This window comes from Rhipicephalus microplus, chromosome X (genome assembly GCF_043290135.1).
Source record: "Rhipicephalus microplus isolate Deutch F79 chromosome X, USDA_Rmic, whole genome shotgun sequence".
Lineage (NCBI taxonomy): Eukaryota > Metazoa > Arthropoda > Arachnida > Ixodida > Ixodidae > Rhipicephalus > Rhipicephalus microplus.
This window is the reverse complement of record NC_134710.1, coordinates 307,542,158-307,686,336: the sequence shown is the minus strand read 5'-3', so window position 1 is coordinate 307,686,336 and position 144,179 is coordinate 307,542,158. Positions and strand designations below refer to the sequence as shown.

Genomic DNA, 144,179 nt, shown 5'->3' with positions numbered 1-144,179 from the left:
GCGAGAGGGGCGCAACGCTCTCGCCTGTAGTGGAAAGTAGGAGTAAGCTGTCGAGGGTTGATCGAGAGACGCTCATTCGAGAGCAGCGTGAGGACCTCTCGATTGAAGCGCTAGTGGAAAGTCACATGAAAGCTGCACAAGTGTTGTCGAAGGAGTACAACGACAAATCGGTGAAGAAGCGCGCTTTTGAAGTAGGAAGTCAGGTATTGCTCCTGCGGCCGTCCAAAAAGAACAAGCTTGAGGTTTATTGGGAAGGGCCCGCCAAAGTAATATCGAAGCTTTCTGATACCAATTATGAACTGAAATTAGGAAGGCGGCCAAACAAAATTTACCACTGTAACTTGATGAAACCATACGTTCAACGTCATGTGGTCGTAAATCTGCTCTTGAATGCTCCAGAGGAAGTGGGAGCAGAAATTTTTAGTTCTAGTGAGGTAATCGAAAGGGAATCGGAGGTAATCTTGGAGCAGTTGAACCTAGAGCCTAGGTTAAGTGAAGTCCAAAAGGAGGACCCGAGAAAGATTGTTTCCAAGATTGGAGACATGTGTTCGGACCGTCCCGGAAACACGACGGTGATCGAACACGATGTCAAGCTAACTTGTGAGGAGCCAATCCCTAGCAAGCCGTATCGTTGTTCCCCTCTGCAACGTCGCAAGTATGAGCCGCTCTTGGTACCGCATAGGTATCGTCGCCTAAAAGTGGCCGGTTACAGAGATGGAGCATGATGCTCCAACAGCGCAGCTTTGACGTTCGCTAAAAAAAGGAAAGCTAAACGCTAATGCAGACGCATTGAGCCGTGCGTTTAGTTAGTACTTTCTCCACCTTTCCGTTTCTCGCTGGCGATTCGGGGCAAAATTTTGACCTCATCACGACCTGGGCTGAGCGCTCTCGTTCAGAATGAGCTCAAGGAGCCAACTTTATGTTCTATTCTATTTCGTTACGTTGTTGTGCGTGTAAAAAATTTGAGCTGTCATTTTAAGAGTCTTGTGTCTCACATGTGCCTCTTGATGTAGAGAGAACGAAATTCCGATAGACACGTAGCTAGGTATATGTTGTACTATACTTTGTCTGGTGTTCTGTCGGGTGACAGAGGGCACTTGCTTGTGTCGTGTGTTGTCTGTTGTCGAACCGTTCTTGGCAAGTTGCAGAACCATCGACAAGTGCTGAAACCAAGGATCGTCAGAGACGAGCGAAGCTGGCCGACAAGTTGTGGCGACAAGCCAGTGGAGCTGGGATCCGTCCTCAAGAATGGGATGTGTTCCCGGAACAGAGTCTGGAGCTGCATTCTCCCCATGGCCCTGGAGGCGAACCTGGAGGGACCTGGCGAACGAGCACGCCTGACATCCGAGCCACGTGGTAGCAGCTCGTCTTTCCGGCGCATTGTCTGGCAGCGGGGGTGCTGTTATGCCTGCGAGTCCGCAGCGAACGTCCATGCTTCAGAAAAAGAAAATCTGTGTCAAGGCCAGCACGCGAGCCCGCCTGACGCGATCAACAACTCAACGACGTCATCACGCAACGGCGCCTTTCTGGCGCGCACGTGCAATGAGTCACCTCAGCCCGCGAGCCCGTCGAGTAAACAACCGGCGTCTTCCTGTCTGGTGGGTCTGACGCAATGCCTGGCGACGTCACTCGTCCTTGGGTGCAGCCACCTGCAGCGCAGCCTCTCCTGATTCGATGAGAAAGAATGACGCGGCCCAGCGGTAACCCCATTGGAGGATTCTAACCTCACGACCAGCGGCGCTTCTGGTTGGACATTTGGGTTGGACCCGGTGCATATAAAAGAAGCCCTGCGGCGCGTCGAGAGCAGACCCCTTTGACAGCAGACCCATTTGAGAGTAGAGCTATGTGTTAGAGAGAAGAGCTCGGCTCTTCGCGTCTCTGTCGGCCCCAGTGCCGAATTCGTAATGCCTCTGTATATATGCTGCACATAAACCTTGTTTAACTCACCGTCGTCTCGTCCGCTCGTCTATCAGCTCTGCGCAGAAGCAGTCGGGAGCTGAGAAACCTACGCTACCAAACGGCTGGTGACCTTCCCGGTGGAATTCGAAGCAGTGGCGCCTTCGGGACTGTGTTGGCGTCGCCGTCTTTCGAAACAGTGGTTGCAGCGGAGAGATTCGAGGCGCCCTTCGTAACGTCGTCGGAGGCGCGCTTCGCAACAACACCTTGGCTCACGTAAGATAGAAAGTCATGGCATTTGTCACTGCTAAAATGGGCCAATCGCGTGCGAATCGATGGAGCGGAACGCCACCTTCCGAATGTGGCTCACGTGACATAGAATGAACGTCACGGAATTCGTCACGGCTCAAATGAGCCAATCGCGCGCGCCTCGGTGGAATGGAACGCCTCCGTCCGAATTTGGCTCATGTGACTTAGAACGTCACGACTTCCCCACGGCTCATGTCTGCAATCACGAGCTACTCGATAGAACAGAACGCCTACGTCCGGATTCGGCACCCATATAAAATTGCACCACAGGTCACACAGATGCGCTTGTCGCTGCTTGTTTTTTTTTTGGTTCTCTCTGCACAACATGACTGTTATAAGTCTTTTATTTATTAAGGTGGAAGTCTTAGATGAATAATCAAATGCAAACATTTACTGCCGGCGTCCAGCGTCAGCACCGTGAACATGAGTATAACGCCGGAATTATTACGCGGCAATGTCACATATCACCAACATCATGGCATCGCTATGACGTGATCATGGAGTCACGTAACGAGAGGTCACTTGTTGACGTCATCAGATGGCATTATTGTTTGGCGAATGGTGAGACGATCACGGAGGCCGTACAAAACGAAGTTAGGTGCAGAGAGCGTTCGGGTGGGGTGGGAATAATCGCTAATTGAACTAAGGCAACAAACCTTTTTTCTTTCCTTTCTTTATTCAATACTGCAAACCTTATACAGCTCCAAGTAGAATGGGAAAGGAAAAAAGAGCAACAAAACGAAGCAAACACAAATATAGTCAATACAATTAGCAATCATCCCAATGACTTGACTGGCGCCTTATAGTCATCTGGGGTGTATGCCCAAGATAACTGGTAAATTTTTTGGACCACATACTTGTGATTCATCCAGTGGTCTTGCATGAACCACGTTTGGCTCAAAGAAAAAGAAACTTAGTTTCATGTATGGGGTAACGAAAAATTTGGGAGCTAACTGGATGGTGCCCTAGGTCCAGGGCTGCATGGTTCTCGCCGACCAGCGGACCTGATCAGTGGCACAGCCAAGGAGGGGGTCCACCCCCACCCTCATTTTTCACGTGACCCCCCCCCCCCCATCCCGCAACTTACCCAACTTTTTTTTCCATCGCTTCGCGCTGACATGATTTAGAAGCTAAGTGGCTTTAGTATCACAATGCCATTTCCGGGCGCTTTTATGGTGAATAATGTCTGTACACAGGAAAATATGTCAAATATGTCTCTGTGTTTGTCAAGGCTTTGACACTTTGTGAGATATTGGGCAAGAAACTCGGCCGCGAGTGTTGTAAGTTGGCTGGGCGACGGTGTTGATGACGCAGCGGTCCTCATGTGTACCTGCCGGAACAGATCTCACCAAAATCGATCACGACGATAATTTTCACTAGGCATGGATTCGTTTTATTGGTATAGCCAGACGTAGTTTGAAGGTCTGATAGGCTACGCACAAGCATATTACAGTGCGACCCTTCATACGTGTGCTTAGATATACTCAAACCTGAAAATAAAATTTCTATTGAGTCTTCGCACTTCTGCTAACATCTAAAGATACACAAGCAACGCGCTCACGCCCACACACTTATACACGTGCGTGCGACAGAATATTTGGCTGATCCAACAAACTTCACTTATATGCGAGTGTACAATATATTGATACATATCTTTACTATGCCCCAACTGCTAAGGGCACTCCGAAGTGTCTAATGACGAAGGTGTAACACAGCCAAATGTGCAGGCCAATCATAAACTCAGAAAGGCCTAATAACATACTCATCATGTACCTTAAGCTGAGAAATAAAAATATCGTGGTCATTGACCTGATTGATTGATTGATTGATTGATTGATTGATTGATTGATGTGTGGTGGTTAACGTCCCAAAATCACCGTGTAATTATGAGGCACGCCGTAGTGAAAAGTCCGGAAATTTACACTACCTGGTGTTCTTTACCATGTACCCAAATCTCAGTGCATGAGCCTGCAGCCTTTTCGGCTCTATCCGAAATGTAGCCGCCACAGCTAGGATTCGACCCCGCGATCTGGTGGTCGTAAGCCTAAAGCATGCAGTGTAATGAGAACTGCAGTGTGGGCAGCTGCAGTTATCATAAATTTTATTGTTCAGCAGTAGATCGCAAACAGCGCTAGAATAAGAAACACGATGCTGGAAAAATATACGACAAATTAAAAGTATATATAAGTATATTGAATCGCTCATATGTTCGACGTCCATTTACATTGACATGACTATAGAACGGCACACTGAGCGATTTCTCCAACTAACGACATATGACGCACAACAAGAGATGCTCAGAATGAAGAAACATTTTGGGTTGGCATATTATGTCAAACTAAGAACCATTGACATGTAACGATAATTTTTTGCAACAAATAAAAACACACTGTACAATCAACGTTTCCAGTATCAAAGAGACACATGACATACCGAAATAGTGTTGATTATCTTTTTCAATTGACACGTGTAGAGAGCAGCGATCTTGTCGTAGTCGCACTCTTTGTGGCTTCTGAATTTTTCGTGCACGCGCGTTCTTCCAACGCGCGAACGGAAAGAGGACCAAGGCACCAAAAACTTGGTAAACCTCTTTGCTTGAACTTTCTTTTCCAAAAAGCGCAATGTCTTGCAACGTCACTTGTGATATTTGGAATATACCAGCCAGAAAAACATTTCTAGCCAGAGAGGCTGGAACTTCAGTTAGTGCTTACTAACTGAAGAAAATGTGTAGGGAGCGCCTGGTTTCTCTGGCGTCATTAGCAAACGTCGTCTAGTCTCGTCGTCCTGAAACTCCTGGCGTCTTGGCCCCTTGAACACGTAAAAACCAATGTTGTTGTCAGGAATCACAGTTTCCGTGCATGCATTATGCTCCGCTATGTTTTCCCGGGCTATTTTGGCACATGAGTCGCATTCAGGCAGTGTAGAACAACAGGTGGAAAGAGTTTTTTCGGCTGCTGTAGCTTTTTTTTAAGTGTGCACTGGGGCAAGCGTAACCTTTCGAGAAACAAAAACAAGCGTTACTTCACAGCGTTTCGGCACGGCCATTGAGTCTGGTTGGCACAGAATACGAACTACCCCCCAATTCGTGTATGCAGCGTATTTCAAGGGGGGTGACTTCGCACTGCTAGGAAGCAACGTGCTCCGTAAGGTTCGGGTTCACGGGCAGTAATACCGAATGCGAGAAACGAGTACTTAAGCGACGATACAAGTCAGCTGGTATAAGTTCTGCCTTAAACGCTTGCGCTCGTTTTTCTCCTAGCGGGAAGATTCGCGGGTGAACATTTCCTCCATTTCCCTTCTGGTGCCGGTAAGGTTGCGCTTGTCCATTATCTTACTCTGCACGCGAAACGTGTCGCCTTCGTGATTGCACTCCTACGGAAGGCGGGTAGTTTCTGTTGCGTTGTGATGCCATACCACAAACGTGAATGAACGCGGAAGAGTTGGTGCTAGCAGTAAAGTTCCAGCGACTCGAATCAGAATGCCCTAAACGGACAACCAAAATGCATGGTTGGTGCACAGCATACAGTTTAAGTATAAACTTGTGTGGCATGCACTGGCAGTTTTCGTTGGAGTTCACGCGTTCTGAGAAATTGGTTGCGGTGCACTGTGTTCCGAAGAAGACCGCAGTTCTTTCCTACATCACTAGTGAACCGATCATTCGAGATTTTGTGTGGTACGAGGCTGCTCCTGTTCGTGCCGGCGTAAGTACTGCAAACATGATTGCACGTATAATAAAACAGTGTATATCTATGCTGCGCCGTGAACAGTTCTGAGACTCTTCACGTAAAGGGAAATCACGGCTGCACGCTTGTAAACGACGGAAGACACCTTGCCGCAATGCTATTATTTACGGTAGCAGAGCGACAAAATTTACAAAAAAGACGTAAACATTACGCGTTTTTGCGCGTATTTAGGTTTTCTAGCGAATACAGGCAGTGAGCAACCTATGTGAGTAGGTATAGTCTAGTTCCAGGTAAACTTTAGATTGAGACCAAGTGAATAATTTTCAACAATGATTACCTTTCCCTCGCAGATTTCACGATAAAACGTGTACGATCGGGGTACTTCATTGGTGTGAAAAGTCACAGTGGAACCATGTCGACCAAGGTGTCTAGATCCTGCCCGAAAAATAACGCGTGCATGCAAATTTGTGTTGCTAACGTGCAGCATAACTTACAAGAAAAATTACTTACTGCGTATCGCAAGCAAGCTCGGATACGTGTAGTAAAGTAAAAAAAATTGTTGACTTATGCGATGCTTGCTAGCACTGAAATTGCGAGTTGCAGCACGCCGAAATAACCTCAACATCTTCTGCACTGTACACGCAGTTCTCATTGATGAGCTTACTACTTTTCTGAAGTAGAGTGATATTGACTAAAGACGCTTGCCATGTGCTCTGTTTTCTATAAACCACGCCTCTACACCAAGAAAAGAGGAGGGCCTATGCACGTTCGCATGTGGACGGCTCTCTCTGGCACTACCCAGCTATAGTCAGCGCGGTGATGACGGCGATGGTAGCGGCGTTCTTCTCAGCGCCGCTTGGGCAGAGTCTCAGATCTATTTACGCTTAACAGTGATTGACAATTAACGATGCATTCTCTGACCGGGCTGGTCATTGAATGATGCGTTTTCGAAGACTAGCCCTTTCAATGGTGCGACGAAAGACCGTTGCTCCAAACAGTCACTGTGCCTGTGCTTTACTGCATTGTGCTACGATTACTTTACTTTCACTTACTCTCCTCTCAAACATACGTATGGGGAGAGTCTCATGACTTTGATATACATGTACACAATCGGCTCAAACTACCGTCAACAGTGACGTCATAGAGAAAGGCTGATGCCTGTGCCCCCCCCCCCCTTCCCGAAAAAAATTTCTCGCTACGCCCCTGGACATGATCTATTATTAGGGTGGCTACTAGTATAGCGAATAGTGTTTCCGGGTCTGACACGGTGAAATGAGATCACCAGTACTCTTTCTTTTTAAGTCTATTGCATGTTTGAGACCGTATAGTGGTGCAGGTGGGCCCCCTAACCCTCTCACATTCTGAATGGTTGAGAAGGTTGCCTAAACCTGCTTGATTCTGTTCACACACTCATGAGATGTGCGATATCGTTGGTCTGCCAAAGCACCACAGACAGGCGTTCTAGCACAGCGCAAACTATATTTTATGCAGTCTTGATAAACTTGTATGTAATTCCCTTATTTTTCCGAAGGTCTGTGGTATTCTCGCTATCTAAAAAGCTGGACAAAACAAAGTGACATTCAAACAACTTCTCGTACTACATGACGCCAAACAGGCAGACAAAGAGTGTTCCACACTCGACGTCATGGCTATTGATGGCGCTGACAGGCACTCCAACGTTTCATGCATATATATACCCCATAAAGCAGACGGAGAGATTGCCACCGTTGTAGCTAAGTTGGTAGTTCATCGGATGCATCATTCGAAAGTCGCCTGTTTGGTCCCTGCCCACGGCAAGTTATCTTTTTATACACTTTTCTTCCTTCACACTTACATTACAATTTCATGTTACAATTTCTTATATACATTCTTCGATATGATTGTCTGTTAGATCTCGTAATTATTTTGTTTCACAAAGGAAGCGATTCCTTAGATGTACGCTTGTTTTTAAAAAAATCGATCATCTCCCCGAAAGGAACCCTGATGGAATGCGAAGCCGCAAGCGGTGCGCATGGCGTTGACCCGGGCGTCGACGCGGGTGCTGGAAGAACGCTTTGAAGCAAAACTCGGTGTTGCGTTCACTCGAGCAAACCTTTGTTTGAAACACAAAGGCACGGGAGGCAGGACGAGTTGAAGACGCTCGTGATCGGCTTCCTTAGCTCGCATCTCGTCAGTGTTACCCGCGTGCCGTCTGTTTTCTCGAACGCGATCGGTGTTCTTGACACGCACCTCGTCAGGGTCGCTGGTCTCCCACTGCCGACGCTTGCGTTCGGCTTCTCTGGTTCCCGTCTCGTCAGTGTTAACGTCGCCTTTCGCGAACGCAGTCGGCTTCACTAACCCTCGCAACGCCGGCGACAGCCGGGAAAGGTACGCGCAGACTAGCGGGAAGCATGCAACGACCGCGTCCCGCCCGTCGGCGCAATCACGCGGCAAGCAGCGGCGCGCTGTCCACATTCTTTGCGCCACGAGATTGACGAGGTGCGTGCAGCGCGCATCCGCTGGCTCACTGCTTCATTACGTGGACAGATGGAGAGAGGTGGCGCGAATGAGATGATGCCCACGTGAGGAGTGGGCTCAAGCATTGCGAGTAGTGGAGAGGGGGAAGCGAGAGAGAGGTGACACGTGGCGAGCGCATGGAGCGAGAGAAACGTCCCCGCACACTGCTAGGAGGGCGTGAGCTACCTGGCACCACTCCAACACCTGCGGCGAGGGAAGCGGTGCAAACGGAGGGACAGCGTTACACTGCCTAGTCAAAGAGCTGCTTTGCGTCTAATAAGTCGGGATGTACGAGCGGTGACTGCAATCTAGTAAAACTGCATTGCCGCGCCGTCTGACATGGTGAGCGCGCATGCCCGTCCTTTCATTTTCACATCCATATCTTTTTACTCCCTTGCATTGGACCAAGTGAATAGATATCACGTTTTGCTGTAGTGTCTCTTTGTTTCTTCGATCCGTGAGGCGCTCAATAGGTGACCGGTAATATGGGCAGTCGCAGGGAGCTGTGGGTGTGACGGCTTCAGGTTCGACGCATCACGCAGGCTAGCAGCGGCACGCGCGCATTGTTGTACTGCTCCGTCGAAAAAAAAAGCCCTATCCATGCATAGTCAGTGCTTTAGAAGTGTGTTTTTTAATTCGATAGTCTATCTTGGGGACCTTCGACGCAAAAATTTTGGTCTGTCTGTAGATTTGTCTGTTTGTCTTCCCTTAACGGTACCAGGTACTCTGAACGCCACCAGCCGATACCCCAAACGGCTGAACCCATCCGCAGCGCCCACCAACGTTGCCAAAGATTTAGGGTTCATACTTGTGTGATTGTCAATTAAAAAGCAATTATTACGCATAGCTGAGGCACTATAACAACACATATATATTCTGTGTATGCGTCTTTTACTAGAAAAGACAGCCTTGTTGCGGTGGTTTAGTGGCTAAGGTACTCGACTGCTGACCCGCAGGTCATGGGATTGAATCCCGGCTGCGGCGGCTGCATTTCCGATGGAGGCGGAAATCTTGTAGGCCCGTGTGCTCAGATTTGGGTGCACGTTAAAGAATCCCAGGTGATCAAAATTTCCAGAGCCTTCCACTACATTGTCTCTCATAATCATATGGTGGTTTTGGGGCGTTAAACCTCACAAATCAATCAATCAACCAGAATGCCATTCACCGATTTCTTGCGCAGAACGTCAAAGAAACGTTTCGTTCACTCTCTCCCCTCGGAAGACTATATCGCCTTTCGACGACATTTGCAGAGTAACATGCAGATACGAGGCCTTTTTTTTTTTTTTTGCTAAACGTGACTGCGACGTTGAGAAGCACTGAAAGCCATGAACGGTAAGGAAACTTTTTTATCGCACTAAAATGATATGCAATGCTTTTATGCTGCTCGGGGCTACTGTCAGTTTGGCCAGCAGGTAAGTTGATATAGAAGACAGTTTTCATTGTATAATACCTTACTGCAGATAAATATTCACCCTTTTAAAGATCTCAGTGAATGTGGATGACTGCAGCAGTGTGCAAAAAGTTCATTTCAGGATTGCTGCTTCAGCCGATATCGTCGGGCGATCGACATGAAGCGCAGCACTTATTGAGCGCGTTGAGATATCTTTTAGGGGCGAGGCTCCTTAGGGTGTGGGCCTGTCCTTCCTCCGTTGGTGTATGTAGCCACCTTGCAAACACCCCATCACCGATCCACCACTTCAGTGACCATAAATCCAATACTGTTAAGAATTTGCCAAGATAAAATGCAAGATGGTCGTGTACTTGTAACCAGGTGCACGTTAAAGAACCATAGATTTGCCCACTTTGCCCATCCCTTGTTTCTACGTGACCGCCTGTAGTTCCACCTTTGCGAACTGCCCCGCCGCGGTGGTCTAGTGGCTAAGGTACTCGGCTGCTGACCCGCAGGTCGCGGGTTCAAATCCCGGCTGCGGCGGCTGCATTTCCGATGGAGGCGGAAATACTGTAGGCCCGTGTGCTCAGATTTGGGCGCACGTTAAAACCCCAGGTGGACGAAATTTCCGGAGCCCTTCACTACGGCGTCTCTCATAATCATATGGTCGTTTTGGAATGTTAAACTCCACATACCACCCAACCTTTGTGAACTGCTCTCTACTTCGTCCTCGCAAACATCCCACATGCCCCATCACCGATCCATCACTTCACCGACCATAAAGCCGTTATAATGAAGGGGGAACGGAAGCTACGTACAGCTACCACTGACCAATAATAAAATTTCTCTCTCTCTCTCTCTCTCTCTCTCTCTCTCTATATATATATATATATATATATATATATATATATATGTATGTATATATATATATATATATATATATATATATATATGTATATATATATACAGTTTTTGTCACCACGTCTTTGATGATGTAGTGGGCGATATTCTCGGGTGGTTCACACTTTAGCGATGAAACTCTCCAGCGCTTCGCCCGACTCACCACCATTCACTCCGTGGATATGCTGCGATTTTTTCTAGCCTTCAGCGTGGTTTAAGATGCATTTCTTAGTCGAAGCCAGATGCTTATTTGAACGCTTAACTTGATGAAGCTGCTTGGCACGGTGGCACAAAAATAATACAGTCAGACATGGACGGGGCCGAATAATCAAAACCCTGCGCTTCTTTAGCGCACTTCATCGTTTGTGTGCCGTAATAGCTCACAGTTTGACCAAAATAAACGCAAATGGACTCGTCCGTAACTTCGTGTAAACTTACTTTTGAGTGAAGCTTTCACGTTTTTGTCATATATATGGGTGCAATGGCCGGCGCTCATCTCATATGGCGGGTAGACTTCGCCCACGCATTCCGATAATATCTTTGCTTGGCACGCCTGTGCGACAACTTATTTCCCGATGTAATATTCGCAGCAAATGCATTGGTAAGCTTTCTGGTAGTGCGTAATACACACGTACCTGCGATGAAATGGTCATCCCACACACTGGCTTCAACGTTCCGTACCCAAAGGCTACCTGTCGCTGTGGCTCTCTGTACAGCCGCGGCCCACCTAATTTTTCTTTGTTCATTCCATGGGAATTAGTACCTGCGTTTGCCTTTCACGCTCTAGTTGGAGCAGCCAATGGGTGAACAATCGACCATGGTTTATCAGGACGAAGATAAACGGGCAACCATGCCCGCGAATCCCGAATATTTTAAGGCTTGCGGCGGAGCGGTTCGCCGTCTCTTCTCGAACCAGAAGCCAGCAGCAGGCGGTGCATGCCACAATCTCGCTCTTCCACTGGTCACCTATTCGACCTGGACACGGTAGCGATGAAGTGTATGCGGGTCCCTGTGCCTTGATTAAAAAGATGGCATCCCTTGTCTCAGTGGCAAACCGTTGCCAGATACATCATTACTTCTTTTTGCACGTCTCGTGAGGAAAAGAACGCTTGTGCTTGCGTAACATACAACACCTTCTTGACACGCAGAACACATTTGTTCGATACCCACGAGGAGCGATAATCTTTATCAGTTATTCATTTATTTACATCCACTCTGTGTTATCGCTAGCGGACAACGCTGATTTTTTGCACTCAACCAACGATGCTTACGTAGACACCGATACGAAAATTTCTGCGAAAAGTGCTTCCAACACTGGTGCATCAAACGCTGCTCTGCGTTGTCTGTGAAGCTCATGACGTACATTTGACCGCCACTACAGTGTCTAGAAATATACTGGCTAGCGCGCTGAGCGCGGGTTAGGAGATGGTCCCTCAGCTGATGACTGCCGGTGGTGCCCACATGGTGCGCTGCTGAGCAAGTGGGTGCATTTGCGTTCTATCCTTGCACTCCGCAGGTGCTGTGAAGCTTTCAGGAGACCGAGCCACGCGAGGCCAACTTTTATTTTTCTGTATTTTCGCGGTGTCCTTTACAAAATGCTTTATTGTATAAAATATACTCGATTGCTTTCACAGTATCGGCACTTTTCGATACCAAATGAAGATAATTTCGTGACATACATTTCGTCCTCGGCTACTGCCCACAAAAACAAAAAATGGCAGATCCCACGTAACTTGGGAACCAATGCTGCGCAAAGCATGCGGATGGAAGGTGACTGACTCTGTTGTAATTTTTTATTAAGCGAAACATTACGAAGTGGCGCTAAATATATACAAGAAATTGTATAGCCAACACTGGAATCAGCATTGGCGTTTCACGAACACTAGGCCCTTCTTACAAAGTATTTTGGAAACCTGGCGTTACTCTGTGGTAGTATATATACTTGATTTTTACGCAGAATGCTTGGCTTCGATTCGTCTGCTGGGACACAAACGTTTATTCTTTGCATATGTGGGGTCAACGTTGCCAATATCAGCTTTTCCTTAACACTCACGCGTTAAAAAAGGAGTTGTGGCGAGAAGGGTTTGATAGTGTACGTGACGGGATTGTGACATTATTCATTTCAGGACCAGCGAGTGATATTTATCAAACCATCTTACCACCCACCCTAATTCTGGTTTACCCTAAGTGAAGGGGGTAATCCGGATGTCGGCGATTTGATAGATAGATAGATAGATAGATAGATAGATAGATAGATAGATAGATAGATAGATAGATAGATAGATAGATAGATAGATAGATAGATAGATAGATAGATAGATAGATAGATAGATAGATAGATAGATAGATAGATAGATAGATAGATAGATAGATAGATAGATAGATAGATAGATAGATAGATAGATAGATAGATAGATAGATAGATAGATAGATAGATAGATAGATAGAAGGGCGACAGACAGACAGACAGACAGGTAGGTAGGTAGGTAGGTAGGTAGGTAGGTAGGTAGGTAGGTAGGTAGGTAGGTAGGTAGCTAGCTAGGTAGGTAGGTAGGAAGGTAGGTAGGTAGGTAGGTAGGTAGGTAGGTAGGTAGGTAGGTAGGTAGGTAGGTAGGTAGGTAGGTAGGTAGGTGCTCAAAGGGGCTGCAGTATGCAAAGAAATTAATTTAAAAGACCATTGACAGTATAACCACTAGTGTCATTTTTAAATAAGTGCTTTGTTTTTGAGAGGAAGAATTATCACAAAGGAACCAAAAAACTTACCTCTTAGCCAGTATTCCACCAGGATTCGAGTGAAAACAAAGAATGATAACATGCCAATGAACAATCTGACACTCGCCGCATATGACACTCAATACGTTGTTGCAAAGGGAGTCCAACGTTGAAATGGGGAAAAAAGTGTGTGACTGAAATTTTAAGTGGTATTTTCATTTTTAGATAAAAATTAATATTTCCTAAACGGCGATTTTCTTCCCGACACCGTTCACCCTAATCAGAAAAGATAGTTCGATGCAGTCACTCTCAAAAAAGATTTCACACACGACAGCCTTCGGCGCCAGTCTCCTGTCAGCCCTCTTGATCCTACTTTTCCCTTCAAGAAACTGTGCTGGATCCGTTGGTGCGGGGAACAAGACAAATTTTCCTTGTTCGACGAATAACTGCTTCGACACAGCGGCAACAACACGCCCTTTCTTCACATTGCCTCTCAGCTTTTAACATCTCATGATGTTGCAGCCTACATCTGGCGTCGTCGAACTTCCCAGTAAATCAGATGATAGCTGTCACACACTGATTTTACACGTGGCGAGGCTCCAACAACAACAGGACGAGAATAATTTCGCGCGTTCGTGCACCCACTCGACACGCAGCGCCGCTTGTGGCAACTGAGAGTAGTCATCACATGTGGGGCCGCCGATAGAGTTCCCTAAAATAACTAGAGGGGACTCTGTCGCTGCGATCGTTCAGCGACCATGGGAATGATGGGTAGTACACACATTTGCCTAGTCTTCGTACTTGCGGACGGCGAATCATACTTGCTGCTTCATTTATTGCTCTATTTCGGTTTTGTTTTGAAATAAAAATTCAACCCTTTTGATTTTCGTGACCCGATTTGGAAAGGTAAGTCTAAAAGAATAAGGTGGTAAAGCGAAACCGCTGAACATTCGCTGATTTTTGTTTCGTGAGAAAACAGCTCCAAGCCACACGAACACACATGGAGCCAAAAGGAGGCCAGAAGTACAAAGATTAGAGAAATATGTGTACTACCCATCATTCTTAGGCTCGATGAAGGGCCGTGCGTTGCCGTTCCCATAGGCACTAGCGCCAGAGTTCCCTCTAGTGTATATTAGGGAAGTCTATGGGGCCACCCTCTCTCGTATGGAATGCGGGCGCTCAGCACACTAGCCAGTAATATAGGCACTATACCACCACCGTGACACCGTCTATTTGAGGGCGTCGCGGATTGAAGGAAGTGACGCTTAGCGCGAAACGCTGCATGTAATCACTCAGTCCACTACAAACCAGTAAAAAGATATGGGCGCGAAAACGAAAGGACGCGCATGCGCACTCACCACGTCAGATGGCGCGGTGAGGCTGTTGTGTCTCAAGCCCCTTGGCTTTAGTTGTGTAAGATCGCGGTCGTCGCTCGCTCATCCCGACTTATTTTGCATACGGGTGTACATTTCTTTCCTTCTGTCGTGGTGAGGGTCTCGCTCTGGCAGACTTGAAGCCTCCAGGTATAGTATTCGAGGAATTATTGGTTAGCCGTCAGCTGGTAATAAGTTCACGTACTGCGTTACGCCAAACAGGCAGATAAATAGTGTTCGACACTCGCTGTCATAGTTATATCAGGCCCTGGAAACTCAGCGCAAGTTTTGGTTTCAAGGAACATGCACGCTCGTAGCGGTTGCTGGGCATCCCAAAATCCGGTTGAACGGAGTGAGGTTGATGTGAATGTTCGCATTTATTGGCTTTCACAAGTTTTTACATATAAAATAAATTTGATACTCCTGTATAAAAACTTCTATTTCGTTTATATGTCTTATATTCTTCCTCATTTCATGAATTTTAAATCAGGCAAAGTGCGGGAAGCGATTGACTTGCGTTCGTAGCGCTTGCCTCTGCTCCTTCTCGCTTCTCGCTCAGCGATATTAGAAGTTGGATCGCGCTCAATTATCTCGCTTGGTTGGCGTGTCCACCAAACTGTATCTAAATAGGTCACGATGGCTCGGGCGAAAAGCGGTTCAAGAGCTACTGCCAGCGACTTCAGCATGGAGAGTTATGGGAGCTACGGATTGAAACGCGACTATGTGGGGGGAACAAACAGTAATAGTGAAAAAACCAGCTTTGATTCAAAGTCGAAGCAATCAATAAGCTTTACAAATAAGATTTCTTTTCCATGACAATATAATGTAGGTGTAATGAACAAAGACTATATGATGGCTTTTATTATTACAAAAAAGTTTTTTTTTCTAGCACCCTCTGCCCACGCTATTATACTCAGTGCGGCCCTTGCACTGGGTATACATGGCAAGGCCCACTCGTAAAATTTGTTTGCGAAGGCACACCCCCTCACAAATTTTAGTGTCCTGCGCTTGCTTGCGTTCTCTGTTGTGCGCGAAATTGTTAGGTATATTCTGTCATTGGTGAACATCTTTAGTGGTGTCCAATGGGAAGCGGAACGCTGCAAATCACATTTAACGCCGAATGCTTTCGTCGGTAACTGCACAAGGATGCAGTAGCAACAACCGTTTGCTTGGTGACCCATGTCTTCTAGATAAGAAAGTAGGACAATGGTTCGGAATGCACTGTTCGCTGGACTTTCATCTATCAGTATTTCTGCAGCCCGCCCCGCCACCGTGGTCTAGTGACTAAGGTACTCGGCTGCTTACCCGCAGGACGCGGGACCCATTCCCGGCTGCGGCGGCTGCATTTCCGATGGAGGCGGCAATGTTGTAGGCCCGTGTGCTCAGATTTAGGTGCACGTTATAGAACCCCAAGTGGTAGACATTTCCGGAGCCCTTCACTGCGGCGTCTCTCATAATCATATGGTGGTTTTGGGATGTTAAACCCCACATAATAATCAATATCAATCAATTTCTGCAACCCGCGGTTTCTTTCTTGAGCATGCAGTGTCTACTATTCGCGTTATCGGTGAGCAGATTACAACGTTATCTATCACTGTTCAATTCGCATGTAGTCATTCGCATACGTAGCGGTAACTTATCGGAGTATAAGCAGGAAGTGTCCATAAATTTTTTTTCTTTATACCATTTTTTGCAGTGTAACAAATTTATTGTGACCAAATTCATTGAGACCAAACTTATTGTGACCATTGAATAAAACAAAAATGTGATCATTTTGGCGTGACTAGGCGTCATTTATTCCTGTCAAAACAAAGAATCACAGTAATTGTACATGCTAAAGAACCTGCTTATGTGTGAAACAAATAAGCCACGCTACAGATATGTATACGCTGGTACGCTGTCGGTTGCCTTAATTCATCGGTGGAAGATGCCATGAACGGGCAATAAATGTTCAATAAGTTTTCTTTTAACATTGAGGCAGAATGAACAGCAGTACACTTAAACATCACTATTGAGTAATGAGTCCGCATTAGATTAGCTGGCGTTCACTTGAAGCGCACTCGTGGATGACTTGCCGGTGATCGCCTTAGCGTGAGTCCTTAGCGATCAGAGGCCTATGAAAAGTAATTTCAGATCGAATTTCCTGTTACTGCACACAAAACGACCTCACTTGTTTACCAGCTATTGCAACACATCGGATTTATTTTTTGTTCCGCCGGAAGTGTTCGCTCCTCACAAAGATGGCGCTAAGCCCCATGAGCAGCTGATCAGCCGCCATTTTCTGAACTTATGGGCTTCTATAGAGCCTTCGCTACCAGTCTATATGTACCTTGTGTCCACTACGGGAGAGATAAAGACAGCACGTGGTGGCGGGCAGAGAACAGAAGCCGCATTGAGCTACGCCGAACAAGTGAACCATGTATTCGTCGAAAATGGGTTAATCGGACAACATGTGTTTTTCGTGGCTCTGTGGTGTTCTAACCCGGAGATTTGTAGTTCTGCGAAGGCTTTCAGGGTTTCCTAAAGGCAATGGGTGAGAACAAAAATTTAGACCCATTTGAGTATTGATTTTGCTGGAGTACACATGAGTAAACCCAGTTCTCTGCAAGCTTGACTGCATTGACAGAATGTATTGTCAATTGACGAATTAGGGAAGACGGCCACCAAGCTCCTGACGGTAAAATGGGTTTATTGAAAGGCTTGAGCTTGACTTGGCTCAGATACATGGTTTTATTTCTTCTACTTTTGGCGTGTAGTTCACATGGTGTCAAGTAATTATAGGCTGCTTCCAGCTCATGAAATTCTTGTAGCCATGGTTTCAAAATTTGGGAGCCTTTACTATACTGATAGTGTCACTCAACTGCACTTTATGAACTAAATGCTTCTAAAAATTATTACAGATAATGTCGATGGAGCCAATGTTCTGACAAGCGAACTTTTCTTCGTTAAGGCACTGATGTTGCCCCAACGAAGACAAGTCAACTTACCGAAACACTGTTTCCAGTGACGTTCTTTCACAGAAAACTTCTGACCGCTTCAAGCCTCTCTGTGCATCTGAACTTAGGTTTCATTTGGTACTCAAGTTCTGTCAGAAAACCATGTGCGCCGTCATAGCGAGCGTGATTTAGTGAAATATTACGTGCCATACTCGCGAATGTTCACAATTTTCGCATTGGTTAAGATAATTTGGGTTAAGTGTTTGCTCATTATGTCGGTATGTCAGTTGTAAAGTAAAGCTGCTTTCGTAGATTGACAATTTCACACTACTTGCATGTCGGTATTTTATACAAAATCTGCATTAAAAACTTGATTTTATTTTTGCTGGTCGAGTTTCATCTTCCTGAGAAATCAGTCAGCTTAACTTTCAGCTCTTCAGAACACACGAACAAGTTTGGAAAAGATTAAAAAGAAACGAAGTTCTACTAATGACCGCATCACCCAAGTGACCAGCGGTCCTGAAAATTGGCACGAGCACATTCCGCTTGCATGCGAAGTGGGAAAGGAGGGCTTCCGCGGCAAGCCTACTGCTCTCAATATTTCGACTTTTTTCTCTATTTAGGGACGTCACCAGTGACGTCATGAATGAACTTTTCTGTTCGTGATTTATTTTTAGTAGGATGCCCGCCAACCGCTAGTGTTATAAGCGGCGCTGCCATTGCCGAGAGCGAAAACATGGGAGGTATAGGGAGCTTCCGCACCCTGGTTATATACTGTGGTACTGACTGACACGCCCACGTTTAATCCACATATATACCCCATAAAATGGTAGGAGGTATAGCGGCCGCGGTAGCTCAGGCAGGGAATCGGACGCGTTATTTGAAAGTTGCAGGTTCGAACCCTGCCCACGGCAAGTTACCCTTTCGTCCACTTTTCATTCTTCACATTACATTACAGTTACTTTAAACAATATCCCCAATGCTTTTCTTGACATTATTGTATACTAAATCTGATTATTACCACGTCAGTAAAAGTGTTACATATGCACCTAAGCTTCAATCGCGACAGAGGAAATAACATCAACCACCAAATCTGGAAGTGCCTCCCAGTCTTCCGACATACATATCTAACATCGCTATATAGTGCCGTGACACAGACATAAGCCTACCACACAATGCTGACATCTTTACAGGAAAAAAACGTATTATATTCTCTTGCAGTCGAGAAGTTTTTTTTTTTTCCTTCTTCTTTTGGGTCTTCGAGCAGCAAATAAATGCGCAAATAGTCGTTGAATCATCAGCATAGCATTTTCTTAAAAGAAGCCCGAACTGTATTCCCCTCAATTCGGTGCCACGGGAGATGCTCTGGGTAAACAAAACTAGTTATGTTGCTGCTTAGGTGCCTTCATCGCTGATTGATATGTGGCGTTTAACGTCCCCAAACTACCATATGTATTTGAGAGACGCCGCATTGGAGGGCTCCGGAAATTTAGACCACCTGGGCTTCTTTAACGTACACCCAAATCTGAGCATACGGGCCTGCAGCATTCTTTCCTCCATCGAAAATGCAGCCGCTGCTGCGGGGATTCGATCCCGCAACGTGCGGGTCAGCAGCCGAGTACCTTAGCCACTAGACCACCGCGGTGGAGTGGTGCTTTCGCCGTAAGCCTGAGACTCGTTGTGCTGTTATACAGCTTAGCCAGATTTTTTTTTAGGAGGGGGGGGGGGGGGCGAGAGGGGAGGTTTATACCAATATTATGAACGTTCATGTGTACGTATGTATGTGTGCGCGTGTACACACATGCAGTATTGAGAATTCTCGGGGAGGGAAAGAAATTCTTCATTTCCCCTTATGATGCGCTAACGCCCCCCTTAATGTCTTCTGGGACACGAGCAGGGCCAGGTAAGTGGTCTTATGCCATATTTACCTCGAGCGGTGCTTTCCATATATATATATATATATATATATATATATATATATATATATATATATATATATATATATATATATATATATATATATATATATATATATATATATATATATATATATATATATATATATATATATATATATATATATATATATATATATATATATATATAACGAGGTCGACTGCAGAGGTCATGCCTCTCGTGGCATTTCGTGTAATTCTCAAATTTTGTTAGCTCTCGAGATGCACGAGAGCTCTGAGCACGCCTGTCGTGAGAATAGTAATCGTTGCTTAGCTAGTTCCCGCGGTATTTCAATGAAAGATAAGGGCATACAGAGACAAACAGGGCCCCCCATTTCGATCAATTCGCCACTGTAAATCCACAAGTAGCATAACGCCGTCTGTCGTGTCTCGAAACGCTGTAGGAGCTACTATGCCTCTATACCGTTGAGGTAATCACACTTGAGGTTGTTAGCTTAGCAATCATAAAAGAACTTTGTTTCTAGGCTATATTGGCCGAAGTTCACCCACAAGGGGACCTAAATTCGATTTATTCAACCTTGCGTGCGGTAATAAGGCTGGTACTCAGCTTCACGGCATTGTTCCAACGCATCTTTCACTTCGTTTTCGAAACTCATTGCTCATTTTGCCTCATTTTGAGTCTATAACCGGTTGTTTCTACGCAACGGTTAACCAAATCTAAGTGAAGTGCCATAGGAACTTGGAGGGCAGGGCCCGGCGACCTTTAGAAACTATGCAGTTGTACTTAATACATTCTGAAAGTAACGAAAACATAATTTCTGGCAGTCTTATGCGGGTTTGCAGAATCACACCGAATGATTCACGACATATGTATATCAAAGGACGGAGGCACGATGTCACACAGTTCATGCACACTGTGCGTCGTATAGATTTAGCTCTACCAGCTCTTTTAATGTTTGTTTATATATATATATATATATATATATATATATATATATATATATATATATATATATATATATATATATATATATATATATATATATATATATATATATATTTATATATATATATATATATATATATATATATATATATATATATATACATATATATACGCCAAGACCATCACACACTGCACTGCGTTCTTATTGTAGACCACCTAATTAAAAGCGTAAGCTTTAGCGGCAAAGCAATTTGTGACGCCCAAATCCACTCACGTGAATATTTAACTACACTGGTGCCAAAGTTTCACCTCGATGTGTTTCTTCCGCTTCTTATAACGATAACTTTTAAAATCAGCCAATTGGTCCGTATGCGTGAAAATCTCATCGAAAGCGTTCATTATATACCATATAGTTACACGACTACACGAGCGTAACGATGATGTGTGCGCGCGTATGGAAATGTGGCGCTCTTCTCACCCCCGTTTCGTTATGCTGCACGTCACTAAGGTTATCTAAGCGTCTTAAGCTGGATTTTCGCCTAGTTTAATGCTAGCATCTGGCTCAGTAAAACGTGAGAGACCAAGCACGCGTGTAATATTAAAGAATGCTCTGTAGAAAAAAAAAACCATATTTATCACGCATAATCCGGTCTATCGACCGGGTTTACAGTCCCTGCAGTTCACTATTCGGCCCGAGATCGGGCTGTAGGAAGCAGCGTCATCACCGTGCTAGTGTGGATAGGCGGCTGGCGGCGTTCACGCAAATGTATGCAGGGCGCGTTTTCTGAGCAGGTGAGCCAATTGTCGGCGAATAAAATGCGTTGACTGCTGTCTAACTCGTGATATATATGCCGTCAATTGTGGAATGAATGCACGAAGCACTCCGAATGTTGTTATTACTTGTGATAGAAACACAATCTACCATTAAAAGGGATGTTCGCGCTTGGCGACTGTTTGCGCTTTCGCATTGAGTCACGTTTCTTGTATTTTTATTTCAAGTGTTGAGCTTGTGTCCCCTCTACAGTGCACTGTTGTGGCGCGACTGAATTCCTTCTTTATGCACGCTGGTCACGGATAACAAAAAAAGAGGAATAAATCTGATATTGTTGTGCGATGCGCCCAAGAATACCGCGATTGCGTATCCGCATTTTCGTCTCAATCAGTTCTTCGTGAAATAAACGTAGGACAGTTGATAAGTTCATTCAGGAAATTACGTGATTTACTGTGCTTCAGTGCGCTTGTTTTTACTCCCATAACAGTATAAATAAGCAGAAGTTGAGCCCGCAGCTTTTTTAAATTTACTGCCTCAATTACAGACATGCAACAAAGGTTCGATAATTTTATGGTAGAAAAGTATTTTCTTCTAGGGACGAAGCTCCTAGAGGCATGGGTCTGTCCATCCCTTGTATGTACGCGACTGCCTATAGTTCCACCTTTACAGACTGCCCACTACTCGTCCTTTCAAACATCCGATCCACCACTTCACCGACTATAAAGTCGTTAGAATAAAGGGGGAACGGAAGCGACGTATAGCTACAACTTGCGAAAATAAAATTTATTGTATCTATTTACACAGTGTTTGTCACGTCTTTGATGATGTAGTGGGCGATATTCGCGAATGGTTCACATTTTAGCGATAAATCCCTCTAGCGTTTCGCCCCACTCATCATCATTCACTCCGTGGATATGCTGCGATTTTTTCAAGCGAATATGTATCCGCTCTTTCAGTCAATCGCAACGTCACAGAAGCGCTCAAGATCATGTAAAAAACGATGACCTCTGTGCGAAATTATTCGTACAACATATATACGGCACGTCATCTAAAATAATTTTGTCAATCTAGGTTCTTTAGATAGAAAGATATGTGCGGTTTAACGTCCCGAAATTTCCATATGGTTATGAGAGACGCCGTAGTGGAGGATTCCGAAATTTTTACACACTGATGAGCACCAAAATCTGCACACAGGCCTATAGCATTTTTGCCTCCATCAAAAATGCAGCCTCCAAAGCAGAGATTTGATCCCACGAATTGCGGGTCATCAGCTGAGTACCTTAGCCACTATAGACCACCGCGGTGGGGTAATCTGGGTTCTTTCAAGCGAACCCAAATCTAAGAGCACGGGTATGTCTGAATAAATTTCGCCCAATGTTGAAATTGCGCACGGCAACTCAATTCAATCTCCTCCGTGCCATCCAATTTTCCAGTTTTTTTTTTCCAAGGAAGTACCCAAGTGTCAAAAATTATAAGACAGCAATGTCATGGGATCAGGAAAATACAGTAAAAGGTTATCTCAGGCACAATTAAAGCTCGTCGCATAACCGATAAGCAACAGCACCAAAATTGAAAGCCTAACAACACTTCAGAACTTCGTTTATCTCTGAGTCACTAAAGCGCAGCATTCAAACAATATTTACTATTACTCATCTTTTGGGCGATGCCAAGTTCACTTTAGGATGTGCTTCAGTTAAAAAGCGGCACCTACAACGACATGATCCCGGTGAACGGAGGCTACGACGACGACTTACAGCACTCCCGGCAATTGCTCGATTTGATGTTATTGCAGTACATATACAGCCGAGCAAGGCTAAATGCTTCTTTAGACACTGCTAGGCGAACGTACAAACAGTTACTTCTGCGCTAACAGAGCGGGACAAACCGCCCTTTAAAGACGAGCATGATGTACACGCGCATGCTAGCCTACGTGGCTAGCAGACGACGCAGGGAGCAATCCACACTAAGCACGCTTCAGCCACTGGCCAACAGGTGGCGACTCTGCTCAATCCCGCATCTATGGTCGCAACTCCTCGGCTAGCCGTTCTTATTACCATTGTTGAGCCTGTTGCTCAGAGAAAAGAAAATTGGTTGAACGGACGGATCTGATAATTGCTTTTGGTATACCTTGCACCACCCCAATGGGTCACCGTGGCGCTTTCTGGTCTTTCCGTTCTTGACCCTCTGTAGCCTTTCATTTCCTGGCGTCGGGCAATATCGATAGAGCAGTTCGCAGAACTCTGGATCATTTGAGTAGCGCCAGTTGCTTTCCCGACCATCTGCTCTATCCATTAACTGGACTAATTGACGGAGAGCACTCGTCAGGGTTCTTTGTCGCCTCGCTCCTCGGGACTCTTCTCGTTGATTGTTCACTTGCTTCTCCACACTTAGCTGTTCATTGTCTCCATTGGTGCATTACAGAGAAGCTTGTGTCAACCTCTTAATTGTGCCGAGTCACTACTGTTTTAGCTAGTGGCCTCTTGACTATTTTCGGCAACAATAGTAGCAGTGACAGTGAGCGTAAAATATCTCAATCAATCCTGAACTTCGAAGGAATATTGTTCCAGCTAAAATAGCGCCTCCCTTTCAGTTAGTTGTATTGGCCGCGATCACAAGGAAGTTAAACTTTGCGTCATGAGTGCGTATGTTTCGTACATTTCATCCCAAAATGCTTGAGCGAAAGGAGTGTACATCTTAAGCAGACAGGCATTCTATAGTATCTCGTTTTCAATGTATATACATCAGTTTAGTCGTTTTGATACAGGTTTCAGAGAGCGTCTCTCATAATGATATGGTGGTTCTGGGAGGATAAACCCCACGTATCAATCAATCAATCAATAAGGTTTTCGAGACATGACTATTGTTGGTCTGCTCACTATTCACTTGAGACGAACACTTTTTTCGCTGGAGAAATACTCCGCTTAAGAAAGGATTATCGCGTATTCCGGAACACTGCTTACCAAGGTTCCCTGACCAAGGCCTACCTTGGTGCTCCCGAAGATAAGATGACGCTGTAAGGCAACCTTGACTCCTTACCTCGCTCCTTGCATTGAAAGGGTGCTCCTCTGCAAAACTTTGTTGCCAGTAGTATTGCGTTCATGTTCTCATTTTCGAACGATGCCCCGTTTACATGCACAATCTCGGCGATTCGTCGCTGTAGACGCTCGAGTTAAGCCTTCAAGAGCAGAAGCACGTAGCTTAACTAGGCCCCGTTCGCATCGCCTTATCAATAACTGGCCTCTATAGATTCGATTTTCGGGGGACGCCTCAACCATGCCACAAGAAAAGGCACTGTACGTGTAACAATTGCTGCTTGAAACTACCCTGAATGCCAAAAACTACCCAACTGTACAGCAAGTACAAAGGTTCAGAATAAGGAAGTTGTAGGTAGCCGGTGGATCTAGCCTTGCATAATGTGCAGGTGATTGCCCGCCCAGTTTCCTCCTAGTTGCGAAGTGCTCATTACGCCATAATTACTCATTTCCCGAATTAGCGAACCACCTTGTATACACGGCTGTCAGGCAACACGCGCACCTGCATAGCTGCACATTTTGTTGGTGCTGTTGCTGATGTTCATACATTTTGGTCTTTGTGATTCTATGCTTCTGCCATGCAATATTAGATGCGCTAACGAGGCTCCTCCCACTATACGCAATATTCATGTAGGTTTCTTTTTTCGTAGGGGGGGGGGGGGCTTTAAAGCACTCACGTGTTTCCGTGGTAGAACGCCTGCTTGCCACGTGGAGGATAGGTGTGATTCTTAGCGGAACCAAGTATTTTGGTCATTTATTTGCATCTATCTCGAATTTTCGATTACGTTCAATGACAATTGCTCACTCAGCGACGCCGATGCCGAATTTTTTTTCACGTTCAAATTGTTTGCCATGAATGCATTCGAACATGTTTACTGCTTTCAAAAATGGCACAGCGCAATGAGGATTGGACACATAAACACGACGAAGATGGAAACCTTCCTACCAACACAAGCTTTATTGTGTTCTATAGGCTTTTTAAAAGAAGAGAGAAAAAGGAAACAAAGAGACGCAACGCAAGTAAAATTGTACGTATGAAAAAGCCGGTCACGTTCACTGTTCGACCCTCCTGAGAGAGGCGAACCTCTTTCAGGAGGGTAGCCTCTTGTTTAGATGAGACTAACGGTGAATTGTTATGCATGGGCCTTATTCACATGCATTGCAAGCTGTTTGCACAATAAGGCGGGTGCAGTCTTCTGTGTGAGAAAAAATTCTTTGATCAAAATTAAATGAAGGGCACAGGCGCATGTGCTACATTTAGGCCAAAGAAACCGCCCTTCTCATTCTTAACATTGTTGACATGTTCGGGCAACCAATTATTGCAACATCTGTCACTTTGACCAACCTATCCAACACCCCAAATATAGGGCATTTTTTACAGCTCTCTCCTCGTGCATACCACAAATCATTTACGCTGGCTAACTTCACAGGAGGATGATGGTTTCTTTGTAAAAATACTTCTCCTTGGTAACGAATGAAGCTTCTGTGTGTTGGACGACGCTACGCATACATCGACCGGGCAACATGATGTTTGTACGGAATTAGCGCGACCTTTATGTTCACTTGTGGTTTCATGTGACTGTAACTCACCACTGTCGTTCCTTCCTTTTCTGCGGATTGTCTCAACGACTTCGACTAGTAATACATCGTGAGACAGGCAATTTACTTATTCTTGAAAACTTGCATACCCAGTGGCAGCCGCAACGCTTTCCTGCGTTTTCACCTACGCTTTACTCTGCGCAGGTTAGAACGCAGTATTGGGTGGTTGACGCGTGATTCATATGTCTAGCAAACATCATCACTGATGAAATCGAGCTTATAGTCAAAGATCTGAGTAGAACCTTCGTGTTAAATTGAATGTGTTATGACAGGGGAGTGGGGCATAGACATTAAAGTATTGCGACCATTTGTGACAACTGAGAATGCGACCCGCAGGAACGTGTGAGACTACAAACAAAGTGTCCACACATCTGAAGATTCTCAGAAATTGAGTTCCTCAAAACCTCTCCTGTAAAGCTGTCTCGTTCAGCGAATAAAAGGATACTCCCCAAAGGCGTGATGCACGACCCGATAGACTAGCCCTGCTCTGAATGTAAACGTAATCAGCTACTTGGGACATCAGTCCATTGAGACAAAGTTGCACCAAATTAAGGAAATTTCACTAGTTTAACACTGATTCATTTTGAAAGTCAATCCCACCAATGTCCTAAATGCTTTGAAGGATCTTGTAGAATCTGCTCCCACCATCATAACGGGCCACTGAAAAGAGAGAGAGAATTAGTATGGGAAAGGTAGGTAGGCTAACAAGACTGTAGTTAGTTTACTACTCTACACATGGTGAGAGGAATAAGAAAGTAAAAAAGAGAGATACGCAGAGAAACATTGCACACCACTTACACAGTGCATGGTTTCACAGGTGGACTCCCGCAGTGATGTTGCCTTCAGGCAATGCAGGTGGACTCGTGTGGCGTTCTGCGCTGAAATACTGTGAGACCATCCAACGTGCCAAGATCTCATCTTGAATGAACGGCCAATCATCTAGTTTCTTTAGTGCACACTGCAGAGTGCGGCAGTCTTGTTCATACTGGGAACAGTTCATCAAAGCATTGAGCTCCAAATCTGCTCGACCATCAGCTTTTAGATTCGAAGCAGCTTATGCGCGAGCTCAATCTGGTGTGCGGCGTGACTACCCTTACGGCACATGAGCGTTTGCTCCCCCTCTCTCGCCTCGCAACGCCGACGCAGAGAGCATCTGCTAACCTACGTTCGCTTCTTCTCTCTCTCTCTCCTCTAGGCATTCCTTCCCGCAGCGGGTACAACCCATTTCGCATGCGCGTCCACTCCCCCTCTCCTCTCCTACGCTCTCCCCTCTCTCGCCTCGCAATACGGACGCAGGCAGCGTCTGTTAGCGACCTTTTTTATTGAAAAGCTGACTGCTCACGCTGCACAACCCTTCGCTGGCCACCCCGTATGTATAGGCAATAGATCTTGACCTCTAATGAAGCGTCGAAGGTTGAAGGGGGGGGGGGGTCTCCTGTGTGTTGTTGAACAACAAAAACTGGCAGCGTGCGCGTTAATTAAAAGCTGACTGTGGGTTTCTTTGATCGAAGTCTTCTGTCTCTCACTGCCCATTAGCAGTGATTGGCATGTTCCAGTAGGAAACACCGGTTCATCATTGCATGCTCGGTGCCTCCCAAAGTTTCTCTCCTGCACAACACCCCGATCAGTGCAAGATTCAAAGTTTCTGCCAGTGTAAGCGTTAGCACCCGCTGCTTCGCATCTACACGTGGTTCCCTTTAGCGGGAGGTGTTGTAGTCTTTTATTTACCGGCCGCAACAGTCAAAAGTTGAATAAACGTACGTTTAAAGCTATTATTAAAAAAGCATCTTACACATTATTATTTGTCGCTATGCATGAAAAAATTCTTTACCCTTTCTTGAACGCGAATATTTTTTTATTATTTCTAGGATACTCTCGAGCTCTGACTTGCGACACTTCCTTTTTACCTAACTGGTGCGGCCTTTTACAAAGGAAGGTTGAAGGAGGCTTTCAATATTTGCTGGCTCCTTCAAAAAGCACTTTCAGATAAGCAGGCATGTTCAGCTCCTTACTTGAGGCAAGGAACTGTAAAAGTTAAGCTTAGATAAAGGAAGCTCAAGGAAAAGGTAAGGTGGAATTCCGTTAATCAGTTCCGTAATCTGGAGTAAGACAAAGGCTGCAACTTATTTAACAGGACCTTTACGCACAATGTAGTCAGCCAAAGAGCTATTTTTTTAGCTTCGGCGTAATAAAGTGTCATACCATGACATACCCCCTCTAAATGTAGTATCAGCTCTGCGAAATCTTTTCATGAATACTAAATAAAGAGTGTGGGGGAGTGAGAGCCTTTCTTTGAAATTTGAATTGCCTATATTTGGGCAGCTTGGCCTGTTTTAAGCGTGTGCTCATTATACTGACCAATCAAAAAGGATCGGCATGTGCCACTGACACATGGTATACATATTCTGAAAACGTATTTGCCTATAGTTCGTGCTTCTCTCTGCCAAAACCTCTACCCACGATTTTCGGCTCGACATGCATCTTTCATCGCAATCGTACTCGATACAACGTGGCAAACGACGTCTCGTAAATCTTGGCTCACATCCTTCTCTGTTTCTAAAACAGTGGTATTGTCTAGGCATCTCGTAAATCTTGGCTCACATCATTCACTGTTTCTAAAACTGTGGTATTGCCTATTCACCATCATCATTACGTTTTTTATAACTACAATATTAATAACAACCAGATTTCTACAGTTGATTCATTCAAATACTTTGGTGTGAACATCTCGCCTGACCTAACTTGTACCTGTGAAATTAACCACACCATATATTCTGCTAATCGTACTCAAAGGTACTTACGCCGAAACTTCTTGCTCACTCCTTCTTCTATTACAAAGTTGCCTTTGAAACCTTTGTCCGGCCAAAGCAAGAGTAGGCGCATGCGATTCTCGATCCTCGCCACAATAACCTCATTCACGCCCTCGAGTATGTGCAAAACCGTGCAGCGCGATTCATACTATCTTACTCTTCATATACATCAAGCATCTTGACACTAACCCTAAATATTAACTTATCCGATCTGGCGAAACGCCGCAAAATCGCACGTCCTAACCTTTATTGTAAGTTATTCAATTCTTTGCGATTAGATAACCCATAAATCAGTACAGCCTATCGCATTTCCCGCGACAGTCACTGTAACGCCATCTATTCAGTGAAAGTCCATACCGTCACCTTTTACCAATTGTTTTTCCTGCGCACAGCCTGAGACTGGAATGACCTGCCCACCAAAGTCGTCACCATCATCAACACCCAAGTATCCAAGCGGCTCATCGAAACCATCCCATCATAACTACCATTATATTATTAGTCTTTCTATCACCCACTCCCTCATGTAATATCCCAACCGGGACCTTTGTTGTAATAAAATGAATGAATAAACTCGGTTTCCTCATCAATAGTTACAGCATATGAACTGTGTAATGAATAAACACATATATATTGTGTAATGCAGCATAGCCCCAGCTGCTTTTGCGGCATAAAAACCAAATTAACCAGTGATCGTGCAGTAATGCTATTTTGTACAATTATAATCGTAATTTGTAGCCTCGGAGAAATTGTCGGATATTTGGGAATCTAGGACCTTGTGGTTGAAGCTGCCAGTCCTCTAACTTTGAAACGAAACTACAGCATAAACATGCTTAACAATTTCCTGTCATTACACGTAGCTATATTTCTTGGCTCTTTTGCATAGACAGCGAAGTTGACCACAAGGATAGAAAATAATGTTAATGAGCATTACGCCAACTTGCCTCGTTTGCACAGGAAAAGAGAAGTTTAGAATGACGGTGTCTTCACCGTGGGGGAGGAGAAGAGAACGACGCAATGAAGAGGGAAGATAGGGGTCAAAATTTTCACTATAAAGAAACAGGCTAATCTCCCCCGGCTAAGGACTCGACTGGCAAGGAGCATTTTATTTGTTTTATTTTTTCTTCTCTTGCGCCCATTTTGTGTCATTTAAATTTCACTTTTCTCTGATGAAGTTTTATTGTTATGATCTTATGTTCAAAATGTAAAAAAATGAAAGCCTCTCGTTCATTTCTTTTTGTTACGTTTCGTCGTTTTCTGTTGTCTTAGGAGCTTACTTAAATTGGATTTCGAGGTGGGAAAAGCCTGGGGTGCCTTAATCCCCATCGATTCCTAAGAAAGTAAAGGAAAATGAAAGTGGTGCAAATACAAAAGCGGAGAGGTGGCCTGAGAGAACTGAAACATGGCCTAGAAAGTGATTATTTGTATAGCGTGTTTCTAAATGCGAAGCATTTCTTAGTGAACTGCAGGTACTTTGCAGGTACTTTGAGTATTTGTGTCTGTCTGTCTGTCTGTCTGTCTGTCTGTCTGCTCTCGTGATCACTTTAGAGTGAATCAATTATTAGTATGGGAGGGTAACATGATGTGACAAATGTGTCTCGCTGTTTATGATAAGAATCATGCTAAAATTTTCTCTCGTACGTAGTCAAACCCTTTCCTCCAAACACGTGGGTCACATACCCGTATACCTCAGGCCGTGGTCTGTGGTTATGCGCAACAGGCGATTGACAGTTACCCAGGAACGGCGAGAACATATCGTGGTGATTTAGTTGCGATAACGCTCAGTGAAATCGAAAACATTCACTGGACAAATGCGAGAAATAAATGTCCTAGTAAAAATCGAACTGAAGCATTCTAAGTGGCAAACCAGTGGAGCCCTACGATGTCCGGGACATGCTTTTGAAAAAGACCCTATGCAGGCGTAATGTTGGTGAAACGTCACGTGCTGTTGCAGTTCTGGTATCTATAGCTTTATAAGTAATATTTATGTACTATAATACACGCGTCAAGACAGATTAGTGTCAAATGCAGTTAAGCGTCATCCACTGAAGTTGCTTTGCGTATATAGCACGTATCCAGGATTACCATCTTCGCAAGCACTGGCGCTACATTTCAGCTTCCCACTTTGAGTGTTTGTAATACTTATGTAGCTGTTGCAATCGTTATTGAACATGTGCGGCTGTTGAGAACGTGTCAGTATGTACAACATTTGTAACTATTTTTAGTGGTATTTAATAACGCTTCACTCAACAAAATTACATTCCGGTCGTCGTTCCTCCGCATGTCTTGCATAACATAGATTCCCAAGGTACGTGGATTCTGCCGAGTTTTTCATAATGTTATCATTACAGTAAGGCACATGTCGCCTTCACGCAGAGAACATTGCGTGAGGATGGAAACATTTTTATTTATTAAACTTGAATAGGAATTACTAATTCACGAATTTCTTTGAATTTCTCTTTACCTACTTGAGCGTTGCTTAAACGCAGAAGTTGTTCGTCGTAGGGTACCGCAAATCATGGCATTCTCGTTTTTTTATACACAGAATGAAAAATTAGACATACTTCCAGATATTCATTATCAACTCATATCTGCGATATCGAAAGCGAGCGCAACAGGCACGCAGGAAAGGTGTGGCAGCTGTGTTACGTCATACCGGAAGTTATACCGTGACGAAGAAGTGACGAAGTTTCTATGACGGCTCGTCGTGGCACAATCTTCTCGAGAAAAAATCCATACGTTTAGAATGCACAAGTACACAGTTTATTCTTTTCACATTATCTGTGGTACTTGTGTTTTTGTTTTCTTAATCTATAGGTATGGACGTAAAGCACTGTTTCGCTTATCCGCATAAAAGGGGCTTTCCCGAACTTCTATGTACAGTGAAAAAAGATATCAAAATGACTGATTTGATGCGCATAACATGGAATAAACAAATGAGCATAGAACAACACAGGCAAAGGTAAGCGATCCGTTGATGCAAGTGAATGACTTTCAGCTTCTTACGACAGAATGCGGCTGCGATGCGCCTTGGCCTAGAAGATGGATCTGAAAAGGGGATAAGCTAATTCCTTTTTCTCTATAAACATTTTCATAGTTTCACACCAGATGGCGCCATATTAGAATGCATGCCGCATAACGAGAAACTTTGGCGAAATATCTGCCCCAGGCTGTGCCTATACCCGTATCGGCGCGTTTATAGCGTTAAGTGTGTGTTATAGCGTTTATAGTGTGTGAACGACGGTGCTTCGTCGTCGGCACCAGCCGCATCAAGAGTACGAGGTTGCTGACGGCGTGAAATGTTATTAACCAATAAGCAGTGTTCTTGCACAGTGTTCTTGTCCACAGCTTTTCATTATTGGCGTACTAAAACATCAAGTCTATGGATTATACATCAGTTTCACACCTGTGGGCATACTCGCTCTTGGTACCCGCTCGCGGCGCGCAAGTTTATTTGCAGTAAACGTCGAACAATCCTTGAAAGATACCTTGGCCTGCATTCACGCCTATGATGTGGAACATTAGATTGAGAACACGTGCAATTGGCTAGAAATACGGCAACTGAACGTTTTCTGTATCTCATTGAGGCGAATGCATGGGGTCTCCGACAGGTGTGCAACTGCGAGGCATTGGAGTGGAACACCAACGTGCAGTCGATAGCACACAAAGGGATCGAAGTCGTGCAGGTGAAGGGGGATGCGACACCGTCGGAATCCGTCAAAAGTCAACCCCATCGCGCGTGGGTTTCCCAGAGGCCCTATGGTGAAGTCCGGCACGTGGGCAGCACGCGGCTAGCCTGACAACCGTGTCGTCGCTGTGCCATGGAAGACATAAGGAACGAATCCGCAACATTCTTTGTGAGCTACTAGGTGAATCATAAGTGGATTTCGTACCTTTCGTTCGGATCCAAGATTCAGTATGAGTTGGTGCGTTGCTTCTGTCTGTTTTCGTGCCGCCAAAACAGGAAATGCTAAGAAAAGGCATGATGATGGAGGCAGAGAAGTTTGTCGAATTTACAAAAGCCACGCACTCCTGCCGCAAATCAGGCGACGGAGGAAAACGATGAAGCGTGAACATGCACTCATCGCGGGGTGTACTGGGTCTGCGGACGCACAATTTTAACCAAAATATCGATCTTCGCGACTTGTTCATTCCCCCGTAATCGACACAGGGACGGCCAGATGATTTGCTATGCGAGTGCAATAAATTTCTTGTCACGACATTCACTTCGTTTCAGAGATAGGCACACAGCACACGCACACAAAAGCATACCGAAGCATTACAAACACACGAATGCCACAGCCCAAAGCATGATGACCGAGATCTAACAGAAAATCATGCCGTGGAAGCGTCACAGCCGGTGGCTCGTCGAAAGGTGCGTTTTCCGCGTCACCAGTGTAGCGAGAGAGAGAGACGTGAGACGACGGCGAAGGCGGCCGACGGGACCGTTCCAGTCTCACCACTTTATTCTATGGCTGAAGCGAAGCGGTGGCGGCTGCCAGCGTCCGACACGCCAGGCGCGTAAACTCGTTCTGTTGCTCGCGCAGCTCGAGCGCTAGGCAAGTGCTGCGCGAGAGGCGCAGCACTGCGGATAAGAAAATTATGATGATGATGGTGATGATTACGCCCCACACACACACACACACACACACACACACACACACACACACACACACACACACACACACACACACACACACACACACACACACACACACACAGAGAGAGAGAGAGAGAGAGAGAGAGAGAGAGAGAGAGAGAGAGAGAGAGAGACTTTCTTGCTGCGTTATCGTTCTTTGCTGGTTCATAGCCAGGCCATTGTGGCTGCGTTTGACGAGGATGAAACGCAAAAACGGTAATGTGCTTAGGTTTAGATGCATATCAAGAACCCCATGTGCTTGAAATGAGAAATTCTACAATAACGAAGAAGGAGGAAGAGTCAATCTAGAAAGTATGTCTGAATCAAATAAACTTATAAGTATACACTAAATGAAACTACGGTTCGAGACATCTTGGTATTGGCACATGATGACGCAGAATTTCATTTAGATTAAATTTTCGTCTCAATCAATTGATCGGTCGACTTTAATCATGGTTACCGCAAAAAATAACAAAAATGACATGCCTAAAGACTTTTGTTGTGTCTCATCTGAATTGCTACAATAGCTGCTGGCTCTCAGACTAGACACATTCGTCGTCTCAACGGCAGTGTCTTGCCAAAGCTCGTAACGTCGCCCTTACTGCTACCGTAATGTTTGTTGAAGAATACTTCACTCTCCTAGTCGGCGTTTGGCACGAAACCTTGCACAAACGACGATGCCTGAATGCTGAGCAATGGCGCATTTCTATGCCCAATGGCACTCTACGGTAAACTTTTTCCGCCCATGGAGAGGGATAAGAGTGCCTTACGACGATGGTGACATTGGTCACCGATGCTCTACTTACCATCCTCTCTGCGAAAAACCAGGGAACCCCCGCGTAGGCATCGTCCGGGTGAACAGTCGAGATGAGCGATTGTGGTTATAAGAGGGAAAAGAAGAGAAATGTGAGCCCCGTAACTGTCTGCATCAGCGTGCGACACCTCAACAGTAGCTCACAAGGAATGGGGTGAGGAGGGATTAAAAGGGGAGGATTAAAGATACAGAGAGAGAGAGAGAGAGAGAGAGAGAGAGAGAGAGAGATGCGCTGGGACAGCGAGCGAGGACATATGAGGGGATAGGAGAGATAGTCGGGGCATTCAGGTATAGTATACAGTCAGTTGTTTTGAAACTTTTGGGGCATTCCATATAGGCGTGTGCAGCGTCACCACACAAAGTTTGCTTGCTGTGTCTCTGCGTAGTGACGGCATCAATTCCTCAGTGCCCTATTTTAAAACTGGCCGAACAGCGTCACATCTAGCATTAGCCTTTACAAGGCGTTTTATTTTCTCCATGCAGTCATAAACGTTTCATTGTCGATCGAGAACGTAACATTGATTGCTGTGTTCGCAAATTTATTTTTAAATACTTTCTGCGTGATTGCACTCGCTGTATCGCATGCATGAAATAGTTCATGGTTGCTGTGATTACAGGCTACTCATTGTCAGAAAAATCTACCTGATAGGCATTCGAACAGAGTGGGATGAGAGCAGTGCTACAAATTAAGGTTAATAAACATAATTACCTGGCGCTTTGATATGGCGCGCTTTTGGTATGATAACTTGCCATGATCGTGACCAGGTGTGATTATAGATGTGTCCGTTCTCTATCGCTCGCACTCTCCCATTTTCCGGGATCATCAGCTCATAAGGCTATATCATTAGTGGGGTTCTCACTGAATGTAAAACATGGAAAAACTCGTCGCATTTCAGTCCATTCGAGAAAAAGAAACGTGATTGTTATGTACACTTTATTTTCAATTTTTTTCCCTTCAGTAATGCAAGAAATGATATGATGCAATATAGGTACAGTGCTAAAAAACGGTACACAAAACGTTCAGACAGAAACTTCCCGTTAGAGACATACCCTGTTGATTCCATAACAATTTATTATTTGCTTGGAACGATCAAGATATACAAACAAAAACAGTATACCAACAAAAACAAAAATATGCGTTTGGTGCAACAAGGAATGCTGTGTACCGTCAGTTAAAACATAGCTTCGAAACTACGGTTCTGCACGGTCAGACTTGTACTACGCAATACCCTGTACAGCCGTGTCCGGAAGCTGCGCCAGCTTTTCAACTGATGGCAGCAGGCCGAAACCTGGCAGTACATGGTATGGTGGCATGCTCTGTCCGTTGTCAATTGTACTGATACTTCGGTTGGTTTTCGGTCTTCTTTGGATAACAAACATGAAATATGTAGTACATATTTCGGTTAATTGCATCAACAAAGTATTTATCCCACTGAATCCATACTTACGCAATGCTGCGGTAAGTATGAATTCAGTGGGATAAATAAGACGGCGGTAAGAACGCCAAAAAGAAATTCAGAGTGGAAGAAGCATCGGAATTGGAAGAACCACAGTAGAAGCTATCAGCTGTTCGCCGTTTCTAAAAATTCAATCGGATGACGGGAATGCGCTGCACTTTGGTTTACCATATGCTGCAGTATGATCGGGAAAGGACAGAAATGCCACGCTGGAGTCGCATTTTGTGCTTCACAGCATTGTTTTTGTCCTATAGTTACTTTATATTATCGATTATAGTGCGTTTTTAATAGTGATGAATGCGGTATTATACAGATGAAGCCTAAACTGGTATTTGCCTTTAGTGTCCTTCTAGGCATCGGCTGACTATTTCATGATGGATAGGTCCAGAAAGTGCGTGTACCCCTCTTTGCGATTGCCCAGGCGAAAAAAAAATGTGCAGGAGTATAAACGTTTCTCGCTTCACATTGAATGTTTCTGTATCACCGGCACCAAAGTCTATCAACCATGGCAGTTTTTTGGGTGGCTTCAAGTAGATTGTACAGCAGTATTCTAAAGAAATTGATATCTGGGCCTACACGCGTAAGAAAATTCCTAATGTACTAAAAAAAAAGAAGAAATGCTTTCGCGGGGAGCTGTCTGAATGCCGATTGTATTCGTTTGAGCAAAAAGGCGGAGTTTATAGAGTGAACGCTTACTTCCGCGTGCGAATAGCATTTTTGTATGAGGCCACTTTGTTACTTTACCTCTGCTTTCGCACAAGCGCCCAGTATCAGGAACAGGCACAACAATCTCAACATAGCGGTAGACGCTCTTGACATTCGCATTCCCTGCTGGTTTTACCTCGAACAGTTGCCTTCTTGTACATCGACAACGATGTGCAAGACAAATGATGTGTGTGTGCGCAACTCTCACAAACTTCACACTACCCCGCTTTCTTAACAATGATTTTTCGACCTCCCAGACAGAATCTCCCTCAGACGCAGCTGCAGTATCATCGCGCAAAGAGGGCCTCAGAATATCGAGCATCCTTAAAGGTAGCTTGATTCGTGTGCCTTCGCGATTGCCAGCGACAGTGTTGAATTCCCTCCGTTCTTGGTTGCCGCTACTTGAGCACTTAGCTTCGGTGACCTCCAACCATCAGGCTCCTTGTTCTGCTGATGCTGTTCCTGCTGCAGCGGCTCCGTATTGACTGTGGGCAGCGGCGTCGGCACGCTGCCAGAAAGCACCTTCGAAGGGGACCGCATCAGTCTCTCCAGAGCAGCGAAAGGCGCCTCAACCGCCACGTAAGCCACGTACGCCATTAGGATGGAAGTGACCAAGATGCCGAAATACAGCGTGCACTGCGAGTAAAACACAAGCACATATACTGACTGTGGGTGCATGTACGCAGCCGCGCACCGCGGCAGTGCTCACCATGTAGTAGTGGTCCAGCTGAAATGACTCTCGCACGGAAGCCACGTGCACGTAGATGGGCACTGGATGCAGAAGAAACACCAGGTAGCTCAGTCGGCTGAGCGAAGTCATGGCGGAAGACGACAGCATTTCACCCACGAGACCTGCAACAAGTTTTCATTGGAAAAGTCGCTTCAGTATACATGTATCGGGGCTTGGCTGACAGAAGAGAACTGGGAGTGGGGTCCCCAATTCACAGAAACATAGCTGGTAACATTGAGGAATACTATAGCATTAATGAAAGGGTGGTAGGTATCGTAATTAAACTGAATAAGAGATACAAGATGAAGGTGGTACAGGCTTACGCGCCTACATCCAGCCATGATGACGCTTCAGTTGAAAGCTTCTATGAAGACGTGGAATCGGCAATGAGTAAGATAAAAACACAGTATACAATACTGATGGGAGACTAATGCAAAGGTAGGGAAGAAGCAGGCTGGAGACCAGGCAGTAGGAGATTATGGCATCCGTACTAGAAACGCCACAGGGGAGCTACTAGTAGAATTCGCAGAACGCAACAATTTACGGATTTTGAACACCTACCGGAAACGAGGAAACCGCAAGTGGACATGGAGGAGTCGTAATGGCGAAAATAAGAACGAAATATACTTTATAATGAGAGCACACCCAGGCATCGTGCAGGATGTGGAAGTGGTTGGCAAGGTACGATGCAGTGACCATAGAATGGTACGGTCTCAAATTCGCCTAGATTTGAGGAAGGAACGACAGAAACTGATACGCAAGAAGCCAATCAATCAGCTAGCACTGAGAGGGAAAGTACAGGAATTCAAAGTGTCGCTGCAGAACAGGTACTCGGCTCTTAGTGAGGAAACCAACCTCAGCGTAGATACAATGAATGATTATTTGACGAGTATCATTACGAAGTGTGCAGTGGAAGTTGGAGGCAGGGTAGTTAGACAGGACACTGGCAAGCTTTCCCAGGAAGCGAAGGATCTCATTAAGAAGCGTCAAATCATGAAAGTCTCAAGTACAACGGACAAAATAGAACTGGTAGAGCTTTCGAAGTTGATTAATAGGCGTAAAGTATCCGATGTAAGAAGGTATAGCATGGAGAGAATTGAACACGCTCTGAAAAAAGGAGGAAGCGTCAAAGCAGTGAAGAGGAAACTTGGGATAGGCAAAAATCGGATGTATGCACTAAGGGACAAAGAAGGCAAAATAACTACCAATATGGATATGATAGTTAAAATAGCGGAGGAGTTTTACAGAGATCTGTACAGTAGCCGGGACAACCACGACTTTACTAGCAGTAACCCAGATGACACCCCACTAGTAGTGATAGAAGTCATAAAAGCTTTGGAGAGCATGCAAAGAGGCAAAGCTGCTGGTGAGGATCAGGTAACATCAAATCTGCTGAAAGATGGAGGACAGATTGTGTTAGAAAAACTAGCCACCCTGTTACGAGGTGTCTCCTGACGGGAAGAGTACCAGAGTCTTGAAAGAACGCTAACATCATCTTAATACATAAGAAAGGAGATGACAAGGACTTGAATTACAGGCCGATTAGCTTGCTCTCTCTAGTATACAAGCTATTTACAAAGGTAATTGCTAACAGAGTAAAGAAAACAATAGAATTCAATCAACCAAAGGAACAAGCAGGATTTCGAACAGGCTACTCAACAATCGACCACATTCATACTATCAATCAGGTAATAGAGAAATGCTCAGAATATAACCAACCACTATACATAGCCTTCATAGATTACGAGAAGGCGTTTGATTCAGTAGAAATATCAGCCGTCATGCAGACACCGCGGAATCAGGGCGTCGATGAAGTATATATAAACATCCTGGAAGAAATCTACAGGGGATCAACTGCTACCATAGTGCTTCATAAAAAAAGAAACAGAATACTAATCAAGAAGGGTGTAAGGCAGGGGGACACAATCTCCCCAATGCTATTCACCACGTGCTTACAGGAGGTTTTCAGAAGCCTAGAATGGGAAGCCTAGAATGGGAACAGTTAGGGATAAGAGTTAATGGAGAGTACCTTAGTAACCTGCGCTTCGCCGATGACATTGCATTGCTGAGTAACTCAGGGGCGAATTGCGACTCATGATTACAGAGTTAGACAAGGAGAGCAGAAAGGTGGGTCTTAAAATGAATCTACAGAAAACGAAAGTAATGTACAACAACCTCGAAAAAGAGCAGCGCTTCGAGATAGGTAATAGTGCGCTTCAATTTGTAAAAGACTGACTATTTAGGGCAGGTAATAACCGCGGAGCCGAACCACGTGATTGAAGTAACCAGAAAAATAAGAATTGGGTGGAGCACATTTGGCAAGCACTCTCAAATTATGACTGTTAGATTTCCACTATCCCTCAAGAGTAAGGTATATAACAGCTGTATCTTGCCGGTACTTAGCTACGGAGCAGAAACCTGGAGACTTACAAACAGGGTTCAGCTTAAATTAAGGACGACGCAGCGAGCAATAGAAAGAAAATGGTAGGTGTAACCTTAAGAGACAAGAAGATAGCAGAGTGGGTTAGGGAACAAACGGGGGTTAAGGATATCATAGCTGAAATCAAGAAGAAAAAATGGACGTGGGCCGGGCATGTAGCGCGTAGACAAGATAACCGCTGGTCGTTAAGGGTAACTAACTGGATTCCCAGAGAAGGCAAGTGGCTTAGGGGGAGACAGAAGGTTAAGTGGGCAGATGAGATTAAGAAGTTTGTGGGTATAAATTGGCAGCAGCAAGCACAGGACCGGGTTAACAGGCGGAACATGGGAGAGGCCTTAGTCCTGCAGTGGACGTAGACTGGTGATGATGATGTATCCAGAGTGGTGTGGCAAATAAGTACCCCGCCCAAGAAGCGTATATTGCGTGGCCGGTATTCAGCGAGTCCAGTGTTGCAGCGATTATCTACTTATGCTCACGGAAGAGCGAAACAGCACCCTCTTAAAGTAGGACACTAGGTGGTACGTATGTCATTCTTGGCAAAAAGTTCGCTCCTAGCGAATGTTCAATAAAGTGGGGAAAATTGCGCGCTTCCTCGGCATATGAAATAAGTCAGTGGGCGTTTCCTGTTGGCCGGTTTTCGTTGTTTGTTTTTTCTACGGCCCGAGTATACTTAGCGCCTTCAACAGGAAACGTATTCGTTATGCAACAACACCACGCCTTCACCACACAAATACGCAGTGCCCTGTGGAGTTACTCGAAAGAACGAATTAGCTAGTGTGTCAAGGCTCGAACACCCGGTCTTCTGAGTACTGCCAGATAAATGAACGAATAAAAAAAAGTAAGAATACTGCACGCTAGTGGTGATATTTCAAAGAACAATCTCACCTACCCTCAAAAGCCGATTGTCTTACCCACTTGGAAGACATAAAGCCCCTAGATATTTCCCTATTCTTTCTTTAAAAAACACTGAACAACATTTTTACCACCAGGAATTTCAACTAAACAAAGATTGGGCACTGAGATCGATAGAGAACACCTACAATCCAGACAAAAACTGCCGGAAAATAATGTTTTTAATGCATTTTTGAAAAACTCATGAGTCTAGCGGGTGAGCTGAGAACTATAGGAAGTGACGTTTTGCGACTTCGTACCCACTCGAAACGGGCAAATCAACAATAGGTCCGTTCGATTCGCTTGCACCACATGAATCGATTCACGGGGTGCTGCACCTTGTCCTTCGTTTCAGTGATGCAGCCTTCACGACCTCTGAACCCTACCATTCGTTTCGAAAGATGCAGAACAGGTGCAGCGCTGGTTCACAATTTTTTCTGCCCCTGTTACGCTGGCGGTGTCGGCATGGTGTAGCCGCGCGTGCAGCTGAGCAGACGACGCAGCACTTTGGAGTAGACGCCGTACCCACCTCTGCTAATGCTACTTAGAAGTGTGGCAGCTTGGGCTAGTTGGTATGGCATGACGATAGTTATAGCGCGAAAACAAAACCTTCTTGCCATTTTGTCGTTTTGTTTTCGCGCTATAACTATCGTCTGCTAATGCGATGTGTTTTGTCCAGATGTTTACGCCTCATAAACTGTACTGTACGCATGTGCGATTTGCCATCGGTCAGTGTTAACTGAACGGTGTCAACTAAGCAAACAGAAATAAGGTCTGCACCTTGTAGGCACATCGTTCGTTTCAGGTGTCGCACTGTGCCTGCACCACTGAACTCGCGCTGCGTAATTTCTGAACTTCGCGTGCACAGCCGTGAACCGGTTCGAACGGACCTAATGCTAACCGTCGCCCACGTCTCACTTCTCTACGGTTTCCAGAACCGGTATGAACACCACCTGTTGCGAACAATGCTGGGAGCTGAAGCAAAGCATCCGCGCGCTTTCGTGGAAGGGGGAGAGTGGAATGAATTGAAAGGTGGACAGAAACTGTTGCACCCTGCATGCGCTTCGGTGAGTTTGAAGTCACGGCTCCCTCTCCCATGCAGCCGCCACTCACTGAAAATCCATCAGAAATACAAAGAACTGATCAAAATATGGACAATTTACTCTTCATCGGAACAGTCGCTTCTTCCGAGTAGAATTACAAAGTTTCGGCAGTTTTTCCAATATTTGTTCAGCATTTCCTTAAGTACCGAAAACCATTCAAGTGCCTCCGATGCATCTCATTGGCTAACGGTGGCTTGTGGTAGTCATGTTCTTCCAAACGCTTTTCCAGCACCTGGTGAAACACGTTCTCTGCTTACTAACGACGGGGGACTGACAGGACAGTCACTCGCTGGATTTCGTGCCGACCGGTAGTGCGCCCGCGCGCTCCGCGCGCTTGCGACCTTCGGCGTCACCGTAGCTCTGGCCGACTGGGCTCGCCCTACGTCACCTCCTGCCGCCGACGACCTTCGACGACAGTGAAGCTCTGACTTACTGGACCTGCTCTACGCCATCTACAGACGTCGACAACATCTCTCGCAAGTGTACCCCGTCCTCGGACTCCAGTGACCGTGCTTCCATCTTTCCTGTCTCCTATCCCCTCAGTTTGTTGTTGCTTCTTCCTCTTTTCTATACCTTTACTTCTACCCTTTTTATCCCTCCTCACCCCCATCCCTTGTGAGCCCTGTGGCGGTGTCGCTCACTGAAGCAGACAATAACGGGGCTCACTTTTCTCTTCCTTTCTCTCTATTAAGAACCACTCGCACTGACAGGAGGAGAAAGACCCGTCGAGTTAGCATATTGTCCACTGAAAAATGGGGCCATGGGCAGATGTACTTGGACGAAGGCGGCTTTGCAAATCTTGCAAACTGGGAAGGAAATGGTGGTAGACGGCGACTGCGCGCAAGATGAGGCCAGGAGAGAAGGCAGTTGTCAGCATTTAAGTAAAAGAAAAAAATCTAGGGACTTTAGGCAGCGGCGTAGCGAGAATTTTATTTTGGGAGTGGTCCGAATCCTTATATGTGCGTGCGTGACAATGTTTGAAACTGTCTTACACATAAGAACTGCCAAAGTATTGGAAGGAGTGGTCCGATCTCCCCTCTGGCAAGGTATCTCCTGCACTCTACGCTCAGCCGTGCATTCCCATTCCGTAGATATCGGAGCTGTCGTGCGTCCGCTCGTAGAAAGCGAGGGAGTGCCACGAAGTGTAATGTCCTTATCACTGTATTCCCTATTATTGAAAACATTTCGGCTTTTATTCCGTTGATTGACTCAAATTTCGAGGCAGAAAAACCGAGTTTTATGCCGCAACGTTTTGAAAAATGCGTCGATGTGGTCGTCCTTCTCTGAATACTATTCCTGCCGAGCAGTTGATCTAGCCGCCTCTAGACACATGTTTGCTTTGCTAGGTACGAATATCCGTTTGACGTTGAAACAATAAATATGAACTTAACGGAAATGATTCAAAATTCTACAAAATAGCAAAAAAATCAAATCAAGGCCCTTCCTCACAAACGCTTCTTTAGACAGCATCTCTCACAACAGAGAAATTTAACAAGTTCTTATCGTTGTTGTATCGATACTGAACAATGGCAAACAGCACTTACGAGCAAAAAGTCGCATTCGGGCCAGTACGTGTGAAGTTTAAAAGACACTTGTATTATATGTATAAAACCTCAATACTAATCCAAATGCCTATGTTACAGCATTGAGTTTGAACCACACTTTTTCCGAGTTACGATGAAATGATAATGCCAGATACTTGACGATGCCATATTTATTACTTGAAGGAAATACAAAGAAATTTAAGACGCTGGTTAATTGATAAAGTGGCCTAAATATAATCATCGTCAAAAGTGGTCGGGTAGATTGCCAATCCTTAATTTCATTTATTGTAATTCATATACTGTTCCCTGGCTTTTTTACCGTGCTTGAAAGTTTGGCCTGACCACCACTGAATTTGTATAGTAATTGGGAGATTAGGAGTTATTTTTATTCTCCCAAACTTTTCATTAGACCGAATCCTCATCCCACACAGCTCCTCTATATTCTCACAAACTCTCTCACGTGAATAGAGCATTCATTCTCCTACTATATTGCATTAATTCGTCTGCTCGAACTTCGAATTTGCATAATCCATATGGTCCCTTTAGGCGGATTATAGAATAGAAAGTTGAAAACAATTCAGCGTATGAATGCTTACTTCTTTAGGATTTTGATTGTGATATCCGCACAACAAAGAATGATCAAATGAGCTCATTTTATTGAGTATACACTCGCCGCAAAAGTAAAGCCCCACGTTTATTCCATTAAACCCTTAAAACAACAAGCACGAATGAAGCGGCCATCTCTCCTCCTCCGCTCATCGCCAAAATGACTTCCTCCACGCATTACTTCAGTTTCGTGCGCGTAGTTGACCATTCCTGCTCGATTAGCTTGTACGGGAATTTTTTTTTTTCTTGCTGTGTCCTGTACTCAAAAAATTATCACTATGCCGCGTGTGGGGGAAACAGCGCAAAGGCCAGAATGAGCGAGTGGGAGTACACGAGAAAACATGACATTCGGTGTTTTTTTCTTGTCCTTCCGCTTACACCTAGTTCTGGGCGATGCTACGCCCACACGGTATGAGTAGCAATCACTAATGTGCCGACTACTACACTTTATTGAGCGATTAGGGAGGTGACGAGGACATTGTGTCAGTTACATGGAAAAGTAACTGCACTGTCAGTTTGTCTCATCTGTGTACACTTTTTGCTTTATTCGTGCTTTCATCCAAGAAGACTTAGTTTTCATATGTAGCCCACTATTCTAAAAGGCAGTGTGTTTACTTGTTCCTCTGCTCTTTATTAAGGTACTTGTATGGCCACCCTTTCCCTTTTATTTATTTATTTATTTGTGAATTTATAGTGTATACCTGCGTCCACTTTTTTACCGTTTGACATGTAGTCGAGAGCTCACTCCTTATTCCTAAATATTCTTGACCTCATCTCTCGTGATCCCAGCACACATCCCTTTTGCACAGTAGAGCAGCTTTGGGAGCATTTCGCTTTTTAAAGGCTTTAGTGACCATTATGACTGGATAAGATGTCATGCCTTGCACCTTGGTGAGTGCGTGTGCATAAAAAAAGCCATATATCTTGTAAAAATGGCCATAGATAGTTTTTAAATATCACTTTGCAAGACCAGCCACACGGCACTCGGTTCAAGAGTGGCGAATGTTTTCTTTGTATTTCTACCTCCTTCATCACCGTTCTCTTGCGTACGGTGATGAACAAGATTATATGTTCTAGTCCACCTCTCTGCCACCCTCCTTTCTTTCGCTTCTCCCTCCACGCGTTCCAGTCCACTTTTACTGCTGTCTCTGTATGTTATCCAAGTCAACATACTGCAAAGGTCCATGCTGTAAGACGAGTGTCCAGGTTAATTTAGTGCAATGTTCGTCCTTTGCAATGTTCTCGCACTTGTGTGCTTAACTCGTTAGCAAGCATGTCGCTGGCACAGTTTTGCTTCTTTCGTCAATCCTACAGAGCTTGTGTCAGTGAATATTTAAGCAGACACAGTTGGCGTTGCCCCAACACGAAGCAGCTGTGCTCACAATTCTCGATAGGCAATATAGTAACCGTCAGTGAATCTTTTGTTAATGCTACAGATGGCTTGCTTACGAAGATTTCAAGCAACTTGGGCAAGCAAGACTTTACCGAGAGCCCCTACACGTTCAAGTTGGTCGTGGTTGTCGGAGCAGTTCTGTCCAACTGAAAGAACAGCGTCAGTTTCCTGCTCAGGTTCACGTTAAACTTCTCCGCAGAAACACTCATTATGCAGTGAAGCACACTTGTAGAATAAGATTTTTTTTTATTAGTGGGGCTGAGTTGGGACACATTAAGAAAAAAAGAGCGAATATAGCTTGAAAAACAAAACACATTATCTTTGCGTTATTTTATTGGCGTATACTGGTAAAATACTAGGAAGGAATGGTTTGGGAAAGAGGTTAAAAAAAGACATCTTTGCCGCAAATTCGAAGCAACGAACGTGATAGCAACAAATTGGAAGGTCATGCGAAGAATAGCAAGTAGATCTAAACAAGCTCCACATTTCTCACGCACAAAATACGCACGAAACGTACTCATAGATACTGATGAATGCGATGAACGCGAATGATGAACGCGTCTCATTTGTCACTTCGCTGTGTCTGAAAAAAAGCCCCTTTTCGCAAACGGAGGCTGTGCAACGAGTGCAGTGACCTTTGTGTGCCCGGTAACTACAACTCGATTGTTTCCGTGCAAGTCCGAGGCGTACAATTGTCCCCACAGCGAGATGACGCAATGAGAGCGCGCCGCCACATCGTGACGATCTGGCGACGCGCGCTCATTGCGCCATCTCACTGTGCTGAAAACACGATAGTTCCCCCAAGATGCCCATTGGCAGCCGTAAGTGGCAGACATAAATAGCTTTCTGTTTGGACGTTGAAGAATGTGCTTTACCGTGGCGCAGTGGCTAGCGACTCGCACTCACAATTCAGAAGTCCGACGTTCTGTTCCGGGCGCTGGAGTCTTTTTCTCAATTATTTTTCATCCTTGCGTTTTCGTACATATAGATACGTATACACATACGGTGAATGACCTCGACGGCAGCGGCAAAATCCAGCTGAGAGTGTCCTCATGACTGCTATCAAAATAAAATGCTCATCGTTGTAGGCTGCGTCAACCGACAAACATTTTTTAAAGAGTGCTCATAACGTGACACTAGGACAACATGTGATAGCGACGATATAATAGATGTTTAGTGCTTTCTTGTAAAAATATTTTGTAGTGGCAATATGAGGCCAGCTGCTGCAATAGATTTATGTACCTGCTTGCTGTGTAGCACAAAGCAGCGTCACCCAGCCAATGCCTATGGTCCAGAGGGTGCGGTGGCATCCTGCGTACGCAGCTGACAGCAGGGGATGGAAAGCCATGTCGCCTCGCCGGAACGGATACGCCACAAACACGGCAGAGCCACACAGCACAGTAGCAATCAGCCAGCCGGCAGCCAAGGTAACCTGCGCGTGCCGTAAACTCGACATTGCATTACTTGTCCGCCATGTTCACAACACAACTGTTACATGCTGCAATTCTGTGCGCACGCATGCCTGCGATGCGTGTGCGTGTGTCCACACACGAGCGTTTTCCGTACACTATACAGCACAAAGCTATGCGGATAATAATATGTAAGCATCATCTTCGAGGTGCGAAAACTCCAAAGTTGATAACTTTGTATGCTCACCGACTCTAAAATGAAAGAGAACAGGCCAAGGAACGGGAGGAAAGAAAGATGCGCTGCTAGCTTCCTCACTGTTTCCTTCCTTCTTTTCTTTTTTTTTTTTTGCGCAATCACGATTATATTTAACAAACACCAACTTGCCCACGGAGTAATTCCGCATTAATATGGCTTCGAAAGAAAGTTGCACGAACAACTAACTGAGCAACCTTAAAGAATCACACGACTTTGCCGACAGGTGTAACAGATCAGGTCACATCAAAATGCGTCTTCCCTGCATGCCCAGCGACGCAGCAATGCATTGCGGCAATGCAGCAATGCCATACCTCTTCATATCAAAGCAACAGTCATTGTACAAACGTGCAGTCGTAGGCAGGAAAAAGGGATTTATATTAACTTGCCGGCAAGGGCTAAATTAAGGTATGAATGTTGGATGTCATACTACCGACCCGGCAACGTAGATTTGGGTGCACATTAAAGAAAGCCACAAGGTCAAAGTTTCCGGATGCCTCCGCTATGGCGTCTCTTGTAATCGCATTGTGGTTTTATTAGGTAAAAGCCTAACAATTATTACTATTAGTATTGATTGGGCTGCAGTCCAATAATACCAAGGAATGTATAGGGGAAGTTATTAGAACCAATGTAAAGTAAATAGGAAGAAAGAAAAGTGGGCGAAAAAATGACGCCGTGAGCAGATAACTTGCCCCGCTCACGGCAAGTTATTTTTTTACTCGCTTTTCTTTCTTCCTATTTACTTGACATTGGTTCTAACAACTTCCCTATACATTCCTTGGCATTATTGTGGCATTCTTCGGCATTATTGGCATATTTCAACTCTATATGCAATGTCGTTTTCTATTATGAATGGCTATTTAGTACTACCACTGTTACCCCAAACGCGAGCAGCACCACGTCAGGACGCAAACCACTTCAATTTGTCCTGACCATGGGAAATGTATTTGTACCGTCAAAAATGTGAAACAAATTAAATATATTTATTATTATTACTAATACAATAATGTCATTACACATTAATTATTATACATTATACATTAATGCATTATGCATTAATACATCAATGGTGGCAATATTATTGTTATTACTAATATTAGTATTACTATTATTATTACTACTATTACTACTATTACTATTATGTTGTTGTTGTCCTACCTTTCCGAATCGAGGCACCTTGACCGCGAGGAGAATGTATCCGAAGCAGAGACCTATTGCGAATGGGCCGAAGTGCGTGAAGGGCTGGTAGTACACCATATTCAGAAGCTGCTTTGCCTTGCTGCACAGAGAAAGTGAATGCATCACGTGTGATTCGGTAAGCAACCAAATTCTCTGAAAACAGAAATTTAAAGCGCGAGATTGTATATTAGCTCATTCTTCACTGTCCCATTGTCGACGCCGTCCAGAGCGTAGACCTTGGCCGTGACATAAGGTGCTTACCTTTGCTCAATAAGACAAGTTTTTTGTGCAACACCAGGAGGCTTTATCGACTTGTCGCAACCTCTTAAGGCACAGTGTTTTTGTCACTTGCTTTTGCCACTCGTTTTTGCAAATAGTTACTGCAACCTATTTTTGGAACTTCTTTTTGTCACTTGTTTTTGCTACTTGTATTTGCCACTTCACTGAAGTAGTGGCCAAGAAATAGGAGTAATTCCTTGCACATAACAAGAATTGAAGCTTCCACATTAATTGCGTTGACTTATCCTCAATGCACTGCGTATGACGGCAGCAGACCACTTCGGTGAAGAAACTGCAATGTTCGATGGGCCGTTTGGCATGCCGCTACCCTGAATCAACACCAGAATATTGTTATTTACCCGAAATGAACACAACAAAAAAACGGATTACGCATGCATTTTGAGCAGGACTTTTTTTCTGCCAAATGGTTACATGACTTTCCGCTGAATTATTTATATATATTTAGGAAATGCTAACCACAATTAAATTCTCAGAAACAACACACTACCTCTTTCTCTTTCTTGAAATATAACATCGAGTGTCTTAGAATCATGTTTTACAAAATTTACACATTTGTGAATAGTCCATCTTAGTTGGAGCCTCGTCAACCTGACCAGCATGAATATTTCACCTTGCTCATCAAGAAGTGATGGCGCTTTTCTTTACTTTCTCGTGCTATTTGGTCATCTTAAAGGTTCCCCAAACCACGTCCGGTAAATTTTTAACACTTCATATGCCCACGGGAATCGCATTCAGAATCCCGTCACGATCAGCAACGCCAAATGTGGCAGCGCTACAAGGTGAGGGCGTCCCACAAATTTCAAGAAACATTATCTCCTCCTCTCCGCGCCTTTCGGCATTCCTCATCCCCTCAACGTTAACCGTGACGTCCACATGGTGTATGCTCGTCATCTACAACACCTGCTTGTCCACTCTCAGGTACACGTGATCACGGCTATTACTCCTCACACGGTGAGGAAAAACACTCGGCCAGGGGGAGATACGAGCCAATAAACGACGCATAGCGAAGGGGGAAAAAAACGAGCGAAGGAGTCTTTTGCATCATGAAATACTAACTCAGCTATCACGTCACTCTTTCGAAAAAGTCTCCCGGCTAAGTGTTCGTTGCAGACTCGAGCGCCACTGCAACACCACAACTGACGTTCAACCTTCGGGTGGCTCACGGGCACTTTAATGAGCGTATCTGAACACCAAGAACGCACTCACCTCCAACGCGCCGTCATCATAAGCATAGCAGGAGGTAGTTCGTTCATGTAAGTCACCACACTAGTGACTAGGCAACTGGCTATGGTCAGGGCCATGATGACCAGCAGGGTCACCTTCGGTTTCCTGTTGAGACATGATTTACAAGCACATAAAAAACCAGAAAGAGCAGAACAGAAGAAACAAAAAAAGGAATACCGTCAGTCATGAGAAAAAAAACTTTACTCTTGAGGAACTTCACAGGCCATAGTTGATACAAGAGAAATCGAATAATGCGCAGCTTCAGCACACATATTACCATGTATCGGTTTTGTTATACTCATTACGTTTTATTTCAATGCTGTTACGTGTGCTCCCACAAGCGGAAGTAACTTGATTCAGACTTCTTCCCTGTTGCAGAACTCCGGTAAGTGCCACGAATCACTTCTCTTTAGAGCAATAAATAATGACACTGGATTTATTTTCAGAAAAACGATAGAATGCAGGGTGTTGCAGCTAAAAACCACCAAGCAATAAAAAATTAAAATTGATTGTATTGTATAGTTCTTCAACTGCATTGCACAGAATTGTTCTTAGGTGTATGCCGCACGTCAGAATATTTTTGATCCGCCAAATATGGCAATTAACAAAGATTGCTTAATGAAGTTTTTAAATACTGACTAGAGATAAAATTTTATACAAGACATGTAGCTCTTATCCACAAATAACAAAACTTGTCAAGTTACGGTAAGATAACAACGCTGGTTAATTTGTTTCCAGTGTTTGTTTGAAGTATGCGAAATTTTAAAAAATACCACGTGATTGCGCCCAATGCGCGGCGCTTTGAGTGCCCTCAAATATAAGTGGAACCAATTAGCGAAGGCTTCTGGCGCACGAAGGTCGCTTTAACAGGCTATCGGTGACTACTATGAACATTGAGCGATGGTTGGAAGGTACCATTCAAAAAAATAAAGGGGGGGGGGGAAGAAAGAAAGAAACGAACACAATAAACGAACACAAAAAGTGGCCGCCACGTGCAATGCGTTACAAGACCAAAGGTAGCATTTGACGCCGCGCAGGCTTTTTTTTTTTTTTTTCGGGCCAACGATCAATATGGTGGTGGAGGAAATGGTGACATTCTCATTGTGCTTTTTAAATCATTCCTTTATCAAAATATGTGGTGCGCAGTTTTTCGGACACGCTTCGACAAGAGAAAGTCTTAACCCCCGTATTCTAGAACGTCCCTTCACTCAACGCTTCGCCTTCACTTGAGTAAGCCGATGGGAGCGCCTTATATCTGTGATAATCTTCTGCAATTCTTGAGTAGCACAGCGTCATTTTCAGCCGAGTAGTGGCGCCGTGTTCAACTCTGTCAAGTGAAGGGCAAAAGTCGAGTCGAGGTGCGTTTGTGAATACCGGGATTAGTTTGGAACGATGCGTTTAACTAATAAAGAACGTGCTAATATGGTTCTCACCGTCGGCCGAGTGAAAGGAAGCAGGAGAACATTTGGTGCGGGAAACACAATCCTCCCCCCGCATCGCTTCCCGAAATTTTAGAGGCCATGCGACTTGTTTTTCATATCTGCATAACCTAAATATTCTCAGTTCTTTTTCATTATTCAATGAGGATTAAGCCCAAATTTTTTTGTTGCAATGCGAATGATCTTTTTGCAAACCAGTGCAATGATACGGAGGATACTTCGAATCCTTGACGCGATCTACTGCAAAACTTGGACGCGCAAGATTTTTTTTTTATGCCTCACGTATGATCACGACATCCCAGTTTCTCGCTTAACAATAAATTAATGGGCGAACGCCAAACTAAACACCCGTTTAGCTCAACGTGAACTACACTGTCAACACACATTCTCCACAGTGACTTCAGCATATATCAAGAAACCACAAATTATCTCCACAAGGCGTCTCACTTGTGACTTACAGCTCCATTCTTTCTTTGAACACGTTTAGAATGCGTTGACTTCTTTTTACAGCACGTGACTGTACAATTAAATTCAAATAATTATCTGTACGAACTATCAACAGCAAATGTTTGCGGGAATTAGGATCCACAACAAATGCTAATTTGTGTTATATCAGAGCTTCATGCTTGAATTGATTTACATGTGTGGTTTAACGTCTCAAAACCACCGTATCATTATGAGAGACTCCGTAGTGTACAACTCCGGAAATTTCGACCACCTGGGGTTATTTAACGTGCACCCAAATCTGAGCACACAGGCCTATACAGCATTTTTCGCCTCCATCGAAAATGCAGCCGCCGCACCTGGGATTCGATCCCGCGATTATTGCTTGTAATCAAGCTGGTGACTGCATAGGTCGGAATTCCAAAAGAAATACGAATTTTGAAAATACGTTCCTAGACAGAAAGGGATTTCAGCTTTATCGGACATTTCGCGTCCCGCAAACTTTTGCTGTTCATAGTACATACCTGAATAGTGTGACACATCTCTGCTGTTTGTTGTTAACAGCCCACTCCCAAGCCGCTATGCCATTAAATGCCACGGTGGTTCGTGAACAAGAAACGACTTAATAAATATGAATTCGGTGTTCCAGCTCACATTGCTCTCGATAGTAAATTTTTACTACATGTATCAACACGCGATAATTTGCATGCCACCAAACACGTTCGTCTGATACACGTCAGCCCTCAAACATCTAGCCTGACTGACTGCGTTATTTCGTCTCACATTCCGTGCTTGGAGATACATGCAGGTGTGTTCGAACATGTGTAGTATTTAGGATTTAATGGTGGCCAAGAAGCAGCGACGTGCGCTTTCTGTTTCCATCTCCGACGACACCTACGAGCACCGGGTGACGGAACAGTAAGCCAGTCGGCTCGCTCGACGTGCAGTACTCACGGAATGAAACGGGACAATTCATGTGGCTAAGTAACGCACATATTTTCTTCTATATTGTCTTCAGTTCGGGTCTAATTCGCGTAATTTCGACTCGAACGCGCAGATCAGAGACATTATCTTCAAAGACCAGTTTCATTGAGATATAACGTTATCAAGAGTAATCGGGAATACCAATCGTCTACTTAAATATGGGTGTCTTGTTCGAGTCCGTGCGCACTGCACACAATTATGCTATAGTGCTCCGCAAGCACCCGGGTCGTTCTGAATTGTTTGAGAAAAGTCTATGGGGCTTTTGCGGAAAATAAAATAGAAAAGGATAACATCTATAAAGAAGCAGTCGCGGCAACATGCTTAATAAATATGTACAGTTACTACGGCATGCAGAGTGAATATTTTGAGTGTGCTTTCTTTTTATTATCAGTTTTGCTTCAAAATCACTTTGTTGAAGCACGAAGCGTGGGCGTTACCGGCGACAACGTTCACCGTCGGTTCATCGAGAAATGAAAGGCGCTGAATTAACTTTTTGAACTCACCTGAACATCATCAGAGTCAGAGGAAGACCGAAGATAAAGTACTGCATGTTCAGCGACAGGAACCACGAATGCAGCATGCACTGCGAAAAAAAAGGAGGCGCCAAAAAGAAGCTGTTACGAGCCATGGCTGACTTCTCGTATTCATTAAGGTGTTGCTCGCTAGGCGCAAAATTTTTTTCTCTTCCAAAAACAAGAAGCGGACACCCATTTTCTCTATGTCCTCTTCAGCCACCCACGACAGCAGATTATTTCATTTTTTCCCCAAATTATTTTCTCCTAGGGCGTAAGTCAGGATGAGTGTGACTCTCGTATATATGACTGCGCTCACACAAATTATATAGAAGGAACTCTCATCTCGAGATAGGAGAAGCTCTTCATCAGTCATCGGTGTCGCTTATATGAAAGCATACAAGTGAAACTTCTCCAGGAGTATAACACCTCATGTTCGTGAGCTCGAAGAAAAAAAAAACAGGTAAACGAGGAAGCATGGTACATTGTGGACATACACACAAAGGTGCAAGAAGAAAATGCAAGTCTCAGTTGAAAGGCTGGCCCTACGTGAATAAGTGCATGAGTAGACGCTAATACCCCTGTCACACAGCACCTTTAATGTCTTTCGGTTCGAATGACATTGGATGTTCCTGCTACATGGGCATAGTGAATGGCATTTACACCTGACACTCGCGCGTTGAATGTGTTCACTGAACTCTAGGAAGCGCGACATATATAATCTCGTCAACAGGTGCGCGACAATAAATTACAAAATCGACGCCTTAAAGGAAATGTAAGCGTTCAAATGTTTATTGTAGGTTACTGTCAACTTTTCATTAACGTGTTAACATGCAACGTGATAATGGGAGAAATTTGTGCAGATATATACCTTCTTTCACAGACATATAGCACTTCCTGTCAGCTATGTTTACAAACGCTCGCTGTCGTTTTGGTGCAGCGTCACCACGTTTGACTCGCTAGTAGCGGAATACACACGCACGTGTTGGACACCAGTTTAGGGCGAGTTCTAAAACATCAACTCTTCAATGAAATAATTCTCTCTTTCGAACAGACTTTCCTTATTTAGGAAACACTGCGGTTCTCTCTTGATCACTGGAGAAGTCAAAGCCCAACGGGCAGCTAACGTAAATTAATTGGCGTGCAGGCGCAGCTCCTAAACCCTCGTCTCTGATCTTTTTTGAACAGCAAGGTTGACGCACCTCAGTCTGTTCTGATGCTCCATTTGCAGCAGCTGGATAGTAATTGACGTTAATTTGCACTGACCATCATCAATCACGGTTACGAATTCATGAGCGCTCTCATGATTCGAAACATTTTTTACTGCAAGTGATGAGCAGCTTTAAGCTTGTCTTGTTTAGATATGTACGAGATTTTTTTTTTTTTTGCAACTGATGCTGTTTTGTGGCGTCGCAGTATACTTTGTACCTGCCAGACTATGTTATGTAAAGTAAATGGGCAATTTGTAACTTTTTGTATCCATAGAGTATTGTAAAATTAAGTAGAGGAGACTCGGGCGCTGCGATCATTCAGCGACCATGGGAATGATGGGTAGTACACACATTTGCCTAGTTTTCGTACTTGCGGGTGGCGAATCGTACTTGTGGCTTCGTTGATTACTGTGTGCCGCTTTTGTTTCGAAGGAAAAACGATCCCTTTTGAAATTCGCGACTTGATTTGAAAAGGCAAGACTAAAAGAATAAGGTTCTGAAGCACAACCGCTGATCATATGCCGAGTTTGTTTTGTGAGAAAGAAAGCTGCTCCAAACCACACAAACACACATGAAGCCAGAAGCACAAAATTAGACAAAGCCGTGTACTACCTATCATTCCAATGCTTGATGAAGAGCCGTGCGTTGCAACTCCCATAGACACTAGCGCCAAAGTTCCCTCTAGTGTATATTTAGGAAACTATGTTGGTATCATAGCAGCCTTATGATAAACACTGACATCAATGGTGAATGTGATTTCACACAGCCGTGTAGACCCTGAATTGAAGATCACAATGCCATTTGTTAAGAATATCAATCGCGGCAAATATAATTACACGTGCCATGTTACAGGGTATAAGTCAAACATTCGAAGTTTTCTCAGTAACAAGAACTGAGAGCTGCCGAATCTCGGCAGTGAAAAAACAAAGGGTCAAGCGCCACCCTCCCTTCCGTCCAGACACAGCGTAAAGGGTTTGCTGCATGACAGCGTCGCTCAAGCTGATTAGCATCTCAAACATGTTCAGTGTGCAAATAACACGCAAACGTTGGGTCATACTAAGGTGGGCGTAGGACCAAGGGCGTTCAATCGCAAAACAATCGTATACTTGGCAACGCAGTACTTGGACTGCTACGCAGAAGCATGTTTAAGGTTTCAATGTTCCCGAGCAGATCATTATTACGTTCGCCTAGATGACATCTTTGTTTCCATTAAACTTTCTTTTGTTCCGCATATAACTATAGGTTGCATAGATTAAGATTTGATTGATTGATTGATTGATTGATTGATTGATTGATTGATCTTGTTAGTAAAGACAAGGCGGCAAATGTGCCACACAATGACGGCCTGGTTGTTTCCTCGCTTTTTTACGTGCACCGCCAAGACCCATTAAGACTTTTCGAACAGTTGGTGTAAGAGCTAAAATATCGGATCACGGCAAAATTGACAACATAAAGTGAGTGTTTTGGCAGTAGAGATCAAACCGTTTCTGAAACAGGACGATTGGGGGATCTGAATAAATTCTCATATTCGCAGTACTGAGTATTCGCCAGGCCCCGTATAGAGATTAAAACGTTAGCCTCACGAGAAGTCCCACTATCATAGGTCGGTGAACTAACTCATGAGTCGACACACACCGACTCACTCAACTCAGATCAAGGCATGAAACTGAGTGAGTGTGTCTAGGTGAGTAATGCTTTAGCGAGTCCGAGTGAGTCCAAAGTGCAAAGTATATGTGTTCAGTGAATGTGAATGAGCTCAACTTTCTTTTGCCCACCTAAGGTCCCATCTAGTCATATTCGGCATTACCATAAGCCCTATTGGGATTCTCGTTTATACTCACGTCTACTCACAGGTATTCCAAAGTAGTGTCGTTCATACAGCATTTCAATATTTATTAATTATATGCGTGAATTACATAACGGTTGTCTTGACCTAACCCGAACAACTCTTCCAAAGAATTTTTTTGATTTGGCGATTCAGGGGTACTTAAGATGAATACTATCATACCACTTAAGTCTCTTTTTACAATAAAGTAACTTACTACGCGGAAAGCAGCTGAGATGAGCTTGTGATTGGCGGTTTACCATTTTGCTGTACGGCAGGTAGTTGCTGAAATAAAGCAGGTTGGTCCACCAATAGAGCCGACAGTTCTCGGAGGCCAGGCCCAGGACGTCGCCCCACATAGGTCCGCTCCCAAATGCCGGCATCAGCACGAATAGTGCCGTGGCAAGTCCGAATGCTGGAGTCATCCTGCACTCAGGGAAACCCACATGCACGATTCACTCACAGAGCACCTTCCATTTGGTAAGGCCAGCTTTCCGAAAACAGCTCATGCAAATAGCTCAAACCCCACGCTTTAATCAAATTAATGAATCGTTATAAATCTCCAGCAAAAACACGTGTTTTCTTGGGCTTTATCGTCGGCTGATAAGTGTGCACTACCTCCAGTATCTGTGGAAGACGTCAAATAGCATGTTCCAGAGGCTGAAGCCACTCTTCGTTCGGCTGCATTTCTTCATCTGGTTGTATGCAAGGAGCAGACCACTGTTAACAGAAGAGACAAAGAGCTGACGATAAAAATTAACAGCAATGACAAGAGGAAGAAGAGCAGGTTATCAAAATAGGTTCACAACAATTTTAATTGCAGCATGCATTGTCTTTAATGAAAAATTCTGCAACATCACTGGTTCACTGGATCCTGCATGTACGGCTCCAACTTCCTTTAGCACGTAATTGAGATCGCTCACACTTTGCTTCACAGGAAATCATAACTACGGGCTTCCTCGTTTATGCCTAAAGGCCTTGACTTATATCATATCTATTATTAATTGATTGCATTATTTATGCAAGTGCTATTTAGTACTTACGCTTTTAGAAGCATAAATAAACAGTATTTTCAAAGGTAAGATGAATGAGTTAATAGACATGAACACTAAATGCGGCAAAATAGGCGTCAATGTGGCTTTCTATTGTTTTAAATAACCGATAGTCATTCACAAAACTTACGATGGAGTAACTTTTGACTTGATCCTCCATGTAAGTGTTCCAATGTCTACCTGCCCACTCTCTAAAAATATAAAAAAATACTACCACGTGAAATGACGAGAGTAAATTATATGAAAGAGTAAGTTTTTACGACGAAAGCAATATCCTGCCTCTTGATGCCGAGGTTTTGAGAGACTATTCTATAGCAATTTTCTGGCAAATAAGAGCTATGCTTCATAACGTTTTTTCTTTTGTTTTTGTTTTGTTTTGCTTTTTATTGCATGTTCATCTGCGCTGAGTATATCGACCAATAACTGTGCACACCGATGCCATGGAATATCTCGGCAATAATATTACATTTTTTGTGGTTCGTACACCATTATATGTTTAGCGAATAGCCAAAGTGAGGACTCACGTGATGAAAAAGAAGGTGTCTACAGGCAGCGTGAAGTTCTCGACTAAGGTGAACAAGAAGTCTTTGAACAGGACTTGCAGCTTGGTTAAGGAAGCTGTGAAACAAAGCAACAAAGTCATAATCGTGACGAAAAGCATTACTGCAAAATAATGGAATTGTCATTCATACTCTCCATTCCTTTTTTTAACGATTATTTTTACTCGTCCCACTACATGGCAATCTTAGCGACAAAGGGGGCACGGTGCTTTGCAAACCACGGCGTGCACGAATGTTTATGCCATAGATCAGCGTGTCGGAGATTCAGCTTCCTTTATTCCGATATAGAAAGCTTTCCGGGAACAATGTCGTCACAGCCAGCCTGTATTCTCCCTTTGAGAACATATTCCGGAACATGTTCCCAGGACACAAAGAAACAAAGAAACAAACAAAGAAAAAGAAAAAAGAAAAGAAAAAAGAGAAGAAAAAAGAAAAAAAGAAAAGAAAAAAAGAAAGAAAGAAAAGAGAAAAAGAAAGAAAGAAGTCACTGTGTTGCCCGACTTCGGCGCTGGCGTGGATTATGACAGCCGCCTTTGTTGCTCAGTCGTCTTGCGTTTCAGGCGCGTACAACACATATTTCCGTATTCCTTCTGGTACATTGTGGACAACCTAAGCAGACCGAAAATAAGAGTTTCTACGAGTGTTCCTCAAGCATTATCCGGATGAATTTAGGAGGGTACTGAAATGAATAGATTGAGCTCCAAACTTCAACTTGAAACCCGTGACGCAGGTAGCAGAGTTGGGCAACACAGCATACACGCGTGCGATAGTGAAATCAACGACATGATGGTCCCATACCGAATATTTGCATCTCGCTCCCAAAGAGAAAAACGGACATATCATAATGCACTTTTGTACCTCTGGTCTTGATGTGGGATTTACTTCACAAATCTTGCAACCTCACACAGCGATGGCTCACGTTTGTATGATGTGTTATCACAGTGACGCAGTGCGGGGGGCAAATTTACTTTGGCTAGTAAAAGAACTTGTTGGGCTAGTTGGTACAACTTTTTTTAAAAGTTAATTCGAGTGCGAAAACATGACACGATCACTCACACGTGCACACCTGGGCATCAAACACACACAGGTCGCTGTGTGTGTGTTTGATGCCTGGGTGTGTGTGAGTGATCGTGTCGTCTGTTCGCGCTCGAATTAACTTTGAGAAATTACTTTCACGAATGTTCATACTCCTAAGTGCGGCCTTTCACACAGCTTCCACTTTGACTAACATGACTTTTCCCACAAAGTAGCGCTAATGCATGCATTGGTATTTCTAGAGCTTGTTCGGCCTCGCTCGATCATCTCTCATGGTGCTACTTGCTATATGAGAACTGATATAGCAGTGTATAGCTGACAATCTAGGGAGCCGCATCGACCGCCGGAATAGGCTGCTCCCAACTGAACACCTTCTGAGGCAAGATCTCACAAATTACACAACAGTGCTCTCCTTAGAAAAGGAGGCAAACCGTGCTACAGTAAAGCTCCTAGTGTTCGTTGATGCAGCTTGGAAGCACCTGACCTTCATTAAGCACTGAGATAAGATAGCCGAAGAAAAATGACAGTACCACTCACAAGGTCCTATTGCACATTTCATTTAATGATTTGAAGTTGTGAAGCGTCATCTGGGAAGCACTTTATCAGAAAAGTTCTTCAAATTGGTTCATTATTCAGCATATTAGGAGCAATTGAGCTGTCTTGTGCCATGAGAAGAAGCGCTATGATGCCGATGTGGAAACTCGCCTGTTTTCTTTGTTCTCACTTCTTATTTCACGTTTTGGGACAGTTGTGACCCACTCCACATTGGATGAAGAATCTGTCTCATGCCATGTGAAAAGACCTGCACAGCTTACTCAACATGTGTTGACTTATTTTACCTATTCTTCACTACTTGAGACTCGTAGCATGTTCGATTGTACTGCATTTGCACATCTTGCGTTTGATAGGTACTCTTTATATAAATATGTTTTAGTAAGTTTTTTTGTTTTCAAAATGAGGATAGCCTGCGACATCGTAGTGACACCAACCTCTCGTATTCACTATATAAGTGATATGGACGTAGCTTGCACGTCAGCTTGTGCTTTCTCAAACTGCCAACGTTCTGCTTAAAGTTTAGGTTGTTTTTGCAGCGTGAAAGTATTTTGTAATTCCAGACATGATTGCTATAAAGTGACATATTCAACCCGTCTTTTTTTTTCAATGGTCAAACCCGGTGAGGGGCTCTTTGGGGAGGTTAATACGCGTGAGATTTGCAGAAGCGAGTAACTTCCGCACAGTTCGTCCAAACTGGTCGGACGGGGCTAAGAGTCTGCTCCGTTTTCCCTGGCACCAAAACTTTTCTTACCGACAGTTCTTTGCATTTAAACACGGGATCACGACGTGATTCATTGAAAAAAATCTATTTTTTATACTGTCACACCATGACCGGGTTACTCAATGTTTGCTATATGGAGCGCAGCTGAAGTTACGCAATTGCGCAAAGGAGCTCCGAGTAAAGTTGGAGGCACCGGTATTCGGCAGCGCAAGCATTGAAAGCACGTTCGCCGAACAAAGATAGAAAACGGTAAATCTGTGCGACCAGCAGGATTGCGTAAAAAGGAAGGAAGGAGAAAAAAAATGCATTTGCGGTCTTTCCACTGCATGCAGTGGTTTGAGCCACACCACCAGGAACCAGCCAAAACGGCAAACGAAATTGGTTCAAATTGTTATCGATTGTCGTAGCGGCGTTGCCTGGCAGCGTCGACGTGATTGATTGGAGAGTTAAAAGCTCACCGAAGCGGATGTAGGTGGAGAGGTCCGTGAGAAAGTAGATGTGTCCCAGCACAATCCAGAAGCAGGAGATGACGCGGATCCCGTTGAGGGCTTCCAGTGGCCCGGTCGCGTGCTCCGAATGGGCGAACAGCGACCGAGTGTTGCGCACCAGCGAGAAACTCGCCAGGGCTTCCGAAAGTCGGCCTGCGGTTATGCCGGCACGTAAGAAGCGGTAGACAAGTGAAACGTTAAACAATGCACAACAATATGACACCAGCTCTATTAGGGAAGTTGAAACAAAGTCATATACGCAAATGGAATCGCATCCTGGCGTTACGTTGCGTAACGCATCAGGTGCCCACGCACTTTTTTTCGTTGATTTAGTTTGATCGGGTCTAACAAAAACCTATGACCGCTCAGTGCAAGCCACCTACAATGTTTCGTAGACTTCTAAATTGTCTTAGATTGTGCTGCTAAGATTACGCGCAAATCGGGCTGCGGCAGCCGCATGTCGATAGAGGTGAAAGGCCAGAGGTGCTTATATACTTAAATTTGATTGCACGTTAAAGAACACCACAAGCATGGTCGAAATTACCAGCACTCCACTTCCGTTCCTAATAACGATATTGTAGCTTCAGTAAGTAAAACCCCACCAATTATTATTCAAATTGCGCACAGTACCCGTACACTTGTTAAATCGCGAGCTTACGAGCCATAACGCTGGAAGGTGCGATCACTGCTGTGTACATACAAAAGGTGTTCTGCCAATTATCAGATTACCGAAGACTGACGGCACTTATTGCCGCTACTAGAGTACAGCGCGCTTTGCTTGTACTTCGGAATACTTAGTTGTTTGGGCACAAATTAGCTCACTAGAGTTTCATTTCTGCAGGAGTAACTGCCTCTTTCTTCATAGTCACCACAACGTGACAATACAATAAGTTTGAGGCTTTTCTGAGGTGCAGCTAAAGATAATTGAGGGCACGTTAGCGATTATATAGATAACGAATGGTTTGCGCAGGCAGACAAAAATAAGAAAAGTAATAGCCTCATGTGCTCTTCGTAGTCTTATATACACAATGATCCACAGAAATGTCGCTATCAGCGCTGTTGCTGCTGGAAGCCTGTGATTTGGCACTGGAAAACTGTCTTCTATGGGCAAGCTGAAACTGCACACCGATATTTGCCCCATCGTGCGACGGCTTCTCATTGAAGCTCGTGAGATTAGATGACAATGCGCCAGCTGGTGGACATGCTCAGCAGCGGCTCCCATATGTTACAGAAATAACAAGCAAGGACCACAGTCGGCGATGTTTCCACAAGGCTCTCCTGTTAAACAGCTAAAAGTAACCCTAATAAGTTCTTCGAAAGTAACCTAATTTACTTTGGAACAAAGCTTTTGAGATACCAACGAACATTTGATTAAAATGAAATTGGTCACATTCTACAAATTTTCAAGTCATTTTTGTGCGCATGCATTCGCTACATGATTGTGGTGACATGGCAAGAGAGTTGCGACTACAATGAACTGACAGTTATCGTATCGGATGCGGTTTTCACAGCAGTATCTGTATGCTAATAACTGTCGCCCGAGTATCTTGTGAGGTATCGCGACACAATTGCAAAGTATCTCTGCCCAGCCCTGACGTTAAGTGACCCTTAAAACTCGGCGAAATTGGGCGTGTAGCAAGTAGAATTTTACTGCGATGCGCGCAGCTGATAAACGCAATGTGATCAGCTTACAAGCTCAGTGCGTGCAGCTGATGAGCTGTCATAATGAATACGGCAACCCGGTTGTGTTTGAAATGGTAGTGCAATCTATACGATATAGCCAAACAACGGATTGAGTAAATTGCGGGCCTCATTAGGTACAGCTAACTTCCTCGTGCAATACATTTTAGGCGACAGTGGCTCTTTGCGCGTTTGCTGCGGTGTGCATCCGCTACTGACTTGCCACGTTGCAGCTTCACCAGAGGCGGGTGACCGGGATGACTCACACCAAGAGTGTACTTGCATCTATATCTTATTTCACTATGCTTGTCCGTCGCCTCTGTTTCTCTCTCTCGGCATATGTCCTCAGCTGACATTCTTCCTCGCCGTATAATTAGGTAACCTTCGTGAATGTGGAAAAACACACACAACGTCTCACAGGAGCCATTTCGCGTAAAGAAAAACCACTTGCCGCAAACAGTTGCCGTGCGCTTGGCGTCTTGAATGTAGAATACGTCGACTCCTGTGCCAACGATTGCGAAGAGGAGGAGAACGCCCAGGATGCAACTGCAAAAGAGTAATTGCCTTGTGCATAGTATTTCACACCACTCTACGTATTCGCTCTCGTTTTCTTAACTGCTGCTAATTTTTGTACTCGCCCCCCCCCCCCCCTAATTTAATTATCACACACGTCGAGCTTGCAATGCTGTTCTTCCTGACTAACAACACGAAATAACATTTCTTTCGCATTTCACCGGCAGGTTTGAATAAAGGAGGAATACTGCAGAATAGGGTAAAAAAGTGCGCAGTGTTTAGCGAATAGCACGTCACAATAAGCACTATTGTTGAGCATAGGTAGCATTAGGCAGCCGCCGCTGCTATCTAAGCGCAAAGGAGCACATTCACACTCACAGGACGACAAGCTGCTCCTTGGAAAAGTTGATTGGTTCCTTCACTTGGCACGACGTGACGTTCGCCGTTATCTGAATCTCCTGCGAAGCTGCACAGAAGCCACACCACTCAAGAACGTCACTTGTAGAGCCCATGGTTACCATTATTTATTCAATCTTAAAGGCCTTTTTCAGGGTATTACATAAAGGGTAGGTGTTTGGGGATAAAAGTAACAATAACAACAAGACCATTACTATTTATTAAAAAAACAAACGAGCAAACTGAAATTAAGTAAAGGTTTGAAATATACACAATGCATGTTATAATTCGAAAAGAGAAACATGAAGACAGTGAAGCATGCAGAAAAAATACCATAACGGCCATCAGAGTACCTGAAATAGAAGAGTAGATTAAGAGTTTCAATAACATGAAAGTATTTGCCTAAATTTATTTAAGTCATAAGGTAGCACGGTCCATAGCTTAATAGCAGTCGGTAAAAAGGATTCATTGAATGTATAATTAGTGGTGCCATGCAAGCGTTGTGCACTAAGGTCATTAAACAGATGGTTTGAAGTGCGATTGGGTGGAAGCAAAATAGTGTTCCCGAGCTGACAGAACTTACAACACAGTCTGTGGAAAAGGGGAAGTTGTGAAATCTTACGGCGAAGTGTTGCGCCATTTCCCAAGGATAATAGAGAACGCTTTAAATTGCATATTCTCGCATAAGCCGTTTCGGGCGTGAAACAACACTATGTATCCGTGCCCAGTGCAGATGGGTGCCATTTAATTCAGGCGTATTGCTTCACGCGTCCAACACGAACCTTATGGATGCCTTTCATTTCAGAAATAACCGAGTCCGAAAGAGAATCTAGCACGAACCTCACGACAACAAGAAAAACGCTTCGATCGGTAATTTGTACAATGCTGCGTCTGTTAACCACTGCACCCAAATTAGGCACTGCAGTAAGGCACCCAAACATTATTGTTTTAAAAACGAAGCTTCATAGGCAAACCTTATATTTTCATGGCAGTATCCCCGATTGCCTCACACACTTGACAGCACGTCTATGCGAACCAGTCTACATTTTTGCCAATCTGTGGTGCCACGATGGGTGTGCCTCTTTTTGGAGTCGTTTTTGTATTAGACAAAAAAACACAAGGCATTTTCTGTGTAACAACTGTATCTCTTGAAGCGTGTATCTCCTGAAGCGAAACTGATGTAGTGTTCAACTACTTAAGAAGTTTTAGAAGAGAGAAATGTACAATGGATGCAATACTGAACATAGTAACGTGTGTGGAGCATGAACTGAACGCGCCTGTGGAAGTTTGACGATCGCAGTGTTCTTAGACATAAAAAGAGCATTTGACGTCGTTGGTCGTACTTCCGTTCTGCTAAGTATGTTGGAATGTCGAATGTCTGACAGGTCTTTGCGGTGGATTTTTATATTTCTATGAGGTCACAAAATATTCACTAAGACGGGCGAGGGAAAGAGTGCTGAACATGACGTCAAGCTGGGAGTGCCACCGGGAAGCATACTCATCACTTTTCTTTTTAAATTTGTCATGGCTTATTTAGCAAAAAGATTGACTTTGACAAAAAGATGACTTCTCGGTTGACACTCTTTGTATGCAGGTGATGTGTGCATTTGGGCATTTGGTACTGACGCTCAGTTAATTCAGATGGCATTGCAGGCGGGCACAAATGTTATTAACCATTTTTTAAAAGAAAGAGGAATGATTCACCCTTCACCCATAGGAAAGTGAAAATGTTTAATCTTACTTTGGAAGGTGAATACCTAATTACTTTGAGACAGCATCGATATCTCGAAGTACTAAAACTTGATCGGCAGTTATCAGGGTCGCCCAACATAAAGAAACTCGAAAGCAAGGTAAATATGCTAGTGAATATACTGTGCAGTCTTGCTGGTACATCATGGGGCGGATCTGTATTATTCATGCTCGCTGTCCACAAAGATTTAATATGACAAAAATTGCTTACTCTGCAGCACTCCTGCACGGCCTTCCTCGCACTTCAGAAAAACGACTTCAAGTACTATTAATCTATGGAACTGCGCGTATGCCTAGGTGTTTCACGAGCGACTTCTAGCAGCCTTGTCATAGCAGAGACTCGACAACCATCCTTTCCAGTCATGAGAACAATCGAAACATGCCATCACTTTTTTTCGCTTACAGACGCTACGCAAAGACCACCCATTGGCACTGGAGAATTTACGAAGGGATAAAAGCAATGCTCATCCAAAAATACCGAGTAATCTACATTTATTGCCAAGAAATAAATTTCGGAGCTCTGAAGTTGACTATCCTCTATGGTTGATTGCAATACCAAGCATTGCATTAACAGTAAATGGCATCATCAGAAAGAGAGACATGTTCATCTAAACTGCTCAACAACTAGTGCTTTATACACATGCCGTATCCATGATACATACACTTTTTGCACAGTTGGCTCAAGTATGTTAACCTCTTCAACATCACTGTATTATATCACAGCTCACTATTCAAAAATCATTTAAATTATCAAGCACGACTTTATCTACAACAGCTAAGCTATTCGCTATGCTGTATGATATCAGCTTTATGAACTCATCAGCAGACGTGAGAAAATGGGTACTTTTTAGCGATTCACGGGCCGCATTACCATCACTCTGCAGGGCAAACACAACCATAATCACTGTTAGTATAACATACGAAACACTTAAAGAGCTCATGAAAGCAAGCCAGGCGTGACATGAGACCAAATTTTAGTGGATGTCTGGACACTAACATTTCTGGTACCACAGCTTCTGATGAAGCTGCACAAGCACGTCGTAAATATGCCATTGTTTTTTTACCAACCTCGAAAAAATAATTTCGTAGTGTGATGAAGGCAACAATTTTCGGAATCCATAAAAATACTTGGTTTGATCAAACTACGAAGAGCTGTGATTTATATCATACCAATCCATTCATTGAATTCGAAGTTGCGCTAGCACTAGGTAGAAATATGGAAACACTTATTCACCGGTTGAGGTTAGGCGCCGCATACACAGAACATTTCTTACACAGAATCGACATAGCTAAAACACCCGAACGCGAATGTGGATTTGAAGATGGACACTTGTCACCCACTTATAGACTTCCCTTATCATGACACAGTAAGACACCGTCTTATATCAAAACTGTTGGCATTAGACCACAGACCAGTCAGTATTAAGAAACTTGTGGGCCCATGGCCAAACGAAGCTTCACAGACGTAATCTCTGAAAGCTTTAAAAGGTTATTTTTTAAGACAGCGTGATTGCTGGTAATTACTAAGAAATAAGAAACTCATTCGCATAAGAGATGTTCTACTTATTATACGCAGTATTATAAGAAACTCATTTTATATGCCTGTGCTCAAGTGCGTGACGTGTCGACTGTTACGTACACATCAGTGAATTCATCCCCCTAAGGACCAGACTTAGTGACTGCTATTTGTGCCTCATAGATTCAACTATAACTAGATACTATATTCATTGACTTTCTAACATTTTTATTGTTGTGTTGGTGTTGTTTGATATGTGCGTATGAGTGTATTTATACTTGTGTTCTAGTGCGTTTATTCTCCATGTAGTGCTCTTTATTTCTGCTTTAAGATGTATGTTCAATATTCATTCAAGGGCTAAGGAGTAGCCATCATCTTACTTGTGCGCCAACATCTTGTATATTATATCAATAAAGAAAAAGAATCCAAGACACCAGTGGTCTTTACTTACACTACGTCTATAGTCTACACTACATACTACGCTTGTGCTTTCACCTCCAGGTCCCACTCTGATAAATAATTTGGGACCATTTCAATCCACAGCTTATTCATTTTCGATGTGTTAGATCTTTAAAAATATTGCGAAATTTCTGGCACGAGAGAGTTTCAGTGAGGCATTTAAAATTAAGGTGAGAAAACCTTAAAATTCAATTGACCTTCTATAGCTAAACTTTGCGCTCCCCCTCTTTACAGCGGCAAAGCACAGCCTGGGTGCCAGTAGAAGAATAACGTGCGAGGACGCGCATAGGGTTCACAGGTAGTCCATATTCTTCAGGTTATTAACATACTGAGTACATGACAAAACGCTGGGCTACTCGAGAAGGGGTGCACACCGCTATAGAAGGGGTGCGCGTGTATTTAAATCAAACGTAGTATTACACTTCCCAAGTCACTTCTACACTTCCCAAACATAGTATAAGCTTCCCAAGCCAATGTGGCTATTTGTGCAGTAGAAGTTTTCACGCGATGCAGTAAACATATGCATGGTCAATATAAACAAGACAACAACACAAGGGGGAAAAGGCGATTTTCTTGGATTTTACAGCGATGTGTCCTCACCCATGCATTCTGTTCTCATTTCAAATAAAATTTCAAGTGGGTGGTGGTCTTGCAAAAGTTTCAAAACGTCACACTGATTAAACAAAGGCGCAAGCGCAAAGTATGCAAAATCAACTCCAATTGTACATCCTACATTGCCCTGTAATATTATCGTTTTCTCGAAGGCTTTAATTTTGATGCACTATAGTCAGTTCGGCTTATGTGCTGACGACGACGTGAAGAGAAGGATATGGGGAAGATGTCGTACACGACGCTTTGGCAGCAGTCAACAAGTTTCCCAATTCGTTATCACATATGCGAAGACATGTCCTCTACGATCATATTCTACAAAGGTTAGACGATTCGTTTCCCGCGAAAGAAAAGATGGGATGAGACAAATATATATTTGTATATATGCTATATGTACTTCGATATTCTAAGCACATGCTAGTAGCTGTGCAGTAGTGTTACTATTATTACTGCCTCCGACACTTCCGAAGCCAGGGTGATGTCATTTAGGAGATATTCAGCACCTACAGAGAAAAAAAATTACACGGAAACGCATACTTTTGCAGCAACGCACCTGTGTCTCGAAGAGGCTGTTTGTGTGCATTTTCAAAGCATCGAAGCATTTTTTTTTTCAATCAATTATATGCTTATGTACAGCTCAGAAGCCCTGCTTTTCAAAGCAAGCTTTGGAAGCGATTTTCATGGCAAGCTTCAGATATGCCGACTTATAGGAGCTTGAAATAAAAAATTGACCTGAATCTGCATGTTACACTGCATAAGTCGTCGAAAGACGATAGTCTTGCGTCTGGACAGAATGAACAAAACGTTTATTTGATGTTCTGCGCAAGAAAATAGGTGAATGGTATTCTGGAGGCGCTGCGTCAGAGCGCCTCGAGCATGTAGCGGAGACGAATGAGCGTATCGAGGCACGTTAGACACGAGTGCGATCTTGCAGTTGTCTTCGAAAACGAAGGTGTGCGCACCCGCGGAGAAAAATGCGCGCAAGTCTCGGGGGGTGATAAGGAGTAAAATGCAAAGCGACGGGCAGGTGCCACCACCGTGTCGTCGTAGCAAAGCGTTGGAAACACCTTTTTGAGCATCGCGTTGCACTGTCAGCGCAGCGCGATAAACGCTACAGTCCTTAGAGTTACTTGTGTGTGCCTCTTCTAGTATAAGGGCAGACATACAAAACATCTATATGTTGTTATGACGCCTCACATATGCGCAATAATTGCTTTTTAATTGACAATCGCACAACTATGAATGCTAAACCTTAAACAATATTGGTGGGCGCTGCGGATGTGTTGGCCGTATGAGGCTGTTTGAGGTATCGATAAGGGCAGACAAACAAACAAATGTACAGAATGTTTTCCGTCGAAGGTCCCCAAGACTATCGTCTTTAAAAATGCCGCCCGTATCTTCCCACGGAGAAACTCGAATAAATGCGTCGTAAAGGGGGGGGGGGGCGGAGTAGAGGGCATCGCGTAAATATTGCATAATCGGGTATGATATTTGAAATGCTTAATTGTTATTTTTCGTCTTTATTCTTTTTATTAATTGAATGAAGGCGAAGTGTTGCCTTCCACGTCAAACGAAAGCCAAGACGCCCTTGACTGAATGCCGAACGCGCGATCCAGTGCATACATATACAGGGTAGCAAGTGAACGATTGTGCAGCGCGAGCAGTCGTTTTAAAGACGATAGTCTTTCTTGGAGACCTTCGACGCAAAAATTTTGGTCTGTTTGTCTGTCTGTATGTACAGTTGTCTGTCCACTCTTAACGACACCGGGTACATGGAACGGCTGACCCCATCCACAGCGCCCACCAATGTTCAAGATTCAGCGTTCATACTTGTGCAATTGTCAATTAAAAAGCAATTATTGCGCATGTCTGGGACACCATAACAACACGTATATAATCTGCATGTGCGTCTTTTGCTAGAAAAGGCATACACAAGTTATTTTAAGGATCGTAGCGTTTATCACGCTGCGCTGACCATGCAACGCTTGCACGAAAAGGCAAGTGTTTCCAACGCTTTGCCAAGACGAGATGGTGGTGGCACCTACCCGTCACCTTGCGCTCTACACCTTATCACCTCTTAGACGGACCCATACACCCGTCTGAGAGCCACGCGATTCGTTTTCCAAGAAAACTGCCAAATGGCGCTCATGTCTCACGTGTGACGCGACTTGATGCGCTCGTTTGCCTCCGCTGCACGCTCGAGGCACTCTAACGCAGCGTCTCCAAAATACTATTCACCGATTTTCTTGCGCAGAACATCAAATAAATGTTTTGTTCACTCTCTCCACACTCAAGACTATCGTCTTTCGACAAAATTTGCAGCTTAACATGCAGATACGGGGCCAATTTTTTTTTTTTACGAGCAGGCGCATGCGTCGGCCTTGCGAGGTGAAAGAGGGGGAGGGGAGAGACACTTTTGCGGGTGTCTTCCTGGGCCGGCACGAGACGCGATTATGCGCAGTGGGGGTGTGGATGCCTCCACCACCGACGCCGAAGCGCGACATCGGGCGATTAAGAAATGCACCGCATTTAATACTGGTGGGCTAGTTGTTTGATCATATTAGCGTATGACAGCGCACACCATTTTAACGAACGACCCGAAACAAAAAAGTACACACAGCACTTCTATATGTCTTTTTGTTTCGTGTAGTCCTTTCACTCGGCGTGCGCGGCCATACATTTACAGTGTGTAGGTGGAGGTCTTTTTTACAAGCGGAATAAGAGCTAGGATTCTGGCATATCGCCAGCACACATTGTCAACAAACAAATCGGTTCCAAGTATAAAGACCGCAGCTTGTTATCAGCCAAGCATTCAGTGACAGTTTCTTGCTGGTCGGAAGCCATTTACAGTTTCAGTTCTTTACCCTATATAGAAGACGAATCGATTTAATTTGTTTCTTAGATAGTTGTTGAGAACGTGAACGTTGTTGAGGTTATTTTCATTTAGTCATTTATTTATTTTTCTCGTGTTTATGAAAGGAACTGAAGCCTTCGAGTGTGTTCCCAATGTCTCCCCCCCCCCCCCCCCTGCCAACAGCACTCCGCGTATTCTAAGCTATAGTTGGTCAGGCGATGCACTGCGGTTGCTTGTCAAGCGGCTCGTTTGTGGCGGTCTTGACATCACGCCGAAAACACTAACTCACGAGTCATAGGTGCCTAAGCGTCTTCAAAGGACCGGTTTTTCGGTCAATTTGCTCCAGCATGCGCCATCGCTTAGTGTCTCTTGGAAGGCGTGAAGCTGTCTCAAAGTGCTTGAGGTAACTTAAATAGAGTACCAAAGCGTCTAATTCACCCGAACTGACATCCTGTGTTTGCAGAGGGTGTCACACTATAGAATAAAAAAAAAAATGTACGAAATGCAAGTAGGGACTTTTCTGTGTATTTTTTCTTTAAAGCTCATTCTCTAATCTTTTTCAAAAATCAGCGAACGGAAATGTGGGTCAAGAAGTGTGTGTAAAAAACGCGCAAACACTTATTTCCTGCCTGGGCATGAACTCGGGTATAACATAGCACATCTTTTGGCGTGGTCACAGCATTACAAGTCTCACTGGCTGTCGGTCTTGTTGCCTACCGGGAAATCGTGCTTCTTTCGCGTGCATAATACAACCTGCCGTTTTGCTTTGGACTTCGCATCTTTGTCTGCTTTTCCTCGTCTTCTCTTCCATTATACATTCTCCTGTAGACAAAGTTGCGTTTGCACTCGGATCTTATGTTACTTCCCTTTGCAGCATAGCTATCTCTGTGTCGTTTAAAGCAATTATGAGCAAGTTTACTTCTTAAGTCGAGTCGCTATTGTCAAAACTGAAACGTTATGCGACTCATTGGTGTTTGTTTTGCGCATTTCACCTACGTTTAGAACCTCCTTTAAAAATTTAGTAAAATGCTTGTAACCAAGAGCAAAAAGTTGCTAACAGCAGCTGTCAGTAGCATTTTTAGGCCATTACTTACTCTTTACAACTTTTTTCCTGCCTGCGTTAGCAGACGTTTAAAGGTTGCAACGGCTACTACCTTTTGCGCACGGTTACCAACTTTTTGTCATACACCTGTTTAATGAACTTGTTGAACAAACCTGAGAGATTATAATTACGAGCGTCTAGCAGCCTAATAACTAAAACGGGGATGCATACAAGTTCATTGACGCAATATATGCGAGCTTGGTACCCAGTCTTACGTCTTGTATGTTTTCATAAATGCTTGAATAAATGCCCTATGCTACGTTACCTCGCGCACTTAAGAAAACTAAGTTGTATAAAGGCGCCTAATTTAAATTATCTATCCTACAGCATAGCCATCTACCGGAGCTGCATTCCCCAGAGTTAGAGCTATACATACTCCTGGAATTGCTTAGCAACTACGTCTCGCTTGAGTTTGTGTATGTGTGCCGTTATCATTTATGAGATTATGTGCATAATTACTCAGTGACATTTAATTGTGGATGCTTGCGAATAGCACCGATATAAAACGGGTGATTCGTGAAGCGAAATTGTCGCATCTAGTACATTTTTTAGACGCGAAGTAGCTCCTTCACTAGCCTGTATAACGTTGTCCGTCCGTGTCAACACGCCGCGCCGCGCTCCCCTCACCACAGTTGCTGGAACAACGTCAAGTTGATTGATTTATTTGTGGGGTTTAACGTCCCAAAACCACTATATGATTATGAGAGACGCCGTAGTGGAGGGCTCCGGAAATTTCGACCACCTGGGGTTCTTTAACGTGCACCCAAATCTGAGTACACGGGCCTACAACATTTCCGCCTCCATCGGAAATCCAGCCGCCACAGCCGGGATTTGATCCCGCGACCTGCGGGTCAGCAGCCGAGTACCTTAGCCACTAGACCACCGTGGCGGGGACAACGTCAAGTCGGTCAGGTCACGTGGACTTCACCCTCTTCCTCACACGCAGCAGCTTTTGGCTCCTCCGCCACCTCGCACCACACTTCTTTCTAGTTTCACGCTCTCCACCGCACGCAACGCTCGACCACACGTCGAGTGGCAACACTAGATAGATTCAGTCACGCCTCCACAGTAGCCGTATACGGACGCCGCCTGCCATTGCAAATGGCTAGCAGGCTGCGTCCGTGCGGCTCTTGCGGACGCGTTACTAAATCTGTGAACTCTTTCAGCCCGTTTATCTGCGATGAAACTTGCACAAAATCCAACCCACCTCCCACGTCTTTGCGTCTCAAACAAACGTTTACTCGAGTAAACGCTACACCAAGTTTCGCTTGAAACCGTTCTTCCAGCACCCACGTCGACGCCCGTTTCAACCGGGTTAACGCCGTGCGCACCGCTGCTGCTTCGCATCTCGTCGGGGTTCCCTTCAGAGAGGTGGTCCATGATTTTTGCATTGTAACCGTTACTGTCTAAGTTAGTAACATTTACTAACTGGGTTATTAACAGTGTAGCTAGCAATGTGTACTAACCTTTCCCTTATTGATTTCACTTGCCAACTGGTTTCTAACATATGTGACAAGTAGTAAGTACTACAGCCTTCTTCAATATAGTGCACACAATCGCCAATTATGGCGCTACTGTCACGAATTCTTTCTTTGTATCCCATAAGCCACACAACTTTAGCGCTAGAAGGGCATTCTACCTAACTATCACTATCACAAACTGAAAAGCGAAATATATGCTATACTAAATAATTTACCGAACTGTAGTTAGCCAGTGACTAGCTTCCTTGACTAATAGTAAGTGTGGAACCGGGATTGCCTAGAAGGATTGACTAGGGTAAGGATCGCAACTTTCTCCAGTGCAGGCTAAGCATAGCGCGCACGAGTAAGCCTAAAGCAGTGCACAGAAAAATATTGATGGGGTTATAATAAGTGAGTCAAACATGAGTAGATCAATACAGCAAAGTACAGTATAACAAAGAAAATGGCATATATGGATAACTGGTAAGGAGAAGACGCCTAAATGGAATTCGCACAGGCAATACCACAGCACACATTAAACCAAGTAGACGCTCTCAGAGTCATACTGTTCTTCAGCACCTAGACCTTTCGATGAGATTCCTGCTTTCCGTGTTGAAAACAATTTACCCCGCAGGTGCCAAAATGTTGTAGCGCAATAATTTAAAGCTGAAAATAAGCTTGAAAAATTGGTAATGAAGGACATAGGAGGAAAACAAGAAGCAAGTAAGGTTTTGTTGTACTGACACGTTGTTGCCTTTGTTTGCTTTGTCAAGCTTCCGCTTACCTTTGCCAGCAATCTTTTGAAGGTCTTCGCCACTGCACGTAGATGGTATGCAGACACCAATCCTTGAGGGAAAGAGCTGGAGCCAATAGCCATTGTCGTAGAAGAAGGTCAAAACCTGTGGAACAGCATGAGAGAGGCATTCTTGTCGGTTCACTTATGCGGCAACGTGACAGGGTCGTTTCCTTGTTTCTACGTGGCTGCAACAAGTGCTTTTCTTTGCACTCTGTTGTTTTGTTTCGTTTAAACATTTATAAGCATCTCTTTCCAACTGAAGTATCGTAAAGCCCCAGTGGTTGCATGCCAAGAAAAAGTTATTAGCCTTCCATGCTGTGGCAATGCACGGGGCTGTGCCATGACGAGCCTCTCAGCACAGAGGACGCCTGGAGGACGGCAATGACCAGCTAGGACAAGGAGGTCTAAATGCGAGCTGTCCACAGTACCCGCGTTTCGGGGGAGGGGCATGTCCTACCGGTCCCAACGAGGATGCTGTCCGCAGAAGACCCGCGCTCTTGAGGGCATCGGCACCTCAGGTCAATTTGTGAATAAAGTTCGTTGACCGACCAACCGACAGCGTGCACTATTATTCCTCCAATGATCCCTCTGAACAAAACTCTCATTGACGTTATAATATATTGTTCGAAGAAGCTATCGCAACTTCTCATTTCATCTGTTTGACCGTGTGTACAGTTAATATGAAAAAGCAAATGTTTTAAGCAGTAGTTTCGCGATTCATAACTGAATACTCCTTTACGGAAAATCTGCTATGTGGAAATCGGCAAGATACAGAGAATGCTTTTGCTGAAGCTCCCAAACTGGGTCCTTCGTAACGCAGGTATTCTTTGAAGGCCATTTCAGCGCTCTGCATGCGGTCATCACAACCAGCGTCACAACTAATGCAGCCCTTAGAAGTGTGGCAGCTTGGGCTAGTCGGTATGGCATGACGATAGTTATAGCGCGAGAACAAAACGACGACACAGAGACAAGGACACGAAAGACACAGCCCGCTCTGTTTTATGACCATTTACACCTAATTTACCGATTTAGACAAGAAAGCTTGCATATTATATATATTTTTCATTTTATGAAATCACCGTTCAACCTTTGGGAGAGCTGAATCTGGCAACACTTTTCTAGCTGCCAAGCTTTACTATTTATTGCAAGTTATTCATTGCACTCGATCTCACATATGACACTTTCATCGGACTTTCCCAACATCCGTGTGGTGTTCGGCTTTTCAACCAATGAGACGGGGCAACCTAATCAGGTTAGTAAAGTAGCGAGGGCTGGGAACAGTTCACTTATATCTATGACAAATAGTGTCACCGTTCTTTTTTCCCGACAGTTTCCATACCATATTTCAATCATTCTTGTAGATTACATTCGTTGATGTTTTACCTGACTTGATTGTTTCATCAGATTTCTCTGTGTTTGTGGGGATTTATGCAGGAAGCTTCGATCGCTGTGCGGATTCTTAAAGTTTGATTTTCTAAAGAATACTTATACACAGTACAAGGCAACAAACTGTAAGGATTTGTTATCTATGCTTTTCAACCTCCACTTTACTGCTCATTATATTCCGACTTTCCAGAGCATGATGCACTAAAACGTGTTCGGAAAACGTACATTTCTCCTAATACAAGAGCTTTCTTTGATAAACTCCGTACTACCATACTGCATGCCGGTAAAGTCATGATTGCAAAGGAAATATATTTTAGTTTCTTCAATTAGCTGCCGTCTCTGCGACGTACCAGATGGAACAGAACACTGTTTTATTAGCTGCAAAGATGTCATTCTCTTTTCGCACATCCTTCAGCGAACCACTGAAATGATTTCAATATCAATTCACATACTATACATTACCTTCACCCAACATCTCTTGGAGAGTCCTTTGATAAGTTTGTCATTGTTGTACTGCACGTGCATTCTATGCGTATGCCTCTATATCTAAAGGACATTCACAAAGAGCTTTACTTCAGACGAAACTGGCTATTCATATCGATTTCGTGCCCATCTTTACTAAACTCTCTGTGCGACAGGTTTTGAAGAAGTTTTTTTCAGTTTTTGAACTTGCACATTATATATGTTATAGTAAGCTTTTGAATTCTTGCGCAGTGCTTGTGCGATTATTGTCGTTGAGTGAATGCATCACTACGTCACAGTATGTTAAATTTTAGAATACGCATTTTAATAAATACCGTGATAAAAAAGAAAGAAACAGCATGGCTCCGAGATAGAATGCCAAGTTGCCACGAAGGAGACCCAAGTTCGAACCCCGTTTCATCCCGAGTATATTTTCTTATTTAGAGCTTTTTATTTCACGTGATAGTGGTGACGTGGAAGGGCGGCGCCGTTGTTATCTCATACCAGCTTTTGTTGTATAATAAAATATTGCTCCCAGCGTTCTTGCTGATATGCAGCTGACGCGTGATCCGGTGTTGCTAAAAGAGCAATTGCTTTCGGGGCAGGGTAAGACTGCACAGCGATATTTACACCATTGCCCGAAGGCTTCTTATGGACGTTTTCGTGAATAGTTGGCAACTCGTCCCCTGGTAAGCAACTAGGTAAGTGGTGCCCATCAACTACTAAAGTGCCCCGCAAAAACCACTGACGGCGCAATGTGTCAAGATCTGTAATGTTTAGCAGCCAAACCAATCATAATAAGTTGTTTCGGAGTAAAAGCAATGCACTTTCGAAAATAAACAAAGAACATTTGGTATACTAACATATCACAAAGAAAGCTGTTAAGAGATCAAAACAATGGTTGTAGGCGCCGTAGTTGACCGCTGCCGGTGTCCGTAACCACTATGACACGAAAGAAGAAAACAAACTTACTAAATAAAAACGCTAACGAAACAACAGCATTCGACGAACCTGAGACCTGTGCGCAAACCTGAGACTTCGAGATTCGACAAACCTGAGACCACTAAGCTACGCCGGTGCTTGCCACTCCGTTTGAAATTCACCTTAGGCAGGATTGAGGTCGGGAAAGAAATCGCGTTAGTATCAGTAATAAAGCGGTTTAGAACAGCGAAAAGAACAACCAGGCGTCACACGATGTGAATTGCGTAACGAGTGGGTCGCACAATGTTCCAACCACCACAAAAGCTTGTTCACCTATATTAACTGTGACGCATACTTCAAACAATACTTCGTCGTCGTCAGCCACTGCATAAAATGTTTGCACGAAATTCTTTGCAAGTGTGTAACGGACACCATGCTTCTTCGAAGACTGACGAAGGATAGGGAATGCCGGCTAACTACAAAAAATCTATGATGATTTATGGCTTAGTGATACGGTACCCTGAAAGTGTGCTTGCAGTAGTTGCCGAAAAAGTGTTAAGAAAAAGCTCTAAGGCCACTTTTCCGGCTTTTGCTGTGTCTGTTCTCCGCGTTTCAAACAGGCCTGGTGTTCTTTTTCTTTAAGATTAAAACAAACTAGCTGGCAGAAGCAAATTTTCAAGCAGACATTTTGGTGCAGAGGCGTTTGCTGAATTACTATATAGATCTATGCTAACAAATTTACAGACGCATCGAAGCATCTTAGGATACGGCTGGGAACTATCATATTCGATTTATTTATTCGTTATAGCATCTTGTTGCTTTATCTGCAATATTTCATGCCCAAGTATATTGTGCCGTATTACGATGCAATTTCAAAGTATCTGCCCTGCACTGCGCTAGAAGCATTGCTTCATGCCGGCTGCGGGATACACCGGCATTGTAGGCTTGGCCTTACGACCGGTTCCGATGGCCATTTCACAATGTGACTGGCACATTTCTTGCTTTCTTTTTTAATTCATGTGCGAGAAATAAGACAGGCTCCTTTGGAACCGGCACTGCCTTCGTGTGAACACATTGTTCATGGCGCTCGGTGCCTAGAGCATACAGTGTATGGTGGGCGGGGGCTGTGCTACTCGCGTAGCAACGTGTGTTTATACGTGGAAACAAAGGCAGGGAGGAGCGGAGGGGGTGATCGGAAGTTTAGGAATTATCAGGAGGTCCAGAACAAACAAAGATGCCCTTCGAGACTAAAAAAAAAAAACGAACACCAATGCATTCGCATTGATACCATGCATGGTTGCGCAAATCTAACAGCACCCCGCCCCCCTCCTCTCGTTCCGGTTGTCCTTATGCTAAATATATTTGAGCGTAAACATACAAAGGCCGAGAATGCCGCAGCACTCTACATGACCCTTGGGGGTGCCTCAAGGCCATAATGTTTGAGAACCACTGTCTTATGTTTCGCTCTAAAGCTAGGAGTACATAAAGAAGTCGTTTTCAACAACTAAAACAAATTTCACTGGCACGCGTATCTGCAACGTGCATGTCAAATGTTGTGGAAAGTGAGTAACGATACTCTGCTTCATTTTAAACGCGTTGCGTCGCTGAACAAAGTAGATCTGTTGCCTTACCGACTCGCTGTCCTCGATGATGTCGGCAGCGTTGCGGCTGGGTCTTGGGAAGTCCCTGAGCCAGAGCTCGAGTGTGCAGAACTTCCCGCGGAAGGCGTCTCCCTCCACCTCGATCGCTAGGCACTGGTCGAAGTGTCCGAACGAGGCTGCTGTGCCGGCCATCACGCCGTTCGGGATCTTGCCAGAGGAGTCGACCACTGCGGCGCAAAAAAACACAACTGTTACACGCCAGCAGTTCTTTCAAGAGGGCACTTTCGCTCACCCGTTCGTGCTTTGTACAATAGCGAGTTCTGTCGTTCGAACGCTTTTTTAGGCGAAGCCTCTACGAGCTACAGAATTCGGTGGCAGTGGCATACCGCAGCAAGGGGCGTACACCGCGACCAACGGACAAGGGAAATTTTCGACGCCTACAGACTTCGAAAGGCAGGCAAAAACTGCGTCAGTGAACCATCAATCGCTCTCCTTTATAAAGAGTTATCATTTTTAGATTATTGCCACTCACGTTGTGAGCGCAAGTTGCCTCGTGTCTACAGAATTTACTTTTGTTTATTTAGTTTTCTCGCTGTGTAAGAGCATGCGCGAATAGTTGTACATATGCGATGTTTCTTCGATAAAATTTTCAGTAGAAAGTCATCGGTTGTCCTGTGTCTTCCTACTTTTCGGTCTTCGTTTTTCGCGCTGTTTACCCAGAAAAATGAACCGCAGCAAGGTTGTACACAAATTGGGCCCTCGACGGTGTGTCGGTCACGTGGCTAACATTTGTATAGCCGTTTTGCAGTAATTGACACTCTCCCGATTGTGGGCTTGGGTATGATGAGCTGTTTATTATGTGACAATATAATCTTTCCTGAAGACCACTTGTTATTTCCCGTTGCCGTATTTCATTGCTGCCTGTCATTGTTGCATTACTTTGTTTCATGCATGAACATAATTGATGCTTGTATGAACACAAGTGTTGCGCTGCTAAGCGCTTGGGTGAAGGTCAAATTCCTGGCATGGAGGAATGAAGGAATTCGCAAGGAGCGTTGCGCAAAGAAAGAAAGAAAGAAAGAAAGAAAGAAGAAAAAAAAGAAAGAAAGAAAGAAAGAAAGAAAGAGAGAAAGAAAGAAAGAAGGTCTGCATGCGCACACATGCCATTTTCCCGATAGAGCAAGGGCTTCCATTTTTGTTTCTTTTGCTGTTAATCATCTAATTCTCGCACTAAAATAGTTTAATGTAATGGCTGTGAACAGGGCTCCGTGTTTTCGCATGCGAAAAAATCTGATAAGTACTCGCCTGTAAAACTTCCGGCAATTTGATATAGTCTGATAATCTCCGTCTTTCAAAGAGTACTTTTAATGTCAAAGGGCCCGTTTTCACGTTCAAAGGGCATTTTCAAAACCGACAATCATCACTCGAAAAATGCGCACCTCCATCAGCGACAGCATTCTCGTAAGGTATGCTGTGCCTATTACAAGAAGCTTTAAGGTTGTAGTACAAAAAACACGTAGGCGTTTTGTTTTCAAGTATTTGTCCTTGTATCTATATATGCTTGCGCATTAAAAGCTTCAGACATATAAAATAGACTTAGTGTGTTCACGTGTACCGATAACATTTTATCTAAGATTTCGTATTATTATTATTATTATTATTATTATTATTATTATTATTATTATTATTATTATTATTATTATTATTATTATTATTATTATTATTATTATTATTATTAGTCAGTGTAGCAGGAAGCGACACAGTCCTCAATTCGCTATCTTCATTATGTCATCATGATATTTCTGATATTCTACACTGCCCAATATTGTTTAGTAGTCATTCGTCCGTTTTGCTGAAACTGATGCACTTACTTAAACTGATCTTTACATCAGTTTTACTTAAACGTACTTACTCTACGCAATGGAATAGCAACTACCTCGTACGCACACTTCGCTTTACTCAAAAACTGTTGACAATGTGACACCTTAAATACAGCATTCACCGCTGTATTTCCACCCGCAGTTAAGGCTATGGTTGTTAATATATATACGAACTTGTTTCAGCATAAATAGTTGTGCCATCAATTTTATAGGTTAAAAATTGTAATGGTTCTTTCTTAAGCTTGTAAATACTTGTTTTGAAGAAAAAAATGTCATACGAATCTTGGCCTTTTTCAAAAAATGTTAAGTTAACATTATAGTGCTGCTTTGAATTTATTGGGTAACTGTTCTAAAGCTATTTGAATAGTATTCGATTCGTATTGGATTCGGTGTCATTGATATTCGATTCGTATTCCATTCTAAAATTCACCATTCGAACGCCCTTTACTGCCATCACATAAATTTCATCAACCAGAAAAAGAACATGACAAAGACATGCTTCTTGACAAGCAGAAAGAGACACGATACAGCGCCAGCAAAAATGAAAGGAAAAAATGCGTTCTGAAGACTACAAGGATTATTTTACGGTTCCATTCAGTATCTGCGCGTGGTCATTCGTCGAAGCCGTGACCCGTCAACAAATTATATCGGCAAATATGTCCTTAAGGGAGCTGCGTGTATGAATTGAGGAGAATAATACCGAAAAGAATCAATAACTTCTGTTCTGCCCGCTTTGATTTCTTATCGTTTACAAGAAGAACCCGCCCCCCGCCCCCCGTCCCCCGGCCACTTTTTTTTTTCATCTCAAGGTGTCATGACGTCAGTCACGGGACCAATATAAACGAACAGGCGCCACAGGCGCCCTCGTGTTTCTGTTCCACGTCAGTTTCTCTTCGTACTTTTAAAAGATGCACTCCCCTGCATTCTGTTATAAGCGTTGTGCACGTCCAGTACACTGCGAAATGGGGAAACAGCTTTTCCTTGTACTCGACAGTGTCTTGATCGCCGAGCTCGTTGGCACGTCAGGTGCCTGTCATCGTTTTCGCTTTCCCCAGAGCCCGTGCGCAGCCGGCTGTCAGATCGCTAGGCGACTAGGTTGCCTTCGATACGAGCTGCGGAAAGCTGTTTTATTTTTCTCCTTTTTCTACTCAACATTGCATATGTCAAGGGTAGCGTGTCATTTTGCCTGCCCCGGAAGCTTTCAGGTCATCTATGCACGAAATGAACAAGGCTCGCCTGTAGTACTGTTCCGATGGACTACAATCAAAGTTTACCCAGTATCTCTGCGCTCCTGCAACCCATGGAATCTCACACTTCACTCCGAAATCTGCCACTCTGTCTTGACATAGAAAAAATATTTTGTGGAATTTCGTCTCCGCGTTAGTTCCCATCTCTTCCAGCTTAGTCCGCACCAAGCCAACCTGCTCCAAGGCGATGCTCATGCGAATAGATAGGCTCTGCAGATATACAAAGAAGTGGTGTAGCAAAGGAAATGTTCCCCAATGCTCGAAGTAGTGGGATCGACGTAGCGAACGCGCAATGAGAGTATCTCGGTTTGGGACTTATCCATTGCGTCATCTGCCACCACTGAAAAAAGTCCAGCCTCGTTAACCTGTTTGACAATTTCATCTTGCCAATTATCGAAATATTTTCATTTTGAATGTGCGGGCTGAAGTAGAGAGCATTGCTGCCTGCTGTGTGTGTGTGATTGGTCAAAATGATGTGTCTCCTCCATTCGCCCCATAACGTAGGAGCACCGTAAAGTTCCCGTCGATTTGTAAGGGTTCATCGAGAGAAAGACGCCCCGAATCTTTATCACCTCTCAGCGCTAGGGCTCGACTGCCGCACAGTACAATTGTCTCTACACCCGCGACCAACTTTCCCTTGTTTTCTTCGAGCTCGCCATTTGCTTGCTGATTCCTTTGGTTCATGGAAACTGCTTGGTTTTCCTCTTCTGCGTCAACCGTTGCTGTCTTGTGGTACTCAGTTCTTGCATGATTTTAGATTGTCTCAATGATATCCTTCCAAATCATAAACAGAGCTGTTAGGAGGTTCCTATATGACTGGTGAGAGCCTTTACCCACTCCGCTAATACGACAGAAAAGTACGCATGTTTTGCAAAAAGCTCCCTTCCACACATGAGAAAATGCAAGCCACCCATATCGCTGCAGCCAGTTAGACTGAAACGTGCGCCTTTTACTGTTCTTCACTACTGAGACTTCCAACTTGTAGCTCGGTGGCGGCAACTATACGTTATAAAGTATACAAGTTCTCTGTTGTCAGCGTCTATATCGGTGTTATAGAAAAACATTCCAATGTCGTGGGACAAACAGGGCTGACAGTTTTCAAACCGTCTGCGAAGTCATGTGTTCTCTCGGTATTCAAGTCTGCAGGTGCTGTGACGGTTTCGGAGGTTGATCCCCATCTGTTATTACAAAGCTTCCTTCCTAAAAGCGCGATATAAATTTTTAAAAATATATAAGTTTTCTTACAATAGTTATTTTTGCTTTCGCTGGCGCCTCAGACGTATGAGTGATTAGTGTTTCTTTTGTGGTGTTGATTCACGAGCCGGTCGCTGAGTTTTTCGGTGAGCGTTGCTGTGCTTTCAAAATAAAGATTTTTTGGTATACCTGTTCTTCGTTAGTTTGCACAGCGTTTTTGCTTTTCATTTGCTTAAATGCGCACGCCGCTACTTGTATGTGTACCTCTATACTCTGGCATGATTGACCGAGTAGACGAACTTAGGGGGGGGGGGGGGACTTCTGCTTGCCTACGTGCCTGCAATATTGTATCCACTTTCATTAGCGTATTTCTGTTAAGCCACCCATAACTGAAAAGGTAAACGCTCTATGTATAGAAAGCGATCAAGATGTATGCGACTTTGCAGCGACTGCGATTTATGCAGCCACAATGCGTGTAGCTAATATCTTCATTATACAGTTCATCGAGTTGTGACGGCCCATACGGTCGTAGCACCATTTTCCCGTTGCGCCACTCCTCATTTACACAGCAGATACGTGCGCCTGCTCACCAGCTGCCTTCTATGACTGTATACACTGCTCGCTATCGCCCTTCCTCTTTTGTTTGCTGTTCAGAGGAGCTACAGAGGAGCCGTTTTATTAATGTTTTTGTAAGATTTATGGTCTGCCCTCTTCCTCCTCCCCTCTCCCAGTGGCACCTGGGAGCGTACAATTTTGTTTTGATTCGACACAATTCCAGGGAAAAGCATCGCTTGGTACTAGCGCCCCAGTTCGCCAACAAATGCTTCCGAAGTCTATCCACCCATTTATATAATCACAACGGCAACTATGGTTGCACGTGGCTCACGACGTGCATTGATGCACACGTGTGAGCAGCGTATTTATAGCAGCCATTGCCCATATAAGTGTGCCTCAGCAGACGGAATTGGCCCCAAATGCTGCGGACATCGTCGCACTGTATATAGATGTATGATGCAAGATTAGGTTTGCAGGCCTCTAAGAAACTTTCCCCGAAATCTTTCTGAACTTTTCCCCCTCTTTGTGAACACACACACACACACACACACACACACACACACACACACACACACACACACGCACGCACACGCACACACACACAGGTCATTACAGCAGCCAATCATGATGCTTGACATAGAGCGGAGGCAGCCGAATAGTGGCAAACAGCATTTCTTAGCGAACAATCCTGCGAATTCAACCTTTTTTGCAGCTAGACTAAACCGCACAACAGGGTCCCCCCGATAAATTAAAAATAAGAATAGAAGAGTCAGGGATATTTTGATATGATGTTGCTGCTTCTGATACTACTAATAATAATAACAACAATAGGCAGATGAAGAATATCACTGTTTTTACGTGCCCAAACAACGACCTGTTTATGATGGACGCCGTATAGGACGGCATCGGAAATTTTCACCATCTGATGTTTCTTCACGTACATCGATATCGCACAGCGCACGGACCTCAGCCATTTTTCCTCCATCAAAATGCGACCACGGTGGCCGAGATTGCACCCACGACCTTCGTTCGAGTTAGCAGCCGAGCACCGCGACCACTACGCCAACGCGGCGGACATGTTATCATGCCTTGTGTCCCTGATGAACCCAAGAAATGCACAAAATTTTGGTATAGCCTGCGTTCTGCTGCATGCACCGAAGGAACCACTAGGTATTTATTATGTACTGCCAAGACAGACACCTTCCATGGGTCACATTTAAAACCTGAATTTTTTAAAGCGGCTAACTGCATGCTGTTTAGCCGCGTTATAAAGGTCGGGGAATGAACCTTCGTTGGAATTAAGGAACGGGCCACTGCTCGAATTGCGGAAACGCACTCCGTACAGAAACAGCCGCTGCAGCACACCCCTTTTCTCGTAACGTGCTTGCGGCGTCCTGTCTAGCGCACCTGTCACGAGCTTTTTCGGAGCTGTTGGTAAGTATCGCGGCATATTGAATTTTTCTCGCCTGTCGTCCGTGAACGCCCGCCCACAACGACTAAAAGGGTCGACCAGTGCAAAAGGTCGTTCTGCGCTTGACAGCCGCGCATGGATGTCGGAGCCGGAATTTCGCTCCAGTTGAATCACTCGACACAGATACCGTGATTCCACACGAAAAGGGGTGGATGTCAAGGGCAAGGTTCGTTTACCTCTCGCAGGCACACACTCATACGCTGCCATCACTTGCGACCAGATGTATACATCCACGTTCAAGTAGGTGAGGCAAGGGTTGAAAACACAGGTAATTATCATACGTTGTGACGTACGTCATGCAGGTTGGCACACTGGTGTTTTGTACACGGTAAATATTAAAGTTAAGGAGAAGTTGCGGCACCAGAGACATACGGGCAATTAATAGTGTGTAAACTGAAATAGAGTTTGTTGGTGCATTCATGTGGGGAGTAGTGGCGAAATACTTTACCAAGATGACCAATCCTGCTCTGGTGAGGAAGTGCAGTACCGGCTGTGGCCGCCGGTGAGGCTGCACCCCAGGCTTTTTAATGCCATAGCGTTAAAGAGCTCGTTACGCTGAAATTATGGCGTTTATGTCGGCACCGGTGTAAGCGTAGTTGGTTTTGAGCAAAGATTCATCTTATGCGTGAGCGAAAAGTCGGAAACGATTGAAATCGAATGATGCTAAAGAATTTTGGGTCCGAGTGGCGATCAAACCCGTGGCAAGCGGATGTTCTACCACACAACCACGCGTCTGCTTGTAAATACAGTGAAAATAACTTGCTATGTTTAGAAATGCAGTGAAAGTAACTCATTATGTACTAACACACGCGTCGTCTATACATGCTTTACAAGAGACAGACGGACAGACACCAAGATAGATAGATAGATAGATAGATAGATAGATAGATAGATAGATAGATAGATAGATAGATAGATAGATAGATAGATAGATAGATAGATAGATAGATAGATAGATAGATAGATAGATAGATAGATAGATAGATAGATAGATAGATAGATAGATAGATAGATAGATAGATAGATAGATAGCGCATGTCATCACCTCATCGCGTAGCCATAGATAGATAGATAGATAGATAGATAGATAGATAGATAGATAGATAGATAGATAGATAGATAGATAGATAGATAGATAGATAGATAGATAGATAGATAGATAGATAGATAGATAGATAGATAGATAGATAGATAGATAGATAGATAGATAGATAGATAGATAGATAGATAGATAGATAGATAGATAGATAGATAGATAGATAGATAGATAGATAGATAGATAGATAGATAGATAGATAGATAGATAGATAGATAGATAGATAGATAGATAGATAGATAGATAGATAGATAGATAGATAGATAGCGCATGTCATCACCTCATCGCGTAGCCATGCACTCTGAGATTTCCCCTAAGTGTGAAAGAGACTGTACATTCCTATAAAAATTCATCCATTGGATGTGTGCAACGACCTAGTACGTCAATGTCAACCAAAAACGAAAATATAAGTTGCATTTCAAATAATAATGCGCAAAAATTTATAGTCATTAAGCACAAAATATAGCTGTCTCGATGAAGTGTACAATAGTCTTTACTAACTTATGATAAATGTCAGCGACACTCTATGGCATGAAGCGTAACTCTTACAGGCTGTTGTGAACTATTTGCCAGCACTTAGAAGGTTTTACTTCTTTTTAAGTTTTAAGAGCATGGCTTCAGGCGTTTTAGTTATTGCAAGCTCTAGACCAACATTCACAAAAATTGTGGCATTGGAACTGCTTGTGCGAGAAAGACAATTTCGTTCAACTGGGATGATTTTATTGAAGCCGACTGGCCACTTGCAAAAAGCCCTTTCGAAAAAAAAAGGCCTTGTGTATTTGAATGGCCCCTGATTTGCATTGACATTGCACATCACGAAAAGAACATGTCACGTGGGCGCCGAAAAAAAGTGCTTCCACAATTCCCTTTCCGTGATTGCCAGCTGCTCGCAAACGTATTGTAAGCTGTAACATCTATACGAAGAAAGTGGACGTTTCACTATCTTTAGTGTCTTACTGCAAAAGAGAGCAGGATGACGCACCGGTCAAAGACATGTGGAAGGCGCGCTGCCCGTGTTTCTTTGTGGGAAACATCGAGTTTTCGAAGCTTACTGTTTGCGCCGACTACTTGGTCTAAATGCTGACTGAGCATAACATAGCCTTGCTGCTTGAGCATGGCTTTGAAGAACGTCGTAATATTCTAGTTATGTAGCTAAGCACCAGTGTTATGAAGGTTTTGATATTATATGAAAGCATGCGCAAGCAAGATTTGTTCGTATGTTTCGCTTCCTCCCTGAAACATAGCTTTTTCTTTAGGACGAAAGATAAAGCACGTGGCGTTTTGGTATCCAAATTGATTACATGCTTGTAAAAACTACATGTGTGCAACATGTGGAAACAATGTGAAGCATGAATGGCGAATATGTAGCGCAATATACTGCATTGATTCCTGGCGACGATTGCTTCGCACAAAAATTTGTAATGTATTAAAAATATTTCATCACATCCTAGTCGTTTAAAGCATTTTTGTTAAAAAAAATAGATTAAAAAAGTTTAACCTCCCAGCTTTCCTCTCCATCTCTCTCTCTTGACAACATCCGACGGGAGAAATAACCATTTTAAGGTAGATGGCGTAATCCACATGTTGGAACTTTTAGCGGGTATCATATTTTTTAAGCTAATTGGTGCATTTCTTAGGTGCACGTTCAGTGCTGTAGGGCAGGATATTTGCAACTGCGTCCATCTTGTGCTCAGTTTAAGGAAAAGTTTTATGCACGCGTCAGTCACACCGGGTTACTTGCACGCCACGACTCTTGGCAACATGAAAGTCATGGCAACGAAATTACTTCTGTCGCTGGAAGTTGAACCACCCTGCCGACAGGTTGCCACGGGGCAGGAGGCCTTTCGGACGCGCTACTGTGGTTCTTTAAGGCCAAACCCCATAACCACGAAAATGCTCGAGACAGCGACGAGCGACGCAGCGTAAATTGCCTTCGCGCGAACAGTCGCTTGTGCAGGCAAACCTGATTCACGCGACGGCTTCAGTGAGCGAACTCCACTGTTACTGCCGTGAGGCCGTCTACTCGTACTAATAATTACGCGTAGTCGGCAATATGCAATGTAGAAATAAAATGTGCTGTTGTATAATAGAACAGAAGGGGTTAATTATTGCTTTGCAGCACTGCTTTTATATGAACGTGCATAAAAAATGCGTTATTTCTTTGTTGTGCACACGTGACTCAGGCGAAAAGGAGGAGGTGGTGGTTTCGCGGCACATGGAGAGAACCGACAGTACGTCAGTCATGTACATCCTGCTCTGGCGTTTTTAGCACAGCACTTCCGGGCGATGGGCGACGGTTTCCGAATCTGGAGAACCAAGCGATTGCGCGAAAACTACCACGCGACACGTCGCGCGAACGCCCTGCTGCGTCGCTCATAGCATCGCTCGTCGCTTTCGCGTGCATTTTCGCGTTTATGGGGTTTCGGTCTTTATTCTGTCGATCGTGTTTTGCTGCTAGCCGTGCGGTGTCATCTGCTAGAGGGTGTGCCATATCTTGGGGCGCGCGCGCACGCAAACAACACCGCTTTCTACGCGAACGCTTCCTGGACACGAGGGCGACGAGGCCCGCGCGGGGACTCCGTTGTGGTCAGAGAAGCTTAGAACCTAGTTCCGCCGGCTATCTATTGCAAGGCTAGTCAGTATGCACGCAAGCCCCCGTCACTGACGTTGAAGCTTGACGTATAAGCGCGTAGACGTCTATCATTCTTTTTTCCGCCTCACTCGAGCGTACATTCAGCGCAACGGCTGTGCTCAGTCGCGACAGATGCAATCACCGGAAGAGTCTGAGGAAATACCAATGCCATCCCGTCTGCTCGAACGTATACCCCTAGAATTTAGAGAAAGAAAAACGAAGAGGAAAAGCAAGGAGGGCGACCAAGCTTTGGCTCAGTTGCCTCTCCTACACATATAGTGTAGAAAAGGGGAAATAATAGGAAGGAATGGATACAGTACAAAGAGAATAAAGTGATGGATGAACAGTTAGCTTGAAACTGCTAAACTTGAACTCGCGCTGATTGTTCACAGGCGCTCGTGAAGTCCGATGGTCCTCAAAAAGCACAAGAAATGTTCAAGTGCCCAACGCAGTGTACCAACGAAATCACTGCACGCTCTCCAAACGCGAAAAGTGAGCGTCAGCGTCAACACAAACTATGCAAAAAATCACATGATCTGATATTACATCGCGATGACGTCACGCAACGCCACATGATGACGTCACCAAACTAAATAATCGCTTAATGAGAGGCAGGCTGATTCCAAGGCAGAGTGGGCGAAGTGAAAAAATCTGGCAATACTTTCTATAATGGAGGCAAAACATCGTTGGGAGGAGAAAAATGTAGGAGGGGGGGGGGGGTGAGTACAATACAATTGACTTGGTTGGGAAAAGATGGCCTTCGCTTAAGAGTCGCCCTGGCAAAAGCATAAGTAACACCATGTAACTTATTTATTTATTTATTTATTTATTTATTTATTTATTTATTTATTTGTTTGTTTATTTATACACCTTAAAGGGGCCCTGAAACACTTTTTCAAGTAACCGTGGAATGAAGTCACCGGAAGAGCCTCACGAATTCAATGCCGCAAAAATTTTAAGAATTCGTCCAGTGCGAGTGGAGTTACGAAGGTTTGTCGCACGCTGCAATCGCATTATCCCTTCTCTCGCCCCTTTGAAAGCGCTGGAAGATAAGCAGGGAGGGATGGCAGGCCACAGAAAAACGTCAAGCCCGCTTCACGACCTTGACCACTTTTTTTTTTCCTTTTTTTCTTCGATTGCGCGGCTTTCTCAGTGTGATCGCGCATGCACGCGTGGACAAGTAGCGGCCTCCCGCAGCGATCTCTGTAACGAGCGAGCGCGTCATGTTCAAATCAGCCAATGACTGATAGATGGGTCGTCGGCGTGTGATTTTTGGGCATATAACGTGATTTGTCGCAAGAAGAGAAAGCAATATTAGCTGACTTTGATTATTTAATGTGAATTCCAGGCCACGTGCTGTGCTACAATATTTGGATCACGTGTTGTCGGGAGCCTCTACTACCGATCGGCAGCGTTTCCCGACCATGCTGAAAAAGTGTTGCACGGCCCCTTCAACGACACAAGGACATCTTTGGCGAAAGAGTGCCACAACTGTCAAGAAATACAATGGCGACAATGAAACAACATGAGTAAGGCACCTGGGGTTGAGACGGGTGCTGACTGTATACGAGCCTAAAAACTAGCCTGCAAAGTGGTGAATAGTGTATCTAAGCCAATTGTGTGAAGTATTTAAAACAACCACTATAACGAAGTGTATCTAAAGCGATCAAAAGTTATTTTCTCTAGGCGCACTGAAACGAGTATACATACGCAAAGAGAATTAACAACCACCTTCTCGCAACTACAACTGTCCCATTTAGGGCTGTTGACCATTTCTCATCAAAATGGTGCGCTTAAGTGTTAGTCAAGGCCACGACAAGGATCGAATAACCATATTTTCGTCAATACAACTGCTACAACGTCAATACAACGTCAAGACAACGCTGTTTTGGCAGAGGTACTTTTATTGCGTGCTTAATCACACTACGACCCTGCATACGAGAAATCCTTGCAAAATTTGTTATACGCATTTTTATGGAACAATCACCTTGAGGAAGAAACTACCCCGTTTGGTTTTTTTTTACCACTTTATTACTCGACAAAAAATGTCAGAATTGCGGCCTTTATGTAAAGAAATTTCGCGGGCTTCATCTTTGCACGCTTAACTAACACGGTCTCAGCAAGGCTAAGCGAGCTTTAAGGGCTGTTAATTGGGAACTTCTTGCGAAACACGTCTCGACGACTGTTCATTTCGTCTCGGCGTCACTATGACGGTTGCCGTACTGTGTAAGGAAACCTGCTCGCTATGCAATGCTTTAGCGGCAATGGCATTGCACTGCTAAGCACGAGGTCGCGGGATCGAACAGCTGCCGCCACGACCGCCTTTCAGTGGTGGGCGAAGTGCAAAAAAAGCTCGTGAACGCGCTTTTGGCGCACATTCCGCTATGGCCTGTCTCATAATCCGATATCTATGAAGATTTCATCACTACACATGTAAATTTTCGGCGAGTGTGGTTGGAAGGCTTAACCTTAACTTAAGGGGAGATGCTTACGTTCATTTAAGAAGTGGAATGGTGACTCCAGTGTACAGTTCTCCGATTAACGAAGAAAAACAATTACCACAGAGAGGGACCTAAGTTATTTAAAAGTACCAACTCCGTCCATTCATAGCAGACAAGCGGATGTTCCGGAACATGTATGCTAAACAGGTGTTCTGACGACAGGGTAGCACAAAAACAATGTTATTAGAAGTTATCTTACTGAATAATATTTTGCTTACGTGTTAGAGCAATGAATGCTATGCATGTTTCTTGGCCCTGCGATACTCGACCTCGTTATTATTCACGATCCTATTTTCGCAATTTTCGTTCTGTTTCGTCAACCGACCTTATTTACTCCGTGCTCTTTAAACATCAGAAGAGAGCGAAGTCAAGTGATTCAGGTAAAAGCGTCTCGAACGTGAATAGTAACAAAAGTCACCGCACAGGCTTCGTTTTAGACACTCAGCATTAAGGAATGTCAATACTTTTACTTTGTGTCAATCGTAAATATCTAATTGGCTCCAAACCTTGCAGAGAGGCGACTTTTGCTAAAGTTAAATTGTATTCACAGAGTCTTAGTTAATCCAAATGCCAATGCGTCATTCAAAGCTAGTACGAAAGAAATCACCTTTCAAGTGCATGCATAACTCAAAGTTGATGCAGTCTACGAGAAAACATGAAAGCTATAACTTGGACAATTCCACACAAAATTAAGACACCCGCATCACTCTTCAGTTTCAGGAGATTGCAACAGCGTCTCCTTCGTTTCTTGTACTTAATTTCCTCAGTAATAACATTATTATACTTTCTCGGAGAAACGCGTATACGAGTTCCCCAATGAAACCGTCAAAAACATCCTCGCCCATCTCGTTGTGGCTGCTCTCTTGTGTGCTGCAGAAAGCTGCCCATTATGGCTCATGAAGCTGAGTGAAACAGTAAGGTTTTCATTGCCAGATGCATTAAATACGCCTCCGAGATTATTTCTTTCTCAACCGTCAGACCACGTTTTAGCACAGGTACACACCAGAATCGCGCTACAGATACGAACGACCGTTGATGGCAGCACTGAAAGAGCCTATCACGCGTTCACAAAGAGAGGTCAACGTTGTACGACTCGCGTGTATGTCGCCAGTAAGAGAAAACGCAATAGGGCATCACCAATTTGTAGCTGTTGTATAATTCTGACTTCGGTGCGTATACTCTATATAGAACATGGGAGGGAGTATATAGCCGCGAGGCGAATCTCTGCTTCGCGACAGGTAAATATTCCTAACCAAAACATTGTTTTTTTGTCAAAGTGGGCCTTCTTCTATGATAATCTTGCTGAGATGTCCGCGCGATAAGTCTCATTTCGGAACTTTATAGTACTTATGTTCCTTCCACTCAGCGGGCGCTGCAATTGAAATGTCACACTTCTATATTCGGTTCTCGTCCTGGTCGTTCCTCGCTCTCGTAACTCCAGGAAAGCAGGACTGTGAGGCCGACTGCAATTTTTCGGGCTCTGAAGAAGAATGTGTACTCGTGACATTCCTGTGCACCCAAATTACGCGAGGACAGAATGAAAAAAGAGGTGGGGTAAAAGAAAGAAAAGAAGTTTGGCCAAGGTAGGCCGGAAGGTAGCACTCTAGATTAAACGAGTTTAATTGGAGGTCACGAGCCTAATTTATTCGCGCTGCATTTTACGTCTGACTGGAAAGACGCGGTTGAACTTAGGGAAGGTGACACGACTTTTTGTCAGTCTTTTCGTTATTACGCATTTATTGTGTCATTTACCTGGCACGAAGGAAATGCACTGCAGAAGCGGAGGACGAAAGACAGGACGGGAGAGGAGACGACGTGACTGACAGTACCGGAAGTCCTCGGGCGGGTACCTGTCTTGCCTGAGTTATGACCGTAAAAAACGCTAAACAAAAGAAGCGCCGCACTCGTTGGTTGCAGACGAGGCGCGGCGAAGCTCCGTTCGAAGACGCGAAATTCGAGGCACGGGCCGAGAGCACATTTGAGAGTGGAAGAGTGTGGCCGCTGCAGCGGGATATAGAACTGGTTGGCCGTTTAATTCGCACGGAGGTCAGACGAGACTGACAGGGTTCACTGCGAGCGCTTGATGCACGCGCATGCAGGCCAGTCGTGACGGCGCGAAGCGAGAATTTTGAGACCATCCGAACTGTTTATACGCATAAAAAGTAAAAGATACCCTTCCCTTGGTGTCCCGCGAAGGCGAGGCCACACGCACTTGGAGGAGAAAAAGAAAAAAAAATTGAAGGGAAGTGTATTCTTGTTCAGCTATGCCATTCAGCTCTCCGTGGCCTAAAGAGCACAAGCTCGAAACGTCTATCTCGTGCAACCGCAATCGATCAATCGAAGAGCGGCCCACTCGAGCGCGGGTTCTTCACGCAGCAAGCACTCACTGTCGACTGCGAAAAGCCGCCGCCCTCGTGCAATCTGTCGGCGCTTTTAGCGTGCGCACGCGAATCGCCGTGCAGTCATTTTCCTCGTCTGCCCTGCGGCGGCGAATATACGAGCGCATTACGGAAAGAGTAGCACATCGACGCGGCCGTGTTCGCAGAGCACGGGAAGCCCAACACACCACGCAAGCACGAAAGCATCGCTCTCTACCTATGGAAGAAAAGAATCGGTGGCGTACGGCTAGCAACGACTCCAGACTGCTAAGTGGACACGCCATATATAGCCCACCTCGCAGGGAGACGTAAAACTGTATGGTTATAGATACAGCGCGTGCATTGGGTCAATGCAGGCAAAGAAAAAAAGATATATATTCCACCAGCGGGTTTCGCACGGCGGCATTCTTCTTGGGGAAGTAAAATCGCATTGTCAGACTGTTTTGTTTTGTTTTTGTTTTGTTTTTTCAGTTTCGGTGCTCGTATAAAACACCGCCAGCGTTTCAAGTTTGCTGTCAAATTTCAACGATAAAAAAAAAGGTGCATGTACGGAAGCACTTGATTTTTCATGATATTGAATGAATCCAGACTTACCGTTCGCCTAAAGTATGGGGGTTCTATGAGAACCACCGTCCTATTATTTAATAACGTGACATTGAAGCAGTTACGGTTCACAATTTTCTATACCGAAGGAGTTGTATTCCTATATAGTAGTGCGGTTTCGGGTGGTTTACGCACGAAGAACTACAGATGCGCTTCCTGTTATAGCTGAGCCAAACAAATCAGGTGCATTAAAATGGGCCCGGTGGTTAAACTTATGACAGTGTAGGCGGTTTTTAAGCTCATTGCTACACCCCTATCAATGCGCACAGCAGGAAAAACTACCAGTCAAGAAAGGATCAGTTATCACACATGCACGTCACAGTTCTCAGAAGATAACTAATTTTTACGGTTATAGAAAAATGGACCGAAATACCTCGCCAATATACCCTCTCTCTGTCTGTGTGTGTGTGTGTGTGTGTGTGTGTGTGTGTGTGTGTGTGTGTGTGTGTGTGTGTGTGTGTGTGTTGTGTGTTGTGTGTTGTGTGTGTGTGTGTGTGTGTGTGTGTGTGTGTGTGTGTGTGTGTGTGTGTGTGTGTGTGTGTGTGTGTGTGTGCACACAATTGCAGCACTCGCACTGTGCTATTCTCTAGGGATTCGTTCTGTATCATTTCGACTCTACCACCAATCTACTCTAAAACACTTAAGGTACAATGTTGGTCGAAAGTTCGCAGGCCACGCTTTCATAGAAACACATGAGATAGTGACCTGAGAACTGTTGACCTCACCTGTAAATTAAGGAGCATGCAGTTCCGTATTCCGTGAAGGCCTACGAAATATGGGATGCCATTCTATTTGCTCAGTGTCGTCCCACTTCGCACCGCTCAGCATAGCTGGCGTATTTCGGAATGGCCAATGAATGCGCTCTAGATAGTGTTACGTAATGTATAAGAGCGCGAACCTTGTCATGCCTTGCACAGGAATCTTATACTCTCGCATTTTGGCGCTGATTTATCCTCTTTTTCTCTTTCTCAAAGTCATGTCGGTCCCTCCCATGCTGTCGGCATGGCAATGCTGCAAGGCAGGCACTCTCATGAACAGGCTTATCTTTTTTGAACCGCTGTTCAGCATGGCCTGTACTTGCTTGCAGCATGAACAGTCTTCGTTTCTATCTAAAGGGATTTCGAAACCCCCGGAACTACCCGAAAGAAAAAAAAATATTACTACGTACGTGACTGCCACTGCAATACGCGTTTCAAGGACCGCAAATAGAGTCTGTAAGGAGAGATCCTTGCGCCTAATGATGCCGTTAAACTTCCTTTTACCGCAAGCCACCCTTATGCGAAGTCACGGGGTAGATGTGTAATGTTGAATGGAGGTCTTGGTTTGCCAAGATAGCAGTCAATCAAAGCCTCTTTCAAAATGACATAAAGCCGTCGTAGGAAGCCGTACGTGCCCTGGCAGCTTTAGCATGTTCTTTTATACGATTGCTGAAACATCGTGGAAGGCATTCATGGTGGAGGGCAGTGAACAAAATGAAAAAAAAAAAAAACCTCTCAGCAGAACCCTGTCAAGTGTCACTCTCCCCATGTAGGAAAGTCATTTCCCTCAGCTATTTTTCTTTCTTTTCTTTTTTTTCTTCTCCTCACCCAGTAACAAGAAAGTGAAAAAAAAAAAAAAACATCGCCTTCAACAGGTACTGATTTGATGGACTCTAACAACACGTTCACTGACGGTTGCCCGAAGCTATTTGAGATGCGTTTTGGCCGTAGCCGCATTGCAGCGGATTGATTTTGACTGTGCGCTTCCGCACGCGTCTCAGAGCATTTCTGTACGCGTCCTTAGGACGTACAAGGAAGCTCAGTGTCAATGTAAGAGCTCGCTGCGCCGGGATGCGTACAATGCGCGGGAACCTATATTGGGCTGCATGTAAGCCGGTCACGCGAAGGGTGTTTCTTTATTTTCCCCTCTTCTCTTCACTGGCCGAACGAATTGATAATGAGAATCGTGCGCGACGTGTCACCTGTTTCGTTGTATATACTTTTTCCTTATTTTGATACGTCTTGTGCGACAGACCCAGCCGTCATCCTTGCGATGAGGCGAAGCGAAATTCGCGACGCTTGTAGTTTCTCGCATCGTAGCGTGGGAGTTTAAAGTGTAACCTATACATGACAGCAGGGATGAAAAAAGGGCAAGTTGGTCGTGCGGAATCAGCGAAACCTCCTGTTGACACAGTGAACGAGTGATAACTGCGGAGCACTGGTGCATTCCCAGGCAGCTCATTTCGAAGTAGGGACTTGTGAGTCGCACCGATATTCGAGTTCCGTGTCGTAAACGCAGAACCGTAGAAAGAAATCGATGGGTTTCATTTCAACACCCACACAATCGTTGTGTAATCCACCATGGTTGGCATAACTTCTCAACAAAATGTTTCAAAACTCTGCGATAGTAAAAAAGCGAAATTGTAATCTCATAATACCTTCGGCACCAGTACAACGTAAATTCTGCAAAATGCTGTTGGCAGTTTCGGTGGCCGACGAATGGCAAAGCTTCTCTTATAGTGCCTTAGAACCCTGGCGTAATTAGCAGCGTTCTGGGCGTGTTTCGACTGTCCCATCACAATTGGTGCACGAAATGGGACGGAACGAACGCCACCAGTACTCGGTCAGCGTCCCCATTAATGATGACACGAGATGTACTCTGGTTGTTCGCTACGTCGTAGTGTCGCGTAGCGTCGGCAATACGTTAATGTTTGTTTTACGCTAATAATTGCGGGGGGGGGGGGGGGGGGGCAGCTTTCATTTCTACAAAGTATCCGGATTCGAACCCAAAATCAACCTTTTTTGTTACATCATACGTAGTATAGCTGTGACTTATACACCAATGGCAGCAGCTGTAGCGCACGGCATTGGCGCTAAAACCGCGGCTGCTGTGTAGTGAGCTTATAACAGCGTGCGCTGTAAAACGTGCTAAAATCAAGTTTAACGATCTATAGAAGCAACAGTAACAGAAGCCAAATAAGGTGTCCTAAATAAAAGGATGGCTTTAAAGGCACGCTGAAGGGCAAACGATTTTTTTTTCCCGTATTAGTAAAGTACGACTTCACAATAACGAAAACACCACTCTTGCCGATACAAGACGCTTAGTAAGCTATAAACGTGCGAGAGGAAAAGCGAGTGGCGACGCCAAATTGAGATTCCCACAGCGAACCCCGTGGCGTAGGAAATTTCGATGGCGTCTACTGGGATCAATGTAGCTTTGAATCGATAAAAATTAAGTGCATTGTAATCTGTGGGTGCCCTAGACTTAGCATACGAAATTTCAAAGCATTTCGTCCAACCAATGCCAAGAAAATACTGATAATACATCTTAAAATTTCTTACGTCAAGCGTGGAGATTTCGGCACGAAATTTAAAAATGAAACTTCAACTTCGATTTCCTCCGCTAATAATGAAATTACGGTAGTGAAAAATATGGCATTAAAATTCTCAGAGTGAACTTTGTCAATTCAAACTAAGTCACTGTTCCTCTTTAGTGCACCTCTTATTTCGCTATATTTATTTATTTGTTTGGTTAATTATTTATTGATTCATTTTCCTAACGCGAACAGAGTGAAAGAAAGCGGGAGAAATGGGCGGCGCATCGTCCATGCAGTGTCGAACCAATTTCCGCCTGCGGCATTCGGTACTTTGTGGAAAAGACATCTCAGATGTCTATTTTTTCAATGGTCCCTGTAACGCTATAACAGCGTTAAAATAGTTTGCGTTCATTTGAGTGCACACCGCAGAAGGCGTTGACACCATAAATGTGGTAAACATACACGAAGCTATATGGCCAGTTGGTGGAGAGTCGGACGCGTATATAGTGTTCAAACAATGCGGGTTCGGTTCTTCTGGCGGCAGGCTCTTTTTGCGTCCGTTTTGACTGCTTCTCATCTGTATCGTAATTATTAAAACTAACGCCCCCTATAATTTCCTCCGCTTGATTGCCCATCAGTTCTCAGTAACGAACTTCCAACTCGACGGGTACTATGCGCTAAATTTCGTCAGCAAGAACGTTAACAAGTGCAATCTTCGCTGGGCAATATGAATGGATTACTCTCAGTCCATTCAGCTGCTCTCCGGAATATTCCCTAGGTTCTCCAAATTTCCCGAACCCGAGAGGAGCACGTTGCTCGAGTAGGTCGCGCCATCTGGCAAATCTTTCAGTCATCACAACTGTTGTCGCGGCGTACGCGGTTCGTGCGAACAGTCCAGATAACTCGCGCTACATATTTGTCAGGAAACAGCCGCTTGAAAGCTCGGAGAGCTTCACATTTCCGAATGGAACGCGACGGCGTGACCTGGACCCGGTTGTACCGCCTTCTCATTCGATTACCATGCTTCCGTTCTTAGTTTCGCGAGTAACTTAAGGGCCCGCGAAACAACGGCGGCTTTGGTCCCTTCTAGAACGCCTACTGCCGGTAGAGTAGCGAAGTTCTCACGGCGTCGTAATGCACGATCCTGCAAAGTGCCGAAGTGTTCATCGCGCGTCGGAAGTGCAGTCGTGTACGTGCGTGGCTGCACACTTTGTTGATGACAAGGCTTACGAGGATGATTAATTATGGCGGAACGCTCTCTAATGGGCGGGTCATGGGGTGAGCATTTGGACCGTTCGCTGGGTGCGCGATTCACATGGTGCGAAGCCTGGTGTGATTCTGGAACTATTTAACACTTGTTTTGTTGTTTTTTCGTTGTTGTACCAATGTTCTACAATGTCCGCTATTATGTATCAAAAACGTTTGCTACCTTACAATATGTTCAACGTTGTTATTTGTCTGACTCATTTCCTGCTGCTTCCCTACTAACAGGCGCTGTCCCCTCGTCAAGCTACTCACTGTAGTAGCTTTTTGTGACAGCTTCTATCTCTCCTTTCTTCGAAGAATGAATACCGTAAGTTTGATTTTATTTGATTCTATGTTTATGGCACGCAATATTACATCAGGTTAAAAAAAACTTCGATCCACACGAAACTGTTCCAAGCCCTTAGGAGTGACTGTGTGGTATACAAGACGTGACAGCAGCACGGATTGAGGTTCAAACCCTTGATTTTTATCATTTGGGTCGTCTACCGGGCAATGTCAGTGCACGGCTGAGAAGACTACACGAGCTGCATTTTCGGTGGTCTCCACTACGGCGAGCCTCATACTGATATCAGGGTTTTGGTGCCTAAATCCCAGATATTAATAATTGCGAAGCATTATTTTGCGTAATGCAGGCACTTTGAGCGTCTATCTATCTATCTATCTATCTGTCTATCTATCTATCTATCTATCTATCTATCTATCTATCTATCCACCTACATCGGCGTGCTCTCGTGATCACCCCCTTAATTTGGGGTGAACCAAAATTGGTATGGAAGGTAAGATGGTTTGACGAATTTGACTCGCTGGGACATGTTGGATAATGGCACAATCCTGTCACGTACAACATTTAACACTTTCCGCCAGACAGTGGTTCATACCCGCGGGTGGGTATGTGCCGCAGGTAATTTGCATTTTTTTATCTGCCCATGAATGGCTGCACAGGCATCAGCCCATTGACTGGCAATTCTTTCTTTTTTGTCTCTTTCTTCTCTTTCCTATCTCTCTCTCATCTTTATACTCCCCCTTCCCATTCCCCAGCGTAGGGTAGCAAACCGGGCATGTGCCTGGTTGACCTTCCTGCCTTCTCTCTTTTTGTTCCTGTTCTCCTCCTATGAATGACAAAAACAGACATGGGCAGTTTTAACGCATCAGCGTTAAAAAAAAAAAAAAGGTGACATCGGCAGCGTTTACCCGACGAATCCAAACAATAAATGTAAGGGGCCCAGCAGAAATTGAACCCTAGCATTCTGCGTGGCAATCAAATATTGTACCACAGAGTCACGCCAGGTTTCGAAACTACTTTTCACATAGATCCTACTACTCCTGAAACGCCAATTGTGGTTGCAGCTCTGGCTATCCAATTTTATAAACATTACATGTGCACTCCTATGGTACAGCCATCATTTCAGATAACCGCCAATTGTAGTTATGCGCAATGCGATGAACTAGATTTATGTAGCAGTGCCCACCACTCTCGCGGGCACCACCTTACCGCTTCTGTTGTTGCTAATATATCCCAGTTGCTGCAAGCATCGTTCACCATTGTAAACAATTGGTTATATAAAACATGTGCGGCTGTTTAGCGTGTGTCTGCGTGCATTTGTACATATATTTAGCGCCACTTCGTAACGTTTCGCAAAATAACAAAATTACAACACAGTCACCATCCGTCCACATGCTTCGCATAACATCAATTTCCCATGTACGTGACATCTGCCGGATTCTTTTTTAATTTTTTTGCATACATCGTGATTTTACGTGTATCCTGATTTCGCGTCTATCAATTTTTCGCTCATGCGCTTCGCCGCCGACAGATAAATATTTGCGACATGGGCTATATAACACTATCGCGTCAATATGTGGCCGCGAAGCAGCCGCTTCGCAAGAATGTATGGTAAAGAGGGTTTGATGCTTCGTGTTTTTGCTCACGGCTGTGAAGCATTGGGTGCATATCACGCGGAATGTTAGTGACTACAAACTTACTTTGTGTCGTCGGTAAACGTGGGCAAAGTAGCAGACCCGTAACAACACAAGCTTCTAAGCACGCGCAACCTGTCATCCCATTTTTTATCACCTTATTATTATCGCTCGCTGCCACCATAGTATGCGAAACCAAGAACGATAATACAATTTGCATAAAAGACAACAGTGCTTCGCTTGCACAAGAATCAAGCGACATTTTTCGACAACTTTTCTTCGGCGCTGGAATTGAAAACGATTGTGCATCTTTGAAACAAGAGATCGTTTCAACACTCACGACAATACACAGTCATGTCACGAATCAGCTTGCGATCAGCGTTACATCTACATGCTCACGCACCCACATTGAGGAAACGACCTGTCTGGCCTAGGTAGGTTTGCCACAAGACAGAGGAACATTGATTGCTTTGTTGGGTTTAACGTCCCAAAGCCACCATATGATTGAGAGACGCCGTAGTGAAGGGCTCCAGAAATTTCGACCACCTAGGCTCTGGAAATTTCGATCACCCAAATCTGAGCACATGGGCCTACAACATTTCCGCCTCCATCAGAAATGCAGCCGCCGCAGCCGGGATTTGATCCCGTGACCTGCGGGTCAGCATCCGAGTGCCTTAGTCACTTCACCACCATGGCGGGGCGACAGAGGAACCTTGTAACTCCAGTTGTGCTACATAAGGTTGACGGTGATGGGTTCGCACTGACGCCACTCCACGCCAGGGGAGCTTGTTATGGCACAAATTCTCGACAACTTCTTCGGGGCAGCTTTCAAACTCAATATTTGTTTACTATTTTTGGTGGTGATGATGATATTGTGGAACAACTTCTGTAAACACCGCCATGTTTCTATTTTCAGATTGCTGACTCTCCCGGGTGCGACAGGCATGAGAGGCTTCCGCGCCCAATTTCTGGTGAAGCACCCCCTAAAGGGGCCTGATCAGGTGCACGAAGAATTTTAGCATGTCCCCTTTAAATGAAATGCTTCCTTTTATTTCGCACAGCTCCCCATCCCCTAAACGGAACGATCAAGGCGGCGTCGACCAGATATTGGAACCATGACATTGAGCATCACAATTTTTACGAGTAACGAAAGCGATGTGGTCGTCGGTTGTGCGTTCCTTATGTTTTTTTAATTATTTTTATGCCAATATACACATGCTTTTCCTTTCATTCAATAAACGCATGTAGTTGGGTTACCACTCATCCGCGCATATCACCTTGTCCCGTGTGTCTTTTCCGTAAAATATCTGTCATGATGTATTACCAAATATATAGGCATCACAATTACCTCTTATTGCTTAATGCAACTGATAATGTTAATGAAGAATTAAACAGCAACCGCACTCGGATGTTCTTCCTAATGCGTGAAATTTCATCAATAAAATGTGCTTCCGAACAAGGCTCTACTCACGTATTTACCGTCGCTTTAAAGGTAAGTTTTCTTAGCGCGACTGCTTACTGGCGAAACACCTTGGCTGCCTTACCTCGCAAGTCAGCCTATCTCTCTCGTGTGCCTGCACAGGGTTCCATGCATGATCTCTTAATCACGTGCGGTGGGCGACCAGCAAGCGCGTATTCAAAGGGATGTGTTGCCACGGTACCTGTGTCAGGCGTATTTTTTAGGAAAAACCATGCATCTGTTCACGCAAGGCTAATTTTCACTTGCAGCATGAAGTAACTCATTTTCGTTTCATCAACAATGAGATCAGGTTGATTGATAATATTTTTTTTCTAACGGTGCTTTTTTAGCTTAATTAGAAACACGTTCAATGACATCGCTTCACAGTCTCGGCTGAGTTTACGAAGCATTGTTGTAATCTAATCTGCAGCACTTGTGCTAGGCTTCAGCCATGAGAATAATTGCAGAGCTTTCTTTTACCGCCCCGCCACCGTGGTGTGTTGCTCCAATGCCGACCCGAAAGAGGCGGTATCGAATTTTTTTTTTTTTCAATTTCGGTGCCAGCAAAAAGCTCGAGGCCGCATATTTAGATTTATATATGCACGTCGGAAAACACCAGATGGTCCAATTCTTCGGGTCCCTCCACTAAGGCGTCCTTCATAATGATATCCTGGCGTTGGGACGTAAAGCTTTAGATATTACTATTGTAAGCGCGAAATTGTGAGGTAAAGGGAGCGTGCGTGGGGTGGTTTCATTTCCTACGGTCGGAACGGCTGACCCCGTTACTGATATACCGAGGCCCGCATGGGTGCGGTCTGCCTCGCCAAAAGATACCGAAAATAACAGGCGCTGGAAGCGTGCCTTTGCGCCTCATTGTAGGGTCAAAGCCAAAGCTGTGTGGCGAAACGTGTATGTACTTGCGGCACGGCGTCTTTCGTGGACACGTGCAACGAAACCGATCTCGCCAAAAACAGCGGCATAAGGTCAACAATCGGCGAGAGTACACGCCCGCCCGCTTTCAAGCGCCCAGTGCGTGCGCCGACCGCGCGCAACCACACAAGGCCACCGGCGTCGACGCGCCGAGCACAGGCCTTCTCGTTCACCTGGGAATCGAGGTGAACGCAGACTACACGCTGAGGACGAAAGGGGAGGCCGCGGAAGTAGCTGTGAAGCACCTGGCGTCGCATCGTTACCGAGCCGCCGCCAGAGCGTCGGTGAACGAGAGAAATGACGCGGCCGCGCCTGTCAAGACCCCGACGTGGTGACACCACCCTCGCCGCGACCCGATCGAGTGGGCGACATGAAAATAACAGCTCCACAACTTGGAAAACACGGCGCTCGAGCATGTGCCATGGGGGAGGAACGGGTACCCCTCCTTTCTCCCTACCCTCTCGCCAACGAAACGGCGGAAAAGGACTTGCACTTCTGACAACCACAGAGGAAAAACTAATATTAAAGAAAAGTCAAACCAGACGATATCTGGAAAGAAGGCGGTGTAGTTGTGTTGCCTGCTCCGAGAGCTGCCACCGTTTACACCGCATACGCTCGCAGACAGAGTGGCGTGCTGGGACAGGTAGATCGACGACTCGCGAGAGGACGAACAACGCAGTGCGAACAACTAGAAAACAATGAACGCCGCAAGGGTGTCACCGGCTGCTACTGTGACGAGCGTCGCGTAACCGTTCGACAGTCGTAGACGCGGTTGCGTAACGGTGAATTCGCACGCGTCGACTCCCGCCGTCGCGTCAGACGGAAGTAAAAGTAATTGAAAGCGCCCCTCCCCCTTTCCCAGGCTCTCCCTAGAACAGCGGAATAAAGTAATGCGGTGGATGATGCAGCGCGAAAAAAAAAATCACACCTTCCCTTCTGGGGCTCACGTGGCAACGGGTGAATGAGCGTAAGTTGTGCTTAAACCGGGCTGGGACGTCCACGAAGACAAATATCGTTGACACACCCGCGTCCTTCCACTGCAGCACTCAGGGGTAACGCGACCCTCGATTGCGCAATGTGCACGCACACTGAATTACTCATCGTAGAGTTGTGTTATGCAAACACAAAAGCGGTCAGCTTTCACCCTTTGAACTTTGCATTTAGACGGCGCAATTTTTACAGCAAGAGCAATATCCTGCGCCCACGAATTCATGCGTTTGCGAGGGGCCAATCCAAGAAAGTACTGCAGCCTTTCTTGAAATGGGCACCATCTATAGATGTATAAAAGTGAAGAACACTTCTTTTCCGGTGTGTCCATTCATAATTCTCTGCTTTTTCTCATCTTCCGCTCCCGTATTCCAACTATAGCAAACCGGACTCAGCCTGAGTTTTCCCTATTACGTTTCTATATATCTGCCGCGGCCTGTGGTGTAATGTAGGACCTTGCACCTGCAAATATACACAGTGGAGCTATTTGTGGCAAAAGGTATAACGTATGCAGATAGGCAAGGGCCGTGGCGTTTATTCCTAGTTCTGTACACTGTTACGCGCGCCAGGGAAAAAAAATAAAATAGTGAAATGTTTCTTTTTCATTCCGAGGAAGCCTGAGCGAAGAGAACGTTTTGTGGCGTGCATTTTTCAGTACAGAATTGTGATATTCTCTTATAGCTTAAAAAGGATTTGCGCTATCGCTGGCACAAGCCAGCGATTCAAACTTGCTCATTACACTTTTAAAAGTACCCATGTTGTTGCCCCGCCGCGATGGTCTAGTGGCTAAGGTACTCGGCTGCTGACCCACCGGTCACGGGATCGAATCCCAGCTGCGGCGGCTGCATATTCAATGGAGGCGAAAATGCTGTAGGCACGTGTGCTCAGATTTGGGTGAACGTTAAAGAACCCCAGGTGGTCGAAATTTTCGGAGCCCTCCACTACGGCGTCTCTGGTTTTGGAACGTTAGCCCCACATATCAACCATCAGGTACCCATGTTGTTAACATCCATGGACATATACATCTCACATGCTTTCCCCTGCATAGACGAAAAAAAAAACAATCAGGGCCCTCCAACTGCAGTGATGATGAAATCCAACAAATTTGGGTGTGTTATAGTGAATATTGCTTTTGGAATCGGTATATTATCATCGTTGACAATCTTGAGTGAATAAGGAGAGTACACACAAATTCTGTTGTTAGCGCATGACGCGGAATCTCATCGAAGGTGGCCAACGTGTGACTGAAAACGAAATTCTCTATTACTATGGAAACCCTGCTTTACAATGGAAACTCTGCTGGCCAGCAAGTACGAAAATGCCGTGACATACGTTTGCCATACAACTGGTCTTGTCTTTGATGCCAAATTGTTCGCTTCATTCTGCCACACGGGCGAAATTAAACATCTCTATGTTCACTTTCACGCTGTGTTCATTTTTCCGGTACGAAACGCTTGGTTTATTCGATCACTGAAAGACGTTGTTCTACGCGTCTTTCGTACGTGGACGCAGTCCCCCCCCCCCCCCCCCAACTTCGCCGTAAGTACTTCAAGATGGGCGGTAGCGCGAAGGACGAAGCGAGACGGCAAACGTGGCAATGCGTTTACCCTATGCTCCACCGCTCACCAAGTTGCCCAACACGTCGCTCAATAACAATCGCCATTTAGGATAACAACTTCTTCGTATGCGAAATGCAATGAAATGTGCTGGCTAAATTCGATAGGTCTCTCTCGTGCTCTGGTTGCGCAAGTCCAGTGAAACTCGAGTCTTTATCTATATACGTGGCTGCAGCTGCAAAACAGTACGAGCTGACGATTCATCCTGCATATTTGTAACAGTGTGTACGTTGAACTGCCGCATTACACAGCGTCTTTTTTTTTTTGAACAATACATATTTCATATTTACAAAGGATTGACCGTAAGCCATCTGTCGCATGTTTTGCCGCAGCTAAAATTGCTTTGAAAAGACCGATTAACAAAATTTTGTCATTTTTTATGCCAACTTCATAACAGTTGCTTACATGGAGAAAATGCAGGCTGTCACATTTCACAGCGCGCACACTTTGCATAGATAAAAATGCATGTAATTTGATCTATTAACCATCAAATTACAATGGCGACGTCAAAACCAAGCATGTCGGGATCACTGGAAAGGTAACCACTACAAATAGAGGCGAAAAGACGAATTCTATAATTATGAACAATAAGTTCTCAATTCGTAGCACGCGCTTCTGTTTCTACACCATTTCTTGCTGTCACTGATTTTTGTCTGTCCATCTACTTTGTAGAATGGTAGGTGACAAAGTAAGTTACCATTTCAAGGGCACCTAAATGATCATCTCGTGTTTCCTACACTTTAGTAAAAAGAAAGAAAGAAAGAAAGAAAGAAAGAAAGAAAGAAAGAAAGAAAGAAAGAAAGAAAGAAAGAAAGAAAAAGAAGGAAAGAGGAACGAGGACTTCTCTAAACGTCGGCTCCGCAGCGACACTATGGGTACACAATTTTTTTTTATCTTTTTCTATATATAGGGTGTTTCAAATAATGTGTCCGACCATCTTATGAAATGCAGATTATTAGGTAGTTACGCAATCATTTTAAAATCACTACAGCGGCAGACAATCTAACATGAGCCAGTAGGCAGTTAGAAAAGCAATCAATGGAAAAAGACCTATTATTATTTTAACCATGATAGAGACACGATAAAACGTAACTCAAAAACGTAGCTCCATAAAGGTTGCCGCTACTAATTTCTACGGAGTAATGAAGATCACTTATATTAGCGCGGGAAGCTAAAACGATAACAAAATTATAGAGAACAGGACATGCGGTGATTTATTTTTACCAGTGTTTCGACCGAGGTGCGACCGAAACTACCAATCGCTGGACTGGATCGAAACTTCAGTAAAAAAAAAATGTCTTTAAAACTTGCTGTCTTCTCTTGCTTGCGCTGTATATGACACACACGTGGTGAGCTTTCTTATAGACAAATGCATATTATGATTTATATTGGTCGTAATTGTGGTTTCGGAGCAAAAATTTTCGTCTAATTTATACCTGAGCGTTACGTTCCCCTCAATGTTATCTACCTCACCTGCTAACTCTCTCGCACTTCTTTCGTTTACAATTCGTGAAATTCCAGCCACTGGACAGTGATTATCGGCCTCCACGTGTCTGTCGCGCCAGCGTGAGTAAAGCGGAAATAAAGGAAGCACTTGGCCTAATGCCCGTCATCCCTTTTGGTCCGAAAATCAAATTGCAAGGTTGTAACCTGTGTGAACCGAGAGCGCAGCCAATGACATGGCAACGCGAACGTAGGAAAGGACTGCCTAACCTGGTAACCATTATCGTAGAGTGTGGCAGCGAAGGACAACGCTATTTGGCGTGATAATTGAGCCTCTACTGCGTAGCACCGATTTCACTCGATTGCTGTTGGCCTTATTTCATCCTCTTCAACCGCGAGCTGTCCTGAGAGGGTAGCGGCAAGTAAGCATCGAACTTTTCTAACCGCGTCATTATTCTCACAATGTGGTAGTGCGATTGTCCAGTCTGTTCACGAATAATAGCAAAAAAAGTGGGGAGGGGGAGGTTCAGAGGGAGTGACATGAGCACGTGAAGAATTCGCGCCCATGGACATCGAAAATTAGCCGGCCGCAATTGAAGACTGCCAGCCGCTGACGGAAATCCCGTTGTGCCGGCATGCAGGAAAACGGTAAAAGCGTACGCATGAAATTCCCTGCAGGATGCGAGACGACAGAAGAGCGTCCCCCTTTTAATCTTATATAAGCAGCGACGAAAGCAAACACGCCGCTGGTTCACGCTTCGCCAAGCCTATATGCACGAGCACTCGGCGACTACAGCCACTTTTCCGAAGGTCGAGTAAACATTTCTCTGAGGAGATCGACCGTGAGATATTATTGACCGACTGACTAAAGAATACTCACACGTCACGACTCCTTTTCTTCCTCTTCAATGGTTTCTTTTTAGGTCTTTTTTGCTCTTTTTTTTTTCAAAGTTCTGCGCATGCTCCTACACCAAAGAAAGATATTTGCTCTGAAAGGCACCGTGTCAAGTGTTCCAAAATAATTTTCGTCACATACGGTTCTTGCAGGTACGCATCCTTATACAGGGTGTCCCAGGTAATCTAGCCAGAGTTTAAAAATATGCCGGCACACGCGATTACGACGCGACCAAATGCATGTTGCTCACCGTTTCCTGGAGTTCGACTATTTTTTGTGTTCTCAAATATTCTTTAATTAGATCTGTTAAAATGACTAACTTTTGAAAAAACGAAGATCGATAAAAATTTCATCGAGAAAGTTGCAGATTGGTTTTCAAAACGTCCGATTACACAGTTTTGAAGTTTATATATGTTAGGTATTACTGTTTTTCTGCAAATTACTAATGCCCACGAAATACAAAAAAAAACACGTGACAAACCCGCTCGTGCACCAGTGCGCACAATGATTTCAGTGCTCCCTAACGTTCCACGTACAACCGACCATAGCATTTTCCCCATTCTGCTGTCTCGGCAGGGTCGCAACGATGGGGGTGGCTTTACGATGAACACGTTTTGCTATCAGCCACAAAAATGATAGCGCTGTCATGAACCGGTGCGAGGGAAGCGTGTCGTTCGTACGTGAAATGTTAGGGAGTACTAGAATCATCGTGCGCACTGACGCGCGAGTGGGTTTGTCAAGTGGAACTCTTTTTTATTTCGCGGGAATTTGTAATTAGCAGAAAAACATTGATACTTAACAAATATTAAGTTCAAAAATATCTTTTGGGCATTTTGCAAACCGATATACAACTTTCTCATTGAAATTTTTAATCCATCCTAGTTCCTTCAAAAGTTAGTGAATTAAACTGATCTAATTAAACAATATTTGAGAACACAAGAAATTGTCTGACTAACTCCAGGCAACGGTGAGCAACATGCATTTGGTCGCGTCGTAACTAAGTGTTCTGGCAAATTTTTTATCTCTGGCTAAAGATAGCTGGGGCACCCTGTATATACAGCCCACTTCTATCGGGCAGCACGGAATTCAAAGCGTGAAGCAAAAATCATTGCAGTTAATACCCTCGAAAATATTATATTTTTGTTCTTGGGCGTAAACGAGCCGCAACGGCAACACTTTGCTATACGAGAGGTGAAAACCCGTGCGTGCGCATTGCCGCCAACGCATAATTCGTGAGAATGGAACAGGCGTATACAACATTATTTTGTATGTGTACATTGACTTAAAATGATTACGACTATAATAGCGCACGATGCAACGTTGTTGCGATGACAGTCAATGTATGTGGAAGACCAATTGCTCCGACGAAGCGAGTTTCGCTCACGGGATGGTGTGTATCATATTGAATTTTAAATGTATTTTATACTACTGACCTATCGTATACTTGTTTACTTATAGTGCAACTTGTTAGTGCGATACTCATCTTCTTCTCGCCTCTTAAATAGCTCAATGGTACCACTAGTTAAGCTTAATTACTCGCAATGACCACACATCTACGCAGAATTAGTGGGGCTGGTAAAAAATGGAAGTATTTCCACGGGGTGAATGATCGAGAGTGGGGCGAAGCATTCGTCCGTCCATTCGTTCTTGCTTCCGTCCGTCCATGCGTCCGTCTGTGTGACCGTCCGTGCGTCCATCCGCCCATCCGTGCGTGCGTCTGTTCGTGCAGCCTTCCATGCGTCCGTCCATGCATCTGTCTGTGTGTGCGTTCGTCCATCTAGTCAACACTCCCAAGTACCACCATCTCGCATCTTTTCATTATATATTCCGCATATAGAAGCACCGCCATCCAGCGGACATTCCAAGGACTAAACGAGAGGTGGCAAACGCACACTTTCTCACGGCTTGCGCTTCTTGTCTACTTCCCACCTTTAACCGCCTCAAGTTTATGGTATATACAAGTTCACTGTATTCATGGCACTGCGGCCAAACGCCCACTAAACCTTTCTAAAACAAAGGAGGTTACGCCCAGCAGGTATAACCTAGCAACCCTTTCTTGTCAGATAGTGCTCAATGTACATGCCAATGGCTGCTAATTGGGAATGAGAGACAGAGAATTCGGCTTTTATATAACGCACACGCTGCGAATTTTTTATTGTTCAACAACGCACAGGAGAAATCTCCCACCGGCACCACCTTGCAGGTCAAAGCGTAAGACTGGTTACGCACTACGACTACGACGAGGGACGAACGAGTGCCGCTTAAGGAGCTTCGCCCCTAACATGAAAGTCTGGTGGCTGGTGGGTATATTTACGTTCGCGATTGCTTTGGGAATTTGCGATTGCACTTATTCGAACAACGTGAACGCCTTAGCACTGTTTCTTTGTTTTGGCGTCGCGTTGTTGCACAATGACACAAAGACTGGATAAGGTCCACCTATCGCTGTCAGTTGTAGCATACTGCGTGATTGCGTCTTGACTACAAATCAGGCTTGGCAAAAGAGGGTGGGGGTGGGGGGGGGGGGGGGGGGGTTGCCCGTATGTACATGCACATACATGTAGACACTCGGCCCAAGTAAAATGCTGTCTACATTCCTGCAAAAAAATACTTACAAAGTTTCTATATTTTCTCTTTCTTCGAGTCTAAACGAGCTACAAGTACAAACACACACAAAAAAAACGCCAGGCTTTCACCGAAAGCGCAGCAAAGCCTCAGCAAAAGATGGAAAGGCGGCATCTCGAATCTTTGTGCACTCTCTTGACGCCATTATTACAACTACGCTGGCAAGGCACCCACTAAGTGTCATAAATCATAATTTTTGTCAAGTTAGGAAGCAACCACAACGCCATTATTCATTGTTCTGCGGAAGATCGAGGTACCCGCTACGCATTTGCAAGGCGATTTGTGCACTTCGTTGATGCGCTGGCTGATGATGATGACGAATTAGGCTCAGCCCTTTGTTATAAATCGGAAACTTTCAATGACCTACTCATTACGCAATTCGTATTGTCCGACGCCTGGTTACACAATTCGCATCGTTTGGCGCCTGGTTCTTACTTTACTGCTCTATCCCGCTATATTATAAATATGTTGAAATCGTCATTCCTTGCCTGAAATGACGCCTGCATATGGGTCTTTTTTGCAAAAGAGTTTCGAGCACCAGCATGCCTCTGGAGTAGAATATCGATTAGGCTGCCACGGAGAGGGTCCAGGTTAGAACCCCGTTCCATCCTGGACATTTTTTTCTCTTTTTTGTTTCTTTTTTTTTCGTGTGATAGCGGTTACAGACACCGGCAGTGGCACACAAATTCGGCGACAAAAATGGTCCTCTCATAAATGCTCGCGTTGTAAAACAGCGACTTTGCACGGCGTCGGGATCTGTATCATTGAGTGTCAATTGAGTGGTGTCGACCACTCGTCCTAAATTTGCATGGCAGTGTAGCTGTAAGTTGTCTGCCTTGCTGACGACGAGGACGATGATCGGCTCATCTTCCATAACGGCAAAAACGAGCGGTAACGCATGAACTGCGAGGAGAAAAAAACTGACACATTTACGGATATCTGGTTGTGTCAGAAGTCGTTCTATGGCGACTGATGTGGTCCGTGCGAATAGCTCCTCTATGTGTTAGGCTCCATGAAGGGGTAACAAAATATTCCGGTTATATTCGGTGCGTTATGTTGCTGAACTTTCATTTGAGAAGAATTAATCGCCAAAGAATTACCAATCACAAATCACAATCATTCTCTTTTTTTCACCACTTGGGAGCTCTCCCACTTTAAATCAGCACAAAAACGAATGTTCCGAGTCCTGACGAAAAAGAGCGTACACCATGAGTGTGCCCGCCATGTGTAACGCGAGAACTGGGATTCAACGCATCTCGCGTGCAAGCGGTTCACTCGTAGATGTATGTCTATAGTATATATACATAGTACACAAAGCCACGTTACTGTCTTCGAGCCTGCTGCGTTCTGAACCGACGTGGCTGCAGCCCTCATTGGAAGGTCTGTCGAAGCTCTTAATGCCCACACGACGGGTATCATAGCGTACACATTGTCGCACGAGGGCCAACAATATAGCTGGGCCACGCGTGCACACACATGACGTATTTATACACGAGCCAATAGAAGAACTAAAACGGCAGTTATCCGTCACAATGAAAACAACAAAAAACCTAGAGACAGCACGTGCGCGCCTCGCTGCCTCGTCACCGGTATACGCCCCGCGCTCGCGTTACACGAGCGTGATGACCGCTAAAGGCTTGCTCATATGCAATGTTGACGGATCGGGGATACCAAGTCTTCTCCTCCGAAGCAGTTGGAGCGCCTCCTCACGAGTTGAGGGCGGCAGCTTTCCTTGAGCGCCTGCACTCCCCTTCTTCGAGCTCCCCCGGCGTTGAGGATCGTATCAGGCAAAAAAAAGCACACAGCACTGCGGCTCTTCTGTACTGAAGCGAAGGGTATCAGGGTTGCCTGCAGTTCCCGCCGTGCCCATGGACAGCTTCTTGCGGTGTTTCGTTCTCTGCTTCCTCTTGCTGCCGGCAGTATCCAAGCGCGGCTATTTTAAGGAGCCACTTTTCTTGCGATTCCGCAGTTTGTTTCGCACTACCTCTGACCTTTTGACAAAGCTGCCAACGCTGCTGCTGCGATGGCAAGCCGAGTAACCGTGAAAGCTGGCAATTCCTCGCGAAGCGTTCGGTTTCTCGGTAAAATTTTGGGCGCGAAGTGTTGTTGTTTTTTTCTTTGAACTGGAACGCGGAATGCAGCTTTCAGCACCAAACCAAATAGTGTGACAAATGGTAAAAGATGTTTACGTTGTAATGTAGATATCATTAAAACAAATTTTGGTGACCAAAGACGAAAATGCGTGCACATAAAAATCAGCATGGTTCGCGGCTTTCATGACATAGTGACTTTGACAGAAAGCTTCTACTGTGAGCTGTACAGCTTGCAGATAAGTCATAGATCCTTCCCTAGTGACATAAAAATCTAAGAGGACACTGAAGTTTCGTATACAGAACTATTGATGAGGTTAGAAAGGCCATACTACAGATATGTCCCATGGTAAAGCGGCCGGAGGAAACGGCAAAACCGTTCGTCTGATAAAAAAAAAAGGATGGTTACACTATACTTAGAAACTTGTGACACTCAACACTCAACGCCTTCAAACATCAAATAGGCCAGTAAACAGTAACCATGTCAACGGCTGTTTTTTATATCTGTCAACACATTAGAATACGAGGAGATGCGAATCATCAAAGTTCACTGAATGCTTAGAAGTAGTAAAAAGACTAGATTTGGAGAAAAATATGAATAAATGTTGACAGAGAATATGACGGAAACCTACGGTTTTCAGTGCTCTTGAGCAACGATGGCGATGAATTGCAAAAAATCATTAAAGACTTCATCCACAATAAATAAGTACCGCTAACTATAAAAATGCTAAAAGACAAAAGGTAACGTTTAATAGCCTGGTGAAAGAGTTCACCGTTGGCAACCGACACTCGAAGTATGCACAAGAGTATGTATACCTAATTGGGGACACCTACTTATGAAAGGGAAATTCACCGAATGATAAGGATGGGCTGGAGGGCATACGGTCGACATTACCAAATCGGAACAGAAAATCTGCCGCTGTCTCAAGAGTGAAAAAGCCAACAAGTTATTGCATGTTGTCTTTTCTGATATATGGAGCTAAAACTTTATTGCATAACAAGAAAGCTATAGACTGACATCTATACTACATGCAGCTTGCAATAGAACACAAACTGTTAGGCGTCACGAAAGAAAACAGAATGGTTCAGAGAAATAGGAGGGCTATCCAAGATTCTATAGTTGACATTATGCAATGAAATTACCTCATGTTGGCCCCGTCATGTGAACAACAGACAACCAATGTCTAGTTAGAGCAACAGAATGGAAAAGATAGGCAACACAGCGAAGGACGAAATCAAGAAAGTAACGAAATCAAGAAATTCAAAGGTATAAAAAGGAATCAGTGTGCACACGCAAATTGAAGATCATTGGTAGGGTACCTTCGCACTACAGTGTAAATAAAATAGGCTGGTAATCATCGGCATGATGGCGTTGTAATTTCTTCCTCCATTCACGCTCGTCTTTCTGCTGGCCAGCTCTGGCAACGAGAAGAAGGTGCAAGAACTGTGCTGTCTGTGCGTTATGCGGGTCGAAACACTGACTGCGCGTGTTGAGCAACATCTACAGCCAAACACTCCCTAAGCGTATATTTCCCTTTTGTACTCTCGAGGTATAGAGACTCTCAGAGGTTTCCATCTTTGCAGTGTTCCTTTTTCTGCTATTGTTAGTGTCAACAACTGGCGAGCGCACACCGAAAACGTGTACTTATTTTGCGCCCTGGCGTTTGCTGTATTAAAGGCGCAAGGCGGTTAGCATCACGCCCAGATTCGACGAAATGCCTGCCGCGGTCGGAGTGGCCAGCAGTCACTGTTCCCGCCGCTCTTCAAACGCCACGCGTTCTTTTTCCTGTCCCAGTGCAGCTATTCTGTAGCCCCCCCCCCCCCCCCTTACACTTAAAGCGTGTGGGTTATACTCTACCCAAGTTGGTCCTACGTCAAAAGCCAGAATTCAGTTCACACCTTTTTTTTTTCCTCGAATGCCCCCGCCACTCACATGCCAAAAGGCTCTCCGCGCATGTCTTTGCTTGCCAGGAGACAAGACACCGTTGTGCTGGCATTAATTTTTTTTCGGGTGCCGGTTTGCCTTCACAGAAGCGCACGCAACGCCACTTGTCAAAACGCGTGCCAAACGCTTGGATAATACACTAGATAATAGAAGGGAAAAATTTTTCAAAGTCATGGGGAAAAGTGGGCACTGATTGTCGTTTTGGTAGCCTGGCGCCACTAGTATTTCCCTTCCCTCTATCACTTTCCCCAACACAAGGTAGGATGCTTTGCTCATTCACATGACTTCACTCTTCACTTTCACGCTTTCTCTCTCACGTGTGCTTACACTTAGGTGCACGCTAAAGGACACATGGTGGTCGCAACTAATACGGAGATTAACACTGCAACGGGCCTCATAATCACATGTTGGTTGCGGTACGTAAAAGCCCCAGCAGTTAGTATTCCTTTCCCTTCTCCTCCTCTGAATGTAGTAAGTTGAATGATACACAACCAAAACACGAAATGTGCCAAAGTCACCAGTTCGTGTGACGTTCAACAGTGAAAAAAAATATCACAAATATGTTTTTCTGTTCTTTATTTAAAAACTCTTGATACATTATATTCTCTGTACATATAATACACCTGTCAGACAAAAACATTTAAAAATTGTGTTGTTTTGACCAGTCACAAATGTTTCGCCGCGGTGGTCTAATGGCTAAGGTACTCGGCTGCTGACCCGCAGATCGCGGGATCGAATCCCGGCTGCGGCGGCTACATTTTCGATGGAGGAGAAAATGCTGTAGGCTCGCGTGCTCAGGTTCGGGTGCACGTTAAAGAACCTCAGGTGGTCATAAAATTTCCGGAACCCTCCACTACGGCGTCTCTCATAACCATATGGAGGTTTTGGGACGTTACACCGCACACTTCGTAATCAGTCACGACTGGTTTGACCAGTCAAGACGAGGGAAGAAGAGGCAAGAAGAGTGTTTCACACTCGCCGCCATGGCAACAGGTGGCGCTGACTGACACTCCCATGTTTAAGTCACATATATACCAAATAAAGTGGAATGGGGATAGCCGCCGTGTTAGCTCAGTCGGTAGAGCATTGAACGCGTTTTTCAAAGGTCGCAGGTTTGCTCCCGGCCTACGGCAAGTTGTCTTTTCATCCACTTTTCTTAATTCCCATTTACAATACAACTACCTCATATAACATTCCATATACTTTTCTTCGCAAATTGTCTGTTATATCTCATTATATTCATTCATGACTGACTGATATGAAAAGTGGCAAGGCTTTCAGTAAGTCACGAAATACTTGAAACAGCGAAACTTTGTAGTTTTGAAAGCTTTAGCTAGGCTGTATCTAGTTTGATTCTCAGCTCAGCTCAAAGAACCAACTATATGATACAGTTTAGCTAAAGGCTAGAAGCAACCTACAAACAACCTAACATCACCTTGTAAAAGCGTAGCAACAACCTACAGAAGCTACAGAGTGTGCCTCTGGCATAGCGCTTTCTTTAACGGGTGACGTGTTTTGGTGATTTTTTGTGCTCTTCATGTAGCCAAGAGTATTTTTTTTACCGCCGCGATGGAAGTACATTCGTTTGCAAACCCTTCAGCAATGCCGCTGCCGACGATGGCCACCTCGAGGAAGCAGAACAATGAACTGAGCGACGCCGACAGTAAGTCCAACAAACTGTATTCGGTGAGCAGAGACGATTCTAACAATGACTTCACCTTAGTTTATAGTCATAAACCTAAACGAAGATCACTGGGTGCTTCACTACCTTCAACCACATCTACGGTGAAGCAGAAGGCGATTTTTAATAACTATACAGTCCTGTTTTTCCCAGTCTTGTTTTCCCCTGAGGAACCTCAATTACCAAACTATCTCGCGAAAACTCGAGTCTTTGGTGCTAAACGAAATTAAGGGTGTACGAGTCAACCCCCGCAAGAATGTCTTGACCGTCGTCATAGCAAACCAGTCATCTATCATATCTCTGACCTGCATCAATGACATGGATGACATCAAGGTAAAAGCACATATTATATACTGAGCAAGGACATTGTAGTTGGTGTAATGTACGATGTTGACATTACCACTCTTTGTGCCGATCAAGCAATGCTGATCAAGAAAGTGAGCGGTCCCACCAACATTTTCCAAGTATCATGCTTGGATAAGTCTCACTCTGTGAAAATTATCTTCAGAGGCGACATCTGTTACCATGTGAAAGTGGGACTTTCGACACGTGGTTCATCTGTTTACACCGAAACCAATACAATGCCAAAGTTATTAGAAAACGAGTCTTGTGAGTGGAGTTTGCAGGAACGGGATAGTTTGCAGCCAATGTGCAGAGACCTACCATGCAGAATTCGGCCAAGCAACTGCCCTGAAATGCTCTAACTGCCACGGATAGCACGAAGCTTCTTCAAAAGACTGTCCGACGATGAATAGTATAGGGCAATAAAACGAAAACGATGTTCCCGTCACCGATGAAGGTCTAGGGATACTAATGTCGCACCGGGACCATCACCCCGATAGCATGATCCAGCAGACCACCGGACTTCTCTTTTCCGACAGCTGCCACCACAGCCGCCGCCCCCAGCCAACGCCTTACGTTCGGAGAGTCAAAAAGACGCAGGGGGATGAAGGCGGCGGTAGATGTTGCGTGACCATTTTTACCACCATTTCGCGTCAACAGCGAGACGAAACGATATGCTACTAAAAAGATTTCCGCGACAAAGACCTACGTGCCATCGCTGTGATCAGGTCATTATTAACCGCAATACACTCCTCACCAAATCGACAACCCCACCAGCTCAAAGTGCGCTGTGTGTTCTGGACACAGTTCGTCAAAACTCATGGAACTCCCTCAGACTAAATTATGAGATATATTTTGAGCTTTGGACTCACTCGGACTCAGACTCAAGAGAATTTTCCTGAGCTGGACTCACTTAGACTCACACTCACGACAATTCTCTTCAACCGGGCTTACTAAGACTCAAACTCACCAAAATATCACTGACCCGGACTCACCCAGACTCAAACTCATGACTCAATCTGACTCTGAGTGAGCCCGGGTAAGTAGACTCATGAGTCCGGTATCCTTCTTTGACTTCTTCGAATTAGCTTCTTCGACTATGGTGTCAGTGCTTTTTAACACCAATATCTCATGTAATCGGTGCTATTCTTTGTGCCGTTTGACATAGTATTTTCGAAAACAAGTTTTCAGGGCTTACAAACTAGTAAGGCCATTTTGTTTTTGGAATAGCTGACAGCATCAGATATATTTATCAAGAACTTCATTTTGCGTTAGCCGGCGAAAGGTCAAAGCACCGCCCTTCGTAATTTGCGCCTCTGATAAAAACTATTTAATTGGTGTAATACCTGTGAGTAGGCGTGAGTATAAACTGGAATCCAGCTAAGGCTGATAGTAATGCTGAATATGACTAGATAAGATTCTTTTGCACACCTTCGAGCCAGCCCTTACAAGCCATGGTTTGCAGTGCATTTCATCTAAGACAGTCAATGGCGATCCATACTCTCTGACTGTTCGCAGTTTTTTTTTTTTTTTACCTTCTGGGCATAAGTGGTACGCGCTGCTCTGTGTGCTATCGTATTACTTTGCCTAACTTTTCTTTTTTTTCCTTCTGTATCTTTTTGCTTCCATTTCCCACTTCCCCCATCTAGATTAGCAAATTGGGCGCAATCTCGCTGCCTTTCCTTTTTTCTCTCTCTTTCAGCGTGGAGAGGGTCGGGTTAAACCACAGCCAGTCGCGCACACGACACGGATGCCCTAACTCCAGGCAGTGCTGCGGAATGGGCGCCTTCATTCCATTCCGATTCTATTTCTGGGAACTAGGATTTGCCACATTGATATTCCTTTTAATTTCTCGAAATAAAAAAATGGTTCATTTCAACTCCAGGAATGGCGGGACCATTCAATTCCATTCCTTCAATTCCTTAATGTAGGAAATTTATCTTGATAGTTTTATGGAGTTAAGAATGAACGACACCATAGATAAAGTGTCACGAGATGTATTAGGAACTGAAAAAGCACATAAAACACGTTACCAAGGTTCAGGGTTAGTAGCTTGGTGGCATATCTCGTGCAGTAAAACCATCTTACTAATTCCCATAGGAGCAGTTCTCCCGCTACAACAAGTATTCACATGGTTAGCATGTGTGAAGGAATGGTGATATTTGAATATTTCAAGCTTAAATCGGTTAAGGCTAAACTGATGACATAGTATATTTTCATTGATTGATATGTGGGCTTTAACGTCCCAAAATCACTATATGGTTACGAAAGACGCCGTAGTGGGGGGCTCCCGAAATTTAGACCACCTGGGGTTCTTTAGCGTGCACCCAAATCTGAGCATAGAAGCCTACAACATTTCCGCCTCCGTCAGAAATGCAGCCGCAGCAGCCGGGATTTGATCCCGCGACCTTCAAGTAGCCGAGTACCTTAGCCACTAGACCACCGCGGCGGGGCAGGATATTTTCATGTTGAACAAAGTAGTGTGACTAAGGAGTTTTGCCCCACGTTTCGAGCGGTCGTGAATATGACGAAAACTATATTTGGTTAATGAGAACAATAAACACTCTACATCTGCTAGTATTAGATGAAACAGGGCACCATCGTCAGCACTCACGCTTGTCAAGCGGGCTTCGTAAGGTTGGGGTGAGGAGAACTTTGTGTTCACCTATGTGCAGGTATGCAATGCCTTTCTTGTCGCAAAGGTTATTTGTGTGTGTCGGGTACTAAACTGCTCGTGAGATAAAGATTAAACTACCCCTTTAGTGTGGGGTATCTGCCCCCACCAGCATCAGTTCCCCAAACGTAGTATAATACCTAGAAGCACGTGCGAGCTGAACATGTCGCGGGGACTAATCATTGTGTGCGAGAGTGGGTGCCAAGAGTCGTCGTAGTCGAGCGATTCAAGCTAACGCTTTGTGGTCAGTGATGCGAACACGACATTTCTTTTTGCGAATGATTTTTTTTCTTTTTTTCCTTTTGCCGCTTTCTAGAACTAGACATAATTCGATCTTTACCTTCCCTCTTTTATTTTACGTTATTAGGCTAACCGTTGATGCAATTACTAATACGTATAGCTGAATCCAGTCTGAGGGTCACTGTCTCCTTCTATGTATATTTACCAGAGTGTTTTTTTTTCATTTACTACCCAAAACGTCACCAAAACAGGATGCAGCCTTAAAGGCTGCGCCTGTTCATTAGTTAGCAGCTAGAAACTTTTTGAGTTTAATTTTTCATGCATTCCAGCCACCCGCGACGTATACGCTCAACGTAAGAATCACATGAAAGAAGTCAATCAGTCGCAGAAAAAGTGCGCGCAACTAGTCAGTTTACAGGAAACATCAAAGTAGGAGGGCGTCCAAGCAAAACTCGGGCATTGCGGACACTTTGAAACCAACAATGTCAATATCGAGCGTGACAGGAAGAAGTTAGGAGAGAAAAAATGCGTGAGGAGGAGGGTCATTCAAGGCACTAATCCGGAACAAGCTCGCAGGGTCAGAAGTTCAAAACCACACATAGTGCTTTCTTTTTAATAGGAAAATTGAATTTTCAGACAATTATGAAAAGAAAGTGAAGCGAGCTACGAGCCAGCTGAAGTTGGGAACCTATAGGTAGTCAGGTGTTTTTCCACATTGCTAAAAAAAGTGCAACAGACCATCTACTTACAGATAGCGCAGAAGCCAAGCACGCCATGACAAAATTCGGCTCCAACAAAGATGTCAAACCATTCTCAATTGTATATCGACTTGAAATGCGTGAAGAAGGAATCGTTAAAAAAAAGGGAGGTCTGGGGTGCGGCCTCACTGGCGACCACCTGCCGGTAATGCAATCCCTCACCAGAGCAAGATTGGCCACCTTGGTGCAGTACGTGGCCACAACCTCCCATGAACACAGCAATTAACCCTTGGCCCTTCATCGCGAGCAGCTTCGAAGCAACTGTCCAAAATGACGGTCGGACCTGTGACGCATCATAGGGTGCTAAGAATCCCTTGGTGCTTACAGGCTGCCATTAGAATCTTAACTTGCCTACCCTCAACACTAGGAATGAGAGGCTTTTAAATGGGATGTAATAGGGTTCAGCGAAGTTAGGAGGACACACGAGGCTTATACAGTGCTGAAGAATGAACACGTTCTATAATACCGTGGATTAGTTGACAGTAAAGAAGTTGGGGGGGAGGGGGGGGTTCTCATACAGAAGAATATTGCTGGCAACATAGAGCAATACTATAGCATCAGTGAGAGGGTGGCAAGTATCACAATTAACTTTAACAAAAGGTACATGATGAAGGTGCTACGGACCTACACACCAACATCGAGCCATGATGATCAGTAAGTTGAACACTTTTATGAAGACGTGGAGTCAGCCATTATTAAAGCAAAGACACAGTATACTATTCTTATGGGCGACTTTAATGTCAAAGTAGACAGAAAACAGGCCGGATAAAATGCAGTGGGGAAATATGGCATCGGCTGTAGAAATACCAGAGGGGAGTTATGAGTAGAGTTCGCAGAACGTAATAATTTACGGATTAAGAATACCTTCCTCAGAAAACAGGCTAACTGTACATGGACGTGGCGAAGCCCCAATGGCGAGACAAAAAGTGAAATTTACTTCATTCTGTGTGCACACCTAAGCATTGTACGGGGTGTAGAAGTAGTTGGCAAGATTAGATGCAGTGACCATAGAATGGTAAGAGCTCATAATCACCAAGATTTAAAAAAAATAAAAACAAAAACTAGTACGCAAGAAGCCAATAATGAACAGGCGGTGAGAGGAAAAATACAGGAATTACAAGTTTCGCTTCAGAATCGATTCGAAGCACTAAATGAGATAACCGATGTTAGCGTTGACGCAACGAATGATAATCTTACTAGTACAATCAAAGAGTGTGCAATTGAAGTTGAAAGTTCAGTCACTAGACGAGAAACTGGCAAACTGTCTCAGGATACGAAAAATTTTATTAAAAGACGACAAACGATGAAAGCTTCAAATGCAACTTACCATAGAGTTAGCGGAGCTTTCGAAGTTAATCAATAGGCGTAAATTAGCCGACAACAGGAGGTATAACATAGAAATAATTGAGCAGGCTGTAAAAAGCGGCAGATGTCTAGAAGCTGTGAAGGCAGACTTGTGCATAGGCAAAAATGGAATGTACGCCTTGAGAAACACAAGGAAGACAATGACATAATCAATATGGATAGAATAGTCGAGATGACAGAGGAGTTCTACAGAGAGCTGTACAGAAGTCAAAAGAACCAGGATTATATTGTGAGAAACTATAATTGTCCGAAAGAATTCAACATCCTACCAGTAATGACAGGGGAAGTAAGGAAAGCCCTAGAAGGAATGCAAAGAGGCAAAACCGCTGGTGAGGAAAAAGTAACAGCGGACATCCTGAAAGATGTCGGAAAAATTGTGCTAGAAAAATTAGCCACGCTATATACAAAAAGACTCGTGACGGGAAGGGTACCAGAATCTTGGAAGAACACCAACATCATCTTAATCTATAAGAAAGGAGACGTGAAGGACTTGAAAAATTACAGGCCGGTCAGCTTACTCTTCATTCTCTACAAACTATTCATAACAATATTAGCTAATAGAATTAATACAATATTAGAGTTCAATCAACCAAAGGACGGAACAGGATTTCGTACCGGCTACTCCACAATAGACCATATTCATACTATCAATCAGGTAATAGAGAAATGCGCTGAATACAACCAACCCCTACATATACGAGGGGAGATTGCAGTTAACAAAAGCATCGCGCCAGCGTTAATACAGATCACAACTTGGAGAAGCGTTTTTTCTTACATCATCCGAGTCACATCAAGGGTGTGAAGACCGCAGATGGCTGGGGACTGTATCTGGGGTGCCACCGATGGCAAAAAAAAATCACAAGGCGTCAAGGGTGGGCATGCGGCCGCCATAGTTCCGCTCAACCATTGTTACACGAAAAATAGCGACAAACTTCACAGGAGTACAGTTGATATAAGTACAAACTTGTAGTATGCGCGTGGCTTATAAATGCGTTGTGCTTCTAATCAGCCAAGCCATTTCAAATATGCTGCTTTATCTTTAAATTCGAGGCTCTCGTTTACTATTCGTTGAGGTTTGAAAAATAGCGCTAGCAGAAAACGTGCTCTATTTTCTGTAAAAGACGTAATTACATTCTCAGTCTATTTGGGGCAAAAGGTGCCCAATTCCATTAGCATTCTATTACTCCCAGCATTGTGCCCGTTCCATTCAGGGGCTGCAAAAATGTGGAATGATTCCCATTCTGATTCCCCAGTGGCAACTCCGCAACACTGACTCCAGGAACTCGCGCTGAAACTGAACGTTCGCAACACTGACAGATCTACGGGCCCGTCGCTATTGCGGAGAGCAACACCGTTTCGGGAAGCGTCGGCGATTTCAAAACCCTTGAGATGCCATAAAACACGAGCTATGGTGTCTGTAAATACCAATAAGAGGTAAAAAAAATGTTTCAAGCCACGTACTTCTGCTGCGCGTATTCATGCAAACAGAAAAGCCAGTACGCCAAGGTATAGTTCCAAGTAATTGCGCAAAAATGCAGGCCTTTCTTTTTCACTCTGTAGCCGCTCGAGCAAGAAGTGAATACTCAGTTGGTTCAGTCGCGCCACACCATTTATATTGTAGCATAGGCAGAACTCCGAAACTCCGCCCGTAGTTTCATACAGACACAGCAGGAGACACCGCCAGGGTCACCACGGTTTCGGAGATGCTGGCGAGGTGCCCTAGAAATTTGGGAATACTGCACCTAAAGGCACGCAGTTCTTTTGGGCCTGCCGTCGCCAAATGGAAAAGGCTTGGGCGTGTTTGTTATTCATCGTTGTTCATCAAGCAGAGCGCACAAAACACGGGACAGAAAGGGATAAAGACAAGCGTTCACTATCAACTGAAGCGAAATTGGAGAATTGGAGCATATATACACACCCATTGAAGCCACGATAGAGAGAAGAATAGACGAAAAAAATTAGAACGAAAAAGAACATGTTTGTATGCCAAGAATTAGTGTTCTTTTAAAGATAACATGATGGGCTGGATACTGACACACCTGTTACCTGCCGTCGCTATCTACGCCGTCTCTACGATTTCTCTACAGTCGTCTGTATCTAATTGAACAATGGAGCACACTTTCCTTGCGTCACACTTTTTACAATGGTCGACAAGGTGCCCGTCAATCGAAGTGTCCCCAATTTTGTTGTTATGCCCCTGCAGGCGAACGTTGAGGCATCTGCCAGTCTGGCCTAGGTAATGCCTGCCACATTAAAGAATTCCATACACTACACCTCTTGTACTGGAAACGTGGCATGTACAGGAAAGTCGGCTGGAAGTGTGTCCTTATCTCTTTCTATCCCGTGTTTTGTGCGCTCTGTTTTATGAAGAGCCTTCATGCAACCACTCCAAATTTCCGGCTTAGTCGACAACAATGTGGCCCAAAAATAGCCACATAGCCAAAAAGAAAAGTTCGATGCTAACTCAAGCACATAGTAGCATGATTGGGCAATCAATAGCCTAATCTGGTGTGTGTGTGTGTGTGTGTGTGTGTGTGTGTGTGTGTGTGTGTGTGTGTGTGTGTGTGTGTGTGTGTGTGTGTGTGTGTGTGTGTGTGTGTGTGTGTGTGTGTGTGTGTTTAAGCGGGGGAGGAGCCAATTGATCGGAGCCAATTTTGAAATAAATTTGAATAAGTATAGGCAGTGCGCATTCTCAGGCTAACTGTGCGATCTTCTGCACCGAATGTTAGCAGTCCCCAATCGTTGGTTTCCTGAAGTGACGCCACCAACTGCCGATAGTATACTGTCTGCTTTATTCTCATGGCTACCGCGGCCCTCAGTGACTTCCTGTTTCTAGTGCCTTCGGCCAGCATTAAAAATAACTACGTAGTACCGCAGCCTGGTCAATGAGCGTGCAGCGCCTTCGTCCTCATCAATCATCATCACCATTTTTTTTAGTCGCAGCATGGCGCGCCTCAAGCTCCGAGCACGAGCAGCGCGAGAGGCGCAACGCTGCGACTAAGAAATGGTGATGACTGATGAAGATGGAGGCGGTACAAGCGCCTCTTGTTCCTAAGAACTTAAATGCAGAGGCCATGAGACAAAGGCTGCAATAGGGCACCAGTATTGTAAACTTTCTCACGAAAGTTATTTACTGAGGTGTCTATCTCCTATTATCGGCTGTAGATAATCAGCTGCAGGCGTGCGCGACTCCCCCCCCCCCCCCCCGTATTTCCAAATTTTCGTATCCGCGCGATGAAATGGGCAAATTTGCCACGACACTCAATGCGTTGGCTGAAAGTAGGAGAATTTTAACAAAATAACAATGTCCCAATGAAAACGCGAAGTTTACCCTGTACCTGAATGCTCAAAACAAAAACGGAACAGGCCCAAAGTGACCTAGCATGCATGCATACACGGCCCCAGTGCCAGAACGGGCAGATCCACGATCGCGGCTGGAATGATTAATACTATCTGCAGCCAAGATGGCTTGATTGTGTACGTGCCTGAGAGTAGTTTGCCACAGTTACCACTGAGAAACTCTTGAGGGGTCATAGTTTATTCACGTGAACAGCAGAAGCTAATCGCCAAGAAGGGGGGGGGGGGCACTGTCGTGAGAAAATCAACTGAATATGGGTGTCACAGCGGACACATTGCATCATGGGCTGGGCATTGTATTTCTCTGCCACAATCGGCGTTTCTTTTTGCAAGCTGCTGTATCGCGTAGTGAAATTCAGCCCCGATCACGATCAACAACATATATAGGAACGTGAGATCGGTGACCACGGATGCCATAGGAAGAGGAGAAAAAAAAAACCCACTCTAAAAACATTTTGTGACGACACTGTAGGTGATGAATAGTAAGCTGCTGCAATGAAAGAGTCGGCACATAAAATTTCCCGGCTGCCACAAAGACACACTGTGTTGCGAAACTGATGTTACAAGTGAGAACAGAAACATGGTTGCACATTGTGTGAGTCAAACGCGCAACTCCTCAATGTCAAGAGTATTTGCGCATTTCACTCATTGAAAACAGATTTCTTTATCGCTTTTTTTTTAAATCTCAAAACAATGATAAACAGCAGTATCAGTGATGTGAAACGTGAAATAGCACGCTTTCTACGATTCTGTATCTACATCTCTCCATCTATTTGCGTCTTTGTAATCAGCTTTTGTTTGAGTGACTCTCCGAGCCCCGTGTTCCTCCTCAACAAAGAACGCAGCTCGGCGCTATGCCTAACCCATGGAGGTCTCGTATTGTAGTTCACGAGAGGCCAACTACAACTAAAATATTATTCTACTAAAGTTCAGGTGATTGCATTCTCTCTTCTGATCAAATACATCAATGATGACACACTGTCGAGAGCTGGTGCATTGAGAACCAGCTCTCGCGCGGGAAACCACCGGCACATGCAGACAATTACCACAGCCAATTACTCACTCTTTAAAGCCCACGTCTTGAGTTGGCGAATGGCGAGGAACATCTTGAAGTACGCCGCTTGGCATTCCGTTGAGATCTCAGCCTCCGATCCCAGACGCACCAGTCTGGGAAACATTGCCTTGAAAAAAGACTCGATGCCCGCCTTGAGTCGTTCCTCCTGGTCCTTCCATGCACGTCGAGCCAGGTCAATCTCCGTCTCATTGTTCTCGTCGTCCCGACGTGAATTACCTCCAGCGAGCATCGTCTCTTCGCCTTTGATGTCCTCGGTCCGAAGATTTTCGGGCGCCGATGACAGCGACGAGTCGGCTCCACATTTTTGGACCCAGAGCGAGAAACACAATAGAAGCGTCACCCAGACTGCCAGCACAGTGAGGCAGCAGCAGGCTTTCGGGCCCATAATTCTCCACGTCATTGGGAACGGTCGGTCTATCTAGCCCCTGCGAAGGACGCCGAGTTAAGACACTAAAACGTTTGATTGAGCTGTGCTCACGTACCGCGAGGCCCTCTGATACGAGAGCTCTTATTTTCCCGACAGACGTCGTCACTAATTCCGCAAATCGGAGCAAATCTTGAGCCGAACGCGAGAGCAGCCCGACGCTCCAGCTGGTCTCGGCCGGAGTCTCTCGAGGAGTGCGGATCTAGCCGGCGGGTGGGCAGAGCACGGATGAAGGATGTCGGAGAGACTTGTCGGGAGGAGCCGGATCGCTCTTGTGTGGCGCCAAAGGCTTTCTCTCCTTTTTGGACGCGCGCACGACGAGGAGTGGCACACCCTTTCCACAGGCCGACACAGTTTTTCTGGCCGGCGGGGAAGCGAGCCATCAAGCCGACAGCGCGTAGCCGATAGGTTGAGGTGGGGGAGGAGGAGATGACGGTGAACACGTTGCTACCCCGTGGTCCACTAGTGCATGCAAGGGAGAATGTATTAGACAGCGCCGCGTGCGAAATTACTAAACGCCAAGTATGCCACACCGATGAATACAATGCCAGAGTATTGTGTCAAATGAAAACACGTACTTGCTACACGCGGCTCTTGTTTCGCGCGAAATTGCCCCGTAACATCGATGGTGCCAAGGACACAACCGCTGTCTTCGTGACCTAAAGGCCTTTGACACATGAGCGACCGTCCCAAGCGCTAAGAACAAAACGCTTGCTTTACGAGCCGAGAGGGTGTCGCTTCTGCGATCCGATATCGGCCTCCGTCAGCATAAAATTCGTCTCGTGGTTCCCCAGCAATCATGCTGATAAAAGAATCATTAATTCTGCTGTGTACTCCTTCAGCGCCTGTGACCAGTTGTTTTATTTTTGATAAACTATAACCCACGCGTAATGAAAGAACTTCAGGCATACAAACAGCCACAGCAACTATGAAAGCGCTTCTAGGTAACGCTCTTCCTTCAAGCCACCGGCGCGCGGTGATGCGGCACGTATGCATGCTACATATTGGTCAATGTATTGATGAGTGCAAGTTTTCCATCAGTTTTTCGCAGAAGATGAAGCCTTCGTGTGCCTATATGCAAATAAGTTCTGTTGTGCAATCTGGGTATTTTCGCCAAGCAATTCATCAGTCGCTACCGGCAGACAAAAACAAAAAAGTAGCACCACATTCGGTATAGCTGCAGGTTTCCAAGGACTATTTGTACATCCCGGGTGATGAGAGAGAAACTTGATTACTTAATGTGAAGCAAGATGTTTGTGCAACTTTATCAAGTATGGCTGTGGTTGCCTCCTTGCATACAGAGGGATGCTAGGAATGTGTGCATAAGTGCAAATGCCTCCACTCAAATATGAATGGCTAAGAACATTCTTGCTGAAACACGTTCACAACGTTTCAATCATTGCATACGAAAAACTTCGAAGGTCGAAGCTACGTGATCACGTGACGACACCTTGACAACGTTCGTGATAGAAAGCTTAACAAACGATTGAAGTTATGCAGCTTGTAGAAAGTCTAATTGCACTCTGTAGTTACAGATATCTTGGCGCTGCTTCCTAAATCGGCTCCAGTGAATGCTAGACCGTCTTAGCAAGAGCCCCCGGATGTGTCGAATGCCACACCACGTGGTGCACATCAGTGCTGGTCTCATACACATGGGTCGTGTAAAATAGTCTTCGACCCTTTTATCACTGTTTTTTTTTTCTTCTTCATTTGTCAATCAAGGCTTCACAAGAAAAAAATAAGAGTGACGTTCTCAAGGTGATGCGTAATACTTCCAAAGACGTTACAAAACCAGATTTAATTTCACTGCGCAGGCGAATACGTCCTTCAGTCGTGCCTAAAATAGCAGAAGTTGTGTTGGCTCTGAACTTGGCAAAAGAAACCCCAATGGTCTCACTGAAACAAACCCGTCACCCGTAGTCGAATACACTGGTGTTTTTGGGTGATTCTAGAAAGAGGAAGAAGGCACCTAATTTCTGCCAGCCCCTGGGGCGACACGGCGCAGTGCCTATCAGCTGAACAGGCAAGCTTCGTCGTGCGCGGGGCTTTTCAATAGCGGAAAGGAAAAAGAAAAAAATTGAAAAAGGGAGACCACATTGGAACCACTTCAGCACTCACAAACGTTGTTTTCCCTTTTCTCTCTCTTTTTTTCTTTCTCGTGTTCTCTCGTTTCTGTTGAAGCCAGGTATCAACCTGAACAGTTCATTTCCAACATGCATCTACCCTCGCAGGTCGTGGAAATGAGGCGGCCTTCGTGAAGGCAATCATGCTAGACGTCGTAAGCTACAGGAATGTCGAAGACCGCTAGACTCACTCCAAGAATGCTGCTTCAAACCGTGCTCACCCAGCAACAGAAGGCAGCCATGTTGGCAGAAAGGAAGATGTGTGCCTGAGGGTGAGAAGGAGACGGGAGTTCTTCGTGGTTAAGCTCCTGCCGTGCTTTTCTTCTGAACTATTGGCGTTTGCCCTCTGTAGAAAAGAAATTATACCCTCACCTTTTTTTTTATTATGCTAGTCTTCCATCTCCACGCTACACATCCGTGTCGCATGAGTCACGGCATGTACAAACGAAACCAGGAAACAATCAGACAACAGCGACATCACCGGCCATGTATGTATGCGACAAGGCATTGACAAGAGCGGCGGAAAGAGCGACCGCAGAAAGGGACACACAAACTAAAGAGCACTAACTGCAGGCTAGACTTATTGTACCCAAAGGTAGCATTACAGAAACTATACTGCGGACCAGGCCGGACAATTACCCGCAGAATAAAAGGTTGAATGGGTCTCGAACCGTAGGGCCAATTTTCTCATTAAAAACTAACAAGCTAAACTTGACTGGCGAGTCCTTTCTTCTTATAACTAGAATGACGCACATTCCAACGCACTCATCTCTCACTCTCTCTCTTCCGCATCTCATAGCGCAGCCATGCTCGCTGAGCCGCGCTCCCTACATGTACTGCGCTCCTCAGCTCATCCACGTGTCCAATAATCCCCTTGGGTACTGCTAGTGTCTGTACCTTTTTGCCTTTTCACGAGACTTGAAAGAGCGCCTCCCAAGAAACTGCTGAGACATGGCCGCTGGCCCCTACACATTTGTCACAGCCGAGGTGCATACCACCTGCACTCTACCCCAACTCGACGCCACCACCCACCCATCTCCCCAAGTCTTGCAGGTGCGTCTTGTACGTGGCTCCCCAGCTCCAGCCCACAACACTAGGAAAGCCACTTGTCATTGTCCGTTGGGCGCTGGACGACAGCGGCCTCTTCGAATTCACGCAGAGGAAAATTCTTGACCGGGTTTAAATGCCAATGTTCAAGCCCGCATCGAATCCGAATGCGTGCCTAAAACGTTCCCGAATTTTGCGTAAGTTAACTAATATAAAACGTGAAAATGACAGACGTCTGTGCGTGAGAGGGTAAAAATTGACGGCTAACATATAAATTCTAGAAGGCGATTAGAAAGTGGCCCGCAATGTCGAAAACGCATTTCATTGCTTGTTAGCAATTCATGAAGCAGTTTCTCCCATTATTTTATTGCCCAAGAATAATACTAGTACTTCTGTCCTCGTTTCTAATAAATACATTTCTTCAGGTCTTTGTTTTTTTTTAGACCACATTGTAATCTTCAGAAATCGCTGTTGGAGGCAGCATAATTCCTACCATCGAGTTGGACCTCACTTAAAAGAGACAAATGCGAAATGTATAATAGACAAACTTAAAGTAATATTTGTGCTTTTAAATATTGTGATAATAATTTATTGCGTTACGGTGCATATCTCAGTCTACGAACTGTAGCCGGTGAGTTCGTAAACCGCACTATGCCACACGGAACCAATTTAGAGAACGGCACCGAATTTGACAGTTTTATTTCTCAGGAGGGAATGAGATGTGAGGACGCAGTAGTGATTATTTGTAGGTGAATTTGAGAAATCTCACTTTGTCATAACAAAAAAAAAGTAAGATGTTCCCTGAAAGTTTATCCAGGCATATTGGACACCCGAAGAGAAAAGTATATAACAGCTGCATCTTTACCGCTACAACGGGGCAGATACCTGACGGCTCATTGGAAAGGTTCAGCTTAACGGGCCATGGAAAGGAGAATGATAGGAGTAATGTTAAAGGACAAAAAGAGTGAGCTAGTCAGGGAAAAGACGAGCGTTTAGGACATCGTAGTTGAAATGAATAAAAATAAAGCGCCTTGGGCTGGCCATGTAGACAGAAGGCAAGATAACCACTTTACGCATTACACACTGAATTTCAAGAAAGGGAAAGCATGGCTACGGGAGTCAGAAAGTTTTGTGTTCAGATGAGATTACGAGGAGGAGGAACAACAACAGAAAACGCAGGGTGGTTAAGAGATTACCAAGTTTGCGAGGAAAACATGGGCGCAGCAAACATAGGACTGGGTTTATTGTAGAAACGTGAGAAAGGCCATTGCGCTGCTGTGGGCGTAGTCAGGAAGAAGATGGTGATTTGAAAACCCATGTCATAGTGGAAACTTTGTTCCCTTTTCCCCCTTCCCAAAGGTAGCCAATGAAGCAGATCTTTCCGTTAGCCATTCGTTTTTCAAGGCACTGCGCTGTGTCACCTTAAGGCAGACATAAATTAGGTTCCTTGTCTTTCTTTATTTCCTTCTTTCTTTCTTTTCCTTCGTTCTTTCTTTCTTCAAGAACCACTACCACCACCATCATTCGTTTTTTTCGCTCTTTCCCTTGTTTCAAGAGCACTTTTGCCTGAACTATTTTCCTCAAGCACACGAGCGCCCCCAACGGGCACGCAATCGCTCATTGGAAACGTTTGCCGGCTGCAGCAGCCATCGCGACGGGCTCAAGGGCCTCACGTTTTAATTTGCTTTGTGCCGCTCGTTTCAGATCAAGAGCATTTGGCGTAATTCAATCAGCTATAGCTGGGGCGACAGCCTCTCTACTACTTCCATTTTTTCTAGCGTTTCAGTGTGCCACTGCCGGTCAAGCTGAGTGATTGCAAAGCGTGTCTGTTCTTCCCATTTTATTACTTTTTGGCACCAGTATAACCTGTGGCATATATTAAATAAAAAGATGTTACTTGGTACCTAGACACCGCCCAGGAGCGGTCGAAGCAATGCGGGGATCAGTTTGGAATCAACGTCCACCGACACTGTCGACGCAACAGAAGGTGAGGTTCTGATATTTAAAGATTATGCGAGAGAGTATAGTCGTCATTGATAATAATTGTTGGAACTTCGTCTTCACCCACTTAGCAGATGTCGTTAATCATCATCGCGAGTGCTCCTCCCAAGCTGCCACTCGCTCGAGAGCACGAAGCCATCAGGTTTTTTTTTTTTTTCCTTTAAAAGAGCATTCCCTTCAGACGTGCCGTCTCTCGTTTCTGCACGGCAGCCTGGTAGCCGGCGGACCTCGAGGTCCACCAAAATAATCAGATGCATTGATTAAACAGCGTGCACGTAACTCGAACGATGCGGATAAGCTTCTATAAACCGTCGTTGATACTAACTGCAGCTGTTGTAATTTGGAGAAGCCGGTTGCGTTCTCGCGTGTTGGCTAACGCAAGGTGAGGTCAGGACCAGAGAGACATGTAAAGTCGTGGGCAATATAACATGGAACATTGAATTCACCTTTCAAAGCCCGCACCATCTAAACGCAATTGGCTATCGCAAAAGGGCCCTCGGCAGTAAAGACTATAACGGAAATGTATCTTTGGCAGCTGGATGCACTACATCTATGTCAGTATTTTGCTAGTAAATATCAATAAACGTGAACACGGGGTTCCAGCTAATATGACTGCGTGAATAAACTTCTAATATGACTCCTTGAATAAACTTCAAAGAACTCTAGGAACAGCTTTGTTAAAGTGAGACTTCGCTAAGCTGAAATAGTTATCCTTTGACTTGTCATCATGAGCTTAAGACAACATCAGTTGGGGAAATTAAATTTTAAAGCCTTTTATTTGCAGTGCTGTCTCTTTGAATGTGAATGTCTGCCTATTTTGCATGTTTCGAAAATGTAGCAAAATTTTACTGCCATTTTGCACTTGGAGTGTCCAGAATTGAGTCATTGTGTCAAACTCTCATGAATCATCTCGGCGTGCTAGGCTACGATGGGCTTAACTCATTCCATGTGCGTCAGCGCTGGTTTTGATGCTTCTCTGCAATGTCCGCTGATTCCTCCCCCTCTTATGGCGTATTCGGTTAGCCGGTCTGATCCTCTGACTCAGAGTCGCCAGATGCAGAGACAGCTCGCCATCGGAGCACGAGAGACAGCGTACCAACCGAATACATCAGCGATCTCAGAGCGCTTAGAGCAGCGCGCCTGTGGTGCCACTGAGAAGCCAGCGCGGGAAGCTGCCCCGTAATCATTGCTGCGCCGCGTCAACAAATTGTGCCGATCAGTTCAGTGGACATCTCTGACATGCGTGGCCTTTGTTATATTCTTTCTCTCGCGCGGACATGTATCTATCTAGAGCTCAGCACATAAATCTGGCGATTGTCTTCGTCTGAGCTGCCATCTTCAAGGCAAATCACGAAGCTGTCTGCGAGCTGCTGTAACAACAGCATTGACTTATCTTCCACCTTCGCTAGCCGCCTCGTTATTGACATGGTGCATTTATGGCTTCGTAGATGTGAATTCGCCCCAGATGCGCGCAAAAATACCATTAACAACGCACGTACACGAAGTATTACGCACCCGGTGGTACCCCCTTTCTAAATGCACACTCGCGCTCTTCACCTCGTTCACGGTGATTGGCTGGCTTGTATCACGTCATCCGTCCTCCCTGTCAGATGGCGCCACGCTCTCTCTTCGAAGTCAGAGCGGTCAGGAGCACTCTGAGTCAGAGGCTGACGCTCTGAGAGAACCAGCCGGAGGTATACTCCAACCGCTCGAATTCTGCCAACCGAAGGCGCAGTCACTTTTCAGAGCGCTCCAGAGCGCTCGAAAACGCTCAACCAAATACGCCATTAATCTTGATGATCCGGGGTGCTTACCGCAATCTCTTTTCTAGACAGCGCGGCACATGTCTCAACGCGAGAGTCACAAGCGACTGACTCCTTAAAACGCAATGCTCTGTCTGTATCCAGTCTTTCAGATGATTTTTTATCTGATCAGTATGACGTGAGCGGCATTGGGTAGTGTCACCGTATATGTTCGTAGACATGAAATTCACTCTGCACTAATTTCGTTAAACTGAACCGTCTTAGCATAGGGTCCAACTAGACTTACCAGCCATCCCGGATTTTGTGGGACTGTACCGACTTTTCGTACAGCGTCGAGAGTGCTGCATCGTCCTTGTCAGGACAGCCATATGTCCTGGATTTGTTCTGGACCGCCCAGTTAGATATTTTTATGTGAAGCAGTGCAGGCCCAACAACGCGCCTCACGCTAAGGAACACGAAGTTTGCACAAATCGCGCGCAGACAGCGATGCTGTGGTGTCTAGCGCCGGTGGTACGAGATGCTTTAGCCACTTTACCTGAACTTCTTCGTGAAGTTCGACATCTTTACGAGTACATTATGCAGCAACAGCCAATGTTGCAAACAGCATTTCGCAAGCTGAAGGGGTTCAAGAGGCCGCAACTATGAAGAAACAACAAATGTGTTTGAAATATACCACAATATTAAAAACTTGTTTGGCTGGCTCGCTAAGAAATAGTGTACCCCCCCCCCCCCTCCCGACTTCCTTCATTGAAGAGTTCGTAACACTATAGGTCGAATTGCTCATCGGCTGATTATTAAAAAAAACAGATCGTACAATATGTAGCTCTTCTAAGTGATGTTTTTTTCGAGTGGTATATTACTGCACCTCCAGTCCATGCGCCATTCCTCTCACATTTCATGCATAGATACATGCAGATGCCTCCGAATATGTGTACTACTTTACTAGGTAAGAAGGTTTAAAAGCTGCGAAGTAATCGTTTCGTGTCAGCGCCGCCGAGCAGCAGACGACCGAACAGCCGGATCACTCGACGCACACACTTTTAAATCTCGTTTGGCAGTCATCGCAGCATGGCGTCGTGTCGGTGTCAATGTGGCTGATGGTTATAGTATACCGGGCTTACCGGGTTACCTGGTGTACCGTGATACCGGAATCGAAGTGCGCATGCACAGATACGTACGTCAACCGTACCGCTTCCCGTACGCGCGGTATTTTCTAGATTTCACGTTACCGCGGTAGTGTAGGTGTACAAAGTGTGCGTAAACATGGCGGCGCTCTCGGACGCCCGCTTCGAAGTGATTTTGGCGTAGTTGCTGAAAGATTCACCTTGTTCGCAGCAAACGACTGTTCCAAGTGGCTTCGCTTGCCTTCAGTTAACTTCGATGACCGAGCATTACGGATAAGTTGGGGTAGTTTTTGAGATAGCTTCCCATTTCGAACGCGTCTAGGCCTAACTACAATATTGATGTAAACAAATCGGCAAAATAGATGTTTTCGCGTTTGGTGCGCGGTTCATGTTTATTTACTTTTCTTATCACTAAAATAAACTTCTAACAATGCTTCGCGAAGTGGCGTAGACAAACATTCTCGTTTTCTATTCATTTTCCTTGCTTAACTTATTAGCCATATAATATGTGGCGCCACCACCCCAGCTAGGGCACGTAAACCACGTAAACGCTATCCCACTAAACTATAAGACACTGCTTATAATGAACGTTTGCTGCACGGTAAAGCCATTTCCTTAACCTACGCTATCACGCTAACGCTAAACTATAATTGTCTAATACCCATTGATGGAATTAAACGTCTCGAAACCACGATTATGCTCCAAAGAGACACCGTAGCGGAAGGGCTTCACAAATTTTGACCAGCTGGCGTTCTTTGACAAGCGCCTAAATTTGAGAAAACTGGCCTCAACATGGATGCAAACAAATAAATAACTAAAAGTACGGGAAGTTCACTCTGTAAGTCAGGCACGGTGCCGTTGCCACTCACTATATATATATATATATATATATATATATATATATATATATATATATATATATATATATATATATATATATATATATATATATATATATATCATCATTTATTCATTTATTTATCTATTTATACGGAAAGAAATGTATACTATCCTTAAAAGCTAGTTTTTCTGCGGTTGACACAATGTTAATGAGATCTAACAGACAATACTGCCAATGAAAGTGTAGGGGAAGTTATGAGACCGAATTTCGATGTAAATGTGGAGAAAAGTGGGTGAAAAGATAACTTGGCGTGGGCAGAAACCGAACCGAGCCTGCGACCATCAAAAATATATATATATATATATATATATATATATATATATATATATATATATATATATATATATATATATATATATATATATATATATATATATATATATATATATATATATATTGTCACGAGCGTGAAAAACCTTGCTGAGCTAGTCCGTAGCATTGTACGCGACGAGCTGCAAAAGCTTCACGCAGTGCCTTCACAGCCTCAAGTGGCTGCTCTGACAGACATCGTCCGTGAAGAGGTGCGGCAGCTGGTACGACCATTAGCGCCACCTCCAACCGAAGCTCCTCTGCTAACGTATGCGGAAGCTGTGCGTACTCCTGCACCGGTAGCCAGCTATTTCCCCCGACCGACTAGCCTGCAGACGCCACAGCACTTCTCGGGCGGGCCACGCTATGAAAACCAACGACCGACTTGCCTGCAGATGCCGCAGTACTTCTCGGGCCCACCACACTATGAGAATCCGCGACCTAATTTGCGGAAATCTAGCGTGTGGCGCGCTTCCGACAATCGGCCACTATGCTACCACTGTGGTGAGCCAGGTCACTTGTACCGGGAGTGCTCGTACAGACAGATGGGCCTACCTGGATTTCGGCCAGACACTCGTCGGCCCAGGAACGGCGAACGACCCCGCGCCATCGCAGAATACTTGGCAAGTCTACCGTCTCCGAATCTTCAGCGACGCCAATCACGCTCTCCGTCTCCTCGACGCTCTACGTCCGCGAATCAATACTCCACTTTCGCCGATGTTGTTGCGGGACCATCCGCTCGGTCCCCAAGTCCACGCCGGGGAAACTAGAATCAGCGGCCTCCGGGGGTGGGACCGCTGTTAAGCTATCGTCAAAACAGCCTCCTCCGACCCTTCCACCGCCTTTCGACGATTCCTTTCAGCCGACACCTCACATCGCTGACGAACCCGTTTCTGCTGACACTGCCGTTCGTGTCGACAACCATCCAGTGACTGCTCTGGTCGACACCGGCGCCGACTACTCAGTTATCAGCGCTGAACTTGTGGCTGAGCTAAGAAAAGTCACGACTCCTTGGGGGCATGGACCAAACCTTCGGACAGCCGGTGGTCATCTCTTGACACCAATCGGGAGATGCACCGCAAGGCTGCAAATCTGTGAGTCGACGTTCGTTGCTTCTTTCGTTGTGCTTCCCGAATGCTCCCGGAAAGTTATCCTTGGCATGGATTTCCTTCGGGAGCATGGCGCTGTTATAAATCTTCGAGACTGCCTCGTAACGTTTGCTGACGACTATGGCCCGAAGCCTAGAGATACCAATCCGCAGAAGACTGCGCTTCGCATTGTCGACGACACCGTCACACTTCCACCACGCACCAGCATTTTCGTTACAGTACAGGGCGACGTAGACCATGACAGTAGTGGTATCGCTGAAGCCAACCTTTTGGTGCTCTTGTCTCAGCAAATCTGTGTTGCCCGTGGCATAATTCAATTTAAACATGGGATGACTGAGTTGTTGGTCACCAATTTTAGTGGAGCATACCAACATTTGGCCAAGCGAACAACTATCGCTCATTTCGAATCCATTGACGATGAAGCGTGTACGACGATAGCCCCGATTTCTGCAGCCGTTGAAAGTGACACCACGGTAGCCGATGCAGTCGATGTCAATCCGAAGCTGTCATGTGCACAGAAAGAGCAAATCCGCTGTATCTTCCGCATGTTTAGCGACTGTTTCGCGTCTACATCCAAGATAAAACAAACGCCAACCGTAAAGCACCGCATTGTCACTGACCATGCTGAGAGACCCATACGTCAGCACGCCTACCGAGTATCACAAAAGGAACAAGAGGCTATACGTTCTCAAGTGAAGCAGATGCTCGAAGATGGCGTAATCCAACCCTCGAACAGTCCATGGTCGTACCCCGTCGTACTAGTAAAAAAGAAGGATGGCACTCTCTGATTTTGCGTCGATTACCGCAAACTCAACAAAGTCACAAAGAAAGACGTTCATCCGCTTCCGCGCATCGATGACTCACTATAGACCACCTCAGACGCGCCCGATTCTTCTCCTCTATGGAATTACGCAGTGGCTACTGGCAGATCGAAGTTGATAAACGCGACCGAAAGAAAACAGCATTCATAACGCCTGATGGTCTGTACGAATTCAAGGTGCTGCCCTTCGGTCTGTGTTCTGCCCCTGCGACATTCCAGAGGATGATGGATACAGTGCTCTCCGGTCTCAAGTGGGAAGCATGCCTTGTTTACTTAGACGACGTCGTTGTCTTCTCCCAAACGTTTGAGCAGTATTTGCAGCGACTTAGATCTATGTTTGCTGCAATTCGCACGGCAGGCCTATCACTGAAACCAGAAAAATGTCATTTTGGTCACAACAAATTAAAGTTCCTCGGTCACCTTGTTAGCCCCGACGGTATTCGGCCGGACCCACACAAAACATTGGCTGTCGCATATTTTCCACCACCTACCAACAAACGTGATGTGCATCGATTTTTAGGCCTCTGCGTATACTACAGACGCTTTGTGCAAAATTTCGCAAACATTGCCGAGCTGCTTTTGCAGCTCGTCGCGTACAATGCTACGGACTAGCTCAGCAAGGCCTCTCACGCTCGTGACATCGGGTGTTACCAAGGGTGCTGACAGACATGCAAAGTTGTCGGACCGCTCATACTGCGAAGACCGCTGTCTTAGCATTCGCTCCATTGTCGTCGCTTCACGGAGCAATTCTACCACGGTAGCTGGTGGGTTTCGTACAAGTCCTGCAAACAGCTGCTCCTTGACACCCCGCATCAGAATGCGCACCTTTTTGTCTTCCGTCATTGCAGAATATGCTCGACGGAACAGACGAGACATCTCCTCAACGAACATGGCCACACTTTCATTGGGTCGTTGATTGCGAGAATTGAGGAGACGTTCGGCTTGTTCTTTCCGGTCAGCGCTACCGTACGTGTTCCGCAGCTGAGTGCAAAACACTGCCAGGTTGTCAGGGCGGCCTCGTGATTCTCGAGCCAAATACGCGCCGAATCCTCCAGGAAGAAATAGACATACCGCAGTTTCCGGTGCTCGTCCCACTCGTTGGCGACGGCGACTCGATCGTATTGGTCTAGCCAGTCTTCAACGTCTTCGTAAAGCTCCCCATGGAAGGGCTTTGGCGTTCGAGAGGCTGGTAGCCATGGTGCTGGCGGAGTCGTGGTCTGTTCAGTCTGGCTTGCAGTTGTCGCATATGCCATGGTTCTGGAGCGTTCCGGAAGAGGGCTGAACTGGGGTGGTAGGCCTAGTTGCCGCCGACTGCGTCGAAGGTTTGCTGTTTCTACTAAGGCGTTGATGTTGGGACCGAGATCTTCCTCGTGGTAACAGTGCATAGACTATTACCCCGCACCTCCACCAGTGTCACGTTACAACGTAGCTGTAACCTGCTGATAATGGCACACAAGGACGTCAAACTGATTCGAACAACGACAGTACGACTATTGTTTTTCTCTGCACGCGCATCTTTGTCCTCTTCTGAACAGCGGCACATACAAGCATGCCAGCATCTGTGGAAATAATAGCTTCTTGTACTAGTGGCAATATATATATATATATATATATATATATATATATATATATATATATATATATATATATATATATATATATATATATATATATATATATATATATATATATATATTGATCGGCTTCTGTTTTACAACAAATAAAAAATAGGGAAGATACCTAACTCCCGCAAGACATCAGTTCTTAGCAGTTCATTGTTGATGACGTTTTGTCAACCGTTAAATAGCAGTGGTCCATATAGAAATATAGAACTCGCGGCCCACTCTTCACTCTTTTGATTTCATAAATTTTGTTATTTATAATAACTATGATGATAATACAAGCACGACTGGACGTAAGCATTTTTTATGAGTCATCCCCACGTATTGATACATAACCGTAAAACAAAACACAGAATCATCGTCCAGATTTTAGTAATTTTTGGAGAACGGTAATAATATGTCGTTGAAATCCTGGCGACAAATTCTCTTCAAAAATGAACTATATATAATATATATAATATGCCTGCATAGCGCCACAAATGGGGACACGTACACTATCTCAAAACACCGTATGTTTTAGCGAGCCAGCGTGACAGCCAACATTATGAACACGAGGCCTGCAAGACGCCGCCACACGGATCTGTATGCAACTGAACAAAAAATTACTTCATATGATATCCGCCGTAAGTCACCACATGATGGGCTCTCTCCACCATGACAGCAAAGCACTCAGGAAGGCTAGGTGAAGGGCGAGAGCAGGAAAGGGCTAGAGGAGAGGCTGGCGAATGTCTGTATCGAGCGCATCTGGCTGGCATTGTTGAAAAAGAGGAGACGCTACACCCTTCCCTTTCCCTCCTTTCTTCGCGTACCTTTTACAGCATTATGAGATCAAAACACGGGTGACGTGCGGCACCATGCTGTCCGCCACTGCCACCAGTGTCCGTAACCGCTATCACACGAAAAAAAAAAAAACACAGTAATTAAAGAACTCCAAGGACACAGGGGGATTCGAACCCGGCGCATCTGCGTTCCAGCCCAGTATTGTACCGCTGATCCACGCCAGTGCTTGGAAGACACTTGCAAAATTGCCTTACTAGTAGGGAGGCTTGATGTAAGGAAAGGAATCGCGTCAATATGAGTATTGGTAGATATGTGCAGTTTAACGTCTCAAAACTACCATTTTACTTTGAGAGACGCCGTAGTGAAGGGCTTCGGAAATTCCGACCACATGGGGTTCCACAACGGGCTCCCAAATCTGAGCACACGGGCAGCATTTTCGCCTCCATCGAAAATGCAGACGCCACAGCCGGGATTCGATCCCGCAACCTGTGGGTCAGCAGTTAAGTACCTTATAGCCACTTCACCACCGTGGCGGGGCCGGGCGCCACTACCTTGAACTGATAAATGAATGTTTCTTTTTATTGTATTACGGCATGAACTGATAAGGTCGGAAAACATCAAATGCGCCAAACCAACCGTTTTCTTCGTATGCACGTCTACCATATCACTGTTTGTTCAGTTGTTGAAGATGCAAAACGGCAAGGGTAAAACCCAAATAAGACCGCACCGATAGTCACCCGTAAAATAGTTCATAGCCATTCTTTTATGGCAGGCAGCACAGCACCAGACTGCTGACGTCGCTTTGCTGATGTCGCCGATTGGTACCGCGTGCTCCGAGCGCGTCGGCCGAGAAATTGACCGGCATCACCGCTATCGGTTGCGTGAAGAACAATATCACTACAACCTCTTCATTAGACCAAATCATTGACAATTCATTAAGGTGGTGCTTCCCGTGCGGCACTCGTTCAAAATAACGCCCGCTTCGAAGCTACTCCTGAGGTCAGGCACCACGAGGCGAACAGCGGCATTCGCACCCAACCGGGTCGCTAGCTGTTTCTAATCGAAAGGAGCCTGTTCGTCTCTATTATGAGGCTTTTCTTTTTCCTTTATGGGTAGGCAGGTTTGTGTTCATGCACTTCTATAGTGCAATCAATCTTTTGACTTTGTCTAAATAAGAAGAGAGAGAGCGAATATATATTGTTGCGAATGTATTTACTACTTTAGAGTAGAAAAGTACTCCAGCAGTCAAGATGGCAGCCGTTGTGTATTTCGAACAGCCCAAAAACGTCGTCGTCTTCTTCTTCGCACCGCCCGCATAGCTGCATAGCCGCGAACCCGCAACATCGACCTCCGGCGGCGAAAAGCGCCGACCCGGCGCTTGTTAGCAGGTGTTGGACGAGATGTACGGCTTGAGGCGAGCGACGTGGACGATGTCGGAAGATGTGGAAGGTATCGAAGGGTTTAGAGGTGCTATTTCATAGGTAACATCAGTTACCTGCCGTAGCACACGATAAGGTCCGGAATACTTGGGTAGAAGCTTTTCAGCCAGACCAACATGTCGCGACGGAGTCCACAGAAGAACGAGGTCACCTGGACTAAAGTGGACGTCCCGATGGTGGCTGTCATAGCTACGTTTCTGACGGAGCTGCGAGTCCGAAAGGCGCTGGTGGGCAATCTGACGGGCTTTCTCCGCGGTGCTAATAGTGCGGCGAGCATATGCTGTGGACAGGTCGGTAGGGTTGGGTACAAGCGTGTCGAACGGCAATGTCGGGTCTCTTCCATACAAAAGGTAAAAGGGAGAATATCCAGCAGTGTCGTGGCGTGAGCTATTGTAAGCGAAAGTGACAAAGGGTAGCGCAATGTCCCAGTCACGATGATCCGTCGACACGTACATGGCGAGCATGTCAGTGAGTGTGCGATTCAGACGTTCTGTGAGGCCGTTTGTTTGAGGATGGTAGGCCGTCGTAAGCTTGTGCTTGGTTGCACAAGAACGAAGTAGATCGTCAATTACCTTAGATAAAAAGTAGCGACCGCGATCGGTGACCAGTTGACGAGGAGCACCATGATGTAAGATGACGTCTTGAATCAAAAAGTCGGCGACATCTGTAGCGCAGCTGCTTGGAAGAGGTCTCGTAATTGCGAAACGGGTCGAGTAATCTATGGCGACGGCGACCCACCTGTTACCGTCGGTAGAAAGAGGGAAAGGGCCCAGCAGGTCGAGGCCGACACGATAGAAAGGCTCGGCAGGTACGTCGATCGGTTGAAGGAGCCCGGCGGGGTGTACCGCTGGCCTTTTGCGGCGTTGGCACGACTCACAAGACCTAACATAACGTTGTACAGAACGGTAGAGGCCGGGCCAGAAAAAGCGTCGGCGGACACGGTCGTACGTTCTGGCAACACCAAGGTGGCCAGCCGTTGGTACATCATGTAGTTGCTGAAGTACGGTCGAGTGCAAATGAGTGGGTATTACGAGTAGTAGTTCGTTTCCCACATGGTGCATGTTGCGGCGGTATAAAATGCCGTCTATGACAACGAACATGCGAAGCGAACTGTCTGTACAGCCTGTGTTCAGGCGGTCGATTAGCTCGCGTAGGGACGCGTCACGCCGTTGCTCACATCCCATGTTGCCGAAAGCAGAGAGCGAGGAAATACAGATGGACGCGTCGTCGGTTACTAGATCTGGAGCGTCAACGGGGTACCGAGAGAGGCAGTCGGCGTCTTGGTGTAAACGGCCAGACTTGTAAACCACTGTGTATGTGAATTCCTGGAGGCGCAGAGCCCAACGAGCAAGGCGCCCCGTTGGATCTTTGAGGGCTGAAAGCCAGCATAGAGTGTGATGGTCAGTGGTAACTGTGAAAGGCCGGCCATATAAATAGGGGCGGAATTTACCAACTGCCCATACAAGCGCCAGGCACTCGCGTTCCGTAATAGAGTAATTGCGTTCGGCAGGAGAAAGGAGCCGGCTGGCATACGCAAGAACTCGATCGTGACCGGACTGACGCTGGGCTAAAACCGCGCCAATACCGTAGCCACTAGCATCAGTGCGGACCTCGGTTGGAGCAGACGGGTCGAAGTGGGCGAGAATCGGTGGCGTGGTCAGAAGTGTTATGAGCTGGGAAAAGGCCGTGCCTTGATCAGGACCCCACTCAAATGGTACATCTTTCTTCAAAAGATCAGTGAGGGGGCGTGCGACCTCTGCGAAGTTTCTGACAAATCGTCGGAAATATGAGCATAGGCCCACAAAACTTCGAACGTCCTTGACACAAGTCGGTACAGGAAAATCCAGGACAGCTCGGACTTTGTCGGGATCGGGGCGGATGCCGGAGGAGTCAACGAGATGCCCTAGAATAGTAACTTGGCGATGCCCAAAATGGCATTTCGAGGAATTAAGTTGGAGCCCAGCCTCTCGAAATACTGAAAGAATTGAGGAAAGGCGCTCGAGGTGAGACTTAAAGGTTGGGGCAAACACAATCACGTCGTCCAGATAACACAGGCAGATAGACCATTTAAAGCTGCGCAAAAGCGTGTCCATCATCCGCTCGAACGTTGCCGGCGCATTGCACAAGCCAAACGGCATTACCTTGAATTGGTAGAGACCGTCAGGCGTTACAAAGGCGGTCTTCTCCCGGTCGAGGTCGTCCACGGCGATCTGCCAGTAACCGGAGCGTAAGTCTATCGAAGAAAAATAGGTTGCGCCATGAAGGCAGTCCAGGGCATCATCAATACGAGGAAGCGGGTAGACATCCCTTTTGGTGACCTTGTTTAAATGCCGATAGTCCACGCAGAAACGCCAGGTATTGTCCTTCTTTTTAACTAAGACTACAGGGGACGCCCACGGACTCGATGAGGGCTCTATGATGCCTTTTGTGAGCATCTTATTCACCTCCTGTTGGATAACTTGGCGTTCTGATGGTGACACTCGATAGGGACGCCTGTGAATTGGAGCTGCATCACCGGTATTAATGCGATGTTTGACTTGCGATGTTTGACTTATGGGCCTACCGTCAAAGTCAAATATGTCCGAATAGCTCGTGAGAAGATCAGTGAGGTCTTTGACCTGAGACGGCAAGAGGTCTGAGGCAATCATCTTAGTTACATTGTTGAGCCGTGTAGATTTGGCTGCGTCGGTGCTATGCGGGTTCGGCGAGGCGACTGTGGCCAGTTCACGTGACACTGATGAGATCTGGCACTCGTGTGACGGTGAAAGAGTGGCGAGAACAATGCCTTGTGGTAGGATTTGAGGGCTGAGTCCGAAGTTCAGAAGAGGAAGGCACGTCTTGTTCGCTGTGACAGTTAATATGGTGTACGGGGAGGAAACGTTGCGGGCCAATAAAACACCGGGAGAGGGAAAGACCACGTAATCCCCATCCGGAACACTGGGATACGGTTCAACTGTGACACAAGTTAGGGCTTGGGGTGGGAGGCGAACAAACTCAGCGCACGAAAGCTTGTTCTGTACCATCTTCGACTCTTCGGTGGCCGCAGGCAAGTCAAGTTGCACGACGCCGGCTGAGCAGTCAATTACAGCGGAGTGGTCGGACAAAAAATCGAGTCCAAGGATGACGTCATGTGGACAGTGAGCGAGAACATGGAATAGAACGGACGTCTGGCGGTCGGCGAATCTCACACGCGCGGTGCACATTCCGAGCACAGCCGGGGTCGCTCCACTAGCGACACGTACAAATAGGGACTCTGGCGGCGTAAGGACCTTGTTTAATCGTGCACGGAGGTCAGAGCTCAGAATTGAAATATGTGCGCCGGTGTCAATAAGGGCAGTAACAGGAAGGCCATCCACTTCTACATCAAGCAGGTTCTTGTCCGTAGTCAAGGTCAGCAGAGGGTTTTCAGGTCGGGAGTC

At 45.0% G+C, this 144,179-nt stretch overlaps 1 protein-coding gene across 3 annotated transcripts; it reads right to left on the bottom strand.

Annotated features, from left to right (window-relative positions):
* Positions 1-36,561: 36,561 nt before the first annotated feature.
* LOC119161360 (nose resistant to fluoxetine protein 6) lies at positions 36,562-125,905 on the bottom strand. Of its 3 annotated transcripts, XM_075879481.1 has the most exons (16): positions 125,781-125,905; positions 125,287-125,723; positions 77,815-78,011; positions 73,403-73,517; positions 62,852-62,939; positions 62,412-62,506; positions 60,251-60,433; positions 57,446-57,539; positions 56,488-56,589; positions 56,130-56,295; positions 52,825-52,904; positions 49,437-49,559; positions 47,910-48,030; positions 46,332-46,521; positions 37,092-37,234; positions 36,562-37,018 (listed from the first exon to the last, which is right to left on the bottom strand). In XM_075879481.1, the coding sequence occupies exons 2-16, from the start codon at positions 125,696-125,698 to the stop codon at positions 36,707-36,709; spliced, it is 2,421 nt and encodes an 806-aa protein (XP_075735596.1). In that variant the 5' UTR covers positions 125,699-125,723; positions 125,781-125,905; the 3' UTR covers positions 36,562-36,706. The 3 variants fall into 3 exon arrangements, with proteins under 3 accessions (XP_075735596.1, XP_037269694.2, XP_037269695.2); XM_037413797.2 differs by having other exon boundaries at positions 125,287-125,797; XM_037413798.2 differs by lacking the exons at positions 125,287-125,723; positions 125,781-125,905 and adding an exon at positions 78,077-78,217.
* Positions 125,906-144,179: the final 18,274 nt, after the last annotated feature.

What these genes read in the sequence shown, in the direction of transcription:
- LOC119161360 (XM_075879481.1), bottom strand. Translation starts at nt 125,698, where the DNA reads ATGACGTGGAGAATTATGGGCCCGAAAGCCTGCTGCTGCCTCACTGTG. An exon ending in TCAAAAGATTGCTGGCAAAG is followed by an intron (nt 62,940 to 73,402) that starts GTAAGCGGAAGC and finishes GCTTCTGTGCAG; the next exon opens with CTTCGCAGGAGATTCAGATA. An exon ending in CTGACTCTGATGATGTTCAG is followed by an intron (nt 49,560 to 52,824) that starts GTGAGTTCAAAA and finishes ATGTCTCAACAG; the next exon opens with GAAACCGAAGGTGACCCTGC.